General features: G+C 43.5%; 3 protein-coding genes across 3 annotated transcripts; 1 reads left to right on the top strand and 2 right to left on the bottom strand.

Moving 5' to 3' along the window:
• The first annotated feature begins 8,309 nt into the window (after window positions 1-8,309).
• Window positions 8,310-18,955, top strand: LOC134394983 (melatonin receptor type 1A-like). Its single transcript, XM_063120894.1, has 2 exons — window positions 8,310-8,493; window positions 18,177-18,955. Exons 1-2 carry the CDS (start codon window positions 8,310-8,312, stop codon window positions 18,953-18,955), a joined length of 963 nt encoding a protein of 320 aa, XP_062976964.1.
• A 12,133-nt stretch (window positions 18,956-31,088) lies between these two features.
• Window positions 31,089-80,775, bottom strand: LOC134394981 (proton-coupled amino acid transporter 1-like). The gene is made up of 11 exons (XM_063120892.1): window positions 80,669-80,775; window positions 72,218-72,365; window positions 70,066-70,156; window positions 65,273-65,361; window positions 63,987-64,082; window positions 62,150-62,234; window positions 59,362-59,580; window positions 57,651-57,749; window positions 52,749-52,915; window positions 46,046-46,215; window positions 31,089-33,954 (listed from the first exon to the last, which is right to left on the bottom strand). The coding sequence occupies exons 2-11, from the start codon at window positions 72,358-72,360 to the stop codon at window positions 33,695-33,697; spliced, it is 1,419 nt and encodes a 472-aa protein (XP_062976962.1). The 5' UTR covers window positions 72,361-72,365; window positions 80,669-80,775; the 3' UTR covers window positions 31,089-33,694.
• A 1,484-nt stretch (window positions 80,776-82,259) lies between these two features.
• On the bottom strand, window positions 82,260-100,129 carry GM2A (ganglioside GM2 activator). The gene is made up of 4 exons (XM_063120896.1): window positions 99,683-100,129; window positions 90,600-90,752; window positions 87,322-87,504; window positions 82,260-85,770 (listed from the first exon to the last, which is right to left on the bottom strand). The coding sequence occupies exons 1-4, from the start codon at window positions 99,803-99,805 to the stop codon at window positions 85,615-85,617; spliced, it is 615 nt and encodes a 204-aa protein (XP_062976966.1). The 5' UTR covers window positions 99,806-100,129; the 3' UTR covers window positions 82,260-85,614.
• Between the last annotated feature and the right edge of the window lie 24,066 nt (window positions 100,130-124,195).

The following is a 124,195-nucleotide window of genomic DNA, read 5'->3' as shown; positions in this document are numbered from 1 at the left end:
ACATTGACTCTCTACATCAGCTATTCCATGAACCACAGCTTCTTAACTAAACGTCCTCTGTCTATATATATGCGTACATTTGTGCAAGGCTGCGTGTGTGAGATTGTGTGCGAGTGAGTCCATTTATGGGCAGACATGGGGGGAAAGAGCCAAAATGGGGTGGGTGGGTGGGTGGATGAAGTGGATTATTTAATACAAGGCTGGCCTGTACCTTTAATGCACTATACGTCTCCAGTTATATGAACATTTCTCTGTGAGAGTTTTCTATGGACATTTGTTTATCAAAAGCAATAAAAGATGGGTTTTTAAATGTTTTACTTGCAGTTTAATACGGATTGTTCGATAACCATTGTGCAGCAGACAAGAAAGCTTCGGCTATGCGGCGGTATATAAATGTAATAAATCAAATCAAAATCAAGAGCAGTTGGCTGTGGTATTTTTATTTAGACTTCAAACACTCTTAAAAGTCCCACCAGCATTCACATTAGTGGTTCAGTTTATTATAAAGACCGTGGTCTCTTCACCTGTAATTGCAGGGAAATTGTCAGACATAACAACTGATAGGAACAGATCTATCCCCCCATCCACATCAATAGAGGCATCTGTCCAGGATAAAGATGCACATGGATCATTTGCCCAAAGACTTTATAATAATATACAAAAGCTTTAAAAGTCATCTGAACAGTTCTACTGGTAGTAAGCCTGCAGCCTTCTACTGGTAGTAAGCCTGCAGCCTTACTATGGCTACAAAAGGTCTCTCACTCTTTTGGAGCATCTCTACATTAAGGGGGGGAAAGGTGTCCTCACCAGGTTTTTTTTTCTCAGTCTTTTCACGTTCACTACAGGGTCCTTCAGACAGCAACCATATGATTTGTAATTTAAACCTTTCCCTCTGGGTAATGTTTCATAAAGTTCAATGAAACAACACCTTATAGTGGTGGAATTAATCCCACGATTATTTTAAATGCCAGATTATCTGGGTTTTTTGTTTGTTTTTTAGCAAGATTTCCAGGGGAAAGTGCAGGAGATGTCCTGGAGTTTGATGGCACCATGTAAAGGACCATCAAACTTCTGTGAATGGTCAATCATAAGTGTTCAATAAATCTCTCATGTAGAGAAGCTCTTAATCTTACAAAGAATATCAAAATATCTCATGTTTTCACTCATCTTTTTTCTGACCTGAAAGTAACCTCTGTGCATGTGCAGTTACTGCAATGGCTTAAGCACAATGAATTTTTCCTGCCATGAGGACACGACAAGCAAATGCAACATTTGCATGCTAGATTTCGAACATTGGTATGTCACAATCTTTTGGGTGACAGTACTTACAATCTGATTAAAGTGGATTCCATTTTATGTCAGAACTCGAGATCAGTAAGGTTGTGCTCACTTTCACCAATAATCTTCTGCTTACAAGGAGAGCAATTAAAGTGAAGGATTGCTTTGTCTCATGTAGATATGCTCCTATATTCAAATATATAGAGAGAGGAGCCCATCCTCTTACAGAGGCAGATTCTGGATCCAGCCCCATCTGTTGCTGTGAACAGACGAATCTGAGTCTTCGATCCAACAGCCTGCCACTATCAGCTATCCAGCTCCAAGGGAGCTTCAGCTATTGGGCAGTATAAAAATGCAATAAATAAAAATAATAATAAATAAGGCTGTGGTGAAGCTGAATCTAACCACAGCATATGATATCATAACTCAGGCATATTGCCTAAATAATGCATCCATTAAGCATGTGTTAATGGCGGCAAGGTCCTGTCAGTTTGTAGATTGAGTGAACATAAAAAGCCCTCTACACAATATGTTAAACTGAATTTTTTTTGTTAATTGAATTGGACTTCTTTTGTTGCACCAAATGAAGGCCTTTGTATTTATCCATGGCCTTTTTCATTTTGTACTAACGCCATTTAACACTGCAACATTGCCGGTTCTGAAGTTCTAGGGGTGGACCTAGCATTGCCTTTCTGCAAGTAGAAGAATATTGCCAGCCGAATGGGACTGCAGAGTCCTCTCCTGCAGCCACCCACATTCATTTCAAATACCTTCCAGAGGGCCATGCAGCTCTTCAGAGCAAATCTGGAGGAAGCACAGGGGTCTGCAGGGAGAGAGGAAAGGGTGCAGAATCCTGCTGGTGGAACCACAATGCTGGATCCAAGCCTTAATACTTCGTTAATTACTTTACTAGAATTTATTGTTGCTCTATACTGCAATTTTCTCTCTGGGAATCGAATGGCCTCCATATAGTCTATGGGACCTTTTCCATCCTTGTATACAGAAATGCATGTGAATTCAGGTTTTTTTGGTATTGCTACAAACTTTGGCTCCAACCAGGGCCAGCCCTCCCATAAGGTAAGGTGAATTCTCCGCTTTAGGTGGTGAATCAGGAAGGGTGGCAGATCCCACTCAAAGTGAAGTATAGGCCAGCCAGGCACTCCAGAGAGCCCTGCTTCCCACAACAAGCAGCTCCCTGGAACAGCACTGCAGCAGCTGCTGCCGCTCACCCTGTGCCTCACTCTGAGTAAGGCATAGGTAGGTGGCCTCTCTGCAGAGCTGAACCAGCCACAGCAAGAGTATGCTGGGTGTGGTTCTCCATGGAGCCCAGCCAGCCAAATGTCTTGCTCTGAGCAGTCCTTCTTCAGAGAAAGGCTTTGGTGGGGATGTGGCCCTGGAGATCGCCTATGCTGCCACAGGACCCTTCAGAATGAGATATTTAGACTCATCACAGAGGAAACTCGCATTTGCTTACTGTTGCTTCTCCCTTCCTCATTACTTCCTCTTTCGAAAGAGGAAGTAAACAACGTGCACATGGCCCATTCAGTGGGCCGTTTTGATCCCGCTTCTTCTCCTGCACACAGCAGGAGATAGCATCAACTTCCATCTTTAAAAATAAGTCAGACTTACTGGGGTTTTTTTTTGTCGCATGAAGAAGGCTAGAAAGGGTGGGAAGCAGATGTCGTTGTGAGAGGGAGCCGCAAAAATCCTTGAGTGCCTAGTAACGGGCATGCAATAAAACAGTCGTCTGATGGAACTCATAGAGGAAAAGGCAGCAGCTCCGGTTCCCACCCACCCTACCAGCCATGGCATGTAGCACCAGCTCACGTTCCTCCGCACAGCTCCAGCCAGCAGTTCATGTCCCCCCCTCCTCCCAGCAGCAGCACCTGTCAATGGCTAACACTTCCCCACCCCAGCAGTGGCATGGTCCTCCTACCTCAGATCGAGGAAGGTCTTGTGCAAGCCCGGATTTCAACAATGCATTCAGTGAACTAGCTGGAAGCAGTTCCTAGAGCAGTCAACGACTTTCATGCAAGAATGTTTGTGAGTGGGTGAATATGAATAGGAGATGGCTGTAGAGGGGATTGTTTTCGCCATTCTATTGCTATTATTTTTTACCCTCAACAGAGGTGATTTTCTGTTACAAACAAAGGAAAATTCTTCATGATTTATTTATTGTATTAGGGGAAGAAGGCAACAGTGGAGAGCTCTTCCCTCACCATTAACTTAGTTTATGTGTGAGGCAGAACTGATCTGCCCGGGGTTGTTGCTGCCTGACACAAAAAAAGAGAAATGCCCAAGAAATAGGACAGCTGCATTCTTCCAAGACACTTTGTAATAGTAAAGTGGCTTACGTTAAAAGGAGAAAGTGCAGGAGGTGGTTTTCATTAGATTTTCCCCTCCACCAACCCCATATAGGATTTCTAAGCAGGGCTGTCCCTACCATTGGATAGAGTGAGGCAACTGCCTCAGGCAGCAGATGCTGGGAGGTGGCAGAAAGGTGTTTGAAGAGAAAGCTATGCCAAGCGGTCTGCTCTGTGGCCCCTAAGCTATCCTGTTGCCCTCAGGTGTGCTAGGGGAAGCTGTCCCACAACCAGCGTTGAAGAAAGATCCAGCTACCAGTCCAGTCCACTTTTATGCAAGGAATGGGAGGGGGTGCTGCCACAACACAGGCTCTGAACAACAGACCCGGCCGCAGCTACTCCCTGCTCAAGCCAAGCACCACCGCTTGATACGCCTGAAGCAAGGGATAAAAACCACCTTCCTCCAAACTATGTGGAGAAAGGGGTTTAAATGGAGAAGGATTTTAATATATATAAAATAAAACACTGTGAGTTATATCTGCTGAGGTGAATGGTTGTCAGAGTGGGTGTTAAATAAGTAAACTTTAGATGATAAATGCCAAACAGACACGTGGGATTTTTGCGGTTGTTTAAAAACAAAACAATCAAAATTTCAAAAGTACACAAGCTTTGTTTCAAATAAACCATTTAAAAACCTTTTTGAAACCTGACAAACAATCCTTTCACTCACTCACATACGTGCTTTCCTTTTTTCTCACACAATCAACCTTGAACTTTCTTTATTATCAGTATTGATCAACTACGTGCACACCACACTCTAAAGACACCACTCACTACACTGACTCTCAAATTTCCCAGAACTTAAGTATCCCAAACACAGAGAGCACTAAAGACTCTAAGAGTACCTAACAAGTCCCCCACAATCCCCTCAGTCATTCCTTTATATATCACTCCTCCCCTTCCCAAGACATTCTAACTCCACCCACTCAGGCCAACATTATAAAACCCACAGACTTACAAACTGCAGACATACATTTGGGAACTGACTTGTGGGGTGTAACGCCACAGGTGCCATCTTCTCCTTCACCTCAGGCAGAAAAATCTCTTGGGTTGCTGGGCAAAACCTGAGAATTGTGCAGCTCAGGGTCAAGAATGCTATAATCCGGTAATGCTGACCCATGTTTGAAATCTCTGCAGGGTTTCTTGCAGACATTTTCTCCCCTCAAGAGATAACTGAGGGAAGAAAGAAGGGGTCAGAAGTGACGCTGAAACAGTGCCAAACCTGAATGAGTCAGACATGAAGTGGGATGCGGCTGCTGTACACGATACAGAATGTGCTGGTGTTCCTTTTAAGGGAATGGCTTTGTCTAAGAAAATCACAGTTGATGGAAGTAACACCTCGCGCCCACTTTTTCCCTCACACCCTGGTGTGCTGCAAATGCATTTCAGGAAGCAAGCTTGTTCTGTGAAGGAGCCTGCCATTGAAAAGGGAGGCAGTGGGTTGTAATTTCACCCCTGCCTATTGGCTGACACACATGGGGAAACAAATTGCTCTTTTTAAAACAGCTTTCTTTCAAGAAGGAGCCCTTCTGCCACCTGCCCTCTCTGTCCTACTGTCTTGAATGAAAGAAACTGGGTTGTTCTGTTCAGGGGGGAGGGGAAGGGTGTCTTTTAAATATGAGTCCTTGCGCAGTCTCCACGGGTGTTCAGGATTATGAAAGTTGGCCTCAGGTGGTGAACTACGCTGTGGAAATGAGGTCAAACCAAAGGAATCCTCCATCTCCTGCCCACTGCCCTTGTAGGAAAGTCCTCCCCTGCTATTTTATTCCCACCTACAGCCACAGCACAAATCCCCACAACTGGAAATCTGATAATTGCTAAATTATCATCTAATTGGCTTTAATGAAAAGATCTAAAATAAAATGAAAACAATATTTAATGAACAACATCTTTGCCCTCGATCAGGGGCAGGGAACCTGTGGCCCTGTTACAACTCCCATCATCCAACTATTGGCTGCACTGACTGGTGCTAATGGGAGTTTCAGGCCCATATCTGGAGAATCAAACGGTTCCCCACCACAAGGGCCTAGTGCTTTACTGCAGTCCATGCCTCAATGGTAGAGCATCTGTTTTGCATGCAGAAGGTATCTCCAGGTAGGGCAGCAAAATTTCCTGCCTGAAACCCTGGAGAGACAGTCAGTCTCAACAGTACTGGGCTAGATGAACCAATGGTCTGGCTCAGTATACGGCAGCTTCCTATGTTCCTACGTAAAAGGCTGTTGCTCTTCATTATAGCAACAAGGTAGCTTCTCCCCAATTCAGAGATACTTACAGTGCAATCCTATACCTGTCTACTCAGAAACAAGCCCTACTGAGTACGTCAATGGATATAAGGTTGCAGGTATAATCTATTTATTTTAAAACATTTATACCACTTTTTCATATCTGTTTGCAAATTAAGGAGAACGACAAAAGAAGATGCACAGGCAGACCAGTTCAGCTCACACATGGCCATCAAAAAAGGCTTAAAGCTGGATTTTGGGGTGATTGCTGGTTTGAACTCTGGTTTGTTTTAACCCAGTGTGCCGGGTTTGGACATCATGACAGCAATTCTAATCCCACGATTAGAAATGAAACGTTTATCCATTGGCCTGAAATCATAACAAATGAACTGACCAGAAGAAGGAAATGGAGGAGGAGAAAAACACTAGACTGTGGTTTTGCAAATCCAAGTGAAACAGTCAAAACAATGATAAATTGTCACAAGGTCACAAAGATCGCATAGGTTATATCATCTTTGTTCAACATGTCACAGCTACAGATGGGATGCACAGAACAGCATCTCAGTCTGATCACAGGGGGAAGGCAAGGTCATACAGGTGGAGGCATTCCTTTAGGTGACCTGGTCTTAACCGATAGGGCTTTGAAGGTAATAATCAGCACTCAGCCTAAAAATAAATCAGTAACTTTACTTCCATGTAAAGAATGAAGTCCGTCCTAGGCATTTCTACTCAGAAGTAAAAGCCACTGAATTTATTTACCTTCTAAGTGCTTGGGGCTACAGCCTTATTTAGGATTTTGTTTTGGAAGTCAATCCCACCAAAGTAGATTTATTTCCAAGGCATCTTTTTAAAGATCCTGGTAAAAGACTTCTATTCACCAAACAGCCCTTTGAGATCTTTGATTCTACTGTAGAATAAATAGTTCGGAAACTTATAATCAAGCTGTTCATTGTATTTCTGTGTCCTCTGTGGATGACAATGAAAAATCAAACCTACTAGCCAATAAATAAATGAATGAATGGCACAGATGGCAACCAGACAGCTCAAACAGGGTGGGGGAAGCGGTAGAAAAGACCTGGCAGCTCCAGAATATTACATGGAATCCTTCCCTTTCTTATTCGAACGTTGATGGGATTTTCCCCCCCAATTCGGGAGACAACTTAGAAGTGGCAATTAATTGTGCTTTAGCTTTAGGACAAGTAGCAAACTGAAGGAATGAATCTCTACAATGTACCCCGTGTAAAGGCTTTAAAACAGAGACGTCAACATTAGAATGACTCTCTCCGGTGAGACGTTAACATCGTCTGAACGGTCAGCGAGACTTCCCTCCCGATGAACTGCCTTCCCCCTCCCCACCCCTCCCTCTCACGGGCTGGAAGGATTTAATAGCTGGCGGGACTGAGCGAGTAGCAGCAACAAGTGCAGGGGACCGAGACTATATAACTGCGAGAAGCGGCGGCGGTCTCGATCATCAGAGGCTCGCAGGGCCGAGAGAAGCGAGTCCCCCTGCAAGTTAATCCTTTGGGCCAGACCTGCCAGTCGGTTCTGGGCGACAAGAAAAGCAAGCAGGGTGGCAGGGCGTGAAGAGAGAGACGGCGCAGCGTGGCGGCCAAGCTATCCCCAGCGCACGTGGCAAAGTTTCTCTGCTCCTAACCGCCTCCCCGCCGCAAGATCTCCACAGGACGCTAAAGAGAAACTCTCCTGGCCGCCCAGGATCCGCTGCTCCAGCTGGCCCATGCGGCACCGCGAAAGCAAGGAGCGGGGCGACGGTGCTGAGGGATGGACGCGGCTGTAAGAAGCGAGTGATGGGCGATCGCTCGGCGTGGGGATGAATGGAGCGGAGACGCGCTCGCTCGCCCGCCCGTTCCTCCTCCGCAGGCGCCTTTGGAGAAAGGACCGGCGAGTTCGACCCCGACGGCTTGGAGAGCATGCTGCAGCTGCGGAGCAGCTGAAAGCGTGGCGGGGTCCCGGGGCCGGAAGGAGGGGGCCGCCAAGGCGAAGGCAGGGGAACTGGCCGGGAGTAGCCGAGCGTGCCTGCCGCTGCTGGGCAATCCGCGCGGTCCAGAAGAGCCGGCGAGGCGAGATCCAACGGAGCCGAGACTGCTCCTGCCCCGACTTGGAGGCTGGCGCGCAGGGGAGCCTTTCCGACGCCTCGCCTTTCACTGCCGCCGGCGACTTCCTTAGCCCCACCGGCAGGCGCGGCACACCCCTCTCGGCTTCCCCGCCAGGCAGGACTTGAGGACAGCGCAGAGATTAGAGGAGGAGGAGCCCGCCCGGGCCACGTGCCGCGCGCCTGCTGCGAACAAGTCGCTGGCGAACTTCTGCGCTTGCCCCGTCCAGGCCCCGTGCGTAGTTTGGCGCGGCCCAAGACCTCGTGGTTTAGTGTCGCGCTGGAGCCCCGAACCGTCTTCCTGCTCCTGCTCCCACCCCACCCCCATAAGCGAGAATGGAAGAAGACGGGAGTTTGCAGAAGAACCGGTCTGCGAGTTTGGGGACGGAAGAGGGCCTCTATCCCATTTGGGCGGTGACCCTCCTAGCTGTGGTCCTTATTATTACCATTGCCGTGGACATCCTGGGCAACCTTCTGGTGATCCTGTCCGTCTACAAGAACAAGAAGCTGAGGAAAGCAGGTAATGGCAGGCCAAGGACATCCCCCTCTTTCTCTCTCTCCCTCTCTCTCCAGACATCAGACGCTCCCATGATGAATTGACATGGTTTGCTTGCTGCCATTTCTTTGTGCTACCTTGGCTCTTGTCGCTGCCCCTTCCCATTCTCACCGCACTCTGGAGGAACCTCCCCCTCTGGAGTCGAAGCAGAAACAGAATATTGGGTTGGGTAAATTAAGAACGTGTCTGCTGGTGTGAATAGTAGAAGTTCCAGAGAAGTGTCTCCCACCCATCCTGCTGACATACCGTTCTTTGACGTACAGATATGACTACCCAATCAAGACCCAGTATTGATTGGGTAGAAGGGCAACAGGCTAGCACAGGTGCAACTGAGGGCACACACGGCCCTGAAACCAGGCCAGGAGGCAATGTCAGCTCCCTTGAGCATGGGACCCCCCAATAGGTCCCCTGCCTCAGCACGCTTACCTTCTCACCGCGTTGCCACCAGCTGCTCTTGATGGTCCTTCAAGATAGTCCTTCTCATTCTTGCAAAGTGCTTGCGTGCTGGACAGGCAGAAAGCCAGTGAGGAAGCAGGCAGGGGGTATCAGCTGCCCCTCCATCTCCCCACCGCTGTCATCTGGACCAGAACAAGAGGCAAGTGAACGAAGCAGATGGCAGCGGGGAAGAGGAGGAGCAACTCCAGGGCGCTCTTGTCAGCAGGCCCCTGCTGGGCTGTGGGCCCTCGGCAGGAGCCCGACCATGCTGCCCTATATCACCAGCTCTGCTGAGAGGTACTGAATATATTGGCTCCTCGACTCTGGAGGAAGGACTCTGTTCTCTGGGGAGGAGACTTAAGGGAGGAGATCTGACTAATTAGATCTCCTACCTTTTGTTTTGTTTGGCTAATCAACAAGAACAGGGAAGGGTTGCCTTTTGGAAGAGTTTTAACTGATGTAAATCTCCTCACTCACTCTCTGTCTCTCAGGCCGGATCGACACTACTGCTTTAAAGTGCTTTATAACAGTTTTATAGCGCTTTAAAGCAGTTAAAGCGCTTTATAACTGTTATAAAGTGCTTTAAAGCAGTAGTGTAGATCCTGCCTCTCTCTCTCTCTCTCTCTCTCTCTCTCTCTCACTCACTCACACTCACACACCTGCTATTGATTAGGGGTTGTGATGGGGTGGGGAGGAAGGAACAGTAACTGCAGCTGTTCTCCTCACTCTTTAAGTGCTAAGAACAATTAGCTCTCCTATAAAATTTGAATACTAGTAATTATTTCTAATTATGTACATATACTTGCATATGTAAATTGGCATGTGCCAATTCCTGCAATATTTTGTCCTATGGACCTGGCACTGCTCCTGGTTCACAAACTTTGCTACATCATTGGAGGAGTGCATGTCTCAGAATGGGTCTTAGCATTGCCCAAGACTCTGGGTGGATGTTTCACTGTATTTTCACAAAGGTGAATACCCTTCAAACCTTATAGAAAAGGAAGTTGGGCCAGGGTAGAAACACCAGGACTTCCCCTTTTACTGTGAAGTCCTATTAGAAATATGGTAGGCTGCTGAGTGCTTTGCATTATGTAGAATTTACATCTGGAAAAAGGCATGGGAGGAAAGAGTTAAAATTAATTAACCACCAATTAGCAGAACAAAAACGACTGGGAGATGCTAATCATGGTTGCTTTAGCATGGCTATTTTTGTCCTTAGTAGCAGAGCCTAGCCTCAGGTTTTCAAAGGGATCAACTGAAGAACGCAAAGAGCGGAACTGCTATCAGAGTCAACTGAGCTCTACTAAAATAGCTATTGGTCTGGCTTGCTGACCGTGCAATTTTATGCACATTGACTTGGAAGGAGGTCTCACTGGCTGGGTTCAGACGACACAATAAGCAACGGTTGCTTAATTAGGCAACCGTCAGTTGAGTTGCTTATCGTGTCATCTGGCGGGCAACAGACAACTGACGGTTGTCTGAAATAGTCAACAGAGAAACACAATGGGATGCTCCATTGACTATCCCAAAACCCATTGGTTACCATGTTGTCTGGCAGGCTCCACTGATTATTCTCCCTGATCCACAGAGTCACGAGGCAAGAGCAGCAGAAACCCGGCCGCTCTAGCCCTGGTCTAGCTCCATGGGCAAGGAGAAATAATTCTGTGCGGGCAAGCACTTTAGGGCCCCCAATCATCCTGTCAGGGCGCCTGAAATGCTTGCCTGCATGAGAACATGCTGTCCCTAGGTCGCTGATCGTGACACTCCACATGTTGCCAGGGATGTGCATGTCCCAAGCCAGCTTTCACCCCCAGCCGCCCATCTATCTAGAGATCACCTTGAGGGGATCCATCACCTCAGGGCGATCTCCAAATGGATCAGGGGAAGGGGGCAGAGGATGCCTCCCACAGCTGGACATGAAACATCCAAGCACCCATCTGACGACATTGGAGCGGCGCGCAAGGCTCATGGCTGCTACTGTCATGAGCAGCTCTGATCCTTGGGCATCGGCTCTCCCCCCCTTTCGCCTCAGCCGAAGGACCATCTGGATCCAATGACCAAACCTGCCTGCAACTTTAGCACTGGATGGCCCCTCAGCTGAGGTGAAAGGAGAGAAGAGCCGATGGCCAAGGGTCAGAGCTGCTCGTGACAGTAGCACCTACAACCCTTGCACGTCGCTCTATCACCCCGATCTCCATGGCGACAGGGCAGAAACACCAGAAGCTATCCTGTTGCCACAGTTAGGAATGGTTCACACAACATGCTAAGCCATGTTTAGCTCAAAATACTTTACCACTGTGGCTTAGCGTGTCATCAGAACAGGGTCACTCTTGCATTCTAAATCAACACATATTTATACCATTTTGTGTAGAAATTACCTCATAACTGATATTATTTAGCCCCACAGACTTAGTTATCTCATTGTTATTAAACATTCCTAAAAATCAGAACATACAAAAAAAGGCTTATATGTACACTTTTCAGGCTAGATAAGATCAATTTTGAATTATACCTTTGAAAAGATATCTCCTTACTCAAAATTGGGTAATTAAACCTAAGTCTATATTTTTTTCTAGACTTCTGGATATCAGGGTGCATTGTTTTTTTAAATGTATTCCTTCCACACTTTTTTTTGCTCATTAATTAATAAGTGAAAAGTTTAAGTACACTTTTGACCTGGAATAATACAGTCTCACAGCTGTTCATTTCTCGGGTAACTGTTTGGCCAAAGTGATAGAGCTTGAAATCAGCATTTTCTCTTTGGATATCTTAAGTTGACCATAATTTTTAATGCCAGTTACTCAGAATCCATCGTGAACCTGTTTGTGAACCTGTATCTTCCCATTTACTCCTTTTTATTTACGTTTTTAGATTCTTAATTATTTATTATTGTTTTGCGTTTGCATTTCATCAGATATATTGTTTTAAGTAAGGTGGATCAACATTTTTTCAGTAGCTTCCCCAGTAAATCCAATAAAGCAGAACCAAAAATCCTAAAAATCCAGGACAGTCTCCTGAGGGAGGAAATCTTGCAAGCATCTCTCCCCTTTCCTGGCAATGAAAATTCAATTATAATTAACATGACATGCTTTTTCATGACATCCCAAATCAGCTGTTCAAGGCAGCTCCTCAGGCTCTAAAATGTGTGTGTGAGTTTGTCTTTAAAGGACCTTCCTAAAGACACCCCATTTGTAAAAAGATATATGGACAGAGGAGAGGAGGGCATTTGATTTCAGAAAAAAAACTCAGAAAGATTCAAGGGAGGCAGCTGTAGGGGAAGCACATGTGGACAAAAAGCCAGCTAGTCCAGTGGATAGAGGCAACAGAGATCATCAGGGCTCCTGTACCTTTATTTATTTATTACATTTCTATACTGCCCAATAGCCGGAGCTCTCTGGGCGGTTCACAAAAATTATTTCAGCAAGTGTCATTTCCCTCTAGTTTCATGAAAAGCTAGATCTTACAAATAACTTTCTGTACAGTGGACTCCTGTCCATGAAAGTTTATTATGCAACTGTATGTTTGTGAGGCTTTAAGGTGCTACAATTCATTGTGGCTTTTGAACATGAAGGAGCAAGAAGCCCCTGGCCTCCTACATCTATTCACCTTTCTCTAGCTTAGTGCAAATCCCTGATACCAAGGAAGACCATGCACCCACCAGAATCTGGCTGCATGGATCATGGCAAAAGCAGATGCATTCCAGAAAGAGGGCTGCAGAGCCAAGGAGCTCCAGACATGCTCCAGCAAGCCATGGCAAGCTGTACACTCATACATTTGACCTTGCCCCAAATTCAGACATTGCCCTTCATTCAAGCCCTTTCTGCAAGCAAACCCACATCTGTTTTCCCTCAAATTAAGAGGCCAGGACCAGCTTGGAGGAAGCAACAGATGAGGAAGACCTCTGGCAGTCCATTTGGTATGTGAGCAGCATCTGCACCGGCTTTTCCTCTTGTCAGGGCCTTGCTGCTTAGGGCACAAGTGCAATTGCCTAGTAGTAATTGGTTGGGCAAGTCTCTGCAAAGTCAGGCACACTCTGAGAAAGCAAGATGACAGTGGTGCTGTTAGGTAACTTCGTTCTGTGGAAGAAAGGGCATAGCTCAGAAGATCTGGGGCCCATACCCAGATCGGCCCTCCTCTAATACCCCCATGTGTCAACAACATGCAGTGAAAATGCTGAAGGGAACCCATATTTGCTAGTGTGGTGTAACGACTAAGGTGTTGGACTGGGAGTCAGGAGATACGGGTTCTAGGCCCCACTCGGCCATGGAAACCCACTGGGCGACTTTGGGCCAGTCACAGACTCTCAGCCCAACCCTCACAGGGTTGTTGTGAAGATAAAATGGAGAGGAGGAGGAGGAGGATTATGTACGCTGCCTTAGGTTCCTTGGAGGAAAAAAAGGTGTGACATAAATGCAATAATAAATAATGTCCCCATCGGAAACTAAGCTACGGTAATTTCCAAGGGGATAGCTGTGATTTGCACCATTTTGGAACCAGACAAGGCAGCATGTGTTGTAAACAGCCAGTGGTATTCTGCCACTGAATAGCATTGGCTGGGCAGCTGCCACAGGAGAAGGCCATTGCTCTTGTGGCCTTCCCAGAGGTGCCTGGTTGGCCAGTGTGGGAAAACGAATGCTGGACTGTGGTCTGATCCAGCAGGGCTCTTCTGATGATTCAAATGCCTTTCAAAGGACTCTTCTCTTTCTGAATGCAAAGCTATCCTGCCCTTGAAGTGGCTGGGAATGAAATACATGCAGCCGGAGGAAGGAGCATGGTGTTTTGCTAGAGCTTCATTTTGGCTCTGGCGCATAAGGCACAATGGAGAAGCTAAAGGAATTAAACAACAAGAATGAATTACTCAGTAGTGTCTCTGTACAGCTTCTTCTGATCTGTGTAACACTTAATCCCTTTAACTGCAAGGGCCTGGATAAAATAGTCCAGTCTTCTGAGCATCTGAGTCATAACGGCGGTCCTTTTTGTGCTTACACAATTTTAACTTTGAGCAGTAATATCTCAAGCGTACTTCAGCTCAAGCTCTCAGAAGAGTTTTGCATTCGTCACATATTACCTTGAAGTAGATTACTCAATTGAAGATTTTTTTTTTTCAGCCTGAGGATAGCGCTGTCTCTGCAGCATCCTTTTGCGTTCCCTGCTTATTTTGCTTTTGCAAGTGCACGACCAAGGAGGCTGTTGGGAACAAACAGCCTATTGAAATTTGCCATGCTAACAGCAGCTGCGCTTCTGTTTGGGGATTGCTGCTGGTTTTGTCTGCCTGAAAGCAACTGGAGTGCTTGTGGTGTTTCTCATGCAAAGTAGCACAAAACAGACACTGTGTCTGAGCGCTCCGTAGGCGAGGGGTCGTTGAAAACACACTGGAGGACGAGCTCTGAAGTTATTGATGAGATCCATAGCTGGAACTGTTAAGTCCATCCTATAAAGCCTAGGACATTTATTAGGGTGACCATATGAAAAGGAGGACCGGGCTCCTGTATCTTTAAGGTTGTATAGAAAAAGGGATTTCAGCAGGTGTCCTTGGTATGCATGCAGCACCTGGAGAAATTTTATTTATTAATTATTTATTGCATTTGTATACCGCCCCATAGCCGAAGCTCTCTGGGCAGTTCACATAACATAAAAACACTTAAAAACAATATACAAAAATTAAAAAACACAAAAACATCTAAAACCACTATAACAACTTTAAAAATGATGAGCCAAAAACCAGATCCAGGGTCATTATGTATTGCTAAATGCCTGGGAGAAGAGAAAAGTCTCGACCGCTTCATCACGACAGTTAAAGCTGCAGGAGCCCTGCCCTCTTTTGTATCTGGTCACTCTAGCGATACTAGAGGGCAGGGCTCCTGCAGCTTTAACTGTTGTGACAAAGAGGGAATTTCACCAGGTGCTGCATGCATAGCAAATGACACCTGCTGAAATCCCCTTTTCTATGCAACTGTTAAAGATACAGGAGCCCCGTCCTCTTTTTCATACGGTCACTCTAACATTTATGCATTTTACGAGTAATGACATTCAGCTCAAATCCCTGGGAAAACTGATCTGTACTATTGCTTTTCAGAGATGCAGGGCATTAACATTTCTTCCTACTGCATTTAATAGTAGGCCTGTGGCTTAAAATGAGGGACTCAGGCCACTTAGTGCATTTTGGAGATTTAGAGTTAGGTCAATCACTTGAGTTTCTACAGTAAGTTTGGATAATTAAAGAATCACATTTGGAAAGCCTAATTTCCTATCTTATTCCTCAATTGAAAGGCACAAGAACAACCATTGGGCAAAAACCTAAAGATGGGGGTTACCATCTTAGTTCTGCTGTGGATTCTCCGTGTGGTCTCAGAAGTTATTTGCCTCAGTCCAGCAAGGGAAATGCATGCACAGAACCAGGGATTCGCTTGCTGGATTGGGGACCTTGTATGCAGAGCAGATGCAGCTATGGATCTAGAGGCAAATTATCCAGTGGGATCCTGTGCTGCATGGTATGGATAGAAAATAAACATTCTTATCATATTTCAGTGAGGACAGGATTATTTATTTACAGTATTTTTACCCCACTCTTCAGCCTAAAAAGGTTCTCAGAGCTGCTTACAAAGACTAAATAATTTATTATTACTACTAATAATATGAATCCCCACTTGTTATTTGAGCCACTAATTATACACAATACCTTGTTACATTCATCTATCTTTGAAGAGGGGCCATTACTTGCCCTTCCATCAGAAAAATAAGAGATTCCCTCGCATTGCTAGACATCTCCTGGTTTGAAGACCTGGTACCCATCATAATTTGTGGTGTGGCTCAGTCCTATCCAGTACCACCAAACGACCATGTTACTGCTGTACTGCAGTGTTGGAACCCGCCAACGCTGATGTGTGGTTGCTGGTGATGGGAAGCCATTGCACACAGAAGAAGAAACCTATCCATTGTGGTGGGGCCGTCCTCTGCTACAAACGTCTTACGAATGCAGTCCCAGGCAGCTATACTAGCAAACTTATTTCTGCCTGCAGAGTTGTTAAGAGGATGCAAGGGTCACCTCCATTAAAAAGCCTCATAAGATAATTCAACGAATGGCTTTTCATAGCCACCAATAATGACAAGGAGCCCACCTCTCTTTCGCTTTCTGCTTGCCCACTTGTGTGCAAGTTCCGGGGCCCTACTATTGAAACTGTTTGGATATAGATGCCAGGCAGCCAGAACAAGAGAGAAGACATGATTCAATACAATGAGAATTTACTGGCACGACAAGTTATTAAGTAAGATTTGATTTCACGCATCCCGCTGGAAACCATGTGAAAGACAAGGGTAGGGGTAGGGTATTGGAGAAAATGACCATATATGGTCAGAGAAATGGACCCATCTAGTCCAAAAGTATGTCTCCACTCTTCTCCAGTATTAGAGAGAGTTCAAGAGATCAGATGATTCTGCATTAAGCCATATTTTGGAGTTTGCTTCCAATGTATGGGAATTAGAGGTTTGGCGACCACTTTTCATTACAATGTATGAGAGTAAGAGGCATGGCGACCCCTTTGGCTAACAGCCACTGATGGATGCTCTCCTCCAAATGTCTCTAACATCATGTTAGCTCCCCCCATTTTTAAAAAAATGTTTTAGGTCAGCTGCCTTTGATTCTCTTATGGGGCAGACTGACAGCTCTTTCGTTGTTCTATCACTTCTTACATGCAAGTTAGGAATGTTGGATGCTTCTGCTACATTCTTCTTTGCTGGGATTGGCAATGCATCCCCTTTGGGTGTTAGATTAGATTTTCTTGGCATATCCAGCTTCAGAAGCTGTGGTGGCAGAGGGTGAGATGAGGGGGACTAGTGCTGAGTTGAGCTAGTTCCTGTCCAATCCTAGAAAACATCCTAAACAATATGAAAAGACTTTCCTCTCCACAATCACCATGGGCATCATAGTGTCAAACTTTTCATCTCACCTTTCCTCCTCCAGCCCGAAAGAGTGATTTGCTGTCCATCCTGTACTTCAAAAGACTGTTCCCAAAGAGTCTGTCCTCAGGCCTATAGAGATCACTGGTGCTTTATTACCCATCACAGCTGTCTATCAAACACAGTTCTAAGCTGTAATCACTAAATCTTAGGTAAGCCACCCAGAGAGCTTCCGCTATGGGGTGGTATACAAATGCAATAAATAATAATAATAAAGAAAAAAGTCCACCCCCTGCTTGCATTGGAATTGGTTGTGCTAGGTAAGAAGAGCACATTGTTTTCTCATGGCCTGCTGATGATGCCCAAGATGCCTACCCACCCTCCCTAATTCTCACTTCATGCCGAGGCATAACAACTGTGGACATGTGGGGAAATTGGGCTCCCTGCATGGCCTCTTCTCCAGCATGCAATTTGCAGTAGATCGGAAAGGATTTCTGACTCACAGTTGTTTAACAGTAGCACAAAAAAATAATAAAAATGACTCAACATAACCCACCATAGCTTCTCCTGCTGAAATGAAGAATGCTTCAGGTAACCAGAAGTGGAATTCGTTTTGTGAAAGGACTGTCAGCTCCATTCAGTTCTAGTACTCAAAACCAAATTCCTGGGCTTAGAATTCTTTAATTCAAACTGTGTTTTTTGGTGAATTCTTAGGGTTCTACTCTCAGTAGATTCCACAGGTCTGATGTCTGCCCAGCCTGGCTCTGTAGGTTGGCCACTAAATGAACGAAAAAACACAAGTGTCAAGAGTGGGCCTCAGGGGTTATAGCAAAGAAAGGACAATGAAAGCATGCCTGAATTTATCTGTCATCTTCACTGTAATATTATCTCAATATTTCAGAGAATTTCACCTTACTATGTCTATGTCAGCACTATGACACCACTGTTATGCTTAGCTAAAAGCTGAAGTATAATGGCACAGAGAGGAGTGAAGGATGTGTTTGTGTGCGCTGTGTGCAAGGAAGACCTCCCAAGTGTTCTACGGGCTTCCCGTAGAACGGATCTTTCTGTCCCACACATCTGGAACAGATTAATCACAGCTTATGAATGATGGGGGGCCATCATGGAATCCATCCCCTTCTCCTGCAGTGAAACAAAAACACACGTCATTTGAGACACAGACAAGAACTATATTTATCAAAAGCTGGCACTAGTAGGATTTGGGCGAGCAGGGTGGGGTGCGGGCAAGCTACTGCTTGTTTATAATCAGCAATTACATCTCAAATGCCTTTAATTGTTCAACTTTTACATTCCAGGGAACGCCTTTGTGGTCAGCCTGGCTGTCGCAGATTTACTGGTGGCTTTGTACCCCTACCCACTGGCCCTGATCGCCATTTTCCACGACGAATGGGTCATGGGCTACCTCCACTGCCAGGTCAGTGGTTTTCTGATGGGCATGAGCGTCATTGGCTCTATCTTTAACATCACCGGCATTGCCATTAACCGCTACTGCTACATTTGCCACAGCTTGAAGTACGACAGGCTCTTCTCCCTCCACAACACCCTCTGCTACGTGGGGCTCGTTTGGGCCCTGACCTTGCTGGCCATCATGCCAAACCTCTTTGTGGACTCCCTGAAGTACGATCCGCGGGTGTATTCTTGCACTTTTGCCCAGTCCGTCAGCTCCCTTTACACTATCATGGTGGTGATGGTACATTTCTTCTTGCCTATCACCATTGTCAGCTACTGCTACCTGAGGATCTGGGTCCTGGTGCTCCAGGTACGGCGGCGAGTCAAGCCAGACATCCGACCCAGAGTTAAGCCCCACGACTTCCGGAACTTCCTGACCATGTTTATGGTCTTTGTACTCTTTGCTGTCTGCTGGGCACCGCTAAACTTCATTGGTTTTATGGTGGCACTGAAACCAACGTTGGATTCTACCATACCGGAATGGCTCTTTACCGCCAGCTACTTTATGGCCTACTTTAACAGCTGTTTGAATGCCGTGATTTATGGAGCGCTGAATCACAATTTCAGAAAGGAGTACAAGAGAATCATACTAACTCTGTGCCAGCTAATATGTCGAGCGGACTAAAATAAATCCACCGGCTCCAAATGGGCTAAAAAGGTTGGATTTGATCTCATAACCACGTGAGGAGAACTGAGAACACCATACCATAACACAGTTGCTGCAACAGGGTGTTAGATGGCTTGCCACAGTTTAATCTCTCTGAATACAAGGAGGTTTGAGAGTAGCACTTTAAGGCATAATTGACATAGCAAACAATGACTTCCATAGCTTCTCATTCCCCCAGTTTCTCTCATCAGAAAAATCACATCAGTAACGGATAGAGCTGAGCCAAATAATTCTTAGCAAGTGAAGTGTTTTATTCTGTGAAATGCTCTCCAACCTCTTGTGGTTTTCGGTGCTCGACTCCCGAAGTCCCACTGAGTTTGAGATTACTTTTGAGAAGATATCTGCTATGACCAAAATGGCTTTTGTTAAATGAATTCTTGGCACCATGGCTGGGCTAAATCTGAAGACTTGCACCCAGTGGCCCTGTGATGGATTACCTCAGGCCCAGGGGTGAAATTTGGCTTTCCTGGAGTCAGTCCCTCTAGGGGCTCATCTACCAAGCAAGATATTCCACTATGAAAGCAGTAAATAAAGGCAGGAGCCACACAACTGTTTTATTGCAGTATTGAAGTGCACTGACAACTGTTGGGGCCCATTAACACATTCCATATACTGCTTTCATATCACTTTCATAATGTTATATCCTGCTTGGTGTAGATGTGTCAATGGGCCCCAGCAGTTGCTAGCGCACTTCAGTACCACTATAAAGCAGTAGTGTGGCTCCTGCCTTTTATATACCGCTTTCATACTGCTTTCATAGTGGAATATCCTGCTTGTGTAGATGAGCCCCAATCCATCATTTGGTGCTTTCCTGGTTTTTGTGTAGTCCCCCGCCCCCATCCAGAAAGATTAAAATGCCACTCCTAAGGCTTAGGAGCTAAATGTTTGGCTCCATCCTTTTGCCTTGGGCCTCACCTACACCTGGAATGTGGCCCTCGGGATCTTCTCCGGAATTGAATTTGGCCCTCGAGCTGAAAGAAGTTCCTGACCCCAACTGGATATGGATCAGCCGTGCTGGTGGGCAGATGCCGGCTGGCTGAGAGAAAGAAACGAGAATGTGTCAACCAAACAAATGACGGGCGGTGCCATTTAAAAGTCTGTCTGCCCAGGCGTGCATCTGTGAGCCCAAGAATGTACACACAGCTGTGTCATTATGTGATTATTTTTTTTGAATCACAGTGAATTAATTGATACCGCTTGTGTTGGGTCCAGATGGCTTCCAAGAGAGGAAGGGAACCCCCCCCACACACACACACACATATTTCTCTACTTCCCCCCATGCCACAGATCATGCCATTCAGCAGTGGCTCCTGACTCTGTATAGCATTTTAAGGGGCTGGAGGGGCTGCTGTTAGGAGGGGAAGTAGGGAAGTCCACTTCCACCAGCACAGTTGATCCAGCTCAAACCTGGATCCAATCTCTCTTCAGAAAATATTCTTTAATGTCCTCTTGACATGTGCAATTCACTTGGGTTACCATCTTTTGATATTTTTCTTTTGGGGTGCATGAACACTATAAAGTGAGCACAAACCATGAAAAAGGAACATGAAAATAGTCGTTATATGAGTCGGTGAGGAACTTCTTGATCGGGCTAAATATGATAGGAGATTTAGGACAGATAAAAGGAAGTACTTTGTCACATCATGCACAGTTAAACTATGGAATTCACTTCCATAAGATGAAGTGATGGCCACCACTTTGAATGGCTTTAAGAGAAGATTTTGTTCTGACTTTATACTGTTAGTTTTACCCTACCCAGTGCCTGTTTGGTGCATTCTCTTCCCCTCCTTATTGTTTTATTATGGTTTTATTAGAATGTAAGCCTATGCGGCAGGGTCTCACTATTTACTGTTTTACTCTGTACAGCACCATGTACATTGATGGTGCTATATAAATAAATAATAATATAATATATAATAATAATATTAGACAAATTCATGGAGGATAAGATTATCAATGGCTACTAGACCTGATGGCTATATGCTACCTCCAGTATCAGAGGCAGCATGCCTATGTACACCAGTTGCTGAGGAACACGGGTGGGAGTTGCTGTTGCACTCATGTCCTGCTTGTGGGCTTCCCGTGTGCAACTGGTTGGCAACTGTTTAAACAGAATGTTGGACGAGATAGACCCTTGGTGTGATCCAGCACAGCTCTTCTTATGTTATTTACTTTAGGTACAGTCAGATTCGAAAGTTCAGTGAGGGCACGTGATTTTCCACATTGAAAAATACAACTGCAGAGATCCAATTATTGTTGTCTGAGTAGAATGTAAGAGTGCTCATGCTGGATGAGACCAAATGGCCAACCAGGGCCTATGGGAAGGGATAGCACCCTTCCACTTATACTGGATGCAGTATAGGGCAGCCATTGATACCCTTTGGTTCCAAAGGCAATAAGCACCTCCTCTGCCTGTTTTTGGTCAGAAGTGAAAGTAGGAAGAAGACTGTACCCTTCCAGGCCATGCACAAATTAACTACCCACCCTTCCACTGCTTATATTTGTCCTGGAGAAGAGATAGCCCAAGCAAACCTGGGTACAGAGTGGGCTGGGGTTTTGGAGGATCTGCCTTACCAGGTCCAGCAGTGTGCTCTTTCCAGTTCATTGCCCATGCTTGGCGCCAAGCTTAACCAAGGATATGGACTGTCCTACTTGGATATTCAGAAGCTCTTGAGCTTCAGCCTTAGTCTCTTCCATCTTTCCATTTGTGCTGTGTAGAGCACTAGTCTATCTCCAAAAAAAAAAAGGGGGGGTGAGGGTTGTGTGATACTGCAATTAAACACAATTTCTTAGTGAACTATGACATTTAAAAATAACCAAAGAATTTTGCTTTTGAAGAAACCATCTCAATGAGCTTCACATTCACTTCCAAAGGAGTTGATGGTCAGTGGTGAAGGCTATTGAGATGAATGGTCAGTGATGATGGAAAACCATCATATGAAAAATTCAAAGGCAATTTACAATTGACCTGGGTCCCATATAAAAAGTTAAAGTTCACATTTAATGATCCTAAGCATAATGGCTTGTCAAAAGCCAAGTTCAAATGTTACTTGTGAACTTGACAGGATTTGGTGGAGCCTTATTCAGGATCTGAAATATTTTTGAGCAGAAGGTTCAGAAATCCGGTATAAATTGCAGGGAGTCACATCTTCACAAGTTTCCAGAATGATAGAAGAGCATGCCAAAAATAGTCAGGGCCAAGTTTCTATGGGATGTCTTCAGCAAGCAACCATGGTGCAACAAGTAATACGAACTTCTGCAGTTGATACAGTTTATGTGGCAGACCTAATATGGATCAGAGTGCAATAAAAAAGAAATCAGAGGGTGTTGTGTACAACACACTGAAAGTCTGTTTCAAGGAGGAGGGAGCAGGGTAAATATGGGCTGTTTGCTTGGACCCATCTGCTTTCTGCCCTATACAATTCAATCCTTAAAAATATAAACACAAAGTCATTCTAGGATTGCTTTTCCAGGAGAGGAAGCAGAAATTCTTGCATGTCATCTCATCACACCAAAGAATTTGCTATCTTTTAAGGAGTAGAAGGAGTGCAGAGCAAAAGCAGACAACCCAATGCCCACCAGAAGTTTTGGAGTACAAATTCCATCAGCCGCAGCCATCATAAGGAGGAAAGGGAGTGGATAAATAAATAAATAATAGGAGTTGTAATCCAAAACTTCTGGATGTGTGTGTACTAGGTTGCATATCCTGACGGAAGTTAACTGCCTCTACATCCAATATTAAGATTGTTTGTCTTATCTATAACACATATTTAATCATAAAAAACTGCTGGTATAAAAGACCAGAAGATAAGGCTATCTATCACACCTTGGTCCAAACTCCACAAACCCAGGAAATTAGAAACTAAGGATAATGCTTTATATTATTATTATTATTATTATTATTATTATTATTATTATTATTATTAATGAATGAGACAAAACAGTCCTTCAGCACTACACCAAGATTTCCACAAGCAGGCATTATACAAGATTTGTGAGTTTACTTTTTAATACAAGGTGTTTGGTTGCATTAGACTGGGTTTGGAGTCAAAGAAAAATATTCTTTACCGCATTGAGATTTCCACCAGCACACATACTGTAGGAGCAACCCATGGTTGCTTTGGATCCTGAGATGCTTAGTGAAGATAAAACAGTTTTGGTGCTAAGGTGTTGTAGTTTGAAAGAACTGTTAAGTGGAAGGCTTAAACACCCTCTTCCAGCACACTGCTTGCTTGTTTCAAATATCATCTTCCCAACATCACTTAATTCCAAAAACAATGTGTGGGTTCAGGTTTGTGAGCTCAAACTAGTTAAATGAAGTGTTTGAAGCTTGCAACATAATAGCAGTATGGTCCAAACTCTTAGAAAAAAGGAAAGGAGCACTGTGTGTGTATGGGGGGCAGATCTCTTCCAAGGAGAGATCTGAAGACCAGGTTATCATGGATCTAGAGGACAGTTGAAAGAGATCTCTCTTAGAACCCAGAGTGTAGAACTCAGCAATGTCCAGGTAGGGAAATTTATCCAGATAGTGTAGAAAATGTTTTAAAATGAAAAGTGCTGTGAAGCCCAACCTTCACCAGTGAGGAAAAGCAAATAGGGAGTGAAAACTACACCAAGCTGCTCAGGTGCCTGGCTGCTATAGTGTATTTACAAGAGACATGTACACTGATGGTGCTATATAAATAAATAATAATAATAATAATATGCACAAAATGGTTGCAAACACCTTTTCAGAAACACTTGTGTGACTAAGAGGTCCCCCCTTTCTTTTTGTTAACTGCTCCTTCTCACTCAATCTTTAATCGATCTTCCTGAAATTTAAATTCCTGAAATATAAAATAGGCATTTCTTTCTGGCATGCACAGTTTTCAGGAAGATTGGTGAAACACTTTCAGTTTTAGTAAGGTTATAACAACCTACCCACTCTGATTTCCATTTAGCCTTATAGAATCTTTATTTGACTGATCACCTTATCTGTTATAGGCACTATTGTGCCTCCTGTACTCACTGGAAGGGATATAGAAAACCTCCTTCCACCACCATAATTTCCTCCCTCTCTGACTTCATTTCCTCAATGATCTGGATTATTAGTTTTTAATCCCTATCTTTCCTTTTAAATGCTCAGGGCAACTAACAACATTCAATTACAAACAAATCACTGGTGTGCAAGGTCCCCAAAAGTCTTGACATCAAAAACCCTGACATATGAGTAGGCCTGGCGTTGTAGCCCTAAACGTGTCCATTGGTGATCAAAGAGCCCAGGTACAGAAGCGAGAGCTCATACAAAACCTATAAGATTGGATGGTTGGCCTCAAATGTTAGACGGTTCTCAGGGCACACCTGGATGGAACATTGGAATAGGTATGGATTTAACACATCCACAAAATTCTGTGTTACAAACATATGGAGGTGCCGATAGTATGTTGATCTTCCGTATATCCATCAGTCTCCATACCTCTAAAAACTGGCTTTATTAAAACAGGAGAACATTACCTTAGGGATTCCTCACATGAAGTATCCAGATGCATAAAAGGACCAGATTCCTGTACCTTTAATGGTAATATAAAAGAAGACATTACTGCTGGTGGTGTTTGTTGCTCAAGGCTGTGGAAAAGGTGGCAATATCTGCAGGCATGGGAGAAAAAAATCTGTAATTTTCTCACATTTAAACAGCACACTAATTATGTCAGCAAAGTTTTTCCTCACAGTTAAAAAAATACCCTTTATTCTCACTGACCATTTCAAAATGCCAGACTACAGTCTGAGTAATACAAATATTTTCAATACAAGGACATGAAGAATTTTGGCACTGGTTACTTGCAAGCTTTGATTAGCACAGATGCAGAAAATTACTATCTAAATATCCAACGAAAGCCAAAAAATAGTTGCTTTTTTAAAAAAATTGGAGCTAAGCAGGAATTGCAATCCAAGAGAGCACAAATTGGGATGCCTCAACTGAAATCCATTTAATATGGCTTGATTTTCAAAGATTGGAGTAATCAAATCTTTCTGAAAAGCTGGGGACTTAAGCAAAGCATTCAGACCTGGTCCACACAACACAGCCAGGTCATCAAGGGTCATGTGCAGCCACTGTTTTTAATATGCAACACCAGATTGATTGGCAATTGCACCATGTGCAAACCTGGCTATTGTGGGTTTTTCAAAGGTTAAACAAACTTCACCCTTGATTAGAAGAATTATGTGTGAGTTTTTTTAACCCTCCAATAGCCCATGATGGTTGGGTTTGCACAACATGGCACGACATCTTATCATCCAGATCAGGGATTGTGTACTGAAAATGGGAGTTACACACCCCAAACACATTGTGGGTTAACTAACCTACAATAGGTTAACTAACATACAGTGAGCCAGCCATGTTGAGCGAACCAGCCTTGTAACAAACCTGAAGTATCCAAAGACACTGCTTGGATTCTTGGCATGACATCCTATGCACACTTGACTGAGCGTGAACACAGGGGGACTCCTTAGTAAATGTGCATAGGACTGCTCTGTATATGCCTTTCCATACTATTTTTCATGTGGATTTTTATCTCTGGCATGATACTTGTCCTAGCATCATATCACATCAGTGTATAATGGCTAGCAGTGATGGGGAGAAGGAAGATTTGCTGTGTCTATGTTTGATAGAAGAGTGGAATTATGCTAAATTCACAAGGTCGTCATAAACAGAACAGGATTACATTGAGGTATCAGCTGTACATGTACTAGCATGACCATATGAAAAGGGGGACAGGGCTCCTGCATCTTTAACAGTTGTATTGAAAGTGGAATTTCAGCAGGTGTCATTTGAATGCATGCAGCACCTGGTGATATTCCTGCTTCACCACAATTAAAACTGCAGGAGCCTTGCCCTCTTTTGTATCTGGTCACTCTAGTATAGCTCCTGCAGCTTTAATTGTGGTGATGAAGAGGAAATTTCACCAGGTGCTACATGCAATCAAATGACACCGGCTGAAATTCCCTTCTCCATTCAACTGTTAACGATGCAGGAGCCCTGTCCTCCTTTCCATATGGTCCCCTTAAACGGTTTGCCCTCTCACTGTTGTTGCCTCCAGCTCCTTTTGCACCTCCGCCTCTTTCTCATCCTTGCTACTGCTTCCTTGGCAAGCAGACAGCCAATGAGCAAATAGGCCGTGTCATTTCCTGTTCCTCCTCCTGATTGCCGTTGTGGTCTGGGCCAGAATGAAAGGAATGTGAATGCAACATAGGAACTTAAGAAGCTGTGTTATACTGAGTCGGACCTTGGGTCCATCTAGCCTAGTGTTGTCGACACTGACTGGCAGTGGCTCCTCAGGGTTCCTGGCAGGTTTCTTTCCTTGCCCTACCTGGAGAAGCTGGGGATCGAAGTGGGGGTGTTCTGCATGCAAAGCAGGTGTTCTATCATACTGAGCAATGCTGTCACTTCAAACACGCAGGTTGCAATGGTGAAGAGGAAGAGCAAATCCAGGAGCCTCTTGTCCGTGGGCCCTCGGCAGCTGCCCCATCACGCCTACCTTTGATGCCACCCTTGTTACAGGGAAGAAACCAGATTTCCAATAGATAGTATATTCAGGTTTGGGTATTGCTTGGCAGCATAACCAAAATGGGAGCACTTGAGGGAAGGTGGTTTGGTCCTCTGCAACACATGAAGGACAACTGGGATTGATTTATTTTGGTTCTATAAGCTGATCGCCTTGCAGGGCTGTACTGTTGTTCCTGGCACCATTAATAGACGATGAAGGTGGGCAATGATGCCGCTCTACTGAAACTAGCAAAGTGCCCCCTGGTGGCCATAAAATGAATGGATTTCCACTCGTCAATGTGGGAGCAGCACGCTTGTGATGCTGATTCATTAGGCTGCCAAGATCAGCTTTTAGCTTCTCAGAGATGTAGTCATTAGACCCTGGAATCTGGCTCCAAGTCAGCTGAATTCATTTTCCGCATAAAAAAATAAAAATCAATTGGAGTTTTTTCTCATGTCCCCTTTTAAAAAAAAACTACCTCAAACTGCAGAGTCCAGTTTCCACACACACCGCCCCCCCCCAAAGGATCTCTTGTTCCCCAGGGTGGGGTGGGGATTATTTCATTCCATTCCCACAAGAACCGTATGAGGTAGGTTAGGCTGACATCGATTTCGCTTTTCAGGTAAGTGGGAAAAAGGCAAATACTATCACTCTTACTGAAGTTTCTAAACTGCACTTTAAAAAGAATTTCCAGGGTGGTTTACATAGAAAGAGAACACAGTATCCACTACTGCTGCTGCACTCGTCAGACCCGCTGCTTGTGCAACGGGAACAATAGTTTCCCACAGTGATCCTGAAAATGAGTGGAAACAGCTCCGCTGCCCTGCCCTGTTTCAGAAATGAGCCATTTGCTTGTTTCCAGTCACTACAGGATATGCTAGCTTCCCATTGCGATAGCAGTGAGTTCCACCAGCGTGAAGTTAGCTTTCCATACTGCCTATGGGGTTGGGTGCAGGCTGAGTCATGTTTAGAGAAGACTCATTCAAATCAATGGGACAAGTTAGATGAAATCAATGCTATGTCTAACTTGTCCCATTGATTCCAATAGGCCTAGATCCAACCTATAAATAGTAACCACTACTATGAGTGAGGGGGAATGTACATACAAACACCATTCCATTTCTCTCACACACACTCATACAAATAGCAGACGTATGTTGTCAATAAAGGCAATGGATACCCCAAAGTACTAGGGATAGCAACATCTTCAAAAAGCTATCAGTTGGGTCAAATGTGATGGAGAGGCCTTCTGTTTTCTCATATAAGAGGCCAAGACTAGTCACTCCTTCAGACAGAAGGTACAAATCCTGTTTGATCTCATAACCTACCCAGCACCCCCCCTTCCACATACAATGCTTCTGTTTCACATCATCGCTATTGTGCCAATCTCAAAATTGGGTTTCCAATTCACAGTCCTGGCATATTCTAGTTTCACGGACTATTGGCCACCGATGCCGTGTTCTGCATTCTTAATGGGAGATCATAGAGGAACATAGGAGCAAGAGATCAATTCCAGCTGTAAGTTGCTGCAGCCCCCTCTCCAGAGTGTGTGAAGTGGTTAAGGAGAACCCAATTAAGAGACTTCTGCTCTTGGCAATCATACTATGGTACAGCTCACATGACATTTCACAGCACTAAATTTTGTGAGGTAGTCAGAAGTGCTTTTTTTACGGGCGATGTCACATTTTGTAAGACAAAGTGAAAGTCACGGAGCAAAATTAGCCACAGCTGTAGTTCAGACATCTCTTTAATGTTTATCCTTTTTTGGATGGGTATATACAAGCCACATACAAGCAATCAAAAAACTGTTCCAAATAAAGTTATTGCGGAACCTTATAATATGGTAAAAAATAGACTTTATTGAATAAAATATCCAGTAAAGTACATGATTCAGATACAGCACCGTCACACACAACATAGTTCTTCCACGGGGTATGCGCCGTAGGAGCAATACAAAGTATTTGCTGGCGATATACAAATTTAGGCACAAATAAATACACACAAATTGATTTAAGGTCTATATATCTAAACACACAGACACACAGACACCTTTGCCTGTGTTCTAAGTTGCCTCTTCTAAATCTGTTTTCTGGATAATTGTATTCATTTCCTTCTGTTTTTTGTGTTTGTTAAAATTAATATATTCCCAAATTTAACTTGTCCTAAAATTTGTTTGCTCGATTGCACACCATATATACATATGTAAAAGATGACAACATACACAGCAAAGCTCCTTTAAGCAGTACTGACATTTCTATGCTCTCCTCTAGCAAATCACAGAAAAAGGTCCGAAGCTGCAAATCTAGAGTAACTTTGTAAGATTTCAAACAAATCCCCAAAACTGGATCTACGCATACAGCAGGGTTTTCCCCATGATCTTCTATGGGGAAGCAAATAAATGTGTGTCAATATTTTGTGTCTATGCACAGAGCTGAATACTACCCTTTTGGGGCTCCTTCTAGGAGCCATTATTGGGGACCCTGGCCAGCAATTCCCCTCCCATAGAAGATCCAAGTTTCATCTGGATATTGCATGCATCTACCTCACACGCATAGTCACTGCTGTTCCACAAATTAAATTCAATACATTTGGTTTAGGATTGAAATGCCCTTTTATCCATTTTCAAAGCCAGGAACGATCTAGTGACACAGATGGTCCTCATGGAAAGAGTCTGTAGTTGTAAGATCAGTCTAGTGTCTCAACTAGACAACAGAGATTTCATAACAAAGAGTAATTGCTCAAAAAATGGCAAACATTGTTTCTTCCTTCTCTGTATTTAATGGCAAGCTGCTGGAAATGTATTAATAGGGCAAACATATGGCACTCAGCCCCTTGACGAAGTTGCCCGTTTGTGTTCCACGCAGGAGAAAACAGCCAGGCCACTGTTTATCTCAGACTTCCCCAGCCTGGTGCCCCCAAATGTGATGAACTACCCATGCAGATAGGATTATGGGAGTTGTAGTACAACACATTTGGAGGGCACCAAATCAAGGAAGGCTGATTTATTTGAATATTTTGAAAAAAAAAGATTTCATTACCCATATATGTCCAAAGACCACCATATAAACCAGGCAACATTAACAAGACTACACAGATTAAATCATCCGCCGCCACCCTAGTGACACATTAGAATTAGCAGTAATCCTGATATTGATAATATATACATGTGTTTTTATCCCCCATTAAAAAATCATGGATGAATCAAGCAAAACCATTATTCCCACTGAGAGACGTACTGCAACTAGTGTTAAATCAGAAAAATAAGTGATTAGAGAACCACTTCAAAAGGCAGATTGAGACAACTACCGAGAAGTAATGGTAAACTTTCATTAGTGTTTGTAAATGCAGTGGTACTGACTGTGTAATTGCTATTAGCAGTGCCAAGCCTTATGGGAGCAACAGGAAATTAACACTGGCACCTCCTTGCCATAGAAGGAGGAAATCCTTGCAAAGCTTTCAACATGAGGAAATTCTATGGAATCAAAGACCTTCTGACCAATTTTGACCTTCAAGATGCAAATATCTTTTCCTCCTCCTTCAATAGACCATATTTAAGAGCATGTGCAAAATTGGCTTTACGGCACTCATTAACTGAAACAATGGATGAACTGCAGAGCTAAATGAAGACAAAACAGGGTTCTGTAATGACCGTTGCAACCCCCAGCATCCCCAGCCCTTAAGTCCCCCTTGTTCCTGCATCCATTGCTTTGCTTTTCAGTCATCTCTCACAGGGCACAGGGGCTAGCCCTCATACAATCACTTATCCCATAACAAGTCAAGATAGAATGGTAGCAAGGAAGTAAGGGACTCTACAAGTGTAAGCATGGATTATGGGCAACTACTACTTCTAATATGCGTGACACTCAGAAACACTTTCGAAAGGGAGATTACTAATCTAAGAAGATTTCATTTTGTCTACTCTAACTCTCATTTAAAGCTGTGCGATCATTCTATAATCTTAAAATTATGTGCCAGCACCACAGAATTGAAACATCTACCTACTAATAAAGTAGGGCTCTGCTAAGTACCCATAGGTTGGGTATTCCCGAACTCAGTGAGCAAAACTCAAGTAATTTCAACTAGTGTTTCAGCATTAAGTAGCTTGAGGCAGTATTCTGAATTCAGCTACTTTTTTCTCACGTACCTGTAAACATCCTGCATCCCTCACTATAGGAAGAGAAGAGACATATGTTTCCAGTCTAAACCTGAGGCACTCTTCAGGGGAAAGAATTCCTTTGCATTTTTATGAGGATGAGAAGGGAAACTGGAAGCTAACCTGCACAGGGTGACCGTATGAAAAGGAGGGCAGGGCTCCTGCATGTTTAGCAGTTGTATAGAAAAGGGAATTTCAGCAGGTGTCATTGGTATGCATGCAGCACCTGGTGAAATTCCCTCTACATCACAAAAGTCAAAGCTGCAGGAGCCCTGCCCTCTTATGTATCTGGCCACATTAGGCAGGGCACCTGCAGCTTTAACTGTTGTGATAAAGAGGGAATTTCACCAGGTGCTGCATGTATACCAATGACCCCTGCTGAAATTCCCTTTTCTATACAAGTGCTAAACATGCAGGAGCCCTGCCCTCCTTTTCACATGGTCACCCTAGGTAACCTGCATTTCTCTGACAACAGTATCAATAGCATTAGGAAGTGGAGAGAAGTCAATAAAGCATCATGATTACATATTTAAAGCCAGGATATATCATATTTAAATAAAAAATTAAAGCAGTTCTCAGATCACTGTTACATTTGAGTAACACTAAGTGTTTATACAAACACTGGAGTGCCATCTTTGAAAAACCATCTGTGGGTACTCACGAAATCCCTCACCCCTAACCTCATTCTGTGGCTATAGGAAGTCAGAGAGTGGGCTTCACACCTGCGCTGCTTGAGTACTCTAAAAGAGAAAAGCTCTCGCTACAATATGCACCATACCTTCATCTGTTTAGTTGAGAAACTGTCAGTGCAATCCTATTCATGCCTACTCAAAAGTAAGCCCCATTGAATTCAACAGCGCTACTTCCAGGTAAATGTGTATGGGGTTGTAGTCTAAGCCTGCTGCTTGGAAGCCTCAGCTACTTGGATAAAAGCACTCGTTACCGTAATGCAATCTGAATGTGTTCCAGCTTTAGAAACTGGAAAAAGTTATATTAAAAAAAATGATTGGTTAATTCATGCCATAACACAAATTAAAATATTCCTAGGAGCAAAACTTAAATAACCTTGGTTTGTTTGCGCTATGAAGGGCTTCTTAAAACATTACAGCTGTGATCCTATGCAAATGTATGTGGAAGTAGGTTCTGCTGAACTCTATGGGAGTTACTTCTGAGTAAAACATGCTTAGGGTTGCGCTGTAAATGTTATCTTCGGGTTTCATAAGTAACACATGCAAAGTCTTATATTTTAGGCAAAATAAGACAGTTCTTGGTCAAAGCAAGCTGGCACGTTCCATTTGGCTTATCAGTACAATCTCACTTCATAGGACCCCACCCAGTGGCACATAAGTGGGCCAGCCACATGTGAATCAGGATTTCTGCTTGCTCTCCTCCCAATGCACAATCTCCAAACCTGCTCCGGAGGGTCTCCCAACCCTCCAGAGTAGATCTGGAGGCACGCCGGGGGGGGGGGGGGGGGCAGAGGCAGCCACAGTGGGAGGGAAGGAATTTGTTCTGCCAGCAGTTTCCATTCCTCTGGTGGACTGACAGCACTGGATACAACCTATCACCTATGTCAGCAGGAAAGTGACAAAATAATATAGCAGCGGGCAGGAAAAGTGCAAAGGTTTCTTTAAAAAGTAAGGACCTTCATGTGCACACAGAACCATTTTATTCATTTATTTTCCTTGATTGGTTAGCTTTTCTGGGTCTCTTCCCATATGACATTTGACCCAACAAATGTAGTAAAAAACCCACAAGTACTCATCATATGTGAGGATTGCACACTTGAATTTTAGAGCATTTACACATCTTGAAGAGCCATGTGCATTGCTAGAACGCTCCCAGTATGTGCACATGAGCCAGAAGTGAGATAGAAAACTTCCCATGGCTTCGTGCCCTTGTGTTTTTCTTGTCGACGTGTGCGTGTTCATGTAAAATGCCCCTGTTTACACTCAAGTTTGCTTCTTAATGGGTTATGACCAGGGCACAGCATCAACCGCTTTGATTTCTATACGTTTTCTCTGGTCGTTGCTGCCCACTGGTTCAAAATTTATGTTAAGTGAATGCCCGCTGTCACTCCCATTGCAAAAGAATTCACAAGAGAGAGAGGATGGCCTGCATCTTACGGCTGACCTTCCGCCATTGCAACTGTACAACCATAAATAAAATCACCTCTCTGTAAAACTGCTTCCATATCCCATGCACAAATCTTACACATACCTTAATCTCAGCGTACTCAGTATCAACTCTGCCATGAGGTCAAGCGGCGAAAGTGCTGGACTCAGCAACACAAAACTGCTTTCACGCCATCTTTTGCCTACAGTCCGACTGATATCCGAGGATACGATGTGCAACTGATCATAACGTTCTGTGTTGCCTGAGCTTGCTTATGACTCTGTCACTATTAGCAAAATGCAGAGAAGGGCAGAGGAGCAAAGAAGGACTGGTAGGACTAAAGAATGGCATCTATTGGTTTTTTTAAATAATAATAATAATAAAAATGATAGCAGGCTTCCATTTGCCTCTCCCCCATTCTGCGCTTGCTGCCATTCCCAAGGCATACGCCGCTTTCACTAATAAATATTTCACATGGAGGAATTTACAGAACTCAGATCTACCGTTCAAGCTTGATGCAAGCCGTCAGACAGAAGTGCTTCAGATCTCAAGATGGTGGCGGCTGCGCTCGTCGTGTAAGGGCTGGGAAGCTGACACTCAAAGGGCTTCATCAGAACAGCTTTTGAGGAGTACAGGGATACTTAATTCCCCACACATTCATTGCTCTGGATCCAGAAGGATGTCGCATGTGCTTAAATCAACACCAAACGTGAACCCAAAGGAGTACAGATAAAGATCCAGCCCCTGTCTTTTCCCATTTCAGCCTCGCCCTTGTATCTGCAAAATAAATACGTCTGGGAAGCAAGAAGGAGCAACGAGGCACTGCAGTTGCTCCCAGAAAAAAATCAAGATTCAAACAAGCTGCCTAAAGATTCCATCACCATGAAGACGTGACAGGTTAAAATGTCACTGTGAGGCACTGGTGGCATTGGAAACAACTGGGACAATGAGTTGCCAGAGAGACTCGTAGGTCCCCACCACAAATCCAGCACAACCTATGAAGCTGATAAGGAGATCTTTGGCGATGGCGAGCGGGTGCATGCCCTCGGAGTAGTAGGTGGCAATCTCCAGGAGGGGTGGGAGGATCAGGGCCAGGGCGCTGCTGCTAATCGAACCCACCAGAGAGATCACAATGTCCAGTCGCGGAATCAGGATTGCCAGCGTACCTGAGAGGCAAGGAGAAGAAGGGAAGGAGAAAACAAAAACTTCGTTATGGCCGGCATCTAATGAAGAAGACTGATTTTAAGCCGAACAAACTATTGCAAAAGTTTGCTACCAACTTAACATAGTGTTTCTTTATTTCATTTTCAGTTCAAAGCACTGAACTTTTTAAGTTCCAGAAGTGGAGTCTCTACTGGGACGGATCGTAACTCGGTGGTAGAGGATGAAATGTAGGGCCTTGCACATGGGAAGAAGTTCATCCTCAACATCTTCTACAAAAGAATCACAGGAAGCAAGTGATGGGAAAGATCCCTGCCAGAGACCTTAGAGATCTGCTGCCAGTCAAAGTATACAATACTGGGTTTAATGAACACATGGCCCAATTCAGCACAGTGTAGCTTGATATCTTGAAACACCTCTACAAATAAGTTTTCCAAGATCCAGGGTCTTTTTTTTAAAAAAAAAAAAGTTTAGAGATGCCTTCTAGCAAACAGAGCTGAGAACCTATGCTGTAGTTTCCTTCTAAAATAGGGTGACCATATGAAAAGGAGGACAGGGCTCCTGTATCTTTTAACAGTTGAATAGAGAGGGGAATTTCAGCAGGTGTCATCTGTACACATGCAGCACCTGGTGTAATTCCCTCTTCAACACCACAGTTAAAGCTGCAGGAGCCCTGCCCTCTTTTAAATCTGGTCACACTAGTATAGCTCCTGCATCTTTAACTGTTGTCATGGAGAGGGAATTTCACCAGCCAGACAGCCCAAGTCATGGGGAGATACACCATTCCAAATAGGGAACTATTTATATGGAGCATCTTCACAGTTCTGTTTTGAAAAGGTTTCTAAGTCTAGCACTACTTTTATGTATGAATAGGGTCAAAGTCAAATTCCAAATCAATGCCTTTTGGAACACAGCTCTAGCTTCTATTCTTTAGACTTGATCTTTTGGAAGCAGTGTGACACCTCCATGCTTCCAGGAAGCTTTGGAGCTAGGTTGGAAGGGTCCACCACATCAAGCACATCCCCCTCTACTACCCATAGATGGGAGAGATGCCATTTCAGGCCAGAGCCCAGCAAACCCCGAGAGTCTCCAGACACAGCTGGACATCCACAAAGCATTGCCTGCGCTTGAGCCATCTAATCACTCCCAGGCTGGGCAAAGGAAGGAGCAGGCCTCCAGAGGCTCATAAGAGCAGCCCCCTCCACCTGCTGCTAACTGGAGCCTAACTGGACCTCTTCCCACTGCTGAGCCGCTAATGAGGGCAGTTTGGCTCTTTCCCCAGTCACAACCAAGTCCCCTGGGCCTCAGCCCCAATCAGCAACTCATACCGGTCCATCTCAGCTCTACGAGCCACCCCCACATGTCTAGGGGCAGTAAACCCTTTCAGGCCTAGTGCCTGGGCCTTCTGTCTATGAGCCCTTGGGGTCTCCGCCCCACAACCTCACTCCCTTCTGTCTGGGAAAGCAATTTTGATAACCGCCCTGACGACCCTAAGCTATCAGCAGTGCCACTGGGCAATGAGGCATCAGGAAAAAACCCAGCTCATTCTGTTCAACTTCCCAAAACAGAGAGAACAATACAATCCTCAACACAAGAACCTGATCACGTAATGCTGTATGGTCGCTGGGCTGGGAGCCCAGGCGCCTACGGCTCAGACTCCCAGACCTTAAGGCTGAACAATTCAACTGCCTTTTACATGAAGGCAGCTCCTAGAGCTGGAAAGGGCTTATTCATCCAGGGTTTTGATATAGATTCAGAAACATGGTGCACTAATTCTAGTGTGGATAGTTCACATATATTATTTTCCTTTGTTTAACACGGCCGCACAACCTGCACTCCCTCAAGGTCTTTACCACAGGCCACCTAAGGCCCTGATCCCACTGCCTCTAATCTCCACTCCTTCCCCCAGAGGTCCTCATACAAACCACTCCTTTCCTGCCACTCCTCGCAGGAAGGGAAGAATGATCTGAAACAGGAACCCTAGAGGAGGGGATGGAGAGAAGGCTCTCGGTTCCCTCCCCAAGAGATCACGCGTGGCCCTCCGGACCACAAAGCTTGCACACACCCTGCTTTAAAACCTGGCAAAATAGGCATGGGGAGAAGAAGTACATTTAGGCCTGAAGAGTGTTGAGGACTAAAAAAAAAAAGGGGGGGGGGAGATGCTGAATGCAGTTGGCAGGAGAAGGCAGCCTTAGAAATACAGCCCGTTCTACGAGGCCCATGGACAATTTCCCTGCCGACATCCCTCTGATCTCGGGGCACATCTTGCACTTGCATAACCCTCTCTCAGGTTGCTGCTGTGCTACAGAATCTAAATACCCATCCAGAAAGAGGCAGCCCTGCTTGAAGAGAGACGCCGACAGAGCGCGGCTGTGATGTGAACGCCTGATCCAGGCCACCGGCCCAATTATGCGGAATGCAAGAAACAACAGGGGAGGAAGCGTCCAGAAAATCCTCCAGATTAAAAGAGGGGAAGGCATCAGGTGGCTAAAACTCACGGGAAGAAACTATTCCAAACAACGTGCTCAGTCTGAGCAGAGTGTGATTTTGGCGGTGGGGATACAGTCTGTCTCTCAGGAGATGGCAGTGAGCCTGGCATCAAAAGCTGAAGCGATAAGCTTCTCACCCCCACCCCACCCAAATGTGTCGTGTGGGAAAAGGACGTCTGTGTAGAGCACTGAAGTAATTAGCTGAGAGGCACACACTTGGGAAGACCTGGCCTGAGCAGTTCCGCTTCTTTTAATGGTACTAATTGAAGATTAAATGCAACACGCTTGCGTCAGAGCTGACAGGATGTCAAGAGGCATTTTTCTGGACTACAAGACAGATCCATTAGGAAGTCAGACTAAGGAGTTTCATTTTAAAAAGTGTCAGATTTCTAATATAGGAGAAAACAAGAGGGTTGGCGTGCTCGGGGAAAGTTGTCAAGGGACAGTATATTTTAAGCATTCTGTTGGAAACCAAGGAAGCAATCAATATTAGTGTAACCAATCAGCTTAGCAGCTCGGGGAGACTTTTTGGCTGAAGGGCAGGGTATCAATGCTTCAAATAAATAAATAAATAAAATAAATTACACACACACACACCTTTGTGAACAACTGTAACAGCAGTGGGAGGGCACATTAATTAACTATTCCAAAATGACAATTAGACCCTGGAAAAATGAGACAATGGGCCTGTTCAGATGATATACTAAGCCACGGTTAGGCCGCTAACTCTTTTGCAGCAAATGGTTAGTGAGCGGGTTTAAACCGTATTTATGTAGCCACCATGGTTAGGAATGGTTCAAACAACACGCTAAGTCATGGTTCACATGATGCATTAAGCCATCATATTTAGCTCAATGTGTTGTCTGAACAGGGTCAAGGGTTTAAGATTTTGCCCCTGGGTTCCAGTGGCAGTGTACCAAGAAACACAGCTTTTTAACCTGATGGCAAAACCTCAGAAGATGAACTGTGCATATATAAATGAAGTTTACTAATAGGGGAAACCAATTACTTCTGTCAGGCTTACAGATAGTGGGAAGGCTGGCTGGAGCACAAGTTAACCACAAAGGCAGTGAGTTATTTTGGATAGGCCAGTCCAAACACTCCATCACCACCTTTCACAGGTGTGGATGAGTCTACTTGGGGACAGTGGAGCTCCCTTCTCCTGTAAATCATTTTAGGATGAGAATTCCTTGCCAAACATTTTCCAAATCAGGCTTCATTAACAACTTTGAAGGCATGAAAACCCGACCCTATGGCCACTACCTATACCTTACCTTAGACCCAAAGGCTGAGGAGAGAGCCTTAGGGCCACTTCCAATATGCATACAAGATTCATCCCTTAAACAGAAGTCTAGATGCAACCCAGAACATCCCATCATTACGCATACTTTGCATTGACAAGCTGTTGTGTGCAGGAAAAAAGTCCTGAAATTACACATTGCAGAAAAGAATTAAAAAGAATACCCATAAATAACTTTAGCATACAGTTTCCCATTCAACTCCTTTCTTTCTCACCCACACCTGTCAGAGGCAAAAGAAACCCCGAATTCCACCAGAGATCCAAGTTTAAAGTATGCAAACAATGCACAGCTTTTTTTTTTGCGTTTTTCTTTAAAAATGCACATCCCCCCACCCCCACTTTCATGGATCTTAGCACACCATTGCCCCTAAATCCCCTTGCCAGGAGGAGAGAAGCAACTGGGGGAGAATTCTTTGGATTGATCTGTGGTGTGCCGTGGCATAGATAGCCCAGCTTTTGTCAGCCAGGAAAGTAGGGCATTAAAAAAAAAACATAATAAAAAAGCATAATCACCATGACCAGAGACATGAGGAAATTGGGTTTTTTTTTTCATTCAAAAGAATAAGAATGTATGCTTTATTTTGTGTTCCCTCTCTCTCTCTCTTTGCGTGTATGTATGCATGCTTTAAAGTAGGCTGCTGCTTGTGCAGTTTCGAAAGGCTTCATACTTTCAGTGAGAAGAACCTTCTCCATAAGCCTGGGACACTAGGACATGACAAAACCAAAGAAATGGAGGCAGCTGGCTAAGCCACAATGCATTTTTTGTACAAAGAGCTCAGGTGCCTTTCACGGGTCACTATGGGGTGAGGGGGTGCAGTGGATGGGGTGGAAATTGAAGTCCTTGCACCACAAAGACTCAGGCTGTACTTGGGAGAAAAATATGACTTCATTTAGATTACAGGTGGGCAACTTGTGGCCCTCCAGTTTTTAGGTATTCTTCTCTCTCCTGGATTGTTTCTTACAACTCCCTCACCATCGGCTGTGCTGGCTAGGACAGATGGGAGTTATAGGACAAAACAGCAGGAGGGCCACACTTTGCCCATCCGTGGTTTAGAGCAGTGGTTCTCAACCTGTGGGTCGGGACCCCTTTGGGGGTCGAACGACCCTTTCACAGGGGTCGCCTAAGACCATCGGAAAACACATATTTCTGATGGTCTTAGGAAACTGTATTGACTGAACTATGTCATGTATCATCTTTTGTATTATTAAAGCTATTGTTATGTATTATTTTCATTAGCAAACCATCCCATGACAATGGATTGTGTAGAGAAGAACGAAAATAATTTTATGGTTGGGGGTCACCACAACATGAGGTGTTTAATACAACATGTATTAAAGGGTCGCGGCATTAGGAAGGTTGAGAACCACTGGTTTAGAGGGAGACCCCACCCCCGAAGGGATGAAGCGGCTATGGATTCACTGTGAAATCCAGAAAGTGAATGAATTTGCTTTAATTGGTGAAGTTTGGGTCTAGTCGAACAATCAAAATGATGCCAAGCCTTGTCTAGCTAACCCTTAATGAGCTTAAGATGTCTCTGACTGCTGATGCCTTGAATTTGGAAAACCAGATTTTGCTGCTTATTTATCTGATGGCGGGGAGTTACATCACGAAACTCACAAGACTGATAATCCAGGCCGGGGTTGGGAGCAGGGAGAAGCATCATCAGTTCAGTAGCTATGGCTTTAAATGGAGGTAAGGCCAGTTCCCATTTTATTTATTTATTCACTTATAAATGTATTTACAACAGCCTATCCCAATCTGGGTCCCTCCAGATGTTTTGGACTATAACACCCATAGCCCCTAGCCAGCTTGGTCAAGGATAATAAGTGTAGTCCAAAATGTCTGAAGGAACCCAGGGTGGGGGACGCTGATGGGACAGTTTTAGTAGAGCATCATCACTGGCCACCTTTATTGTCTATTAACAGTGCCAGGAATAGCTGCCTTGAGGCCCAATATTGGGGAAAAGGCGAGTTACAAATAAATATAAACAACAACAACAACAACAACAACATAGCCCTGCCAGATGATCAGTTTATAGTACCCAATTCCCAGGTGTCATTCACATCTTGCAGAAGATCAAAGCATCTTCCCTCCAGTGCTTCCATTTTGGTTATGCTGCCTTTTCCAAGCAATACCACTCCCAAACCAGAATGCGCTATCTTTCAAAAATCAGGTTTCTCCCCTGTAGCCAGGGCTGGCATCAATCAGGGGTAGGTGTGATGGGGCACCTGCCGAGGGCCCATGCCCCAGGAAGGACCCACTGACAAGAGCTCCCTGAATTTGCTCCTCCTCTTCACCGTTGCAACCTGCCTGTTTGCATGCAGAAGGTCCCAGGTTCAGTCCCGGCTTCTCCAGATATGGGTAAGGAAAGAATCCTGCCTGAAACCCTGGAGAGCCATTGCTGCCAGTCAGTGTTGACAATACTGGTCTAGATGGACCAAGGCTCAGACTCAGTATAGGGCAGCTACCTATGTTCCTGTGGCATGTATCGTTCCCAGGGCCATCCCAGCCCCATTTTCAAAGCACGCAACTGTAACTGTGCTTCCTTCACTATGAAGGTGGTTGTAATACAGCTACATTGAAGAGACTGCTGAGCATAGCAACACTTGACAACCAACTTGGGAAAAACCTTGAACATTGCTTCCACCTGACCATTTCTGACTTACAATTTTTCAAGCTAAAGATAAGTTTGACATAAGGAAACAGAAATTGAATACGACTTGACTTTTTGGTGTGTGTGTGTGTTTTAATACAGAGAGAGATGAGCTTGGATCTTAAGCACACATTGCCTGGAAGTAAGCCCCATCAAACAAAGTGGGCCTTACTTTCTGAGTAAGCACACATTAGATCAGGGTATGGGTTAAGATGAGAAACACATCATGCCAAGAGGAAGAGGCCCAACAGATGTTGACATTCTCTCTTACATCTCCACCCTCCTCTGTCCTCCAAATACTGAGTGCTCAATTGAACCAGCGAATTATTGGTCTGTCCAAAGGCAGCATCATGAGCCCCTCTATGACTCAGCCAATTGTACCGCCTCACTGCAAACAGGATTTTAACGCCCACTGAAAATATAAAAAGAGATAGGCAGCCAGGCCAAATTACTCAGCTGCAGCTTCTCAGCCCCTCCGGGAGCCGCGGTTACCCGTGCCATTGATATTAATTCAAAGGGCTTTTAACTAGCCCTTGCTCTTCTTTTGCTTAGCACTTCAAAACCCAAAATTACATCCTCTCTTTGGACACCCAAGCAGTGACGCAGACTTGCTCCAAGGCCATGAGATCACTGTGATTAATATTCATGCAACCCACTTAATTGCTTTTATCCTTGCCAAAAGCCGAGTAAGCATATACTCTGAAAGCACAAAGCCTATCTGGGATGTGTGCGAGAAAGGAATCTGTGTCCTTCTCCCACAGCACCTTTCTGACACATGACTAATCCCCCTCTCTGAGGTGGCGGGGGGATCACTTGCTATCACGTGCTCAAATCAAATTTTATTACGGTCGTAGACCAGCAGATTAAAAATACCTAGAAATACAGTAATTATAAAAGCAAGCCAAATTAAGAACAGGGAGACAAGAGCCGCTAACCAACAGGTTAAAATAACTACAATTACAACTATTATGAAAGCAGTCCAGTTAAAAGGCAGGGGAACAAGAGTCATGGATCTGAAACAGAAGACGTCATAAACGTAATAGTGATAGTACCTCTATAAAGGCTTACTATCTTTGATTTATCATGATTTTTCTGCAGGTGATAGCAGATGCACAGAATTGTGCTACACTGTGTGTAATCAGAAGGTTCCAATCTGATAATAGGTATTTAAAATAAAATGCTTCAGATCTCCCTGGTGTTTTTTTTTAAAGAGAATTGGGGTAATAAGATCTTTGCGGAGGTCACGGTAAAAAGGGCAATGGAGTAAAACATGGGCTTCAGTTTCCACACTTCCCATGTCACAAGGGCAAATTTGCTCTTGAACAGGGATCTTATTATATCTGCCTTCGAGGACTGCAGAAGGTAGAACATTTAATCTGGCTAACATAAGAGCTTTCCTATGTTTGGGAATTGATAGGTTTGACATATAATTTGGCATTATAAACGCTCCTACATAGTCCTGATAGTTGAGATGGCCAGACCCGGTCCACTTTAACCACCTGGTACTTCATTCAAGATGGAGGCACTGCAGGTGAGCAGTTCCCAGGTCCAGGAATTAGGAGTTTACCTGTTCTGGACAGGGTCCCTCTCCTCCTGAAAGAAAGGGTAGTCAGTCTGGCCATGCTCCTAGATCCATCATTGAAAATGGAGGCAGATGTCAGGCACTGACAGCCATATGCTTTCGATGCTTTCTTTTTTAAAAAAGAAATGTTTACCCTGCCTTTTCCCAACCATTAACTTAATGTCGTTATGCTTTTATAATGGTGCAGGGCTTTATAATGTGTTGCAAATTTCAGGATTTTAGAATAATTTGCTGTAAACTTCAGTTTGTTTGTTTTGGAATGGCCTGCCAGGAGAGATCCGCCAGCCTAATAGTCTTTCCAAATTTAAAAAAGCTATAAACACGGATCTCTTTCGGCAGGCCTATCCAGACGAATTTTAAAATGTACTAAAAGATTTGAGATTTTAATAATGTATTGGTGTTATGTTTTTAATAAATTTTATGTATTTTATATATTTATTTATCTAAGCATTTTAATCCTGCCCTTTAGCCAAAAAGGCTCTCAAGGTGGCTTACAAAAATATTTCTTAAGACAGTGCCTGCCCACAGGCTTACAATCTATTTTTGTATTCAATGTTGTTCCCACCTTGATACAGAGGGAGAGGTGGGTAAGAAATAATAATAATAATAATAATAATAATAATAATAATAATAATAATAATTTAAATGGGAAGTCATATATACATATTTTAAAATAAAATGAATCAATCAGAATTTGTCCCTGGATTGACTCCATCCCATCTTACTAAGCTTCTGGAACCGTCACTGTCCTTCCTGATGGCTGCCTGACTGAGGGGAGAGCAGAACACAGCTCCACCACAGGACTAGTGACTTGTGGCGCACTGGTAAATTTGGGAGTGCCAGTGGTCCTCACTCCCTGACCACCCCACATAGAGTCCAAAAATTTAGGCAGCTGTGTTGATCCATGTCAACGAACCAGTTCTAGCTGTTTTCATCTCTACCAGGAACACATCTTAGGTATAACAAATGACTCTTAATTGTCTATTCAAGATCAAGCATTCCTGCCTCCAATATTCTGGGAAAACTCATCCCCAAAAGCTACTATGAGGATTGCAGCTAAGCTCAGGGAATTCTGAATGGGGTGGCAGATAACGTCAGCATCCCCACTAATCAAAAAGTGTCACTGTTGTGTTGCTGTGAGCCCTGGCTCCACGCATCACTAAGAAATCATTTCCCAATTGTTTTAAATAGATTGGTTTAGGGAGAAAAATATTTTTTGGGTTGGAAATAGAGTGGCAGGAGCAGAGAGAAAGAGAGAGAGAGAGAGAGAGAGAGAGAGAGAGAGAGAGAGAGAGAGAGAGAAAAGTACCAGGTATCCTTGATGTAGAAGTTAGAATCCCTGGACTAGGGTGCAGGTGTCTAAGTGCACCACTCTTATCATCGAGCCACTGTGTCGTCCCCCCCCCGTTCAATAGCTCACAAAGTATAAATATCAGCTCTCCTAGATTAAACTTCATTCAGAGAGAAGGAGATAAAACTGCTTGCCTTGCTCTCCTTTTTGATAGCACTTTTTGCTAACCGCATCTTTTCTGAGGTTCAGTTTCAAAAGGGGAGCGATAAGAGTAAATCGCCCAAGAATGAAAATGGAGAAGAGGGAATTAATCTGGGTGAAAAAGAAACCGAGGGGAGATGGAACAAGTTTTCACAAAATTTAAGCCATGTCTATCCAAGATGTTTTTGAAAACTGATGCGTTATGAGGAACAAACACACGGGCTCAGTTCAGACAACACGTTTCTCAATGGTGGTTTTAGAACTCCACATTGGAGTTTTTCCACCACCATTGAGAAATGTGCTTTCTGGCAAGAAAACCACGCAACTGTGGAGTTTTTTGGGAAAACACTCCACACTGTGGAGAGGAATGTTCCTGCACAACCATGGTGTTGCGTGTTGTGTGGAGGGCTCCGTGGAATTTTCTGTTGGGTTGAATTGACTTTTCCCACTGGCTACAGAGTTCCCGGGCAAGAGCGGTGAAAGGAGGGAGTGCCGCTCTAGGAGAGCCGGCAGGATTGTTTTTTCACAGCAATGGCTGATGGGATACCATCGGGAGGACCGGGGAAGGAGCGATGGCAGAGGAACTGTCAATCAAATGTCGTGATGGATTTTACTCAGCTCCAGAGTAAAATCCATTTACGGTAGCCCAGAGTCACACAACGGTGGAGTTAGAACATGTTAAGTGGGGAGTACCTCCTAAAAACTCAAATGTTGAATGGAGTCTTCACACTGCGTTGACTAACATGTTGTCTGAACTGATCCATGTAGTCCGGAACTTACATTACAGATGAATATTGGTGCCAGTACTTCTACTGCCTCCCTTCTCTTCTCGTCAATCCATACCACAGAAGGGGAGCAGCCAGGTGCAGGCACCAACTCCATGGTCTCCACATCTGCCTCATGATATCAAAGTTGTTCTTGCCCTCCTCACTGAGCAGTATGCCCCCAAATTAAAACATGTGGAAACTCTCTGTGGAGACATCGTGACCTAAGAGGAATTCCCAACTAAAATACATCTTGTTCTGGTGAAAAACTCTAATGGGGCAAGTAATCCATTGCTTCACATCTAGTAATGACAGAAACCCTGCCAGGAATCCAGTGACATTGTTAGATCAAACCTGAAGTCGCTTCAAGTGACGTTAATGGCAGCTTCACTTAGAGCATGGGTACTTAAGACTCTGGTACAATTGTGCTTAGAAATGATGGTATGAAGCCCCTCGGGTTGTTGCACCAGTTTTCATCTAGGCCGTAGTTAATTGGAGGGATGGCAGAAACCTGATTTTGCTGCTACGCAGGGAAGACTCTCCCTGCAGGCACGGTGAAGTGGGGGCAGTGGGTGACATGGGCAGCATCCAGGGGAAGCATGCACGTTGCCCACCTCTGGTCTAGGGTTTCTCACATCAAGTTGCAAAGAACGATCAAGGGAACATTCCAGGGGACAGCCCCTTCTGTTCAGGATGCTAACTCAGGAAATGGTGAGATTGAGAAACCACTGATTTCAAGATCTTTACTGGACCTAACTTGCTTGAGGCATGGGTTTTCTTCAGGGCTGCAAAAAGCTATTCCAGCATCTTCCCTAGATTTCACATTTCCCCATGCTGCAGTTAAACAAGGGGTTTGTACCTGTGTACACATCTACGTACAAGGACACATGGGCAAGAAGAAAACTAAGATATCCTATCGCAGTAGTAAACGTGCCTGCAACCTTTAACCACTTTCTTTGCTGGATTATTATTATTATTATTATTTATTTATATAGCACCATCAGTGTACATGGTGCTGTACAGATCATATCAGCAATACTGGTTGGAGATACCAAGCTATCTTGGGGCAGAAGTAACATAATACAAGCCTTGCACAGTTCTAGGACTTGGTAAAAGTAGTATTACTGGGGTGCATCAACAACAAGGCTACTCTTATGTCTCCAAACATCTTCTCAAGCTTAGCACTCACAAATCCTTTATGGAAGATAAGGCTATCAATGGCTACTAGTCATGCGGGCTATATATTACTTCCAGTATCAATGGAGGCTCCAACTGAAGAAAGTGTGGGTATGTATGGGCAATTTTAACTGATCCCCCTTCTGTAGCCCCACACACTATTCTGGAGGGTCCCCCAATCCTACAAAGCACATTTACAGAGGGCACAGAGCAGGGAGAGGAAAAGCAATCCATAGACATCACTTCCCTGACCCTCATACTCCAGCAGGAGTGCCCCATGTGCAAGTTCCCATTCACAGGAACGCTATATCCAAGTCTTCATCTGTAGACATTAAGTAAAAATGGATTCTACAGGTGAATTTTGTGATGGGAATCCATGCTGGGTTTTCCTTCACATTCACAACGGGAATTTCTAACAACTCTGAGTAAATGCGCATTGGCAGCAGACAGCATTATTAACTTGAGACAGCTGAGCAAAGCCGTCTCGCTAGACAAATGTGGACTGAGTAGCCAAGACTCTGCACAAGCCTCTTCACCGTGCACACCCACCCGCCAGGGCGAGGCCTGCTCTTGACTGGCTCTCTAGGTGATCAGGATAAACGGATAGAGAACCTTCGCCAGATCTGGCCTCTTACTCACATGTTATGCAAACCAGGAATGCCCTCAGCAGCAGATTTACCCATAACGCCCAGCGTTCGGAGACCCGAGAGACGGCCACCGGAACTATGATTTCTGCAGGGACGTAGAACTGCAGTGCATAAGTGAAGAAGATCCCAATGGAGTAGAGCAGCTTGACAGACTGGTACAACCTGCAAAAAACAAAGGCGATGCATCAACACTTAAATCCACTCAACGTCCTGCATAAAGAACTTAAGTCAAACACAAAAAGGAAGGCAAGCCAGCCACAAAGTCTGTGCTTCCTAAGCCATTGAGCAACAGAGGACCTTGGCACGCAATTACTGCTTGCAGAGGTGAAAGAGAGTGCTGTTCCTGATCCAGGGCTTTGCAAAGACCAAGTGTAACATGGAAAGGCACTTGCCCTGATCAATGGCTTTGTTGCTATGCAATGAAGCATAGGCTTCCTAGGGCAAGTAATGTCTTTTTCATGCTGAAAAGTTCTCTGTCCCCGAAGTGATCTGACATGCACTGAAGTATGTAGTCAAGGCTAATCACAATTTCATACGAACAATACGCTACCCCCATGAATACCAGTTGCTTGGGAAACACAAGGGGAGAAGGTTTTTGCCCTCATGACCTGCTTGTGAGTGTCTCATTGGCATCAAATGCTGTATCCAGTTTGGGTCATCCATTTGAAAGAAGGATGAATTCCAACAGGAGCAGATACAAGGAAGAATACAGGAGCATAATATTAGCAGGATGAAAACAGAAATAGAGAGAGCTTGACCTGTGTAACTTAGGAGGTAAAGAGGAAGCTGAGGGGGATTATCATGACACTCTACAAACATATTATAAGGAATTGGAATTATTCTAGACATAGGAGCCATGAATACAACAACCAATAGCTTCACACTGAAAAGATGGACAGGGCTTTAGCTTCAAAACATGTAAATCAGGCATGGGGAACCTCCAGCCTCCCTGGAAGAGTTGAAAACTTTATGGGAGTCAGAAAAAAATACTCCACCCCCCCCCCAACCCCCCGGTATAATAATCTTGTAGCTCCTCTTGATATTTCACTTGTGATTCATCATGGTCAGGACTTCCCCATAAGATTTTGGAGATTTTCCATGTCACTTTCCCTGGAATTTCCCATGCCACAACCAGAGATATTGGGTGACACGATATTGTACCCAAAGATTGGATTGGGAGAACTTAGCAGTTGTGGTTTGCTCATGGGCAGGGACTGCGATAACTTCTTTACCACAGATATGGTTAAGAAGATCATAGAATAGTAGAGTTGGAAGGGGCCTATATGGCCACTGAGTCCAACCCTCCACTCAATGCAGGAATCCACCCTAAAGCATCCCTGACAGATGGTTGTCCAGCTGCCTCTTGAATGCCTCTAGTGTGGGAGAGCCCACAGATCTTTCCCCGGCAATGTGTGACTTGATTTATTTAGATCCATTTTGTCGGAATGAATTGCCTTCTCCATGACCTAGATGGTGCAGGTGAATTGAGGATGAGGGGTTGGAAGGAGATAAGAATCTGGTAGAAGAAACACTTGTGCTACATGTTGGGCAGGGGGTGGAACAGATGACTTCAGAGCTTTCCAAAGAGTATCCCAAAATGTTTAAATGTTTGGCAACTGAATGAAAGAGGCAGGCAGGCAGGCATGGAGATGAGACAAGGACGGAAACAGACATTTTGGGAGAGGGCCAAGCAATTGTTCAGGCCACTGAAGCCATAGGCAAAACTCACTCTAGGCAAAGCACAAAAGCTGGGCCTGGGGGCAGAGGAAAAAAGGGAGCAAGGCTTTCAGGATATTTCTATGGCAAAACCCCAATTTAACACTTTCACTGAAACCACAACATATTACTATCAACACTAATTGTTCACATAGTTCTTTATACAGAACTGTTACTTTTCTTCCGGACCACCAATAGCATCAGCAATCCAAAGCCCTTTTTGGTAAATGTCAATGTCCTCTTACAAAACAGATTGAGTAAATCTCTTCAACCCATCCTGCAGCAAGCATGATTCCACCCGGATATTTATTTTATTTATTTTTAAGCTGAAGCATACCTTCAAAGAAGGTTTAATCAGCTCCAGTCATGAATATTTCACAGCTTCTGATCATTCCCTTTCTCCCAGCACAGTATACTCTGCAGCCCTGGCACTGGGGTTCATTCTATGCAGTGCTGACGTCATCGCTCCCTATGCTTTCACCAGCTTGACTCAAAGGCAAGCTATTTCGGGAGCTACACAGAGCGCGTGTTGACGTGGAGGGACAGGTGCAGAGAAGAAAATATATTATATAAAAATGGCAACATTCAGAAGTTAGTGGAAGAACATTTCCGTTCCCTGGGACTCTCTACTGTGGAGCTGAAAGTTGCCATTCTCCAGCAAAGAAATTTTCAAAAGAGTCTTCAGCAAGAGACTACTGAATTAGAACTAAGCAAGAAGTTCGATGCCATGTATTTAGGCTTGAACTGACACAATGGTTTCTTGTTCCACTGCAGATGTTCACGGATACAGCAAAGCTGAGAAGAATTACTGCTGTTGTGAATGGTCACTTTACATAGAATTGTCAGAGTGTGTATTTTTTCCCATGTCATGGCCATTTGGCCCCATTTTCTGCCAACTGAGCATAACACTTCATGCATCTGATGAAACGGACACTGGTCTACAAAAGCTTCTACCAGCCACAAATAACCTGTTAGTCTTAAGGTGCCGTAAGAATCTGTGTTGTAAAAATTAAGCTTTCAGGCAAATTTGTTGGCCAGAGAGGTCTCTTTGTTGCTGCCATCGGTCATTCCATGATTCTTAGTGATCTTGCTTCTTTATTGCCCTAAGTAGTATCTGTTTATTATATTTGTATCCTAGTTGCCAACCCAGATTGGTTCCCAAAGTGGCTTGCAATTAAAATCCATATGAAGTTACAATATAATTAGGGGGTATATGTTTGTGCCTGTGGAGCTGTCCATTCTGGTCCCTTGCAGTTGGCCAGGGACTCCAGACTATTAGTCTGCACTCCAGAGAGTGGGAGCAGAAGGAGGTGAAGATAAGAATCAGGAGTTGGCTAATGGGAAAGATGCCAACCAAGAGAAACAGCCCTTCCATAGATCTGGACAAATGCACCAAGCTCCCAGGAAGCAGAGGCAGAAAGTATAATTGACTCTGGGATGGATAGTAAAGCTATTATGCTAGCAACTGGCCACAGGACAGGAACAGAAAGTTGTCATAATCCTAAATAGTTTCAAAGTCCAACTTCAAGGCAACCCACCCTTCCCTTGCTTTGACTGAACAGTCTGTCCTCTGTACGTTGAAACACATTCCCAAGATAAGGGCGAGAAAGGAGCGTGACCCCTTCAGTTCAGAGAGGAGGGTTGTGGAATTGTATGGGAATAGCTGGATGATGCCAAGATGCCCCAAAAGTTAAAGGAGCCCACTGCCAAAACAAAAGTATCGGCACAACCTGGAACACCCAGCCGAGTGTGAGCCAAGAATATAACCCACATATTTTTCCAACCAACAGCAATGAGGTGGGAAGGGGGAAAATGGCTTCTCCAAAAAACCAAAGGAAGGAAGTACATGAAGGATAGTTTGCATACTTATTGTTAAACACAAGAAGAGCATCCTCATAACTAGCTGTTTTCTGCTTAAAGGTGTCGAATAGCAACCCTGAGTAGCTCTCTTTGGAAACCTACACTATAACTTCAGGTGTGTCTAAGCCAGGAGTAGGCAACCTGATGTCCTCCAGATATTTAGGCTATAACTCTCATAAGTCCCAGACAGCACAGCCAGTGGTGCCTACACCTGGTCTAAGCAACACATCAATGGATTGGATGAATTAATAGGAGACAGGAAAGAAGACCTGAATAAAACATGCATCAGTAGAGCATAAAAATCTTCAAGGGATATTAGTAACTGGGAATCAAACATTTCAGTCTTACTCAAGGAAAAAAAACACATAGAAGAGGGCTGTGTCTTATGCAGAGCTTCTATTAGCTACTCCAAACATATCCCAAGAGGTGTTACTGTGAAAGGTGATACAATACGTCTTGGGCAACAGTGCTTTGGTGATAGGTAGCCAAGGTTAACAGAAGCTAAGGCGGTCAGGTCATGGAGGGGAAAGAATGCATCCACATCAGATGCTTCTGCAAATGCAGGATATTTCTTATTAAGTTATGCAAACACAAATGAACACTGGGGCGTGTTCTGCTGCACAGGGCAACTTTCTGGGCTTAGCTAGGAGTGCTTATTCTGCACATCACATTCCTGGAAGTCAATGGCATCTGTGCTCTGTCTACAGTTGTGATTCTCTGCCTATTTCTGGTAGCAGAGAAAATGGAACAAACAGTGAACTAAGAGAAAGCCAACAGACCAAGGAGAGAGAGGGAGAGAAGGAGAGAGGGAGGGAGAAGAAATCCTCTGAAGCCATTTTTCTTCTTCCCACCTCCTTGCTGTTGGTTGGAAAATATCTCCCCCCATTGAAAGGACTTCATCTTGCAGTTCCTGTTTAGGATCCCAGTAGTAACCCCAGGAGAGGAAAAGGCTTTTCATGCAGTACAGTCCTGCTGCTTTTTTACAATTCCTGTATTTACTATTTGCGTAAAATCTCTAAGACCCTTAGGCCACCTTGGGAGACTGAACATCCCCCAACCAAAGTATTTGGGAACAGAAAAATGGTTTTAACCCAATTTTTTCAAATCTTTCTAGCCAACACAGCCACAGCAATTTGCTATAGATGTTGCCACTAATAAATCAGTGAAAGACATTTTGTTGTTAAGAAGAACTCTGCAGATTACTTCCTACAACCCCCTGAGGAAGGCCTGGAAAAAATACAAGCCGAAACGTGTCGGACTTCTCAAACTAATATATATAAAAAATAAAAAGTTCAGCATCTTGAGAACTTGTTTCTCCCCTTTTTGCACCTTTTCAGATGCTTCTCTCCTCCCGTTTTTGCTTCTAGTTCCAAATGACCCAGCTTTGAATGGTATCGCTGTGCGTTGCCTTCAATTAAGAAGAGAAGTGGGACAGGCTGAAGTGGGAAATGTGATCCCTTGCACTTCCGTCTTCAAAGCACTTCAGAAAGTATTAGCCCTCATGTCCAGAGGCACTGAAGGTGAAGCAGCAGGTTGAAAAGCAAAGAAGAATCCACCAGGGAGCACCATAACCCCCCTTTCAATCCTGCCTTCACTCCTGTCAACAACACACATGTTTGGGAAAAGGGCAAACCGGTGAACACCCAGATGGTAAACCGAAACAGAAAGAAACCTGTAAGGCAGCCAGTGACGTAAGAGGTGATTTCAACATCCTTTCACCAAGAACTGAATGCAGCTTGAAAATCTAGTCCACCTGACAGCCAGCTTTCATTTTAAAATTTCAGCTGCACAAAGAATTCTGGGTTTGCACAGGAAACATCAGAGTAAGTTTGAATAAGACCTCACCATTTCATGGAGCAGAGGTGGGCAACATGCAGCAGCACCATGGCTTTTTTGGTGGCTCCCATCCCCCCACTACCACCAAATTTGCTGTGCTGGAAATTCAGCAGCAGGAGAGGTGTGTCCCTTGGTAGGTTCCAGGAGGACAGTGCCCAAAAGTTACCCACCACTGCCACAGAGAAATCTTCACCTGGTATAACAATCTCTTCCTCTCACTGTGGAAATTAACAGTGCATTGACCCGAATGCTGCATTTCCCTGACCAATGGACGATATTCCATTCAATAAAGTGGTACAGCCCAGTTTGTTCAATAATGTTCACCACAAGGGAGATGGGGGACTCAAGAGCCCAAGAAATATATGGGTTAAGATTTCTTTCTAAAACATATAAAGCAAACAGGTCCCCAAAGGAAGCGTTGGGCAGGATTCCTGGACTTAACCCTGTTGCACAGATCCTTCAGGTTCAAAGAAACCTATGAAAGAAAAACAGGAAAACAGCCAAGAGCCAATCAAAATAGCTTCCAGCAGGATATGAACACGGCTGCAAATAGACACGGATGTAGTAAGGAAGTTAGTGCTTGCAGCCCTGGCTATGGCAACTATACTATAACTAGTTTTGAACTTTCAGGTGAGGTCTTGCAAGTGCAGACAAGGTGTCCTGGCGATGTCCTACATGTGAGAACATGTACAGATAATTGACTTAAACAGACCTCGAGGTCCAGAACCCTGAGTCAGAAGGACAGAGATTTTGTAGATATGCGAAGTCAAATATGAGCGGGCCAGTCATTGGCACAGGCAAGATGACACATCACAATTACAGGGTTGGCCACGCTGCACTGTTAAAAGTTTCCGTGCCAGTAACCCCAAACGGTACTTCCCAGAGTGACGCTGGCCTCTTTCTGGTACAAATTGCACTGCTACATCCAGGTGTGTCCCCACCGCAAGCATTTGCCTTTCCAATCTGATTTGGAGATGAGGTATGTGTTTGGTTATACTATCACAACGTGTTTCTGGATCAGCTCAAATGCCATAAAGATGGAACGCAGAGGAGTGGACTGTTGGGAGAGATGATGACCATAAGACAGAATGATGACTACTGAGGAGCCTGAACCAATTGGAAGACTATACGCACACATACACACCCACCACCCTTCTACTTACTGCAGGGCAAGTGCCCCAAGACCCTTAGCATCCATCCATGCACTTCCATTTGAAACTACTTAAGTGTGTCTTCTTGTTCCCACACCTACGTGCCTCAGAAGATCCTTTGCCTCAACTTACCAACAGTTAGGCAGATTTAGGGTTATGCTGGCCTGGATGTTGGTTCCAAAGCGTAAGTATCCCAGTGTTCCCAAGGTGAGGTAGAGAATACTGACAATTCCCATTCCCACATAGAGGATGATGGGGAAATGCTGAGGGGACTTCATCTTGTTTTCTAGAGGGAGCACCTTGGTGAAGAAAAGGAAACAGAGAATTTAATTTAATTTAAAAGAAAACACAGAATATATCACTTTACCCTTCACTTTAATTAAACTTCATCCTGTTCATCCTACCACAGAGCCACAACAACATAAAACACTGGGGTGGAACAGAATTCCATCTAGCTCAGCATTTGGTCTCCTCAGCAATCTGCCAGATGCCAAAGAGATCATTTTAAATGCTGACCTTCTATGAATCATCAGCATTTAGTAGTGAGAAACACAATCCCTGAACACCAAGGATGGCTTTTGACCATGATGGGCGCTTATAGCTACCAAGACATGTTATCAGTCTAAACCTTCAAAATAGTAAATTTAGGGTGGAATCCTGTGCATGTGATGTCTGGGGAATGCTGGGAGTTGGAGGACTTTTTTCTGCCTAAACATGCACAGGATTGCATCCTTAGACAAGTCTCCCATCACACCCATCCTATGGCAGGGAGTTCTAGACAGTAAACCTTACATGACAGTGTTGTCATTAGCTAATATAGTTATAAGTTGTTTTCATTGCTGACACAAACACTGCACCTTGGGCTGCACTGACTTAAAAAAAGAAAAGGGCTACTATTCTGGGAAAGGACTGCAACAACTTTTAATCTCTTCTTATTCATACACAACAACCTGGTTTGCATAATCAAAGCAAGCTTATTTAAGCCAAGGTGGCTTATTTAAATCACGGTGCATACTGGCTGCGGGTGGGGAGCGATTTCCATAATCACTGAGGCTTGTTGTGTCATCCGATATCCGGCAGCATGGCTTGTATAAAGGGGAAACAACCCTCCAATAACCCTCCCACAGCCCAGCCGGTTGGGATGACACGACAAGCTGCATCTGAGCGATGATGATGGAAATCGCGCCTGGCACGTGCCGTGGCATATTCTGATCATGTGAACTGGCCCACTAGCTTAATTAACCCAGCCAGGACACATAATACACATATTGCCACCTATAAAGAATATTGCCATTACGCGCAGGATGTTCTGTAATTCCAGTATCTTCATGCACTTTGAGCTTTTGGCTTCCGAGTTTACACAGTGGCCCAGTACAGATAAGGAACAAGTAGCAGCATAATTAAGTAGCATTCCATCTACTCCTTCTACTGCTTCCTCCCCCTTATTTACCAACGTTCCGTGGATCAGCTTTCAATCTCATGCACAGCTAGAAATATCCCTCTGATATAGCTACTATTCTTTAGTTCCTCATCTCTGCAAGCCATCTGAAACCTACTCTTCTGCTTCCTCATCCTCTGCCATCCTGATCCTTCTCTCTCTCTCTCTCTCTCTCTCTCTCTCTCCGTTATATATATATAACGGTTGCTTCCTGTGTTGCAAAGAGGGGAAGGCACACCAGTATATTGCATGAACCTTGCATCGCCTGTAATGCAAAAAAGGCAAACTCATACACACTGCAGGGACTCCCAATGTAAAGGCTGCTTCTAGGGAGTCCAAACCGTGTACATGTAACTAGAGTGAAAATAGCTGTCCCTTCCCAATCATAGGGAACATTTATATACATGGAAAAAAATATATGCAGTTCCTGCAACCTCCGGCAGAGGCACAGGGTGACCTTGTGGGAGTCTAGCTTGTTGCATCTCCACCTCTCTGAAGGCTGAAAGCTATCTTATTAACAACTTGCAAGCCTGGGCATTGGCTATATTTCTAAAAACCAGGTCTACACCATTTATCTTGGTTAATGCTTACATCCCCCACTGGAAATCGGCTCATTCCAGTGAGGATGTATGGGAAAACCTTTCAGATTATTTAGAGGCCCTGCAGACTCAGTTCCCTGATGTCCCACTGATTCTAGCAGGTGATTTTAATGCTCGGCTGGGCTCGGACTGGTCTGCTGTAGAACAAATAACCCATCTTTCACAGGAGGATTTCCCATGGCTAGAGAACAGACATTCCAAGGATCAAATAGTAAACTCCCAAGGAAAAAAGTTTGCCGAAATGATTTTGCAGACTGGTCTCAATGTGCTAAACGGCACCTTCCCCGAGGATAAGAAAGGGGAGTTTACTTTTATAAACCATTCAGGTGCCAGTGTTATTGATTACATAGCAGTCTCGCCAGCAGCCCTTGGCTTCATAAAGCTTTTTAAAGTAGACGTATACCCATGCAGTAACCACCAGCCGCTGGTTGTACAGATGGATTGTGTAAATAAAGTTCCAACAAACAATGAGATGTCAACTCTAACTCGTCCCTCAGACAGCTCTGTCCGCTGCCGAAGATGGGCAAATGAGGACCTATGGGCATTTGAAGATCTATGGCACTCTGAGAGTCTCCAGGCCCTGAGAAACACACTGCTCACCTCTAAAGAACCGGACATAGTAATAGATTGCTACGCCCAGATCACGGCAGCTATTGAACCACTGTTACTAAGGAAAGGACATTTGACAATTTTGAGGCCGAAGGAGGGTAACCTATGGTATGATGATGCCTGTAGACAGCTGAAATGGGAGATCATATATACATGGAAGGGGAGAAAGAGAGAGAAAGTCCTAAACTTTACTGTTGCAATTATAATTTACGAGCCAGTTTGTATAATACACACACACACACACAAAAAGATGCTTTATATAGAAGTCATTCACAGATCTCAAAACCAACCACGGATAATCATGGACCTCTCCGTCTCCAATTGAGAATGCATGAGCCACATTTCTGAATGCAAATCACAGGAATGTATCACATTTCTGCAACCACTGCAATTTTTTCAAAATATCATGCTTTTCTAAAAAGAAAATAAAAGAAAGGGGGCAAAGCAGCTAACAAAACAAAGGCAAATCAATTTGCTGGTAAATCTACACATCTAGTCTTTGAAACAGAATTTCACAAACCAAGTCAATTCCCAAACATTTCTTTAGATTGCTTTTTTTTTTAAATTAATGCATTTTTTCCCTAGTTAGTGTGTTTAGGTATTTTGGATACAGTGGATACGCAGACCAACTGCCATGAGTCTTTTGTACTGAGCTTTGGCCAGAGCTATGCTCAAGAGAAGTTATCCATCTCCAGACAAGGAGATTTTATAAATGTGTCAGTCAAGCACCTTCATTTTTATAGCTAGGGACACTGCTTGGCATTCGGATTAGATGTACTCCACTGCAACATAACCCCTTTCTCTCTCATTCTCCGCTCAGGAAGAATGAGAGGGAAGAGTCTACTTCAGTCAGCAAAAACTAGATGAACAACAGTTACCCAGAGGACCTTCTCTCCTGCTGCTCCCAGACTGTTGAATGGCCTGCCTGAGGAGACTCATCAACTTAACAGTCTATCAGCATTCAAGAAAGCTATCAAGACTGATCTCTTCCGGCAGGCCTATCCAGTGGAATTTTAGGATTATTATTATTATTATTATTATTATTATTATTTATTTATATAGCACCATCAATGTACATGGTGCTGTACAGAGTAAAACAGTAAATAGCAAGACCCTGCCGCATAGGCTTACATTCTAATAAAATCATAATAAAACAATAAGGAGGGGAAGAGAATGCAAACAGGCACAGGGTAGGGTAAACAGGCACTGGGTAGGGTAAAACTAACAGTATAAAGTCAGAACAAAATTAAGTTTTGATTTTAGGAAGTTTTTAAAATGATTTTAGGATGCTTAACAACGTATATTATGTTTTAATTCAGTTTTGTGTGTTTTATATTTACTGTTGTTCCCTGCCTTGATCAGAATGGAGAGGCGGGTAAGAAATAATGTATTATTATTATTATTATTATTATTATTATTATTATTATTATTATTATTATTAAAATAACCTGACTGGCCTGGGGTACGATGCAACTTGGACTGTGGGGGCAAAGTGTGCCACTCGCTGCTCTGCTTCAGGCATCAAACACAAGCCGAGCTTTTAGTGTTTCGCACCTCCCATCTCAACTCAATGTCCCCAGTTCCTTCAGAGTCTTGCACTCTAAGCCTCTTATCATCTTTCTCGCTCTGAACCCTCGACAGTTTGGCCATATCCTTCTCAAAGAGACAAACAAAAACTAAATCCAGCGCTCCAGGGCTGAGACCTAAGCAGCATTGGATAGATCTGTGCTACTTCTTTCCCTGTCTGAGATGCAATGCTTCTCCAGCTAATGCATCTCAGAATGACATTAGTAGCTCAGGAAACAAAATTACCACTGCAGGAAATTGACCCTAAACCACTGCAAGATAAAAGAGTCAAATTACCTAAGATCAAAAGGGGAGGGAGGAAAAGATAGGATAGGGTAGATCAAACGTTTCCATTTTTATCCCATGTACTTCCAACAAGACAGCACAGAAAACCTACACAATAATGCTATTCAGATAAGTTCACTCACCCACACTGCCGTTCTGTGCTACAAATGCACTTTTAATTTTTTTTAAAAAAAGCAAGAAAGGTCAATGTCAAAGTATTTAATCCCAGGACAGCAGTAAGATATTAACAGAACACTGTTAGCCCCCAAACAATGACTTTCAATACCTTGCAAAAGGTTACATGGATTCTTTTCAAAGTTTGAGGCTGAAGCAGTAAGAAAATTTTGGATAGGAATAGGTATGCAGCATTGCTGGCCTCATATGTGTTCAGCAGCCAGATGACTTAAGTTCTGCTAGATTCCTCCCCAACCAGAGAACAGGTGTCCCCAAAGCCCTTGTGCACCTGAATTTTTCTGTGTCTCCTAGCAAAACAAGCTAAGCAGGCACACGCACACGCACACACACACACACACTTACCACTCCAATGCCTTCAAAAGCAAAGATGGCTGTGCCGAAAAACAGAGGAAAGGTCTTCCATGGAGCCACCATAGGCAGATGGGAAGGATCTGGAATGTCCTGGCAAACAGTAAAGAAAAAAGAAGTTGAGAGAAAATGAACCAATGACTTGCTTGGGAGAGAGTTCCAACAGGAAGCTACTGGATCATAGGAAACTGCCTTACACTGAGACGGATCAGTTTAGCTCAGGTCCATCTAGCTCTACTGTTTGCAACGCGGTATGCAACTGGTGACCCTCCAGATGTTTTGGCTTACAACTGCCACCGTCCCTGGCTAACATACCCAATGGGGAGGGACCATGGGAGTTGGAGGCCAAAATATCTGGAAGGCCACCAGTTGCCAATCCCTGGCCTACACTGACTTGACAGTGGCTCTTCACCATCTCAGACAGAAGGCTTTCCTTGCCCTACCTAGAGATAACAGGAACTCAGCCTCAGAGCTTCTGCATACAAAGCATGTGCTCTTCCACCAAGCTAATTTCTCACCCCCTCCATTGGATGTGTAGAATTTGAAAACGCTACTATCTATTAATCCCACAGCTTACTAAAAACAAGTGAACTACTATGAGTAGAAGCAAACTAGCACCACAGTAGTTGCCACACTTGCTGTTTTTCTCTCTCTAAATATGACTGTGTTACTATAGTCTTGCTATACCAGTGGTGGCCAGTCATTTTGACATGTAGGCCACAATACATCCCGAAGTATTTTGCTCCCTCTCTTTTGCTCCCCATAATCACTCAGTAGCCAAATCCCTCTGGTTCTCCCTGTTCATTGCAGCAATCTAGCTCCCCGCCAATTCTCCATCGCTCCAGCATCAGCTCCTACTGTGATGGCCTTTGGCCAGACTGCTGCAAACCTCCTCTCTCTCTGGCCTTCCATCATCATACCTCACTGCCCACCCATCTACCCAGGAATCTTCTGACAGAATAACTCACTTCTCATGTGACACCCACTTCAAATCCCTTCACTGGGTTCCTAATCCCTTCTGTCTCCAGTAGATACTCCTTGTTGCTGCACTCAACACTCTTCAGAGCCTGGGCTTAGCTCCACCTCATCACCTGACATGTGACCATTTCCCCATGAACTCTACAACTCCTAACCTAGCAGAAGTGCCCTGCTGCCCACTCCCTTAACACACTGCTCTTAATCTTTTGCTCTACCCTGCATGGGAAACTTTCCACTCTCTTCCTTCAAATCCCTCCTCAAAACACACTTCTTCCCCAAAAGGCTTTGGCTTAACCACTAAGTCCTCATCCTCCCTGCAGCCAAAACAAATCTTAACTATACACAATGCAGAATGTACTCATCTTGTTATTCTTGCCTTCCTTTTCTCTGCCTCTGTTGAAATTTATATTGCAATTAAAAATGCTTTTAAAAATACTCTGGCCCCTGTGCAATAATGGTGCTATATTAATAAAATTATTAAAAATGCTTTTAAAAATACTCTGGCCCCTGTACAATAATGGTGCTATATTAATAAAATTAACTAGCTAACTAACTAAAGCCTTCCATTCACTGGACTGGACTGGACTGACATTGGAGTTGCAACATGAACCTCCAGTGGCTTGTCTACACATAAAAGGAGCCACTTCAAAATGGTGCCACAATTACCAAGAAGGAAATTCAGAAAGGGGTCTAATGTTGCCATTTCCACGCTGATCTCTGTACATACCCTGACAATGTACTGGTAGACCATTATCAGGCTGCTAATCATGAGAAGATTGGCTAGCATGGAGAAGATGGAAAGTATCTTGAGATTCCGGATGAAGACGAGCAATATCACAAACGGCAACAAGGACAGGATGTATAACTGGGAGCTCATGGTTGGAGCCATAATCGCTGTTTCATTGGCACTGCAGTCGTTGGTTGTACCATTGGCAGAAGAGATCACCTAAGGATTCATACGTTGAGGGAAATGGGTTATTAACAGGCTTTTCCCCCTTTACTTGATTTATAACATGATTATGAGCGAATGTGTTTGACAATAAGTTAATATGTGACTTTCTATTCCAACAATGGGAATATACACAGCCTTGACTTAAGAGTCCAGTTTGCACACACCAAGTATTCTAGAATCCAAGTTACAGCTGCACCATATCACAAGGGTAAAAAGAAAGGATGAGCTTTACATAGCTTTCCTTGAAAGAGCACAGACATCCGTTTATAAACAGCACCCTCCAGTTACTGATGGGTACAGCACCTTACAAAAGCAAGCAAGTAAGAAGAAGAACTGCCCCCTGAATAGGAAAGGGTGGTATCAGAGTGTACATATTCAGCTCATCACAGAGGACTACCTTCAACTTCTGATACAGAAGTTGAACATTTGCACCCTTTAGTGAAAACATTTGTACTAAGCCAACCATGTGAGCGAATTGAAATCTTGATCCGAATGAGACACTGCCGAGCTATATTAGACTCTTAATCCGTAGACTGCACTCATCGGCTCAGTTCAGACAACGCGTTTCTCAACGGTGGTTTTAGAACTCCAAAGTGGAGTTTTTACACCGCCGTTGAGAAATGTGCTGTCTGGTGGGAAAACTCCACGCAATGGTGGTTTTTTTGGAAAACCCTCCACGTTGAATATCCACGCTGTGCAGAGGCAAGTTTTTGCACAATTGGTGTGTTGTGTGGAGGGCTCTGTGGACTTTTCTGTTGCGTTGAATTGACTTTTCCCACTGGCTACAGAGTTCTCTGGCAAGAGTGGTGAAAGGAGGGAGTGTTGCTCTAGGAGAGCTGCCAGGATTGTTTTTTCGCAGCAATGGCTGATGGGTTACCATCGAGAGGACTGGGGGAGGAGAGTGGGTGGGGGAACTGTCAATCAAATGTCCTAATGTTTTTTTACTGAACTCCACAGTAGCCCACAATTAAACAACAGTAGAGTTAGAACATGTTGTGTGAGGAGTGCCCACTAAAAACTCAAATGTTGAGTGGAGATTTCACACTGCGTTAACTAACGTGTTGTCTGAACTGAGCCATTGTTGAATCATACAAATGGCCTGTAGGAGAATCATAACTACAGATAAATAAGAATGCACTTCTCTCAGATTCAGAAGGCAACTGTTCAACAGGAGAACACGTGTCCCCCAATCAGATAAACACACTTTTGTTTTCTGTTGTTCACAAGGGATGGATCTTACTTATGATTTCCCCAGAGCCATTTACAGATTACCGGGCTAGAGAAAAGAGAAACACAAAGTCATATGGTTATTGCAACTCTTTTCTTCTCTAAGTGCAGTGAGGATATTCTACAAGTTAATCCCTGCCCTGCCCAATTTTTTTAAAAAAGAAAAGTATGAAGTATTTCTGTATCATCATGGTACAAGAGGGTAACTGTGTGGAGTATGTAATTAGAACCTTAATCCCCACTGTGCATTGCATAAAACTGAAAAAGAGGGTCTGTTTTTTAATATGAAATTCATTAAAAACATTGTTCAAGTGAGCTGAAAGTTAAAAATCACACAATTTTCATTTAGTCTAACTATATCATCCTAAATCCTAAAGCATTAAAATATAAATACGACCCAACGGATTTGCCACAGAGACCTGGTAGCTTCAAAGGAGTAATTTAATTATGAACCTAACCTTATCTATCGGTACTCTCAGTAAATTGTGAGAGGCTGTGAGTGTAATGGGGAGAGAGAGAGAGAGAGAAACACCAGGTTATGTGGGGACAACCTCAATGCAGCCCAAGTCACCATAAAGGCTAGCTGTTGTTCCTTAGAAAAGAACGGCAAATGACCAAGAAACAACATTTTGCTATTCTCCTGCCCTTGGGTTTTATTAAATAGGCGGTTTCATTAAACTTCGTTGAACAGGAAGTTTCGAAAACAATCTAGCATTGCCTCCTTCAACAAACCATAGTATTGATTTTCATACACCAGCTCCAACTACAGCCATTCTGAGCATACCATCTTCAATAATGCAATGCTACCATGAGCAACAATAACGACGACGACAACAATTTTAAAATCCCATTAAGCGTTACTTTCCAACAACAATGTATTGGCTACAATCCAGGAGTCTGTTTATGGGGCTGCCAGTTTATTTACATTTATATCATCTCTTTGTGGGTATACAAATGTACAGTATCTGTTGGATACTATAGAGCTATTGTACTTTACTCTACATCGTCTCTATTCTAGAACAAAACAAAGGCAATATATCCCCCATGCTAAGGAAAAGCAGAGTTGGATTTGTAAGAGGAACCAGGGTGTTGTATCTCGTAGCTAAGACACTAATTTGTCACAAGCTAAATGAAAATGAGGTGGTGGGTTGTTGGGGGGTTTTGTTTTGGTTTTTTGCCAGGTGGAACAACTCTAGTTATGGAAACAAGGCCTGTCTCTGCCCACCTGGTTAAAGGAATAATGAAGATGCTCCAGTTAAAAGAGCTCTTAAATTCCTAAATTCTCACCTATGCTGCCTTTAGACATTACACCACATTAAATTATTTTGCGTCTTACCTGTTTTAGATTGTCAGCCAGGAATACAAAATACACACAGCAGAATCCCAGCTGAGTGAGGATCAAGAAAAAAACTACTAGGTACCTGAAAAATAATAAAATGCACATGATGAAGACTGGACTTGGAAGATCTTAGCAGTTACAGGTCCAGCACTACCCCGAATTGGCCTGAGGCGCCTAAGGCTTCGGGTCTGATCTGCTTCAGCCTCGGGCTGACCCGGTACCATCATGGATACAGGCCAAATTGGTCCGCCTCGGCTTGGATTCAGGGATTCGGCCTGAGGCAGTGCACAGCCCTAGTTAAAACTGAAAATCCAATTTTAAAAGGTTTACAAATGATTTTTAAAAAATTATCCCCCGTGTTGTTTAACATCTGCAGGAAACCACTGAGTGAAATTGTTTGAGAGTTTGAAATGCAGTGTCATCAGAATCTGATGATGGGCAACTCTATTTCTCCTTATCCTCAGAGCCAAGGGAGGCTGTGGTTCTGCTGGGCTGGTGCCTGGCTGCAGCAATGGACTGAATGATAGCTAACCAAGTTGAGGCTCATTCTTGACAAAACACACTCTTTCTAGATGACTCCTTCATCCAGATGAGTGGGATTCAACCTGCTTCGGAGACAACTGCACTTCCCTTGAAGGACCAGGTTTCCCCTTGAAAGACCAGGTTTCTATCTTAGAGGTGCTCCTGGATCCATCACTAAAGGCACAAGTGGCCTTTATGCTGTGAAGCAGCTTTTACCAGGTTTTTTGTTTTGTTTTAGGTTTTGTAAGATTTCATTGTAATATTGTTCCATTTTTAAACTGACTGTAAGATGCCTAGGAAATTTAGTTGACAGGAGTCTCATAAATATAAATCATCCATAAATAATAATTAAAAATTGCTAAACGTTCAGACATCAAGGAGACAAGAAGTACTGCTTTTCAAAGACATAATCAATGTTTTTCAAAGACATAGGCCGTAGCTAGACCTAAGGTTTATCCCAGGATCATCCCTGGTTCGTCCTTGTCTGAGCGCTGGATGCCCTGCGTGGCACTTAGATGAACAGGTTTGACCCCAGGACAATCCTGGGATAAACCTTAGGTCTAGCTACGGCCATAGTCAGATTTTTCACATTTGAGGACAATAGGCAGTATCCAGGCCTGGCCATGCACCAGCGAGACTCACTGTTAGTGCAACAGGGAGCAAGAGGTTCTAAAATCAACTTGGAACAAGCACAAACACTTGCTTCTGAAACGAGGTAGATCAACAGAGCTTGCGGAAGGAAGCTCAGCTGAACTGCCCCAATCCAGAAATGACCATTTCTGTATCCGGAATTGATGTTTGTCCTTCTAGCTCTCCACTGTATGAGTGTTGGGTCCTGCTTGTGCAACAGATCGAGTAGGAGCATGGTGGCAGTACTGGATACGGCCCACTGATTTCATAGCAAGAACTCCCCAGAAGAAGTGCAGCAAACCCAACCAAACATGTTTGCCATCTGTCACAATTCATAAAAGTGCTATGGAAATTCCAAGCCAAACAAGCCCATCTGTGTTGTGCATGCAAAAAATATCTAAAAAGCATTGCCATGCAAAACAGAAGTATTGTCTATTCCCCTCTCCCAACCATTAAAAATCCTTAAGGGTGCAATCCAATGCATGTTTAGAGAGAAAGAAGTCCTACGACTCCCAGCATGCCCCAGCTAGCCATGCTGAGAGTTGTAGGACTTTTCTTCTGTCTACACATGCACAGGATTGTGCTTTCAAACTATCTAGATCTACGACTTTTCCACATACTTAGACTAGTTAGAACAGCATCAACAAATTCACACACCCACAACTAAAAGCAAGGCAAGTACCTTCCCCAGATGGAGTGATTCCTAAGCCACGCACTGGGGCTGGCTTCCAGCCCATGCTTCACAACATCCCCGTAATCCACAAATGGTTTCTGATGTCTAATGGGGGGAAAAAAGAGAGAGAGGGGGTTGGGTGGAAAGGATATTGGAACGGGAGATCTGTTTGCCACAGACGCATACATTGAGTAAAAATAACTGTTGCAACCCAAGGACGACATTCTCTTCACACAGTGGCCAACCAGCTGTTGACCAAGAACTCACAAACAGCATTCTCCCACCCATGTTCCCCAGCAACTGGTATACATAAGCTTACAGCCTCTGTTACCAGAGGTAGCACATAACTATCAAGACTAGTAGCCATTGAAAGATCCTAAACACTGTTGGAATCTTGAGCTAAACAGATCTGCAGCTGACATTTGTTTATGGCTATGGGAAATTGTTACTGTCAAAAGAACTTCCCACACATGCCTATGAGAGCTGCTTCGCCTTGGCGCAATCCCACATATATGTGCATGCATGAGTGAAGTGGGTGTACTTCAGATTTATATCTGCTTTGCTGATTCCCTTCCATGCATATAATACCTGCTTTTCAGGAAATTGAATTAAGTCAATGGGGGTGAACATACATGTCCTCCCCACCCCTCTAGACTTAATTCAGCATCATTGGTAGGGTAAGGATGCCTAGCCCTGCCCTGGATCAAGATGCTTCTCATAGAGCTAGTAGAATGATGCTAACCATGATTGTGAATAGGATCTTGTAAACTGTAGTGATGACCCCGGACATAGATAGGCAATCCCTACCTTGGTAGCTACAACTCCCATAGTCCCTGACCGTTGGCCATGCTGGCAGGGACTGATGAGAGTTGTACTCCAAAACATTTAGAGGGTCAGAAGTTATCCACTGCTGATCCAGAGCTCTGCTTGCTGCTGTGCAGGCCTACCCATTCTCTCCAACTTGCTTTGTGTGCGTAACAAAGTTTCCCCTTTACAGAGAAAAATGGGTTTATCAAGTTGGAGCTGCTCGTGGAAGCCCATGAGAAGCTCCTGCACACGTTGGGCAGCCAAGTTGTAATCTCTCAGATCCAGTTCTGCCCTCTGTGAAATGGGTCAGTCTTGTTTCCAGGTTTGGTGCAAGAGGGGGGGGGGAAAGCCCAGTGCTTTAGAAACAAGAGAATCACCACCTAGTTCAACTCATGTTCAAAGACTGGAGGTATAAGGGAGGTGGGGGTGGCCGACACTGACAAAGAAGATAAAGCCACTTTCTTTGAGCGATCCCCATTTCCTCTTACTTGTTGCAGAAGTGGTGGGCACACTTCACCAGGATGTGCATACAGTGCACTGCGATTATTCCGATCACAAGCAAGCTGATAGGGCCCATCTAAACAATGTGAGAACAAGGAGAAAGGAATTAAGAGCACTGCTCTTGTGGCTGAAGAGATAAATGCAAGATTTATGGCAGTAAAAAAACAAACAATTTTTTTTACCAACAGAAACAGTAGAGCCAGTGTGGTGTAGCGGGGTTAGAGTGCTGGACTGCAACTCGGGAGAGCAGGGTACTAGTTCCCATGAAGCTCACTGGGTGACTTTGGCCCAGTCAGCCTCACCCACCTCACAAGATTGTTGTGAGGATAAAATGGAGAGGAGGACCATGTAAGCCGCCTTGGTTCCTTGCAAGAGGAGAAAAAGGCAGAATCTAAATTTAATAATAAATAAAATAAATAAATAAAAATAGTCACTCGGCAGAAGAGCTGCTAGTTTAATGGGTTGTGGTTTTTTTAGTACTGCTTATTATTGGCCAGACAATTAGATAATTTATAAAGTAACTGCATTGCATTTTTAAGTGTTCAAAGCCCTTCACGCACATTCTCTTGCAATCCTTTCAACAACTCTAAGGTAAGAGATTATTCTCCTCACATTGCAGATGGGAAGTGGGAGAGGGTCGAAGCTAAAGGCATCTGATTTGTCTAAGGCCACCTAGCGGCAGAGGTAAGACATGAGCAGGGGATTTCCCAATTCAACTCCAACAGAACCCTGACTCATGGCAGCAACGTCTATAAAACGAGAGGAAACACACTGCGTGTTCCACTAACCACAGAAATAAACACACTTGAGGACCTAGCTCTGCTGCTGCAAATGCCTCTGTTCCTTGGAGTTCTCTCAACAGCCCACAGGTAGGATCCATTTGGCAACAAGACCTGTGGTTCAGCTTCCTGTGCCCAGGTGGGAAGTCCACTTTCAGGCAGCATTTTTGGAAATTCTGGACTGTTCCCCACCCACTGGCTGCTTGACACGAGAGCCTCTTTGCACTGAGTGGGAATCCCAGGGGCAAACGAAGAGCAATAGAACACCAGCATCTCAGAAGTAGGAGGCAGCTCAATAGATAAAGGGCTAAAGAGGACAGTGCCTTCCTAAGATTAGGATAAGGAAGGGGGAAATAGAATCTGTGAAGGCTCTTTGCCTCTCACAGTTGGTTGGAAGACATATGGACGTGCACGTTTACATACAGGATGCCTGCCCAAGATTGCTTGAGAGGGCTTCAAAGGAGAAGCCAGAGGTTCTGCTGCGTCACTACGAAGCCAACAAGTCGCTGGTTGGTTTATGGGCATGTATTTTATTTAACACGACTATGTCCTGAAGACAACTTTTCCCCACCTTCTTTTCAGCTAAAAGTTACTACCTTATTTGCCTCTATCGTTCACTTCAAAAAAAAGTCAAAACTCTCAATTTGATATATTAATTCACTGTTAAGCTCCCTTTGAATCTGGGTTTTGGCCTCGCTGGATTCTGCTCTTAACAAGTAAGAGATAAAAGGATGCACTTAAACTACTCAAACAACAAAGAGTCTAGAGGGCCCTGAAAACACAATTTATTATGGCATATGCCAGGAAAACAGCTGCCTAAAAAGCCCCCTTTTAAAAGGATAAAATTCAGCAGTGTCAGCAAGAGGGGGCTATTTCTACTGCAAAATAGCCCCTTTTTGCTGCTGCTGCCACCAAATTTCGGCAGCAAACAAATGCTTTATCTTTTTAAAAGGGGTCTGCGTTGCAGCTTCCCCCCCGCCCTGACATCACCGAATTCCTGTTGTCATTGGCGGGTGGGGTGGGGTAGGGGGAACTTCCCAATAGGACAGGGGAGGTGGTGCATGCAGGCCCTATCTTGCCCATCCCTAGTACAGGCCTTCCTGGGCTGCACTTCACTTTATCTGATGCAGGAAATTAAAGGATTCCTGTAACTCATGATAAGTCTCCCTACAACTCATGAAGTAAACTGTAGTACACCATGACCATGTTCAGACGACACGCTAAGCCATGGCGGTTAAGCATTTTGAGCTAAACAGTATGGCTTAGTGTGTTATGTGAACCATTCCTAACCATGGTGGCTACAGAAACACAGTTTAAACACGCTCACTAAATGGGTTAGGGGTCTAACCATAACTTAGTGTGTTGTCTGAACAGGCCCAAAGGCTTCTGCCACAATAAATGTGTTAGTCTTTACAGTATCACAAGACTTTTTTTTTTTTTTTTGCTGCAACAGACTTTACTCAGATTCCCTCTGGGAATTTAAGCTATATGGCACCTTTGCTGTTCTTACTTATTTTCTGCTTTTATATAACCATTCTATTTTTCAGTTATATTATTTACGTTTTAGTAAGCATTTATTGGTTCCATTCTCCTGGTTCATCATGTCTTTTCTCTCTCAGTGTTAGTATCTCACCTTCCTCTTTCATCTGGAGTTCAAGTGTGATTGTGTGTGTCTTCCTCTCTCTTTTATCCTCTTATTCCCTCTTAACTCTCACTTCTACTTTCAGGCTGACAACCAGAAGTTCTACACCCGTGTGATATTTCTGCTCATCTTGCTGCTACTGTTTATTTCTCCTCATTGCCTGATATTTAATGTGTAAAGCAATGAGGAGACTTCAGAAATAGCAACAAGATGAGGAGAGAGATTTCAAAGAAATGAGTAACTTGTAAGCTCATTTTCTGTCTCTTCCAATTTACTTACTTTGGATGATAGGAATATTCTACCTTCTCCCCAATATGGAACTTTCGAACCCTTCTCTATTTTTCTCCTTTTATTCTACTGGCTACAAAAATCCGACTTGAACTTTTAAATGTTGCTAAAATTCATTCAATTTTTGTCTCACTCTACTGCCAGTCTTCTTTTATCATAATTCTTTTCTTTCTGGTTTAACTACCTCAACTTCAGCCGCTCCTCTGTGCTGCTCCTCTGGTTTTTGGCCTACTTAATTTTACTCATGTTTCACCTTCATTACAGTTCTTCCACTGGCTTCTATTTCCTTATTAGATCCAGTGTAAGCTATTTGTTCATGTTTAAAATTTCTTTATTCTTCAATCCCTTACCTTCCTTCTTTTTTCATGTTCTCTGCTATGTTATTAACCCTTTCTTGAAACTAAGTTTCCTCAGGTTTCTTTAAACTATCTTGAAGGCTCCTAGTAGGCCAAAACGTTAAGCATAAAAATAGGTACTTCTATCCTGAAGTCTCCACCCATACTTACTGTCCCCCATATCACCCTCTTTGCAGGCACCCAATCAGCATGTAAGGCATAGGCATGACCCAACACCCACTAGGTGCCACTTTAAGTCCCACTGATTTCAGTGGGAAAGTCATGCAAATGCCTCCATTCTTACCACTTCCTTTTCCAAACTGCCTTGCTTGCTAGATTGCAAGCCTCTAAGGCAGAGTTTTTCTTCTTTTTACTTGATTATTTACGGTACCAAATGTTGAGGATTTAAAAAAATGATAATTACTACCAGTCTTACTTGCAGCCCATCCGGTTCTTTTGTATACAGTATACTGCAAACACGAAACGAGAACTATTTTGATATAACACAGCTTAATTGTAGCTTACATGATCTGAAGTACATGTCCCTGAAGAATCCTGCATTGTTGGGAGGATTCCAATGTCCATAGAAAGCACTAAGAGAGTGTGATGGCCACACACTAGAAGGGACTTCTTTGAGTTTACAACCTACATACTTGATTGCCTACGTCATTTTTTTCATAGATCAGAGAGTAGATCCAGCTGAGCTGGATTTAAATTGCATAATCTACAAAGAGACACTTTCCTGCTCTAAGAGGCCTTGTTAGAAGGAGAAGGAGGGGACCATGAAAATGTTTTGGCTTAGATGTTTTTGATGCCTCTGTTCAAACTATAGGAAACGCAAGGTGGGCAGGCTCACGCTTCTGCAGTTCTGCTGACATCCTGGATCGAAGTAGGATTCTAAGAACAATCAAGGACCATTCTCTCTCCACTGCAGCCCCCAAGTCCTAGTGCGGAACTTGTAAATAGATGGAGGCATGCAAAAAGTTCAGCAGCAGCATCTCAGGAAACCTGGTTTGAAGCATCATTCCCCACAACAGCAACAACAAAACAGTAGTGGGGAGAAGTAGCTGGTATATTTTACTTCACCTTTGATATCTCAGTCATTCTTCTCTAGATACTTATTTATTTATTTATTTATTTTTGTATTTATATCCCACCTTTTTTCCTCCAAGGAACCCAAGGCGACATAAATAATCCTCCTCCTCTCCATTTTATCCTCACAACAACAACCCTGCAAGACAGGTTGGGCTGAGAGTCTGTGACTGGCCCAAAGTCACCCAGCAGGTTTCCATGGCTGAGTGGGGACTAGAACCCAGATCTCCCGACTCCCAGTCCAACACTTTAGCCACTACACCACACTGGCTGACCAGAAGCTGAATGCCAGGAGTTGAACCTATAGCCTATCCACTGCCAGCTATTACATAGTAATTAATTTCTAAGTGCAGTAGATTAACTAGGATTAGATCCGACAGCTCAATTCAGGGTGTGTGGGTGGGTGGGAAGCTTCTCATTTTCCCTGTAACTGAACTCATAAGGCTTCAATCCTACGCACAGGTACCGGTGAGAAAGCCCTACTGAACACCATGTAACTTAGCTCCCAGTAGACATTCATACGACTGCACTGTAAGCTGCCAGCACGAGGATCATTTGCTAAGGAAGGAGGAAGATGCAGATTTAATGAGACTGGCAGGAAAAAATGCTAAACTAAGATTGCAATGCAAAAGCGGCAGTCTTACCACAACGCCAGCATTTCTGATGGCCAACGGGAGCCCCAACATGCCTGTGCCAATATTCCCTTTCAATAGGTGTATTAAGGTTTGAAGCCATCTGAGGAGGAAACAATGGAGAGAGATCATTAAGTACCTCGAAGAATGCAGCCCTATTTCTTCCAACTATATGTATTCTAGAATTTAAGACCAACAAGAATGTACTGATGGGTTAGCTAAAAAAAAAAAAAATAGGGTTTTAAAAATGATATTTAAACTTGCACTCAGAACGATGCTCTAAATAGTTTATTAAAATATGATGGCGGTATAATTTAACATCTAATTTTTATGCATAGCTGATTATTTTAAAAACTTTTAGATTATTGCACATTCACGCTAACAAAACCAAACTTATTAACAATCATTATGGTTAATGGAGACAAACTGAAGAAAAGGGAAGGAAGAGGCAAGAGAGGAGGCCAAAAAAAAAAGAAAGAAAGAAAGAAAAGAAAGAAGAGTTAACGAACATTTCATTTTCAAACCAGCAGTTTAAGGCAGCTCTTACAGCACCATCAGAACTGGAAGATTTTTTTTTCTTAAAAACTAACACACCCAAGTGAAACAGATGTATCTTCACTCAACACTGTAAGGCAGCCTTCCCCATCCTGATACTGTCCAGATGTGCTGAACTTTTAACTCCCAGCATCTCCCAACTTTTAACTCCCAGGGTAGGAAAGGCTGCTGTAAGGTCCTGAAGTGCCTAACAAGCTTCTCTGGGGAGGGAGTTCCAAGAAATCATCAAGAGAACATGCTTTTGGTCACAGAATCCTATTTTGGAAGGTGGCGGTAGCCACAGCAGTATTATTCCCATTAATCTCATATCACAGTATGCTAGAGAATACATACAAGAAGGCACTCCAGACCCAGGCTGCCTCAGGCTTTAACGGTCCTGGAAACAAACTTGCAACCACTGAAACTCATAAAAGACTGGTGCCAGGTCGGCCTCCTGACAGCTAATAGCTAAAGTTTCTAGACTATCTTCAAAAGGAGCCCTACATAAAGCATGATACAGTGGCCATATCAAGAGTTTACCCTTGTACGCATGACAGTGGCCAGATCCATAGTTTATAGGAAAGTATGCAGCCTGTATATTAACTGAAACTGCCAAAGCATACTCTTAATAAGTATATGCAGTGTGCAAGTAGGTCTGCAGCTTCCACAAACCTCTGCAGCTTCAGCAGATGGTTACTTCAATCTGACACTCCTTCAGTGGAAAAGGATGGCAAGACAAGTCCATAATAAGAAAGCACACTTCATTATTTTTTTTGAGAGAGAGACGTTGCTCTCATCTGAAAGAAGGACTAAGAAATCACATACATTTTGAGGCTTCAAAAAGGTCACAATTTCTCCCATGAAGCAAACATGGATCTATTGGATTTCCTTAAAGCAAAGTCTGAGCTTGCTACTGCATGTAGCTGTTAAAGATCAGGGATGCTAAACCTGGAACTTCAATGAACCTAATTCAAAAGGCAGACTGGGAACAAAGCTATGGCTCATTATTTTAATGGGTTTCGGTACACCGAATGAGGGCAAAAGGTCATGTTTCCCCTGTTCAGAGAAGCTTGGAGGAAATAATGCAGATGGACAACACATCTATGAAAAATGTGCACTTGCAGGTTATGGTTTCCTGAGGGAATAAGGGGCCAGAAGAAATTCAAGTTCCATGCCTAAAAGATCTTGGCTGGCTGAATAAATGCTTCCAACAGTCTAACAGGCATAAGCCCATGAGCCACATGGCTCACGGGCTTTCATATGACTGCCACATGAAAGAAGAATTACAGTACAAGCCTGAATGCTTTCCCCGCAAAAATTCAGTGAGCTAAATTGGGTAGAACTTGGACATACAACCACTGCCTTTCTTCTATATTTACACCCTGAAAGAAGCCTTATGTGATGAATGTGTTCCTCTCTTAAAGATAGTTAGCCCAGACTTGCCCAACCTGGCACCCTCAAGATGTTTTGCACTTCAACTTCCATCAACCCCAGTCAGCATGGCCAATGGTCAAGAATGCTGGGAGTTGCAGTTCAGAACATCTGGAGGGCACAAGCTTGGGGAAGGCTGAATTAGCCTGTCAACTAATACACACGCATACAGATTCTGACGAAGCGCTCAGTCACTTACGTCGTCCCATTTGCTTCTCCAAACCGCTGGTAGGAGGATGGTCTGGAGAAGTTGCTTAGGCCTTCTGGGGGGCTGCCATCAGGCGTCACTTCTGTTGAGCTGTAGTCATTGTAGTCTTCGCTGCGCAACCTCCTGGTGGACATTGTTGCTGTGGGAGAAGCAGGATCAGAAACCATCGTTTTGACTAGCTCTATGCTTCCTCCTGGGGTTGTTGTGGGCTCCATTGCCTGGACCTTCTCAAGATGGGACATTGCTGCAGCACAAGTGTCCTGCTCCAATTAGTGGAACAAGTTCTGCCTAGAAGAGCTATATAGTGCCACACCTCCTGACCTAAATGAGGAGTTGCAACAGTAACACACTCAAGAGGAAAACTCCAGAACAGAGACGTGCTTTGGGATCGGCACTTTAACTATAATTACCACTGGAGTCAAAGTGTAACCCTGTCAAAGTCCAGAACACCTACACTTTCACCTTGGAGGCCAGAAGACATGCCCACTCTTGGTTCGTTCAGCAGTTCCCACTATCTTGAACATGGTCAGCATACGTTCGTATGCATTTTGCAGCAAGCTAAGTGCATCAGTTTTTCCTCTACAATTGGGGCACATCCCACACACAGAAAAGGATTGCAGGCGTGAGTGTCTGTTTCCTGAAGCCTGCAATTTGCCTTGAAGGGTTATCAATGACGAGTGCAGAAAAACAAGGCGTTATTTCGGTCGGTCACCCAACTTAAACCATTGGGCTTTCAGGAATTAGAAAAACAGAACCCTGCAACTGAAATTATGCAAAGACCAGAAGACTGACCTATTCTCCCTTCCATGCACACTGAGGAACCCAGCTTCAAAGGTAGAGTTCCCATCTTCTTCTAGATATTGCAGTAACTATTTGCAGGAACTAGATATTGCAGGAACTAATTCTGCTTCCACGTGTTTTTATGAAAAATAGCTAGAACATGTAGTACTTGGGGAGTGAACATAACATGCAGATGGTTCCAGGTTTGATCCCCAGCAACTCCAGGCAGGATTAGGAAAGAATCCTGCCTGAAACCCTGGACAGCTGCTGCCGGTCAGTGTTGACAATATTGGGTCTGACTCAGTAAAAGGCAGCTTCTTGTGTTGCTTTACATTTTCACTGACACAGATTATAATCTAACATTCCTTCTCTTAATGTAATCTGACCCTGAAACAAACTTCCAGTTTCCAAAAAATATCTGCCCACTGGGAGAAAAACCATGCAAGACAGGAAGAAGGCCCAGAGAGACAAAGGTAGTTAGTAGATACTCAGGAAAGATAAAAGGAAGTACTTCTTTGCCCAGCGCATAGTTTAACTCTGGAATTCACTACCACAAGATGTGATAATGGCCAGCAATTTGGATGGCTTTAAAAGGGAGCTAGATAAATTCCTGGAGGAGAAGGCTATCAATGGCTACTAGAAGTGATGGCTATGTGCCACCTCCAGTATCAGAGGCAGTAAGCCAATATACACTAGTTGCTGGGGAACATGGGTGGGAGGGTGCTGTTGCACTGTGTCCTGCTTGGTCTGATCCAGCATGGCTCTTATGTTCTTATAACTGGGTGGTGTGATGTTCACAAAAGATGGCCATTATAGAGAAGGAGGACCTTTGGTTTTTATGGTTGCTTTTCTTAAAAGTCACAGTTTAGCATAGGGGTACAAAAGGTCTTTTGGATTGAGAGTGGAATTACAGTTTGGAGAAGCTTTTTATCCAGTGGTGGGTTGGGCTGAAGGAGCGGGGTCATAAAGGCCAGCATATTTTATCTTGAAGCTCTCGCTGCCAGCAGCTAAGCCTTAGGAGAGGCATCTCAACCTTTAAGAATGGGGTGGAGGTGGGGAAATGCACAAAAGTGGGAAACCACCAAACAACTGATAGTTGGGTAAAATGGAGTGGGGCCAGGTGAAGCGGGGAGATGGCCATCTGGGGGACCAGATTTGCCCTCCCAGGCCTGAGGTTTTGCACCCCTAGAATACCATGTTTAATAGTTCTTTAGGAGGTATACACTTAAGATCTACAAAGGACAAATTGGGTGATATATAAGTAAACACATGAGATGCATGTATGAAGTAGATTCATACGAAGTAGCATGACTCGCAGGGACAGATTAAAGAGGAGGTGGTGGGTCAGTTCAGACATACCACTCTTGATCCACCCAACCATGGTTTGGAGGTTTAGATATGTGCTTCATGATTGTGTGCACATGGAATCCATCCAAACCATGGTTTTACCCCACAGTTGAACCTGGACATTTGCTTATTCCTAACTTTATGGATTTTTTTTTCAATTTCATGGGCATGGGGGCAGACTGTGAGCCACCCAGAGCACGTCAGCTATTGGGCGGTATAAAAATGTAATCACTCAATCAATAAGCAGGCGGGGAGGGGAGGAGATTTTGACCTTGACTCAGGATTGAGTTCGCTTTGTTCTATTGCCCTCTCAGATAATGTAAAGCATGGGAACTGCAAGACATCTCAACAGAGGAAATCAGCCTGACTATAGATCACCCTCTAATTGTGAATGGAAAAAGAGCTGTCACGCTTTTGCACTTGGAGGGTGAGGGCAAATGGAAATTTATTGGGGCTTCACTGGCTTCTAAGGAGGCCTAGGTACTGTTGTTTCCCCTTTATTTATTTCAGTGAAATTTACAGCCAATGGTATATTACAGAGGAATTATATACTGAGCCCCTTTTACATGTAGCTATGATTTATCTTGGTTTTATTCATATTATATGTATAACCTGTCCCCGAGGACTTAATTTAGGATTTTATTTATGTGCTGACACCATTTCTTCATAATAGTTTAATACAGTAATTGCACAGTCCCAAGGTTGTCAGACTCTCCTTGAAAACAGTTGGCCTAACTTGGTTCAGAAATCATTTAAGTGCTGTAACCTCATAGCTGATATTATAGCAATTCACCCAAACAGGCAGCCATTGTTTCACAGATGCAGCCATAACTGAGTTCTGGTTCAATAAACAGGCGGCATGAAGTACGTCTGTGTGCGAGGGAGTGAGGGAGAAGTGGAGCTAGTCAAGAAGTAGAGCTAGTTATGTCCCCTTCCAATTGACCCAGGACTGATAGAGAAAAGGCCTAAACAAAAAGCAAAAACATTTCCATCTTATGAATATATAAGAGTTCTCAAATATTTTGAGAAATCATAGAGAATACGTCCTATTCTTCAGTAGGACGTTTTAAGTATGGAAGCTATGATTCAAATAATGATTGTGCTCTCTCTCTCTCTCGCTCTCTCCCTCACTGAATACCCAGGCTGTTGAAGACTGACGAAAATACTGACACTGCCTCTCCTAAAGTTGGGTGGAGGGGAAATACTATTACAATGACAAGTCTTACACACTGCCGAATTTGATAATAGATGAAACTGTGGCAACCCCAAGTGAATTCTCTGCCCAGGAACAGAGACAAAAGAAAAGGGTGGATTGTGTTGGCCCTCTGGGTGAACAGGAAAATGTAGCAGAGAAGGGAGCATCAAGAGCCATCTTTTTTAAAACAACAACAACAACAACAACAACACGTTCCCTATGGGCGAGGCTGCCCAAATGAATTGCAGGTAGCAAATTATAATTGTTCAGTGAAAAAAGCTATGTTGGGCAAAGGGAACTGAACAATAAAATTTCACGGGAAATCAATGTTTTGGCAATATCATTGGTTTTAGGATATGGTGTTCTCGGGAATGCCTGATTTGACTTTGCAGAGAAGCAGCATAGAATTCACATTCCAGGATTCAGGTTTACTGCTCAAGTTTTGGTCCTTATTATGTAAGTTTGTTGATATAGAATCTTTTGTACTGAGTTTTTTTTTTATTTCCACATGCAAGTCTATCGATATTATTTGCTCCTGTTATGCCGGCAACTGTTTGCTGGGCTTTGTCTTCAAGCCAGCTGGTATGCTTCCGTCACTCCCTAGGGTAGAGCTATGTTCCTGGAATTCTAAAGCAGTGTCAGTGGTAAATGTCTAATTTATTTATCTGTCTGAATTTCTACCCAAACTCCTCTTATCTTGAATCCGTGACAGAACAGGACACACGTCAGAACACTCATGCAAATTCAAAGCTTTGATGTAAAGTTGACGTTTTGCCACTGAATTCAACACAAAATTGTTGAACCATTTTAAGATGGGTTTAGCTTATTTTCAGATATCCCATTAATCTGACCCTGCCAAAGAATATTAAGTATAGAACAATGTTTGTGTTGACATGCCAAGCCACCCTGCTAATAAGCTACACAGTGTGGGTTATTTTCAGAACAACCCATAGTGCACCCAACAGAAGATAGGCTCACCATGGGTTATTTCCCCCTCTCTTCCACCCTCGGTTCACAACCTAAAATAGTTTACAACCCAACAACAAACCATGGGCTCTCTTCATGGATTGTTCATGGTTAACAAACCATGGTTAGTGTGGCTGGGTTCAGACAACATGATAATCCACGTTTCAGCAACAACCTACATTCAAATCATACTCAACGCTTGAGTGTGAGTTATCATGTTGTCTGAATTCAAGAAGGACGCAGACAAGCTGGAGCGTGTTCAGAGGAGGGCAACCAGGATGATCAGGGGTCTGGAAACAAAGCCCTATGAAGAGAGACTGAAAAAACTGGGCATGTTTAGCCTGGAGAAGAGAAGATTGAAGGGAGACATGATAGCACTCTTCAAATACTTAAAAGGTTGTCACACAGAGGAGGGCTAGGATCTCTTCTCGATCCTCCCAGAGTGCAGGACACGGAATAACGGGCTCAAGTTAAAGGAAGCCAGATTCCAGCTGGACATCAGGAAAAACTTCCCGACTGTTAGAGCAGTACGACAATGGAATCAGTTACCTAGGGAGGTTGTGGGCTCTCCCACACTAGAGGCCTTCAAGAGGCAGCTGGACAATCATCTGTCAGGGATGCTTTAGGCTGGATTCCTGCATTGAGCAGGGGGTTGGACTCGATGGCCTTGTAGGCCCCTTCCAACTCTGCTATTCTATGATTCTGTGAACCCACTCAATATCAGTAATTTCTGTGGTCAATGAAAACGGGCCCTCAAATTGTGTCCTAGTGTTACCAAATAATTTGTACCAACTATGCAAGCAAGAAACACACTGATTATTCCAGAACATGGCAACTTGTTGTTGGCATTGCTGTTTATCAGATGGGTGTGTGTGAAAAAAATTCTTCAACAAACCAATCCAAGTACAGATAATTATATAGAAACAGCTGTGCTATCTACTTCTCCTACTTCACAAGTAGTTACATCATAGAGTTATGATGTATAATTGCGGTGGGGTTCTTCTCCTTTGAAAAGTAGCCAGGAAAAGTACCCTTTCCACTAAATGATATGGCTTCTCAGTTTCCAGATTGCAGAGTAGCAAGAAGCTCAAGAGGCTAATTTGACTGCAATCAGAAAGCAAAATTGCTTGAGAAGGTGGAACTTGGAAAAGTACTGGAGGAAGGGTTACAACCTTAGATAGGAGAAGTGTTTGCAGAGATCAAGGATCATCCATGTTCTGTCCCTTTTTGACTGCAAGACCTACACATATGCATTACTTCATGCTTTAGTGCCTATGGAAATTTAGGAAATTAATTATTCTCAGGAAGGGCAGAGTACCCAGGGCTCAGCAGAATATCTTATGTGAATTCTAGAATGTCACCCACAATATGAGGGCTTCATTCACTTGCTCATCTTCCAATGTGATATATGCCAACTTCTGTAAGCAATACGTTTTTGCATTCTAGGGCAAAATGGCCTATATAGAAAAGAATAAATGGACACAGATCAGAAATGGCAATGTTCAAAATCCAGTGGCATACCCTTCAGCCTCCCAGGACCTAAGAACATAAGATGTGCCCTGCTGGTTCAGACCAAGAGTCCATCTAATCCAGCACTCTGTTCACACAGTGCCCAACCAACTGTCGACCAGGGACCCACAAGCAGGGCATGGTGCAACAGCACCCTCTCAACCATTTCCCCAGAAACTGCTGTATATCAGCTTACTCTCTGACTGACCTTCAAGTGGCCATCGCAGAGTAAAGAAACTTCAAAGGGAGATTAGAGTGACAGACTTCTGAGATAGAACTAAACCTGTTGATGAATTCTATCACCAGAGGCTTGAATCAAGATAAAAATCCTTTATCACACTACATGTGTTGATTGGCTTACCTTGACCTAGGATGTTTGTGTTCCTAGCAACAACTGCACTGTGAATGACTTGTGTAAATAATGCGATTGTCACTGTCAGTACTTACTGAATTTCATTTCTTTCGGGACTTACTGTTTACAATTTGGTATATAAATCTGAAACTCTCTACGATAACCTATTCATCTGATGAAGTGGGCTATAGTCTACACAAGCTTAGGCCAGAATAAATTTGCTGGTCTTTAAGGTGCCACAAGACTATTTGATATTAGCAAAGTAATTTTACCATGATATGATAGCTATTTTAGTTAAAAGTCAATAGTATTAGGGGAAACTCAATAGTAATAGTAGTAAGGAAAAAAAAAGACAATACAGCTTTGCTGTCCTGTAGGGTTACTACACATAAACATTGTTATTAAACAGTTATTTTTCCCTCCAAGAAGACCACAAACAGCAGTAACACAGAAAAATGACCACAAGTAAGTGAAAATACTACTAGTAGAGCAAGTATCATGCAATACGTTGCTTGCACATTTGCTTTTCACAGCATGGCTTGGTCCTTGTGTAAAGTTTCCACTTCATTGCTTTGCCAAGCAGATATGCATGCACACTTTTTTCTACTTCAGATGTCTTTGTACACCCTGCAACAGTAGGAATCCATTAGGATCCTGTGAATGGTTCCAAACGCAGTCCAATCCCTGTATACCTCAAATCATTATCATCAAGTATAGCTGCCCAACTACGTCTACTCACAAAACTGTGTGTTACATAAAAAGCCATCTTACTGTTCCTTCTAGCTCAGTATTGGCTACACTGATTCACAGCAACATTCCGGGTTTGCTGTGGGGTCTTACCTGGCCTAAGCAGGAGATGCTGGAGATATGACCATGACTTACCCATATGTTATCTTCCCTGTGTGCATCTACACACTGAATGATTACTCAGTGCTCATGTAACAATTAAGTGACAGTCAGTCAGGCTTCCTTCAGTGCAAGCTCACTGCAACTCAATTTGCCTAACAGACCACAGCCTCCCAATGACTTCCTGCTTACGAGAGGCACTTCATAGCTCCAGCATCCTCTACTGGCCTTTTTGTCACATCCAGAAAATCTTAGTGCTTATCCGATTCATGCAACTACTGCAAAACATCTGGATTGTAGCTCTGCTGTGCAAGTTCGTCCCAGGGATCCCCCAATGTGGTGTCCCTTTCTTAAACAGAAATGAACTCCATATAAGAAAATAATACATCTACCCCCCCACACACACACACAACACCAAACAACCAATTTCCATGCTAGGAAGCTGCACAGCAGCAGCTTTCAAACATGGTATAGTTCCAAAACTATTTTTTACATATGACCATATTCCCCTGCACAGAGATTGCCTCCACATAGTGTTGTGTGTTAAGCAACTCTCATCCATGATTCTCTGACTGCCACTCCAGTGACAACTATCCCCCATACATGCCAAAATACTCTCCTGGGCACAGTATTCATTTGGACAGCCTAATAGGAGACTGATACTTGAACACCTTTTCACCATGTAGCAAACACTACATGGATCCCCATACATTCTCCAATTGGTCAGATACAACCCCCCCTAAAAAAAAGTCCCTTCAAATAGAGAGAACAAATATCCTTACTTGCATATTCAAATAAAACATGTTCTCCTTCATCTTCCCCTAGAATGCATGTCACCTATCAGTTTCTCTTTAGGGCCATTCTCTGGTGTAAGCTGCCTCTCATCAGTTCTGTTTCCAATACACATCATTCCAGACAATGGGCACCCTCCTACATGAGTCTGCAACCTCCATACACATCCCATAACAGTACATACACACACTGTTGTTCTGATGCACAGACCCTTTCCCCAGCTTCATCTGACTTAGCCCACTCCACTACCAGTGTGCCTTCATGCTAAAAAGAGCAACCCTACCTATTAAGTGCCTGTCTGCCATATACTGCTATTAAAATACACAGGAGCTTTACCATATCTTTTTCTAAAAGCTAGCAGCCACATTCAGCAATATAGAAGAGCATCTATCTCTGCCACAGTCCCTCTATTTCAGGGGTGGACGACTTCTGTTCCTCCAGGTGTTGTTGGAGTGCAACTCCCATCAGCCCCAACCAGCATAGCCAATGGCGAAGGTTAATGGGTGTTGTACACCAAACACCATCTGAAGACCACAAGTTGCCCAACCCTGCACCATTTCCCCACCCTCTGCTCCCCGCTAGCACGCAGCCCCCATTAACACAACGCCAGGCTCTCCCAACCCTCACAAAGCCCACTTTCACCGCCCCTACTCACCAGCCCCACCACTGATCTCTTCTCCTTTTCCCTTTCACCGGCTTTCCATCTTGGCCTCTTCCTGGGACAGGTCATCTGACTAAATCGCCTTTCTCTGTTCACGTGACCACGCCGGCTCAGCCATAGACACAAAAGTCAGCTGACTTCTTTGCTGTGCGTGGAACTCTCCTACTAGGCAGTTCGACTTCCGCCCAAACAACCCGCAAGGCTGGGAACGCGCAAGCGCAATCGTGGTGCGCCCTCGAGCCGCGTTGTGTTTAGCTTTGGATATTTGTTTTAATAGCGAGACTGCCGAGGATGTGTTGGCTGCGCCACCTAGAGGACAGTGCGTACATTGCACTAGAAGACCTCGCGTGCGTGCTGCTCTTTTGGCGAGATTTGGTAAAAACTCAAAGGAGAAATGAGTTGAGAGTTTGGTCGAAAAGGAGCTCTTCCGCTACAGAGCAGCATCGCTAAGAAGAGGGCATTCGGAAGATGAAGCTTCTCCTCCAGCTGCAAAACTTCAGGCCTTTTTTCATTCTGATAGAGGGCTGCCCCTCCCATTATTATTGTTGTTTTCATGCAGCTTTTGAATGATCCAAGGGATATTCTGCGAATAGTGTTTTTAGCATCTGTAAAAGCGTGCAACTTTATGTCAGCCTCAGTGGACCCTTGCATGCCCATACCAGCACAGGTGCTGACACTGGGTCTATTTACCACTGGCTCCGTTGCTTGCCCCTCACTGGGTGTACATTGAGGGATCCCTGGGCTGCAGGACCCTAGCTGCGCCGCTGTGTAAACAACCCGTGCACAATTAGCTATGTTTGAGAAGATGGCCTTTTTCTAATGGAAGTGTCATAATGTTTATTCCCGTTTTGGAAACAAAAGCAACCTAATACTTACGAAAATCATTTAAAAAGCATCTATAAGAACTGGCTCTAACGTGTAGACCAATCTTATACATGCATACCTAGAAGTAAATTTGAATGGGCTGAATTCAAATGTAGTCATGTTTAGAGCAGGACCATTAAAATGGGACATAAGTTAGTCATGACTAATGCCCCATTAATTTCTAAGCTTTCTACTCTAAGCCTATGACTGGATCCAACCCAATATGTTTAACTGAACTTACACCCAAGTAAATGCACACAGGGTTGGAGCCTTACAGCATGATCCTATGCAGACTTACTTGGAAGTAAGCTACTCTGAGTATAGGAAGGGTGGTAAGGATCATGCAGGACAGATTGATAAATGTCAGCTGTATGTCAATAGCAAGAAAAAAACCCACTCAGGGCTATATTTATAGAATGTGTGGATTTCTGTTGTAAAGTTAAAAAAATAACATTAGAAAAAGATGTATTAACACTAATCTTCATGAGAATATATGAGGTCATTTGCAGGTACAACAGCTTACTAGAACTACGCAAGTTTCAAGAACCTGAATTCAGTGATGTCTTCTGAATTTGGAAAATATTTTTTAAAAAACAAACCTTGGCTGTGATTGTTCTAAGATTTGTTATTCTGTTGCCTACTCTTCTATGTTGTATTATAAGTCACTGCAAGCCTCTGAAATATGTGTGTACATGCACAAACACACACCAGACAATAACACTACAATATCAATAAAAAGATTTATTCAGTACCTCCTTCCAGCACTAAAGGCCACTGGATTATTTTCAACATGAAATTGGACCCCACAAAATAAATCAGCTGGTTGCTAATAAACATATGGAATGGATAAACTTTGAGAGATTATTAGTGAGATTCTTAAGAGTGCAAATAAAATCAATTAAAAATCCATTATTGCTTATGAAATGTAACAAGGGCAGGAAGAAAAAAATAAGGTGTTTTTTCTAAATAACATTTTCTATATATCCATGGGATTATATCTGGCATTGAGACAGACCGTGGCCATTATCATTTAAGGCTAATGGGGTGTTTTAGCAGCACAGTCCTATGAAAGCATGTAGTAGTATTAACAGGGTGCTATAAACCCATGTCATAGCTCTGACAATTTAAAATGGCAAGTACAACAGCAATATGCTTAAAGGCAAACAAGTGCAACAAGAGTCTTGTTCACAAACCTGTGCTATGGTGATAATCAGGGTCTCTCTTACACATAAGCTTTGGGTGCAATTATAATAAAAAGGATCTGGGGTCATTGTGTCATCAAGAAAAGGTGGAGGGGTCTCTTAAGCCTCAGTTGAGGAGATACCTTATCTGCCACAGCCTGTCCATGGCTTTCACTCTGGACTTGCACATACTACACATCTACCCAAATTAAGCAGTGTAACTTCTCCAGGTCTAACTTGGACTGTTACACCTCTATAAAATATCCTATATTTTCTCCACTCTCTCAAAGGAACGTATTTATTTGGATGACAGAGGGACATGAAAAACAAGGTGTGACGTAGAGATGGATGACATAAAAGCACATCAGATGCATTGAAACCAGGACTTGGAAGACTGAGTATATAAAACGCTACTAGGTTATGAAATAGGATACACACCCATGACAGCCTATCCATTCAAACCAAGTGAAATGGCACAAGATAAGGAATACTATTGCTGTTAATACACAAAACTCCCTGAAGACAGAGCTCTATTAATGTCATCAACATAAAATGTAATAAAATATCTCTGCTACATAGAATACAGGTGCAAATTCACAGAAACTTGAAGGGCCTATGATGATCGCTCTGCAAGCTTAAGCTCTTATTTAGAGGGAAGGAGAATAAAGGGGGAGAAAAGAATTGAACATTTCCAATGGGTGTGTATCACACATCATGGTGTTATGGGGAAGAGGTCCAAGAACTTCAAATCAAGCAGGGACAATTAGAAAAATTAATGCTTAATCCCAAAATTTATGTTGACTTATTGTTAACCACTTTAAATTCTAAAAGGCCATGATCAGCATATGTTCTTCAACTGTAGCAGTCTTTTGCCAGTGCAGCAGATGTAATATGGACCAACTTAAACTGTTCGACTCACAGAACTGCAAAGCTGGCAAGAATCCCCGATCAATTGATCCTACCAGAGTCAAGACACAATACTTGGTACCCAAATTGTTATTATATGGCACAGTAACTATATATCTTATACTTATATCTTCAAATTATTTGCTTAATACCTGGGTCGCTTATGCTTCAAAATGGTGTTGCTTAGAATGTTCACAAGCCAATCAGGTTGATCAATCCAAGCATGTCTTCTTGAGTATAAAAGAGATGTATATATCTGGACTCCTGTGGGATTGGGGAATCAATTGGTTCCTTAGGAACCAGAAGGTCAGTAACCATCTTTCCTTCTGTAGCTAGTCAAGAAGAGAAAATTCCTATCCAGATGGAGATGTGTACATACACATACCTTGAAACAAACCTGCAAACACGGATTCCAGAAACTGTAGTAGTCTCTCATGAGATGCAAAAGTATTAATAATTATCTGTTCAGATTTTAATGTTGAGAGTTTTCCTGCTACTGCTGGTAGAAGTTTAGCTAAAAGGCAAGTCCCACCTCAATGCACCTTCACTATCAATACGTTTGCACATCATTAAATATATATATCAGGGTTACTTGTTAGATATTTTTTCCTACACAGGTGTAAAAGGATGGAGGGCAGCATTCCTCAAACTTTTCAAACTTGCCCACTACCCTTTCATGCTTGCTTTGGCTTCAGGGCCACCCTCCCCAACCAAACATCAATCCCTATGTTCAGAAGGGTTTCATGCGGTCAGATGTGTGAATGAGCATGGCATGACCTATGCAATGCAAGTGGATATAGAACAAGGCTGACCGAAATGGGTACTGTGACACATTGAGGGTTTAAAACTGGCTGCTCATATAAACTGTTTAGGTCATGAGAAGGTGAAGGAGCCACCTCATCCAGTCAGAGTGAGAGGAGATAATAGGCCCTGCTTGGCAATTCTGAAGTGTGACTCAAGGAGGAGGAAGTGGGGCTTCTTCCTCTAGTCACTTCTTGATGAGTCCTTGCTCAGGCTACCCAGTCATCACCACAGACATCCTTCCTATTTCTCATGGCCCTGTGGAACCTAAGATGTAGGGGGATGTCACTTATCTCATAATGGTCTGGTTCAGACAACACGCTAAACCATGCTGCTTAACCACAAAATGGTTAATGGAGTGCATTAAGGTCAATGCATTCTGTTAGCCATTTTGTGGTTAAGCAGCATGGTTTAGCATGTTGTCTGAACAGAGCCGGTGTGTAAAGATAATGGAGGGTCTCAATATTCAAAAGCTACTAGTCCAGATGACTGCATTACCTCCAGTTTCACAGGCAGTATGCCTTTGTATGCCAGTCGCTAGGGTATATGAGCAGGAGGGTGCTATTGTCCTCATGTTCTGCTTGCGGGCTCCCTTTGCTTGTTCGTTGGCCAGATCTACACCAAGCAGGATATAACACTTTGAAAGCAGTTTGGAAATGGTATATAGAATGTGTCCTGGGCCCCAACAGTTGTTAATACCATTATAAACTGTTATAAAGCAGTAGTGTAGATTCTGCCTTAGTGAGAAAAGAATACCGAACTAGAAAAAGCCTTTGCCTTGATCAAGCATGGCTCTTAAGATCTTTTCATGTATGTGGCATTTTATTGTATGTTCACATGCTGGGAAGTTGCACTCTGCAGTTCATGCAACCAAATAAATAGGCACATTATCTAGTCACTTAAGTATTATTCATCCCCACTGCCACATTCTCATGTAGAACAAATCTCTTGTGCAACATGGCCCTAATCCTAATCAGTCAGACATCCATTATTATTTTTTATTAAAAATGATCCTTTCTTCATTGAGTTTGGTTGTCTCTCCAAATGATTATGAGCAATCACGAAAGCAGTAACTATAACCCTTCCCCTTAAGGCTGCAAAATGGGTCTCTGCATTAGTATTGATGAGACAGGAAAAAAGCAGGAAGGAAGTGTGGCACTTGACACCAAGGATGCTTGCGCTGGGTCCCTAGTTGGCACGCAGGGAAAATAACAGTTTGCTGCAGGAAAGCTGTTGTCCACCGTAACTCAGTACCACTTTAAGCCTGTAGTCCCCATTGGTGAAGAAAGGAGGCAATTCCACGTTGGGTATGAAGATGCCAACGGGAGGCAAGTTGTAAGTACCCTGAAAGGGGGAAAAGACACACACACACAAAGCTATCAACCCAGATCAGTCAGCGGTTTTTGCATTATCACAGCTTATTCTCAGTGCCAATGGGCAGCACTCAATAGGCAGATCCTTTAAGGCAATCTTCTCTAACCTAGTACTCTCACCATGTTTTGGCCTTCAATTCCCAACAGCCCCAGCCAGCAAGGCCAATGGTCAGGAATAATGGGAGTTGTAGTCCAAAAAATCTGGAGGGGGCAGGTTGAGGAAGGCTGCTTTAAGGCAAGAGCCAATAAATGAGGGTAAGGAATTACAGGTTGAGAGGCTACTGAAAAAATCCAGCTCCTCGTTGGAGTCAGCACTCCAGTATGTCAAAATGGAGAAGATGCTATCTTCTGCTTCTAGAAGCAGTTGTGGCCAATGGGGGTAGGCTCCCGAATTTCTGGTTCCCAAATCTTGTAAGGCCCAGTTACTGCTTGCTCATCCAGACAGCGGGCTTCCAATAAGCAAGGTGCAAATTATGAACCTTAACTTAGGGTACGCTGAGCTGCTAGAAGAGGTCTTGTAGGCTGTCCTTTTTCAAATTAGCCTGACAGGATAGGGAAGAGTAACAGAGCTGGGCAGGAATTTTGAAGCCCATCTTTTCATCCCCAAGCAATGGATTTTACAGACAATCCAACTATCCATCTGAAAGATGATCTCTTCCATTTGCACTTTCATTCCTTTATTTTTGTACAGCCTGCCTCAAAATGGTGCCCTTCACATGTTTTCAACTACAACTCCCAGCATTCATAATTGGCCATGCTAGCTGGAGTTGAGTTCAAATCCAAAACATCTGGAGGGCACCAAGTTGGGGAAGGCTACTGTACTACATCAGTCACTCATATTCATTAAAATGCAAGTGTGGCTGAACTCAGAAGTACAACAGATTATGGGTTTTGTAATGTTATGGTTTTTGTAATCTTAGGGCACTCACTATGTAAACAGTTACATGGACAACCATCTGTCAGGTGTGCTTTAGGGTGGATTCCTGCATCGAGCAGGGGGTTGAACTCGATGGCCTTGTAGGCCCCTTCCAACTCTGCTATTCTATGATCTCCCACATGTACAAGGAGGTCTAAATACTAGAAACGTTCCTTGATTAATAAACATGCAACAGATTGGGTTGAAATTTAAGATCTTGGTAAGTTGATCAGCTGTTCTGCTTAGATGGAGCTGCACGTTTTAAAGCAATTCTGCTTTTAGTGGTAGCCTCTGACTCCAGGGAGAAAGCGAAAGGATCCAGGATTTACCCTACGTGAACGGAAGGTGCCTGCACCCAATTTTCAGGCTCCCTCCACCCCGTGCATCACAGATCACCCGATTCAGCAGAGTCCCCCAACCCTGTATAGTGTTTTCAGGATGCTGGAGGGACTACTGTGAGGAGGTGTGTGTGTGGGGGGAAATACCACTTCTCCCAGCCGAATTGCACACACATAAATCTGGATCCAACCCAGTGCAAGAAACTGCCATTCCCAAATGGAGTTTGTTTTGTTTTTTGGTTCCCAATTGGCCAAAGTTTGGGCTTACCGCTCTGAAGGGGCAACGGCAAGGAATCCCATAAGTCTGCAACGGTTCTGGACACGGCTGGCCTGGAGGGGCAATGGAGTCCAGTATGACACAAACGTCATCATAGGTGCAGCTCCCAATATTATCCACGCAGGGGATCTTCAGCCACATTTCACCAAGCCTCTTCTCCAAAGTGACATTTCCCTAGTGGTAAACATTGCACCAAGTGTTAACAGCCTGCCATTTTCCTCCGTGAACTTACCTCTCTTACCCAATAACCAACATCCTACACAGGCTGTTCAGGTATCTGAATGTATGCCACTGACAATACCACAGACCTCATGAGACACAAAGCAGGTACTGGATCCTCTTCTGAAGGTATGCTAATAACTTTAATCCTTACCTTTCTGCTTATCTGACACAAAATTTAAAGAAGTAGGCGGCTGCACATCTTCACAGAACGCTTGATTAACTAATACCATTCACCATCAAGGTAGAACATGGTACCCCAGAAAAACGCATCAACAAAAGCCAAAGTTAAGGGAAACATATACTTCTGTACAGTATTCTTTAATACAAATAAAAACTGATATTATAACAAGGTAGCAATAACAAATATACCAAAATAAAAACAAAAACTGGAATATATAATTTTATATTGATGCATTTGTTACGTTGTTATAATATTAGTATTTATTTGTATTAAAAATACTGTATGGAGGTATACATTTTGCTTAACTTTGGCTTTTACTACAGATATATTTTCTTGCTCTGTTGCTTGTTTTGTCTCAGCGTAAGGCAACATGTGGTATGCTATTAGCCCAGAGCAGCCTTCCCCAACCTGGTGCCTTCCAGGTGTGTTGGACTTCTGGCTGGGGATTGCAGGGGACTACAAGGTCGAGGAAGGCTAGCATAGACCCATAATCCATGACCACCTGAGGATTAATGGCTGGGGGAGCCATGGAAACCTCCATGGTCAGAAGCTACAGAAGCATAGGAAGTTGCCTTGTACCATGTCACAATTTGTACGGTGTTGAATGAGGCGGTTCTCCAAAGTCTCCAACTGGGTCTTTTCCCATCACCTGCCACCTGATCACCTGGTAGAGACACTAAGGACCTTCTGTAAGTGAAGCAGGTACTCCAGCACTGAGCTATGGTGATTCTCCTGGTTGACCTCTGACAACAAGATGCTGGGGTAAAAGGGGAACAAAATGCTGAACTAGATGCAGCTTTGAACAGGTTCAGCAATGGAGTTCTTACTTCCTTAAGTGCCGTAAGTCACCACAAAAGAGAAGTAAAGAGCAACAAAGAGTCATGTTTGTGGTGTTGAAACATTTCCTTCACTACTACTGAGATCAAGAGCATTAGGACAGATTCTCTCCTCCCACCCACATGATCCCCTCCCAGCTTTCTTATATCAAGTAAAGCCCTGCTTTGGGTTTTGCAAGTGCAGTAAGGGGAACTGTTTAACTCTTTTCTTTCCATCCATTTGATTGCTCAGTTTCCCCCCTCCCCTTTGTATCTCCCCCCTTAGAGATAAAAACAATGGTGGGTGTGTCTGTACACAAGCAATTGTGAACAAATTGCTGGGAAGGAAAGGTTAAAGAGCTCCTTTACCACCTTCCCCACCCCCATGAAGCTACCTGCACATGCTTTACCCCACCCACCCACCCACCCACACACACACACACATATATATATATATATATATATATATATATATATATATATATATATGCACTTGGGGCAGGAGGTGAATGAATCACAGAACAAACACCTCCCCCACAACATTAGAGTACAAGCATGAAAGAATATTCTTCATTATCAGAAAATTGCCTTCCTATCTCTCCTGACTCTAAGGGGGACATGCAACCTAGCTAGACGGGTAAGGAATACTCTAAGCCACTTGGCTCCAGCTGTTCAAAACCAGGTTCTCCTCCCACCCTTCTTCCAGCATGCTAAGAGTTCACATGATGAGAGCTCACAAGGCGAGCCAGTTTGTGGCTCCAGTATCAGAGGCTGCAGCAGCCTCTTCTGCTTTTGTAGTTGCTTCTGGGAACAGCTGGAGATGACTGTTCTCCTCTGACTCACAAGACATCGAGGTGTTCCCTTGTAACAGCGCCAGGAACTTGTCCCAATGAGAAGAGAGTAAGGATGATTGAGGATTTCGTTGGGTCCACATTTTGTAGCAAACTGGTGTAATTCATGTTTCCCAGGCAAATACACAGATTGGGATGCAGTAATCCTTCAGATTTCACTCTTCTCCAAAATTTGCGATAAGAGTTCTCAGATTAAAAGACACACCCAAACATGTAAAAAAATTGCATATTTTAGGATAAAATATGCACAGGAATGCTTCATTTGGGGGAAAAGACTTCTAAAATATTGATTTAAATAAACAATGCAAGCTCTTGTGTTTTTAAATTGCAGACTGGTGCAGAAATGAGATGGAATGGTTTTATGAATTAACCCATGTAAAACTGGCATGGAACAGAAATGGACTGACCCATCCACCCCTATGGAAGAGTTCTTTCTGCCATGTTGGATTCGGTGTTTGCCAGTGGTCCCAAGGCTGGCAAAGGGTCCTCTGCCCCAACAGCATCTCCATTGTCACTTTACATGGAGCATTCAAGATCAGAGGCAGTGCAGGAGAATTCTCTGGGTCTACATGGCACCTATTCCAGTTTAAGGAGGGCCACAGAGGTTGCCTTGCCCCCAAGGGACCCCAAAATCGTGGAACTGTCACTGCCTTGCTGGGTCTCCCTAGCTTATTTTTTTTTCTCTGTAATTTTTCAGAAATTGCTAGTAAGGACCAATGTGCACATATAATATGGGAGAATACATAGCCCCTGGCTCAAGAAAGGTTTCTGCTCTATAATGTGAAAAGAAGAAGCTATTCTGAGAATCATACAGGTGCCTGCCTATGAACATCTGCAGGCTGGCCACTTCCTCCCTTGGGAGCAGCTCATACCCGTGAAAAGGCCCTGGGTTTCTTCAAGCACACTTCAAAGTCCCTCCTTCTTCAGCCTGATAACATCTAGGAGGGAAAGAACAAGGAAGGAGCAGGAAAAGTGGAGGTATTTCCACACTCCAATGAAGTGTTCGTGATGAACTAAGGAGTCATGCAAACTCCAGTGTAATCTGGTGCCAGACCTGGCTGGGATACGATACACCAATCAAATTAAGTTCAGCCTTTTAAACCACTGAACAGTCCCAGCGTATTTTGGATAACTGCTCTGTAGTACAACAGATGTGAAGAACTGTTTCTGCTTGGCCTGGCCCCATCGCTGTTCACGTACCATCAGAGGTGAGACAAGGTTTACGCTGGTGGCAGCTGATGCGCTGACTGTCACATCTCCTGGGATGGAAATTGGATCTGGGCTTACAGACAGACTCCTTATCACAGCAGGATTCGACGGAGGGCCACAGTTCGCCCATTCAAATCTTTGGAGCTAAAGGATTGAGAAGAAGAATGTATTAAAAGAATTGCACTATGCTTAACAGGGGTAGAACCAATCTGAGCTAGGCATACCAAGGAAAAGTAGTACCTACTTTGAAATTTGACATCATGCTCATCAGATACATGGAAGATGACTGTGGAAGATTCCACAATGGACTTGTGTGGAAATCTATTCTTCAGCAGACCCAGATTTCAGGAAATGGGCTGGGGCAGGGCTGGGGCAGTCGCCTCAGGTAGCAAATGCTATGGGGCAGGGGGCAATGATGAGGGATTGGAGCACAGAGCTCTGTGTTTTCACATATCCTGTCCTGCACTCCAAGTGTGGTGTAAAATGTTGTCTTTCCTCAGCTTTGAACTAACATTCAACTGCCAGTCTGGGCAGCTTCTATATACAGAAGAGGGGTGTGTGTGTGTGTGTATATGTGTGTGCGTGTGTGTCTCATCTTGCCCTTTGTCTCAGGCAGCAAAATGTCTTGGGTCAGTCCTGGAAATGAGACACTTATTTGAAACCATGTCCTAAAGATTTTATACTTCTGTGTTCTGCTAACATCTCTGTTGTGTCCAGGGACCTGGGACTCTTGGAAGTAGCAAATTGGTCCCACACAAGACTTAGGAGACAGTTATTTATTTTAGTGTTCTTTCCTTGCAGGTAGCCTCAGGCAGACTGGCCTTTGCCTTGCCAGTCTGGTACAAATCCTGGGATGGATTTTCAGTGCTTAAGCCAGGTCATTTAAAATCCTGGCTGGAGTTAAGAAATGGGCTTCTCACAAACACTACAATGACATGCTTCTTTCTACTCATGTCACATCTGAAATTCATCCCAGCGCAGAAAGCTTGGCAATACTGCTGTCCATGCTAAACACTCGGACTACTGTTCTTCATGGCAAGTAATTGTTGTATGAATAATACTGATAATCCCCCTCAGGAGAAAATAGCAACTTCTATATACTGAGTGAAGAGGTACAATATGTGGAAGAATTTAAAAGGAGGCCTGTGCAAAGCACAGACTTCAAAATAGGGAGCTCACAGATAAAGTTATCATAATGGATTCTTTGTTAAGCTTTATGTCAATACAGCAGATAAAGGCAATACACATTCACAGGGAGGTTTTGAGGAAAGAGGGAAGGGATTAGAGCAGTGGTTCCCAAACTTTTTCAAGTAACCGCCCCCTTGGTTCCACAAATTCATACCCAGTGCCCCCTACCCTACACTATAAAAATCATTATTCAGAATAGCGGTTTTCAACGACCCACTAAGGAAGATAATAACAATAAAATTCAAAACAGTAACAATTAAATGAATATTTATTCAAAACCCAATTACTTTTTTTAGTTTATTCAATTAAACATAATTGATGAACTTGATCCAGTGATATCATCTTTTCAAAGTCTGATAGTCATTCAGCAAGAATATTAGATATCACAGGGCCTTAGATGATGAGTGTAGTATATTTGGGTAGGGTCCCGCCGGGAGAGGCGCTCCATCAGCCCGAGTTGTCCAGAGCTGTCCTGCCAACAAGACCTTCCTCAATCCACAGATGTATTAATACCGTTTAAGAGTCCTTTTAACGGTGAATTGAAATGTTTCAAAAGCACCAAAATGCTAATAAAGAGACATACCCTGCTTGGTGTGCCCCGCCACGCTGGCTGCTAACAGAGGCGTTCGCTCTTTTTTGCCTCCCTCCCTCAGCAAGCCTGGAATGGGTGCTTCCCATTTAAAGGGGCTGCGCTCCTTTGGATCCTGCTGGTCTGGGCACCCCGGCTGAGCAGCAGCAGCCGGGTGGAGGAGTTGAACTGAGGATCTGAGAATGAAAAAGGGGCTGTACTGCGCGCGGCCCCTTTAAATGGGAAGCACACACTGCAGACTTGCCAAGGGAGGAAGGGAAGGAAAAGAGAGTGAACGTGGCGGGGCACACCAAGCAGGGTATGTCTCTTCATTAGCATTTTGGTGCTTTTGAAACATTTCAATTCACAGTTAAAAGGACTCTTCTTAAATGGCATTAATACATGTGTGGATTCTTCCCCTATATATATGGTTTGGGACCAAACTACCTTCTCCCATAAAAATGTCCCTGGTTTTTAAGACCTTCTGGACAGGCGCTTCTCAGAAAAGACCACCTTGAGTGCCCCCTGTCATGGGCTGAGCCCATGGTCCCTTTAAGAGAACATCTTTTGCTTCATCCAAGGGAGAGGGGTTTCTTTGTGTCTGAAAAGGGAGTAGCAAGCAAAATGCCAAGGCCGTGCTGGGCAAGAAGCATCTGATAACACCTCACCGGGCTGGTACTGGGGAGAGTAACAAGTTGCAGCTGTGCAGTGTCTGGGAGCATTCCCCCCTCCCTTCGGGAGAGGTGTGGGTTACTATGGGGTTTCTATTGGTCAGGGTGGGTCTGGTGACAAGGGGGTCCCAGAAAGGGATAAAAGGCTTAGGCACCTAAGCGTCCGGACTCTTTCCTGAGTGTGTTAGGAGTCCAGCATGTGTGTGGTGAGTCAGAGCATCCAGGCATGCAGTGAACGTGGCGGGGCACACCGGCTGGATGGCGGAGGCTCCACGCGGCCGCTGAGGGAAGGAGTCCTAATTTGAGTGGCGTAAAGTCAAGTCGGAGTGAGCAAAAGAGGTTGAGTCGCAGAGTTATATGTTTGTTTTGTTTTAAGTCCAGGTTTGGGTACAATTGGGCAAGGGACCTTGCCGGAGTTACGGCTGGTGGGGGTGGTTAAGTGGGGAGTGAGTGTGAATTCTATTAGGCTTGAGCGTGTAAAGGGGGAGGGGGAGGTATTAGTCCCTGCTGTCCTATGTGTGTCATTCCTTTGTCCGTGTTCTTCCCCCAAACTTCTTACGTGTGTACCTTAATGTGTGGACCCTTATGGGTGGGAGTGTGTAATGTGAAGAATAAAAGTGTTTGGTCCCTATTTCTGGAGTGTGGTGTGGTTTCCTTGAGAACCTAGACTCTGAAGGGTTAACAAGCGACACTGAAGGGGCGTGTGTCTGGGCTGGCTGAGTCAGACCTCCCTTCTCCAGCTGGGGAATCGCTAAGTCAAACAGAGTGATTCCACTACACTCCCCTGCTGCTCCTTTGCCTCTTAACCCCCCCCCCGCCGCCACCCCCTTGCCTCTTAACGCCCCACTATGCAATCCCACCGCCCCCAAGGGGGCAGTACAGCCCACTTTGGGAACCACTGGGTTAGAGGATATAAGGCATAGGGTGACCATATGGAAAGGAGGACAGGGGTCCTATATCTTTAACAGTTAAATAGAAAAGGGAATTTCAGCAGGTGTCATTGGTATGCATGCAGCATGTGGCACCTAGTGAAATTCCCTCTTCATCACAACAGTTAAACCTGCAGGAGCCCTGCCTGCTTTTGTATCTCATCATTCCAGCTATACTAGAGTGACCAGATATAAAAGAGGGCAGGTTCCTACAGCTTTAACTGTTACGATGAAGAGGGAATTTCACCAGGTGTCACATATATACAAATGACACCTGCTAAAATTCCCTTTTCTTTACAACTGTTAAAGATACAGGAGCCCTGTCCTCCTTCCCATATGGTCGCTGTAGGTATACATGGTTAGGAGATATATGGCTAGGAATTTAGCCTCGGTTGCTCTCAGACACTTCATTTTCTAATATTGTTGTAATGTTTTTATAATGGAGGCTCATTCTATCAGGTGAGCCCACCCGCATGCCTGCAGTCTGAAAAGGTACAACCTAATCAAAGGCCTACCCCTTCAGTGAAGCCTTAATTTCCATTCATCTACTTCATAAAACATATGTCAGTGCCTCATTAATTCCCAAGGCCTTGGAAAAAAGACAGAAAAGAGGGCAACCAACAATCATATCTTGTTTTGTCTGAAGAAAGAAATGGTCAAGTGGATGTTGGGGCTAGGGCAGAACTTCAGGACAGAAAAAATGTAAATGGATGATAAAAAAAAGTAGTCAGGCAGGAGAAGCTAGAGTTTTGTCACAGCCCTTTGGTTTGCAATCTAATCTCATGGGGGGATTGGCAATTCAACTAGTTTCCCACCCCACTGCTGGAGGATTTTGTACACCACTCCACTAATCCCTCACATGTACCTGCAGCCACTGATGGTATAATTAAGGTCACTTCTGATGATGCCGAATCCTAGTGCAGACACACACACACACACACACACACACAGCCTTTACGGCTAGAACCCTCTCAATGTAGCATTTAAATATAAACTACGTGGCAATAATCCCTGCCGCTGACACTCTACTTCTGACACAGAAGTGCTTTTCTGTGTAGGAGTTTTCTAATGTTTGATGCAGCTGCAACCAACAGACTGGTTAGACAGGGACAACTCGCCTTGGTTCCAACCAGTAAAAACTCAGTCAACTTGATAGAACTATTTGTCAGCTCTCTTTGACAAAAAAAACCCATAGCACTGCAATCTCTAACTATTTCACCACACCTCTACATGCTGGAATGGGTGTATAAAAGTAGTGGCACACCTCAGACACTTCATGGAACCCATTGTGACCTATTTTCACTATGCTCCATTTTGGGATAAAGTCCAGTTATACTGGTTCACAAAATGCGAGAAAGGCACTTATCCTTGAGGATAAGCACCTGAAGTTTAATTATTAAACCATTTATTTAATACAGGCAGCTCAGCTAAGAGTCTCTACATACACAGATTTTTTAAAAATCCTGCAAATGCTCCTTGGCCCCATTTGGCCAAGGGTCATTTGCAGCACATTGAAGATCAGATATCCAGAAAGCAATGTTTTATAAACGATATGGCAGGATATTTTTTTACAAAACAAAACAAAACAAAACACCTTCTTATATTCTAATCTGAGATTTGTTTTGGTAAAATCTGATGGTCCGAACCATTCATTGACCAAACACTTACAATGATAGCCACATTGTCAAGTATAATGGCAACACAGAGAGCAAGTCAGCAGTTGTGTGTTGTGCAGGTGACACTGTGCACTCAAATTTTCTGAACTGAATTAATCTCCCATCTAGGAATAGAAAAGGACAGGATTCTAGGACATTGACTGATCTCAGATTCATGGTCTCTCCTGCACAACAGGCCTAATATGACCCTAAAGCAGGGATGGGGAACATGCAGTTTCACAGATATTATTGGACTGCAACTCTCATCATCTCTTACCACTCACTATGCTGGCTAGGGCTGATGGAAGCTGCAGTCCAACAACATGTGGAGGGCCACACATTCCCCACCCCTCCCATAAAGCAATTAAAAGTGTCAGGAGTGCAGAGATTTGCATCCCCAAAGCCAGAAAACCTGGGCACGAAAGATACATACAGCTTCAGCCATCATGGTCTAAATGTACCATACCGTTTCTCAGCATTAAGATTTCAACATACATTTTGTATAGAACAGTTGATTAGCCAAAGTTATATGATTACCACAATTACCTCAATCATGTCTGTAAGAATCTATTAAGCAACAGACGATGTGTGACTTCTGTGATTAAAAACTGCCATGCTGGATCAGGTCAAAGACCTCTCTAATCAAGCATTCTGTTCCTAGAATGGCCAAGCAGAGGCCTATGGGAAGCCCATTAAGAAGACATGGGTGTAATAGATGAAGCTTGGGTTATTTATGCTAGTAGGAAAGAAGTGGTACAAGATGGATTTCTCTGAAACATTGACATCGAACCCTCTCCCCACCACTTCACACACGCACGCACACACACACAGATTAGCTTTGGCTTGGTCAAGTCAATAAAGACCAACATTCCTATTTCACAGGTTACATTCCTTACATTTTCCTAAGTCGCCATTAAGGATTGAATATCCATGACTTCTGCAATTGGTGAAATATAACCTTCCTTTGTAAGCCTTTCCTTCGTAGAAAGGTTACATTTCTGTGGGGACAGAGAGAGGAAACATGTCAAGACCAGAGGTTGAAGACACTTCTAAAAGTGGGAATGTAGCAGGTGGTACAGCCCTCCTGGGAGTATATCACTTCACAACACATGTGGGGAAATGCATGTCAGAAGACTCCTAACATACAAAAAAACCCCGCTCATCAGGAAGAAGGCTGTGTTAGAGCCTTTATCCCTTACATGCTAGTTACCCACAGGCAGTGAGTTTTCAACAATGAAGAACATTCCATCATGCAATGCCATACCTGCATTTTGAAGTGATATAGTTTCAAGAGAACTATACTGTATGGTATTTCTGACAATGTAGATTAGCTCTAAATCTGACCCAAGAACCATAAGTGCAGTTTTGTGAGACATGAAAGTACATTTATTTAAACCTTGTGCCCAAAATACTAAAGTGCTAGCTAGTGCTAAATGCTAGCCAACATAGTAAGAGTTCAATATACCTAATTCTAAGCTGAAGATTTTGGCTTAAGACTCAGACCTCATGAGTAGGTTGTGACTAATGTAAAACAAGCATTTAGTGGAACAAATGGGAGTGGGGGTGGAATATATGGGTAGGCCATGGAAGAAACACTTCTGCTTTTCATGCGCTCAACAAAAGATCCAGTGGTTTTCACTGGCCTTTTTATAATGTATGGGTTGAAGGTTTTATTGCTGTTATGTATTTTTATACTATCTTATTGTATATTTATTTATTTCCTACTTGTATAGTTCCGTATTTTTGAAAAAATCATGTACACCTCCTTTAGAGGGTTTTACCTTAAAGACGTCCTAAAAGTAAATGTATATAAATAAGCAAAAGCACTTCCTTCATTCAGGGATCTTTTCCTTTGCTGACCATAGATGTTCCTACCAACCAAACATTACCCTCAACTGCAAACAGACTCTAAGTATAGGACTGAGAAGTGACAGAATACATACTTGGCAAGCAAATGATCCCAGGTTCAATGACATCTCCAGCTAGGGTTGAGAAAGACCCCTGTCTGAGAACAGTTACCAGTTGATGTAATAGACAATACCCAGCTCAATGAACCAATGGTCTCATTTAATATAAGGCAGCATCCTAAGTCCCTATGTAGAACAAAAATTGAGGAACAATATTACTTACTGGGCTTAGTCACTTACTGGAAACAGATTCATTTACCATGATCTGCTTCAAATGAAGTAAGAGGAATGGGTGTTCAGCAAATGGGTCTTGTTTCCACATATGGTACCATGGTTGGAGTGTTTGATGTGAGAAAACACCCTTTTAAATCCGCATTCACCTACAAAGCCTTGAGCAAGTTACTACGATATGGTAATAGTTATGGATATGGTTATCCATAACTATTATTACTACTGTAACCCACCTCACAGTTTGACATGTACAACTCCATGTGTCCTAAGCATACCTTCACAAGCAGTCTCTTTAGCCTGGGTAAATATGCTGCTGCAAAATGATACCAGTTAAGAATTGAGGTGAATGTTTGCTGTTCCCCAAAAAGCATTGCTGAAATACTTTTAATGTGAGAAGTGACCCTAATCCATTCCATGTCAGGCAGATAATAAAGCTATACATTCTACCTGAGGCGACTGGAGACAATAATACCCTGGACTACAGTCACAAACTCCACTAATCACTCTTGGGACTACATTTTACACACCTATTAAAATTTACACTATAAGTATGATCTAACAGGAACATTTATAATTAGTAGCGGTAATAAATGTCACCCATTGAAATTTCACTTTTCATAAATGAAAATAATAATAATTGTAATAACACTTGTTATAACCAGTGTCATTATGGCTACCTACAGAAACCAAATTAAATCTATGTGCTTTTCCATGGCTAGCAAAATCAAATAGAATTGATTTGATTCTAGCACCATTATGGCCTCCTGGTGTAATAACCTTCAGATTGATTGTTATGTACCCTCCAACTATACTAACTGGCTGGTATAATGCCAGCTGTTCTACTTCTGTATCTCTCTTAGGTTTACTAACTATAACAATTTTGAAAAAAGATTGTATTATCATCATTCACTCAAATAGCAAGAGCGGCACTAAAAGGAAATGTCAATTGAAGAACATCGCCCCCACCCCCACCCCACCCCCGGTGACATGGATTGAAAGTCTTGTGTGTCAGTGGAAGATAGTTCAATGTTTTCTACAAGAATTGTATATCTATGTAGGAAGCAGAAAATGTGGCATCCTTCAAATTCTTCCTGAAAGCACACTTATTCACCCAGGCTTTCTCTGGGTTGTTAGTAAATTAATCCTGCTCCTCCATCTTACTGTTCCTTGTCTTGCTTTTATTGTAATTGGAACTGTTTTTAACATTGTGTTTTTAATATTGTATTTTACATGTGATTTTAATATTTATATGTGCACTGTTTAGGGATATTTATTATTTGTTTATTTATTTACAATATTTATATATCGCTCTCCATCCGAAGATTTCGAAGCGGTGAACAAATAGGATAAAAGAATCAAAACAGAATAAAAACATCATTAAAATTTACGTTTTAAGAAAAATGGTTCAGATATAAGAATAAAATATTCTTATATTTATCGGTATATAAATATCACAAACAAAATAAAAATAAATATGAACAAAATGCCATTTCAGTCGGAAGGGAAGAGCAATTATATGATTATTTCACATTGTACATATTTCTGGAGAAAGAAATTGTATGCCATCCTGCACTGTGAACATAATAGTGTAGCCTTCTTCGACCTGCTGCTCTCCAAACGTTTTGAATGACAACTTCCAGCATTACAGAACATGGGCCACGGAGGCCCAGAGTGGCTGATGGGAGTTGAAGTCCAAAGTATCTGGAGAGCACTAAGTTAGGGAAGGCTTCACTGCTGGGTCTTTCTAGCAGGGAGGAGGGGGAATATGTTGCCATATGAAAGTGTTGGTAGACTTCTTTTTCCACAGTAAGCAACCAATTCTTTCCTGTTTAACAACCCTCGGAATTATTCCACGCCTTCCCCCCCGCCAACCCCAAAAAACCTGGCAAAAGCAGAACCCAAAAGGCCCGGCAGGTGCAACCTACCTTGCTCAACTTCATGGGCCTGTCCTTTTCCAGCACGACAAACCGCTGGTGCTGGGGGCCTCCGAGGGCAGCTGGCCACAGCTGCAGGGCGCAGAGTGTCAGCGAGAGCGCCAAAGCTTGCATTTCTTGGGCTGCTCCGGGGCGCCTTGGCGAAAGGAAGGGAGACGAGACGGAAGATGGGGCAAGTGAAGTGTGCAAGCACACCGGTCACACCCGAGCGAGATCTACTCGCTGGGGGGAGGGCTGGCTTTATAGCCCTTGGCAGCCGGAGATAAGGAACTGGACTTTACGGTTCCAAAACCACACACACAAACGCCCTGTGGTGGAGAATGAAGACAGCTGGATAGCCAAGCGATGTGCAAGGTTGTTTGCTTCGTTCAAGCGCCGCCTTGCCCTGGCACGAGACGCACAGACTAGCCCGCCTCCTCCTCCGCCTCCTCCAGCCGAGATGTTCCCACTCCGAGGGGGAAAAATATGTTAGTTTCGTTGCGCAAGACCGGGAAGCGATCACTTAGTACGCCCCCGAAGGAAGGGAAACGGCCCTGCCCTCTGCTGGAATAGAAGGTGCGTCGCCCAGACCACTTTTACTCTCGGGGCTATCATTTGTTTTTACGTCTTTATTTTATATAACAACTACAAATGCAGGAAGCTCGGGTTGTTTACAGTAATATTTTGATCTATTTTTAATTGTGAAAATGTCTATATCTTTCTATTAAATGATATCTAAGGTGGCTTACATAAAAGATATTAAAAATGTAATATTTTACATTTTATGTCTGGCACCTATATTGTGCTCTTTCCAGCGCCAGGTGAAGACTTTTTCCCAAGCATTTTAGCATTTCAGACTTTTAGCTCTGTTGTTTTAAATCTGGTACTGTCTTTTAAATTTCTGCATTGCTTCTGCGTTTTATTCTGGTTGTGCTTTTACCCTGTAGTTTTAAGATTTTATATTAATTTCATGCTGTATTTTGTGGTTTTAATTTTTATGAACCTCCCAGAGAGCTTCAGCTATTGGACAGTATAGAAATGCAGTAAAAAAAATTTTTTTTAAAAAAATAGTGATACAGAGGTAACATATACAGAGGTAACATTTTGATTCATGGCTGTCCTTTTTCCTCTCTGATAACTATCCTACTCTTATCTTGGGTGATTTCAATATTCATGTGGATGACCCTCAAGACACTGCAGCTCTACGATTTCACTCATTATCTTCCTCTTATGATCTTAAGCTTTGGTCTGATGCACCCACACATTCCCTTGGACACTGTCTGGATCTTGTTCTCACTCGGAATTGCTCTGTGTTGGACTTTTCTACTGCTGACTTTCCTTTGTCAGATCATCATCTAGTTTCTTTCACGATTACTCATAATCCTCCTCCTTCACATCCTGTTTCTCGCTCTTGTCGTGACTTGCAATCTATCAATTATGAGGCTTTTTCTCAGTCTCCAGCCTCCTGTCTTTTCTGCTGTCTCCTTGGAGTCAGCTGTCTCCTTCTTTAATTCCTCCTTATCTTCAACTCTTGATAATCTTGCTCCATCTACAACTCGGATAGCTCGTCCTTCTCAACCCCAACCGTGGCTCACCTCTTTCATCCGCTACCTTTGTTCTTGTTCTCAGGCAGCTGAACGCCTTTGGCGTAGGACCAGGGACTGGGCGGACTTTGTCCATTACAAATTTGTTCTCTCCTCTTTCTCTTCATTTCATTGACCAAACAGCAGTATTACTCAATGTTGATCCAGTCAAATGCTATGCATTCTCAGCGGCTCTTTGCGTCCTTCAATTCTCTTCTGAAGCCTAATCCACCATCTCTCCCCGCCTCTCTGTCTGCTAATAACTTTGCCTCTTTTTTCAATGCTAAAATCCAAACTATTCACTCTGATCTTGCCAGCTCTGCTCCTCTTCCAGTTCCTGTTCCTCATCTGTCAGTTCCTCCTGCAAATTTCTCTGCATTTCCTTCGGTCTCAGCTGATGGTCTACAATACTGCGCTCTTTGAAGCCTTCCACTTGTTCTTGTGATCCGATTCCTTCTCGGGTCTTTATTAATCTTATCCCTGCTATCCTCCCTTCCTTGCTTCATATTATTAATTTTTCTTTGTCCTCTGGTTCATTTCCTTCTGCTTTTAAACATGCTACAGTCTCTCCTATTCTCAAGAAACCTACTCTTGATGTGCTATCTCTGTCTAACTACCAAGCTGTCTCTTTGTTGCCTTTTGTTTCAAAGATCCTGGAGCGTGTCGTCTACTCTCATTGTCTTGATTTTCTTTCTAGTAACTCTGCTCTGGATCCTTTTCAATTTGGATTCCATCCTTTGCATTCCACTGAAACAGCCTTTACTAAGATTACCAATGATCTTCTTATTGCCAAGTCTAAAGGCCTTTATTCCGTTCTTATTCTCCTTGATCTAACTGCAGCCTTTGACACGGTTGATCACAATCTTCTTTTGGATTCCCTTCATGACCTCGGATTTTGTGGCTCTGTCTATAACTGGTTTGCCTCCTATCTAGTGGGTCGCTCTTTCAACGTGTTGGCTAATGGCAGCTCGTCTTCTTCTTTTCCCCTTTCTGTAGGGGTTCCGCAAGGCTCGGTGCTTGGCCCGTTGTTGTTTTCTTTATACATGTTGCCCTTGGGTAATCTTATTCAATCTCATGGCCTCCAATATCACCTGTATGCCGATGATACACAATTATATCTTTCATCTCCGGATCTTTCTCCGGATGTTCACGATCGTATCTCGGCATGTCTTTCAGATATCTCAGCTTGGTTGCTTCACCGTCGTTTGAAACTTAATATGGCAAAGACTGAATTGCTTGTTTTTCCTCCTAAACCTTCTCCTCATCTCTCATTCTCTCTTACTGTCAATAATGTTACACTTACTCCAGTCAAGGAAGCTCGTAGTCTTGGCTTTATATTTGATCCCTCGCTCTCCTTTATTCCTCATATTGAGACAGTAGCTAAATCCTGACGTTTTTTCCTGTATAATATTGCCAGGATTCGATCATTTTTTTCTGTCTCTTCTGCCAAGACTCTTGTTCATGCATTGGTTATTTCTCGGTTGGACTACTGCAACCTTCTTCTCACTGGCCTTCCTTCTTCTCACATCAGTCCGTTGGTTTCTGTTCACCACTCTGCTGCTAAGATCATCTTCTTGGCTCGCTGCTCTGACCATGTTACTCCACTTCTGAAATCTCTTCATTGGCTTCCAATTCACTTCAGAATCCAATATAAACTTCTCCTGTTGACCTACAAAGCTTTTCACTGTCTAGCTCCTTCCTATCTTTCCTCTCTCATCTCACACTATTGCCCCGCTCGTGCTCTTCGCTCCTCTGATGCCATGTTTCTCACCTGCCCAAGGGTCTCTACTTCCCTTGCTCGGCTTCGTCCATTTTCTTCTGCTGCCCCTTATGCCTGGAACGCTCTTCCAGAACATTTGAGAACTACAAGTTCAATCGCAGCTTTTAAAGCTCAGCTAAAAACTTTTCTTTTTCCTAAAGCTTTTAAAACTTGATTTTGTTCTGACTTTTATACTGTTAGTTTTACTCTACCCTGTGCCTGTTTGGTGCATTCTCTTCCCCTCCTTATTGTTTTATTATGATTTTATTAGAATGTAAGCCTATGCGGCAGGGTCTTGCTATTTTATTGTTTTACTCTGTACAGCACCATGTACATTGATGGCGCTATATAAATAATAATAATAATAATAATAATAATAATAATAATATAAAATAATTAAATAAAAATAAAAATCACCTCAAACAAAAGCAGCATAGTGGGAACTGAATAATATGAATTATCCACACTTGTCCTTCATACATTAAGGGTGCAATCCTATGCATGTTTAGACAGAAAAACAATCCTACAACTCCCAGTATGCTCTAGCCAGCCATGCACCCTAATTTTCTTAAAGATATGTTTAGCTAGTGGAATATGCAGTGGAGGTGAAGAATAGATTTAAAGGACTAGATTTAGTAGATAGGATCCCGGAAGAACTATGGATAGAAGTTCACAACATTGTCCAAGAGGCGGCAACAAAAAATGTCCCAAAGAAAAAGAAAACCAAGAAGGCAAGATGGCTGTCTGCTGAGACACTGGAAGTAGCCCAAGAAAGAAGGAAAGCAAAAGGCAACAGTGATAGGGGGAGATATGCCTAATTAAATGCAAAATTCCAGAGGTTAGCCAGAAGAGATAAGGAATTATTTTTAAACAAGAAATGCGCAGAAGTGGAAGAAGACAATAGAATAGGAAGGACAAGAGACCTCTTCCAGAAAATTAGAAACATCGGAGGTAAATTCCAGGCAAAATTGGGTATGATCAAAAACAAAGATGGCAAGGACCTAACAGAAACAGAAGAGATCAAGAAAAGGTGGCAAGAATATACGGAAGATCTTTATAGGAAGGATAATAATATTGGGGATAGGTCAGACGGTGTGGTCAGTAAGTTAGAGCCAGACATCCTGAAGAGTTAGGTTGAATGTGCCTTAAGAAGCATTGCTAATAACAAGGCAGCAGGAGACGACAGTATCCCAGCTGAACTGTTCAAAATCTTGCAAGATGCTGCTGTCAAGGTGATGCATGCCATATGCCAGCAAATTTGGAAAACACAAGAATGGCCATCAGATTGGAAAAAATCAACTTATATCCCCATACCAAAAAAGGGAAACACTAAAAAATGCTCAAACTATCGGACAGTGGCACTTATTTCACATGCCAGTAAGGTAATGCTCAAGATCCTGCAAGGTAGACTTCAGCAATTCATGGAGCGAGAATTGCCAGATGTACAAGCTGGGTTTAGAAAAGGCAGAGGATCTAGAGATCAAATTGCCAATATTCGCTGGATAATGGAGAAAGCCAGGGAGTTCCAGAAAAACATCTATTTCTGTTTTATTGACTACTCTAAAGCCTTTGACTGTGTGGATCATAACAAATTGTGGCAATTTGGTGGTATGGGGATACCAAGTCATCTTGTCTGCCTCCTGAGGAATCTGTACAACGACCAAGTAGCAATGGTAAGAACAGACCACGGAACAACGGACTGGTTTAAGATTGGGAAAGGAGTACGGCAGGGTTGCATACTCTCACCCTACCTATTCAACTTGTACACAGAACACATCATGCGACGTGCTGGGCTTGACGAATCCAAGGCTGGAGTTAAAATCGCGGGAAGAAACATTAACAATCTCAGATATGCAGATGATACCACTTTGATGGCTGAAAGCGAGGAGGAACTGAGGAGCCTTATGACGAAGGTGAAAGAAGAAAGTGCAAAAGCTGGGTTGCAGTTAAACCTCAAAAAAACCAAGATTACAGCAACCAGCTTGATTGATAACTGGCAAACAGAGGGAGAAAATGTGGAGGCAGTGACAGACTTTGTATTTCTGGGCGCAAAGATTACTGCAGATGCTGACTGCAGCCAGGAAATCAGAAGACGTTTACTTCTTGGGAGGAGAGCAGTGACAAATCTTGATAAAATAGTTAAGAGCAGAGACACCACACTGAAAATAAAGGTCCGCATAGTTAAAGCAATGGTATTCCCCGTAGTAACCTATGGCTGCAAGAGCTGGACCATAAGGAAGGCTGAGCGAAGGAAGATAGATGCTTTTGAACTGTGGTGTTGGAGGAAAATTCTGAGAGTGTCTTGGACTGCAAGAAGATCAAACCAGTCCATACTCCAGGAAATAAAGCCAGACTGCTCACTTGAGGGAATGATACTAAAGGCAAAACTGAAGTACTTTGGCCACATAATGAGAAGACAGGACACCCTGGAGAGGATGCTGATGCTAGGGAAAGTGGAAGGCAAAAGGAAGAGGGGCTGACCAAGGGCAAGATGGATGGATGATATTCTGGAGGTGACAGACTTGACCTTAGGGGAGCTAGGGGTGGCAACGGCTGACAGAAAGCTCTGGCGTGGGCTGGTCCATGAAGTCACGAAGAGTCGGAAGCGACTGAACGAATAAACAACAAACTGTGAGCCAGGCCCAGAAGTCTGAGAACTAGCAGGACATGTGAGTTGAACATTTTTATTTTTGCTGCAGAGGTCTACATAAGTAGTTAAGCTTCTATAATTTCTTCAGGGGGCTGAACAATCCTGGGTCCAAGATGAACTATAATCTGGAGCACATTTCAGTTTAGTTGTGTTTGTTAATTCTATAAATTTTGGAGTGAGGGTTTTTCCTAGTTATTTATAAACAATGAGTTATTATAAGAAATGTGGTGTGTGCCACTTTTCTCACATATTCAATACAGGGATGGACTAGATGGCCAATAAGAACAGTTCTGTGATTCCATTCCTTCCCCTCCAGGTTAAATTAATAGGTCATTTCTTGAATGATGAGAAAAGAGTGAAGAGAATATTGTCTGTCACGAATGACAGGCTGGCAATGGCTAGAAAGCAATTGTGCAACTGCATGGCAATACATGAAGCCTATTACTCAGGTTTGGAACTTACATATACAGCATTTTTCCTAAGGGTACATCTGTGATAATCAAAGAGTTTGATGCAATGTATGTAAAGACGTGTTAATTTTTAAGAGGGTAGAAGTTTCTGAAAAACCAGTCTGATCTGCATCTCTCAGGTGTGTAGATCACCTTTGCTCATGAACCTGAAGTAATATTTGTGTGATGTATGAGGTGAGGATGAAAATGTGGTAACAGAGTATGCAAACTGCTGGCTTTGCACCCTCCATTTCCCTCTTGATCAAGTGTAGTTCTAAGAGCTACCTTTATTGCTACAGGGGGCTTGGTTAAATATTCTGGGGAAATTGCTTAATTCAGAAGTGAAGAGGGGGTGGAGAAAGAGCTCATTTATGAGAGGACTTTTAAAAAAAACTCAGTACAGAAACAATACATTTCAGGGCCTTTCCAAACACCCTGGCTTTTTCAGGTATACTGTGCTCTTCTGCTAGTGTTGTGCAGTAGTGGAAATATTACTCTGTATCCCTGGTCCCCATGTTCAAGAAAGGGGTCAAGCTAATACTGCTCCTAAGATTAATATTGCTAGGCCAGGAAAGACTAGCCTTGAAAAATAATTGGAGAAGGTGTTCTGCAGTGACAGCAAATGCATAGCCTGAGGAAGAGAGGGAGAAATGGCCAAAATGTAATCAAGAGCACAATCCAACCTCACCCCTTCCCAATGTGGATGGGTGGAGGAGGTTAGGATGGTAATGGTGGCCCGCCGCTGTGCCCAGGCAGATGGAAAGTAAATACATGGATTTGCCCAGCAATTAAGCTCACCACCTTCTGCCTTGACTGGCATGAAAGGGCAGAGCTGAAGATGAGAAGGTAGATAAGGGGTGCAGAACTTCAGGCCCAGATTCCAAATCTGTCTCCCAGAAGGCCATGCCCCCTTCTACCCAAACATGTTGTGGTTTCCCAGCTTTTGTGCAGTTTTCCCCTCAGACTAAGAGGTTGAAATGCCTCTCCTAAGGTTTAGTTATTGGCAGTAAGAGCTTTAAGCTAAATTGGGCTGGCATTTTGGCCCCACCCCTTGCCTTTGGCCCTGCCCCCTTTTGCCCCACTAACCACTGAATGTGGCCCCTCAAGAGCTTCCCTGAAAGTGAATTTGGCCCTCAGGCTGAAAGAGGTCCTACACCCCTGCGGTAGATCCATCTTGTTCATTACAGGCCCCACTCAGGATTGCTCTATCTAGTAGATCCATTGGTAGATCTTGGCCAGGCTAGTTCTGGTTAATCCCGTCCCGCGCCTGTTTTACTTCCCTGCCTACTTGCTATCCCTCTCCTCATTTCTTATCTTAATTTCTCTCTCCTCATATCTGTTCCCTATGGCTCGCTCCAATTTCATCTCTCCCAACTTAGTTCCTATTCGGTGTCTCCCCCCTTCCCAGCTGCCTTTCTCGTGTTCCTTATGGAACTGTCGCTCTATTGCTTCCAAGGCCCCTGTCATCCAGGACTTGTTTCTCTCTAGATCTCTTCACCTCCTTGCTCTAACTGAAACCTGGCTTCCTGCCCATGATACCGCCATCTCAGCTGCCCTCTCTCTTGGAGGACTCTCTTTCTCTCACTCGAGTCGCCCAGAGGGTCGAGGTGGTGGTGTGGGTCTTTTATTATCGAGTTTGTGCCAGTTCCAGCCTCTTTCCATTCCACCTTCACACTGTTTCTCCTCCTTTGAGGCACATGTGGTGAGACTTCGCTCCGCTGCGACTGCGGGTTGCAGTTCTGTACCGCCCCCCTGGCTCATCCTCTAAATTTCTCTCTGATCTCGACTCGTGGCTGTCCTTTCTCCTCTCTGACAACTCTCCCACTCTGATCTTGGGTGACTTCAATATCCATGTAGGTGACCCTCACGATGCTGCAGCTCTACGATTTCGCTCCTTATCTTCCTCTTACGATCTTAAGCTTTGGTCTGAAGCACCCACACATTGCCTTGGACACTGTCTGGATCTTGTCCTCACTCGGAACTGCTCTGTCCTGGACTTTTCTATTGTTGACTTTCCTCTGTCAGATCATCATCTAGTCCCTTTTAATATTACTCACATTCCCCCTCCTTCCCGTCCCACTTCACGCCCTTGTCGTGACCTGCATTCTATCAACTATGAGGCTTTCTCTCAGTCTCTGGCCTCCTCTCTTCCTTCTGTCTTCACAGCCGTCTCCTTGGACTCAGCCGTCTCCTCCTTTAACTCCTCCTTATCTTCAACTCTTGATAATCTTGCTCCATCTACAACTCGGATAGTTCGCCCCTCTCAACCCCAACCGTGGCTCACCTCTTTCCTCCGCTACCTTCGCTCTTGTTCCCGGGCAGCCGAACGCCTGTGGCGTAAGACCAAGGACTGGGCGGACTTTGTCCATTACAAATTTGTTCTCTCCTCTTTCTCTTCTGCCATTTCACTAGCCAAACAGCAGCACTACTCAACGTTGATCCAGTCAAATGCTAGGCACCCTCAGCGGCTCTTTGCGTCCTTCAATTCTCTTCTGAAGCCTAATCCACCCTCTCTCCCCGCCTCTCTGTCTGCCAATGACTTTGCCTCTTTCTTCAATGCTAAAATCCAAACTATTCGCTCTGATCTGGCCAGCTCTGCTCCGCTTCCAGCTCCTGTTCCTCACCTGTCAGTTCCTCCTGCAACTCTCTCGGCGTTCCCTTCGGTCTCAGCTGATGAACTGTCTAAAATACTGCGCTCGTCGAAGCCTTCCACTTGTTCCCGTGATCCGATTCCCTCTCGCGTCTTTATTAATCTTATCCCCGCTATCCTCCCGGCCTTGTTTCACATCATTAATTCTTCTCTGTCCTCTGGTTCATTTCCTTCTGCTTTTAAACATGCTACAGTCTCTCCCATTCTCAAAAAACCCACTCTTGATCGACTATCTCTGTCTAACTACCAACCTGTCTCTCTGTTGCCCCTTGTCTCAAAGATTCTGGAACGTGTGGTCTACTCTCGTTGTCTTGACTTTCTCTCTAGTAACTCTGCTCTGGATCCCTTTCAATCTGGATTCTGTCCTTTGCATTCCACTGAAACAGCCCTTACCAAGATCACCAATGATCTTCTCACTGCCAAGTCTAAGGGCCATTATTCCGTTCTTATTCTCCTTGATCTAACTGCGGCCTTTGACACGGTTGATCACGATCTTCTCTTAGATTCCCTCCATGACCTTGGACTCTGTGGCTCTGTCTATAACTGGTTCGCCTCCTATCTAGAGGGTCGCTCTTTCAGCGTGTCGGCTAACGGCAGCTCGTCCTCCTCTTTTCCCCTTTCAGTAGGGGTTCCGCAAGGCTCGGTGCTTGGCCCGTTGCTGTTTTCTTTATACATGCTGCCCTTGGGTAAGCTTATTCAATCTCATGGCCTCCAATATCACCTGTATGCCGATGATACACAATTATATCTCTCATCTCGGAACTTTCTCCTGATGTCCACGATCGTATCTCGGCATGTCTTTCAGATATCTCAGCCTGGCTGCTTCATCGTCGTTTGAAACTTAATATGGCAAAAACTGAATTGCTTGTTTTTCCTCCTAAACCTTCTCCTCACCTCTCATTCTCTCTTACTGTCAACGATGTCACGCTTACTCCGATCAAGGAAGCTCGTAGTCTTGGCTTTATATTTGATTCCTCGCTCTCCTTTATTCCTCATATCGAGGCAGTAGCTAAATCCTGTCGTTTCTTCCTGTATAATATTGCCAGGATTCGACCATTTTTGTCTGTCTCTTCTGCCAAGACTCTCGTTCACGCACTGATTATCTCTCGGTTGGACTACTGCAACCTTCTTCTCTCTGGCCTTCCCTCGTCTCACATCAGTCCGCTGGTCTCTGTCCACCACTCTGCCGCTAAGATCATCTTCTTGGCCCGCCGCTCTGACCATGTCACTCCACTTCTGAAATCTCTTCATTGGCTTCCAATTCACTCCAGAATCCAATATAAACTTCTCCTGCTGACCTTCAAAGCTTTTCACGGTCTAGCTCCTGTCTATCTCTCCTCTCTCATCTCACACTATTGCCCCGCTCGTGCTCTCCGCTCCTCTGATGCCATGCTTCTCGCCTGCCCAAGGACCTCCACTTCCCTTACTCGGCTTCGTCCTTTTTCTTCTGCTGCCCCTTACGCCTGGAACGCTCTTCCAGAACACTTGAGAACTACCAACTCAATCACAGCTTTTAAAACTCAGCTAAAAACTTTTCTTTTCCCTATAGCTTTTAAATGTTGAGCTTGTTCTGACTCTATACTGTTAGCCTCACCCTACCCGGTGCCTGTTTACACTTCCCTGTGCCTGTTTGCATTCCCTTTCCCTCCTTATTGTTTACTACAACTTTATTAGATTGTAAGCCTATGCGGCAGGGTCTTGCTATTTACTGTGTAATCTGTACAGCACCATGTACATTGATGGTGCTATATAAATAAATAAATAAATAAATAATAATAATAATAATAATAATAATAATAATAATAATAATAGACCCATTCTACATACGGATATGGGGGAGCCTTTCGATGCACTTAATAATGATGTTAGGGGGTTACATCCAATATGTGTCCATGGCACTACCTCAGCCACTGTCCTGACAGAAAAATATGTGGAGTATTTGCTGTTAGTAAAAAGGGTTGTTTCCCAGGAATTAAGAGTCCTATTACTAGAAAATGTTGATTTATCAGGATTTCTACCCAGCAGGCTTTCTGAATAAGCAATGCTTCCCTGGGGAAACTGTCATATTAGGGGGGGAAAATCCTCTTTATCCTAATGTTATGTATTACTTAGTTGTGTCATACCCTCTACACTGACTCAGTCAGCCTCTTAGCAAACCCTGGCACCCTTCTCTTCCTCACATCTTGCATATTCTCACAACAATTGCTGGAGATCCTATTTAACAACACTATAATTATTTGACTAAATTAGAGCCATGCAGACAAGTGTACAAGGTGGGGCCAGTAGTTCAGCTAGAGAATGAGAGAATACTAGTTTGTCCTGCCTAACATTCTCCACCACCACCACCACCCCATATGACATGGCAGCTTTCATGTGAAGAACTAGAGATTGTTTTTAGAATTGAACCACCCATCCACTGCAAATTTTAGTGCTTTATCATCCATCCACCTACCTGACATTCCTTCCTTTGGCCCAGGATATATTTTTCCAAGATTATCATCACCGTTATGCTTATGTGAGCCTGAAAGAATACCTTGTTAGCTGCTATGACTGTGAGCATGACAGGGTACTGAAAGAAGTAAGAGATCACTCAGGCGTGGGGAACTTGTGACCCTACAATCTTGTGGCCTACAACACCCATTATACCTCACTATTGGCTATTCTAGGGCTGATAGGAGTTGTAGGCCAAAACATCTAGAGGGCCTCAAGTTGCCCATCTCTAAGTAATTAAAGTAATTAATTTTCTATTTAAGGGAGGTCTTCATTTATAAGTAGGTAAATGCTTTTCAACAAAACAAATGATAAAATAATAATAATTTTTCAGTGCATATGTTTCCGACACCAACAGTTCATAGTCCTGCTCTGCCCTCCACACAGCCCCACACATGGGGAAAATGACTGAATACAGCTCAGGGCATGTATCATGGATGTCCTTAGTAATCAAGAAAGCACAACACGTGGTGTCTGATGCATGCATTATGGCAGCACAAAAGACACTGTTCACCATTGCTGCAACTGCAGCAGCTGTGGATTAAGCACCACCAAGCTGTGAACCAGATCCTTCAGAAGGAGAAGAGGGTTTTATAAGAACATAGAAATAATTGATTAATTAAACAATTCAGCACTCAATTCTCTCAACTCCTTCTGACCAACAGCACATGTACATCACGTTGAGGCATTCTCCTGAAAAAAACCCTGTTTGGTTTTCCCTAACAATGCCAGTCACCAGAAGGTAATTTATCCCAATGAAGCTGAAGGTGCATGGGAAATTCACTTTCCACCTTTCTGCACTCTTAGCAAACAACCACATACAGCCCTTTCTGCCTATAGGTCCTTTGTGTTGAGACTTTGCCTTTCAGCAATTAGAATGTATCCACACATTCCATGACTTCACAGGAGCTCTGTCATTGGCTGTAGAAAGCTTGCAGTCAAGTAGGCAGTATTTACCCTAGGTCAGGGGTGGGCAACCTGTGGCCCTCTGGATGATGTTGGACTACAACTCCTATCATCTTTCACCATTGGCTATGCTGGCTACAGGTGATGGGAGTTGCAGTGCAACAATACCAGTTGAACTACAGGTCACCCAGCCGTGCATTCTCTAGATGTGACTTTTTTCTTCTCCAAACTGACAAAACTATTTTTTCAAAGGAGGAATCTACATGTTTGTGCCTTATATTTATTTATTTATTTATTTATTTATTTATTTATTTATTTATTATTAATTACATTTCTATACCGCCCAATAGCCGGAGCTGTCTGGGTGGTTCACAAAAATTTAAAACATTCAAAGTATAAAACAACAGTATATAGTCATCATCCACTTGTTTAGGTCATCATTTGTACCACCACAAAATAAATATTTGGAAGTAGATGGTTGGCAACATGTGACCCTCCAGTTTTCTTTGGTTCTACTGTACCTTGATTGGTTGGGATCCGAGGCAAGGCCTTTTCTCTTATGGCACCCAAGTTGTGGAATTCCCTCCCTAGAGAAGTTCAGTTGGTCCCTTCTCCTTTAATCTTCAGGTGAGCTGCTAAGACCTTTTAATTAAATAATTAATATATTCATTTATTTGCTGAGCTTTTAGTGTGAGCTAAACTTCTATCGCCCTGTTTTTATACAGAATAGTTTTATCCTGCCCTTGGTTTTAATGCATGAAACTGACTTTCATAATTTGAACTGTTTTATTGTGTTTTATGTATTTTGTGATTTTTTATATCTAGAGATATAGCTATAAATATTTTATAAGCTGCCTTGAGTTTATTTTATAAAGAAAAGTGGGCTAAACATGTTAAAATATAAAATTAAGATTACACTGTCAAAGTCAAAATATAGATGGTGTTTCGCAGTAGTCTGTTTCTCCTCTGTCAAAACATCCAGGCGTGATGTCCATGAACAAATCCCTTCATTTTTGCAAGTTACATCAACATTCTAGTAAGGGCTCCTTTCCATAATTAGAAGGAAATTGCTATTTATTATTTCTAATTGTCATGTTCTTCAGTGCAACCACAAAATATGGACCCAGCTTTCAAACGACTCCAAATTTGGAAGTATAAAGCTCTGGTTTTTTGATCTCAACTCATTTCTAAAAAAAAAGAAAGGAAAGTCCTTAACAGAAATTTAAAGATCAAACTGATATGCTTTAGCATATTGGAAAACATCTGAGCTTTGCTAAAAGATGAGTAAACCTGGAATCTGGATTTGAATCAAGTTGCCTATATTTATGTCACAGATCCACTCTGGAAAGACAAAATGGAGAAAGTCGAAGGATAGAGTGATATATACGAAAGAGAAGGGAGTTAGAAAGTATGGTACTTTCCTGTATTCACTTGATTGTTATCATCTGCATCTAAGATGGGGTGCGGCTGTGGTGTAGTTTTAACATACAGCACGGAAATGATGTAGCGGCTCAGCTGGCAGCATGACTAGTAATGTCATAGTTGTGGCATTGTTCTGGCATGTTAGTCCTTGCACTCCATCCTTGTACTTATTTATTTAAAACATTTATATCCCGCCCTATATCAATAAGATCTCAGGGCGGCGTACAGATAAAAGCATACAGTATAAAAGAGTAATTATACACAGCTAAAAACAAATTAAACCATAAACCAAGTTAAAACAATATATAATTTAAAAGCAGTAAAACTATTAAAACAGTTAAAATAATGTGCCAACTTAGTGAATTTAACCATTAAAAGCTTTGTTAAAAAGCCATGTTTTCACTTGGCGCTGGAATAAAATCAGCGTTGGCCCAGTCGGGCCTCCAAGGGGAGGGCATTCCACAGTCGGGGTGCCACTCCCTTGTCCCATTATAGTGAATGTGTTGTGCTGGTGGGATGCAGAGAAGGGCTCCTCCAAAGGATTTCTAGCAGTGGTTATCAAATTGGATTTCTCATAAGCTTATGGGGTTCTTCAATGAGATCTGTAATAGCAGACAAGCTTCCCTGAAAGATAGCTTGTCCATCATTAGGAAGCTTCCCCTGACATTTAAAGGGGACAGTTAGCCCTCTCTTTGGGCTTCTCTGCATTTAAAAAAGAAATCACATTGCTTTACGTGGCTATCAGCATTCACTTTCTTTCTTGGCATTATACGGGTGGCCATGTGGTTTGAAATTGAATACTTTCTTCTCCATGTGCTCAATTGACTTTATTGAAGAAGTGCCATCTGGTGGTGTAATTATAGTGCAATGTGAGATTACAGTGTTCATCAGACGAGCGTTTTATCGCACACTCTCTACTGCCTACTCATGGTTCTTCGTGTGTCCTTTAGACGACTCTGTCTGCCTCCCATGTGCCTCCCGCTCCTTCTTTCCCGCCACAAAATTGACCCCATGAGTCTCATCAGATGGGGGGATATCACAGTTCCCTACCATTGCTTCTCCGCCCCTGCTTCTGTCCCCCAATACTTCCTTTTTCTACCTGGAGAAGGAAGAGGAAGAAAACGAAGACCACGTGGCACATTCATGGGCTGTTTTTATCGCGCCACTTTTCCTGCACACAGCAGGAAACAGCGGCACATTCTGTTGTTTTTTAAAAAAAGTCGGATTAAAAGGGTTCCATTTTGTGATGAAAAACAGGCAAGATGGAGCAGGAGGTACATGGGAGGTGGACGTCGTCATCTAAAGAACGCATGAACATCTGTAAGTGGGCAGTAGCGAGCATGAAATAAAATGCTCACCTGATGATGCTCCTTTTAATCCGACTTTTTGGGGGGAAATGAAATGTGCCAGCATCTCCTGCTATGTGCAGGAAAACAGCATAATAAAAACGCCCCCTGAATGGGCCACATAGTCTTTCTTTACTTCCTCTTTCTTCTCCGGGACGAAAGAGGAAGTAATGTGGGACAGGAGCAGGGGCAGAGAAGCGACAGTAGGGAACTGTGATTCTTCCCCCTGTCTGATGATGCTCTACATGCTAGGAGATGGTGTGATTTTCTAGATATCCCCACATTATCCCAGGGCTTTTTAAACCCTCAAAAACCCCAGATGTCCCAGGGGATAGCATGGGAGGGGCCCTGGGTTCTGGCAACATTGTGAAATAAACCTGCAAACATCCATGATTGGCCAATCACGAGTGTACTATAAATCACTCATTTAGAGAAGCTTTTTGAAGGCATCCTCTATTTCAGCTTGGGGAGTCTCTGGTTTGTGGGCCTAATCCAGCCCATGAGGCTCCACAATCTGGCCTACAAGGCTTCTCCTGCAGGCCAATTCCCCCCTCTCTTAAGCCATGTCTCCCTTACCTTTGATCTTTGCTTCCCTCTCCTCCATCTTTCACAGTTTTGTTTTACCTTGCTCTCCTGTTTTAAACGCTTTTAAAGGAGGAGCAGGAGGTTAAAAGACCACCATCATTCCTCCTGCCCTGCCTTTCTGATAGAGAGCTCCAATTGTACTCTAAACATCAAGAAAGTTGGTACCTGTCTAATGGCAGTGTGGTGTAGTGGTTAGTGTTGGACTGAAACTTGGGAGATCCAGATTCTTGTCCCCACTCAGCCACAGTTTTCCTCAGCTTAGCATCTCTAGATTTGTACTAACAAAGCAATACAAAAAGTCTGGAAAATATTGATGCTTTATCAAATTTGTGCAACTTGTGACCCACCCAGCTGAATGCAGCCTGTCCATCAATTTATTTTATCAAAACATCCCACTACTAGTTTGATAAAATCTCATGTTTTTGCTGCCTGCCCCTGGGACTGTAATACCAAAGGGGTTGTTAATTACCTGGCAAGTCACAATATATATGGCTGGTAAGATGTTTTTGGCTCGGTAGGTCACAAGCCGTGCGGGCCTAGCAGCATTAGCATTGTAGCTCATTGTATCATGAAGGAATTAATCTTTCTAACAAAAATAAAAGCCAAATACATCCCGGTGCTTGGTGAGCTAGTATCCAGCAACGTTTCATGGGCTAAAGAAGGTAGGTCTTGACATCTCCTACTAATGCGTCTAACTAATAGAAGAGATCCTAGTTTGCCAGAGCTGATTAGATCATGAGACAGATCTGAATGCAGAGTGAGGAGATCAGAGGACTGTATCTTTGTTCAGAAGCTCAGAGTTGGAAGGGTTTTCTGAAGAACTGCAGCTTTCCTTCTTATAACTGCATTCACTAGCTGCAGCAGAGGAACATCTCTGAGGTCAAAAGGGGCACCAGAGCCCTCGCCTATTTTTAGCTGCCCTGTGTTTGCAAGCTCCTTATTTAGCAATCCAGCATAACAAGAGCCTTGCGTGTGTATATATCACCATGTGCGCGAGAGTTTGGAGAGGACTATGACAAGAGATGCATTCATGGAACATATTACTTTGCTTTGCACCAGCCAGGCAATGACAACTGCCTCCCCCTTATCCTCTAGAGAGGCTTAATGATTGCAATAAATAGTATCTCTTCAACAGGCCATTGCCTCCCTCCCCTCTGGTTATGCATGATCTTCTCATGCTCCTGGTAGCAGCAGAGAAGAGAAAGTGTAAGTTACCCAGCATAGATTGATTTTCACTGCTAGGCCTCTGCTCCCTGCTGGGCCTGGGAAATACCAGGGAATGCTCTCCTCCCACAGAAGAAGCTGGCTGGCTGGCCAAAACTCATCTTCAAAGTCATCCTAACGGTAGACATACAACCAACACGTCAAGGATATTGAGCCACGACATTTGTTCACAAGTGTCTGCCAGATGGAGTCAGTTACTCCTGGTTACACTGACTCCATGGGCAGTATCCAATACTGCCGCTGTACTAGTGGAAATGACTACTGACGCAACAGGAAGCTTATCTCTGGCTAGTGCGATGGCAAGCTAGCCAAAATGGTCACTTCCAGAATGGGACAAGGGTGACCTGTCCTGTTCTGGAATTGATAGTTTCCACTAGTGCTAGTTTCACATTGTGCTAACAGTTGTTCCCACTAGCACAACGTGTTTAGAGCTGGTGGATTGGCAGCACTGGATACTGCCGAATAAGTGGAAGCAGAGAAGGGAGCACTGCATCCATGAAGCTTTCCTAAAACACACAAAGATCTGCCTCCAACCCTTACAGTGAAATCTAATACATGTCTACTCAGAAGTAAGTCCCACTGAGTTTAATTGAACTTGCTCCCAAGTAAGTGCATATAGGACTGGAGTCTTAATCTACCCAAAGGGTAGAAAATGTTCCTGTTTGTTATGTCTGGTTATTAGTTAAGAATTCTATGTGTAATGCTGGAGAAAACTTGCACTAACTGAACATCTCCCAGCTCTTCTATTTAAAGAGAAGGGCCATTATTGTCTTTCACATTCAGACATTCAGTATGAATGGAGAGCCAGTGTAGTGTAGTGTTAGAGTGTCTGACTGGGACTCGGGAGATTTGGATTCTAGTCCCCACTTGGCCATGAAGCTTACTCTGGTCCGGTCACTGACTCTCAGCCTAACCTACCAGAAAGGGTTGTTGTGGGGGGAAATGGAGTGGAGGATGACCGTGTAAGCTGCCTTGAGCTCCTTGCAAGAAGAAAAAGGGCAGGGTATAGATGTAATCGTAAATATCCTTCCAGCTTACTTTCAAAGAGATCAGAACAGCATTTATATGGCTACATCCTTTCCAGCAGCCTGATCTCCAAGCAGCACTCAGGGCCAGCCCTGCCTGGCTTCAGCACACGATGTTCCTTCAGAGCATTCTCTAAGAGCAACATGAGGGAGGGAAGGAGACCTGACATTGCCCAGCACTCCTGTGCTGCAATGGTTACTACTTACAAGTTACGTGGGGCAGACCCTCTGGAGAGAACATGGAGGTAAGGTAACCTAGAGATCAGGGAGGTGTGTTATCACATTCATACAGCTCGATTTTTCCTGCACCTCTATCAATTGTCTTTTGTGTGTATGCTTGCCTGGGTGTGTTGATACATTATAAATGCAGTCATTAAAAGTTAACATATACTTGGAACAATGATTATCTTCACCAGTAATTGAGAGATGAGAATGACCATAGTTCTGGATAACATGAATAAGAACATAAAAACTTTTAGGCTTTCATCTAGGAAAAATGAAGCACTTGCAAGAACCATTGATTTCAATCAGAGAGCTACATGTGCTTAAACCTTTCACATTGAAAAAACAATGGGATATAGGAGTGTTTCATTATAACTGGATTGTGCCCACATTGCTTTTCAGCTCTCCAGCACAGGGGTGAGCAGAAGGTAAGCTCCCCAGTTTTGGAGTTTGATTCCCATAAGCCAGTATGGGCAGTGGTCAGGAATGCTAGGAATTGAAGGCCTAAAACATCTGGAGAGCTACCTTCTGCCTATCCCCACTCTACAGTATGAAAATAATAGTGGCCATCATTAAGTTGGCCAATGACATGAATTCCAAAATGGCCTCTTGTAAATAGTGTTGTAAAAGGAACCATATAATACTGTGAAAGCAAGGTTTGTAAATTTATTTATCTTGAGGCATAATCAAGAAAGCAGTGTTGTAGCCCTGTCCTGTATACACTGATATGTGAATCGTGTTTCCTATCGTGCAATCTCTCTCTCTCTCTCTCTCTCTCTCTCTCTGATTCTGTGCTGTCGTTGGCTACAGAGCTACTTGTGATTCGATCTTCCGACATGCATAAAGATCATAGCTTAGTTTCTGAAGCTTTTCTTGGTACTATATATGCTGAATGAGATCTCCAGAATGCAGTGCTATACCAGCACAAATGGTGGTACTGATCCTGGAATGAATAGGATCCTAGCAAACCAGGGGTGGTATCCAATATTAGTCCTATGTAGAATAGACCCATTGAAATGATTGAGAGTTCAGTTAGTCATAACTAATGTAAGTCCCATTCATTTCAATGGGTCTACTTGACTTAGAACTGACACTGGATACAAACCCAGGCTTCCATTTCTCTCCCACTCCCCGCACACATTTCTTTATGGTGGAGTTAACAGGTCAGATATGATGCTATCTGCATTAGCTTATTACTGCCCACTCATGGTTTTTCGCAGGTCTTTTTGACAATGCCATCTGCCTCTCGCTCTTTCTGGTCTTCTTCCTGTCATAAATAAGACCCCAGAAAATCTGATTTTGGAGTGTGAGGGGGAGGGAAGTGAAATGTGCTGCCATTTTCTGCTGGGTGCAAGAAAAGCAGCGCGATAAAAAAAGGCCACTGGGCTACGTGTTCATAGTTTACTTCCTCTTTCTTCGCTTGAGTGAAGAAAGAGGAAGTATCGTGAGAAAGAAGCAGGGGGTGGGGAAGAGACAGTAAGGAAATGTGATCCCCCCCCCCCCGCGCATCTGGCGTCGTTCTTAGTCCCTACTGAGGGTGTGGTTGTTAAGTATAGCCTCTGAATTCCAGGGTACTTCAGCCTTCAAAAAAAAAGGAGAAAAAGTGAGAGCAAGTGATTGCTTGGAGGACAGTTATGTACAGCCGAAGTGGGAATACTAGGCTGTGCCAAGGTCAGTAGAACAAGGTTATGTGAACAAATAAGTAGAAGCTCTTTGCATCACTGAAAAGGTTCCTGCAGCAGCAGACTATTTGCCTAAAGATATTTTTGTGACTGATAGAGTCTATTGACATTAGACAGAAACAATACTTTCTTTGGTAGGGGTAGGTCTCATAATATGTCACACAGGATATTTATTTTATTTTATATATATATTCCTCAAAGTAACCCAAGGCAGCTCACATGATCTCTTCCTCTCTATTTCATCCTCACAACACCTTGTGAGGTAAGTTAGGCTCAGTGAACTGCCTAAAGTAACTTGATGAGCATCATGCCCAGTGAGGTCTAGAACCTGGATCTCCTGAGTCCCAGTCCAATTCTCTGACCACTACACACACTGGCTCTTCTCTTGTCTCCCTTCTCCCTGACAAAACTCTGAAGTAGCATTAGGGCTATTCCACATGTTACAGAAAAACCAAACTCCCATGTGGCAGGGAGAAACATGTCTGAAAAGAATACTAGTTAACATTTGTATAGAGCAGCTTCCCCCAACCAGGTGCCCTCCAGATGTCTTGCACTGCAACTCCCATCAGTCCCAGCCAGCATGGCTGGAAAGGATGGGAGTTGCAGTCCAACACATCTGGAGGCCACCAGGCTGGAGAAGGCCAGTATAACGCTTTCAAGTGTTCAAAGCACTTCACATGCATTATGTGATTGTAATCCTTCCAAAAACCCTGTAAGGTAAATCAGTATTGCAGATGGCATAGACTAAGGGCTTTTACATGATGTAAAATCACTTTACCAAGGCTTCTGTTTCCAGATTCTTTGTGGGATTAAGATCAGCTCCTTTACACGTGGTTTTTTTCCTGGGATTTTTCTTTCTCTGCTTTTCTATGTGTTCCATTATACAACCACTAGGTGGTGCTGTGATATAGTGGAATTACACAAATACACCAGGGGTTCATGCCACCATTCACAGAAATACCAGACTTTCCTTGTTAGAAAACAAACACTATAATGGTTGCAAAAGCATGGGAGAGGCCCTGGAGGATGATGTTGTGTAAAACACCCACAAACTGCCATGGGTAAGGAATCTCGTGTGCATAATAAATGCCTCATGTAGAAAGACTCTATGGCAGAGAAATAATGGCTTACCTAAAGCCAACTCGTGAGTTCATGGCAGAGACACATTTGAACTAGAGATTTCCTGATTCATAGTTCAATCTCCTTGCCACTACACTAACTCTCATGAAAGCACACAGCAAACATTGTAATCAGGAGTCTCAACCAATTACAGCTCCAAGAGGCATATTTTACTGTATGTTTTCAGACATGAACTTTATGAAAGTGGCCACTGCAGAGAACCTGCCTATAACATTGGCGAGTGGTCCTATGTCAAGTGCAGTTCTGGCAGCATGGCAGTACTGAAGCAAACCATAATGTGAAATGCACACTAGGGGGAGGGTAAGAAGCCATCACTGAGAAAGATCCTCAGATCTGGTTGGATGACCTTTCTCATAGTGTGCATGCTGGAATGTTTTTTCACGTGTTGGTGATTAGAAGCTTCAGCCCACCACTTTTTTTCTGGTTCTCCTTCAAATTATCCCACTTCGCTTATATAGTATTTACACAGCGTATGTGCACTTGTAGGAACCAAGCCTCTTTATACTTCTGCTGTAGCGCATTGCTGTGATCATTGTTATTTTCACCATTGTCTCCACCCCTCTTCCCATTGAGAAGCACATCCCCACCCCCCCATATCTCCTTTGTACCCCCCCTACAGTTTATTGCATGTTGGAAGTTGGACAACTCCCCCTCCATTGCATAGGCTACTGCCATTCCCCTCACCCCGCCTGGAGACTTTGAAGCGTGCAATCAATGGGATTTACTTTTGAGTAAGGGAACCAGCACATCTGTAGTTCATGAACTTGAAGATGCACAATTGAATTGTGTGTGAATTGTTCCCAACTGAGGTTGGAGGGCAGGACAGGAAAGTCTGATTACCGCCCCCCCCCCCCCCGCCTCACTCTTGCTGATTACCACCCCTCTGCTCCAAGTCCTTGCCTGTTTCAAAAGAGGTTTCCAGCCAGACTGAAAGGGAAGTAGGTAACAGACTGGACATTTGGGTGAAACTGACCAGCCTTGCTATTATCAAAATTAGGAGCGGAAGGGATGGGAGAAGTTGCTTCTAACTGCCCTGCATCCCACCAGCCTGGCCTGGAGCATGTTGCTTTGAAGAGCGTGCCTATGGTCCTTCACAGTGGTAAACCATTAACTCCAAGGGTTTAAGGAAGGGAAATTTTAAAAAAATCATAAACAATCAATGGATGACCCAATCAGATTAAAATTTGGTGTGCTGACAGACCTACTTAAGACCTGCCACTGTGCCAATTTGGATCTCTTTAGCTTTAAAACTTATGCAGATGTAAGCATTTGTTTAATTTCCATTTAACATAACAAATCAATGGATGACCCAATCTGATTAAAATTTGGTATGCTGAAAGACCTACTTAGGACCTGCCACTGTGCCAATTTGGATCTCCTTATCTTTAAAAATGAGGGTGCTGCTGGCAAGGAAGGTGCATTTTCCACATTTCTTTTAAGGTGAAACTGCCTACACAGGAGGAAGAAGTTATTCCCTTCTTATTTATTTATTTATTTATTACATTTCTATACCGCCCAATAGCTGGAGCTCTCTGGGCGGTTCACAAAAATTAATGGATGACCCATTCTTAATGCAACCTGGGCTCATTCTCTCAATTGCAAAAAAGAAATTGCATTGAAGATGGTGAAAAAGAGTTGAGTGGCGTGTCTACCACTGGACTCCCAAAGCAGGCAAGAAATCAATACAAAGAATGATCGGGAAGCAGTAGGGTTTGCAGGAAGGGAAACCTCTGCAGCTTCTCCCCTTGGATGCATGTGACTGCTTGCTCCTGAGCTGTCTGCTGTGCAAAATGGTTTAAGGTTCCAGAAACCAGTGAATTGGAATTTTTTTAAGGTTTTTTTTTTGCAGCCTACTGTGACTTCCATTGAAGCAAAGGCTCAGTAAAAAACACACACAGAGCTAAAGAGTCTCTCCCTCAACACCTTTCTTTCCTCCCTCACTGTCCTGTTTTACTTGATTTGTATATATGTGGGTGATAGTTGTTGCTGCTGCTTTTTGCTTGTTCAACTTGGGGATTAGCCACTACTGTTTCCCAGCCAGGAGGGAGTGGGGGAGTTCAGGATACAGGAGGAGGAAAGGATTTGAATTGGCACACCCCTCTCTTTCATCAGCAATACCGCCCCTTGAAAACACGCCCACAGTACACTGCATTGAAAACGATGGATGAAAACACATGTTGAAATTTGAGTGATGTGCTTTCGCACGACTGGAAGAACTGGACTTTCCTCGCACCAAAATATTTCATTATGAGGGGCGGAAGAAACACTATCACAGCAGGACATAGTTGACGTCATCCGAGTCCTTCGCAGGGAAAGCTGACTATTACATTGGCGTCATTTGAGTCCATTGCATAGAATTTTCTGCAGCAGCACAATATAAGGCTGGTGGGATGAAGCCCTAGGTATAGAGCCCTGAGTCTGGGAGCCCAGATTGGGCCTGTTCAGATATGCTAAGCCATGGTTAGGCTACTAACCTTTTGTAGCAAATGGTTAGTGAGAGTATTTAAACCATAGTTATGTAGCCACCATGGTTCACATGACACCCTAAGCCATAATGTTTAGCTCAAAATGCTTAACTACCATGGCTCAGTGTGTCGTCTGAACAGGATCACTAAGCAAAAAAAGACAACATGATCTGAACATCACCGTTTGATTACAAGCGCAAGGACCCTGCCATCTGGCAGCACCCACAGTCTGGTGAATGCAACTAATTATACCTCATTTTTGTGAAAATCTGATCCAAATTCCACAGGCTTATCTCAGCATACAAAGCATTACTAAACCAATCTGTCCAATTAGTCATTCGTTACCATATCGCCAAGCTAGATTTGGTCAGACCCTCCCCTCCTAGACTCTTGTATTGCCAAGACAGTTGTACTTGTGGGAAGGTGCAGGTATCTGCCTCTCGAAAGGAAGGTTGCAAGTGCCCCACTTCCTGTTTCTACTTCTTTGAGCCTTCGCTGAGGGTGTTTGTTGTTAAATATAGCCTTTCTGGGGACAAAGTGCTGTGTTTGTGTTTCCGCAGTCTAGACTTTGCACTCTGCTTTCGCTTTGTCTGCTGCCGACTCCAAGAAAACAAGCCAACTCTCACAAGTCACTTATACCCTAGCAAGCATATTTAGGATTGCAACTTTCAAATAGCAGAGAGGGCCATATTTGGTGTGCTTTAAACAGGGTTGCCAGATGCAGGGCTCCTGTACGTTAATAGTTCTACACAACTATTAAAAGGTTGTTTTCTTTTGCATCTTACTAGCCTAAGTTTAGTGGCTCCTGCTGCTTCTAGCCATGGTTTTTATGAAATTTGGACAACATAGAAAGAACGAATGCAATAGCTTGGCAGTGATCATCATCTAGATTTATATGATTTCTATTTTATTATTGCATTTGTATCT

The sequence above is a fragment of the Elgaria multicarinata genome, chromosome 3 (genome assembly GCF_023053635.1).
Source record: "Elgaria multicarinata webbii isolate HBS135686 ecotype San Diego chromosome 3, rElgMul1.1.pri, whole genome shotgun sequence".
Taxonomy (NCBI): domain Eukaryota; kingdom Metazoa; phylum Chordata; class Lepidosauria; order Squamata; family Anguidae; genus Elgaria; species Elgaria multicarinata.
This window is presented reverse-complemented; position numbering and strand designations above follow the sequence as displayed.

Coding starts and splice junctions, on each gene's coding strand:
- GM2A (XM_063120896.1), bottom strand. CDS start 99,805: ATGCAAGCTTTGGCGCTCTCGCTGACACTCTGCGCCCTGCAGCTGTGG. Junction 87,505..90,599: donor ACCTTGTCTCACCTCTGATG/GTACGTGAACAG, acceptor GTTTACCACTAG/GGAAATGTCACTTTGGAGAA. Junction 85,771..87,321: donor GCCGTTGCCCCTTCAGAGCG/GTAAGCCCAAAC, acceptor TCCCCCTTTCAG/GGTACTTACAACTTGCCTCC.
- LOC134394983 (XM_063120894.1), top strand. CDS start 8,310: ATGGAAGAAGACGGGAGTTTGCAGAAGAACCGGTCTGCGAGTTTGGGG. Junction 8,494..18,176: donor CAAGAAGCTGAGGAAAGCAG/GTAATGGCAGGC, acceptor TTTACATTCCAG/GGAACGCCTTTGTGGTCAGC.
- LOC134394981 (XM_063120892.1), bottom strand. CDS start 72,360: ATGTCCACCAGGAGGTTGCGCAGCGAAGACTACAATGACTACAGCTCA. Junction 46,216..52,748: donor CTAAATCTGCCTAACTGTTG/GTAAGTTGAGGC, acceptor TGTTTTTTGCAG/GTTGTACCAGTCTGTCAAGC. Junction 33,955..46,045: donor ATTCCTGGTTTGCATAACAT/GTGAGTAAGAGG, acceptor CTTGCCTCTCAG/GTACGCTGGCAATCCTGATT.